This window comes from Leptidea sinapis, chromosome 26, assembly GCF_905404315.1.
Source record: "Leptidea sinapis chromosome 26, ilLepSina1.1, whole genome shotgun sequence".
Taxonomy (NCBI): domain Eukaryota; kingdom Metazoa; phylum Arthropoda; class Insecta; order Lepidoptera; family Pieridae; genus Leptidea; species Leptidea sinapis.
In genome coordinates this window covers 6,876,660-7,020,527 of record NC_066290.1, presented here as the reverse complement: position 1 = coordinate 7,020,527, position 143,868 = coordinate 6,876,660, and the positions used below count along the sequence as shown (strand labels likewise).

General features: G+C 35.6%; 5 protein-coding genes across 9 annotated transcripts; 2 read left to right on the top strand and 3 right to left on the bottom strand.

Annotated features, from left to right (window-relative positions):
• Window positions 1–59,378: 59,378 nt before the first annotated feature.
• Window positions 59,379–78,778, top strand: LOC126972537 (uncharacterized). The gene is made up of 9 exons (XM_050819369.1): window positions 59,379–59,803; window positions 59,893–60,100; window positions 61,317–61,635; window positions 65,636–65,819; window positions 66,372–66,517; window positions 70,076–70,196; window positions 70,834–71,061; window positions 72,308–72,478; window positions 78,519–78,778. Exons 1-9 carry the CDS (start codon window positions 59,678–59,680, stop codon window positions 78,645–78,647), a joined length of 1,632 nt encoding a protein of 543 aa, XP_050675326.1. The 5' UTR covers window positions 59,379–59,677; the 3' UTR covers window positions 78,648–78,778.
• Window positions 78,779–78,961: 183 nt separating this feature from the next.
• On the bottom strand, window positions 78,962–84,933 carry LOC126972558 (3'(2'),5'-bisphosphate nucleotidase 1). Of its 2 annotated transcripts, XM_050819408.1 has the most exons (6): window positions 84,662–84,933; window positions 84,387–84,500; window positions 83,988–84,132; window positions 83,813–83,917; window positions 80,466–80,752; window positions 78,962–79,411 (listed from the first exon to the last, which is right to left on the bottom strand). In XM_050819408.1, the coding sequence occupies exons 1-6, from the start codon at window positions 84,776–84,778 to the stop codon at window positions 79,151–79,153; spliced, it is 1,029 nt and encodes a 342-aa protein (XP_050675365.1). In that variant the 5' UTR covers window positions 84,779–84,933; the 3' UTR covers window positions 78,962–79,150. The 2 variants fall into 2 exon arrangements, with proteins under 2 accessions (XP_050675365.1, XP_050675366.1); XM_050819409.1 differs by lacking the exon at window positions 83,813–83,917 and having other exon boundaries at window positions 84,662–84,931.
• A 7,242-nt stretch (window positions 84,934–92,175) lies between these two features.
• On the top strand, window positions 92,176–93,873 carry LOC126972575 (lipopolysaccharide-induced tumor necrosis factor-alpha factor homolog). The gene is made up of 2 exons (XM_050819436.1): window positions 92,176–92,734; window positions 93,016–93,873. The coding sequence occupies exons 1-2, from the start codon at window positions 92,340–92,342 to the stop codon at window positions 93,128–93,130; spliced, it is 510 nt and encodes a 169-aa protein (XP_050675393.1). The 5' UTR covers window positions 92,176–92,339; the 3' UTR covers window positions 93,131–93,873.
• A 3,291-nt stretch (window positions 93,874–97,164) lies between these two features.
• On the bottom strand, window positions 97,165–97,807 carry LOC126972578 (NTF2-related export protein). Its single transcript, XM_050819438.1, has one exon. It carries the CDS (start codon window positions 97,648–97,650, stop codon window positions 97,234–97,236), a length of 417 nt encoding a protein of 138 aa, XP_050675395.1. The 5' UTR covers window positions 97,651–97,807; the 3' UTR covers window positions 97,165–97,233.
• Window positions 97,808–101,130: 3,323 nt separating this feature from the next.
• On the bottom strand, window positions 101,131–143,590 carry LOC126972529 (ribosome-binding protein 1-like). 4 transcript variants are annotated; one of them, XM_050819353.1, is made up of 20 exons: window positions 143,482–143,590; window positions 142,845–143,234; window positions 141,118–141,300; window positions 139,537–139,696; window positions 135,694–135,897; window positions 133,356–133,501; window positions 131,464–131,576; window positions 130,286–130,439; window positions 126,764–126,835; window positions 124,668–124,823; window positions 121,008–121,113; window positions 120,030–120,127; window positions 117,853–117,987; window positions 115,966–116,106; window positions 115,521–115,625; window positions 113,652–114,140; window positions 112,075–112,191; window positions 106,909–107,004; window positions 104,884–104,946; window positions 101,131–104,359 (listed from the first exon to the last, which is right to left on the bottom strand). In XM_050819353.1, the coding sequence occupies exons 2-20, from the start codon at window positions 143,214–143,216 to the stop codon at window positions 104,357–104,359; spliced, it is 2,913 nt and encodes a 970-aa protein (XP_050675310.1). In that variant the 5' UTR covers window positions 143,217–143,234; window positions 143,482–143,590; the 3' UTR covers window positions 101,131–104,356. The 4 variants fall into 4 exon arrangements, with proteins under 4 accessions (XP_050675310.1, XP_050675308.1, XP_050675311.1 ...); XM_050819351.1 differs by having other exon boundaries at window positions 101,131–104,356; XM_050819354.1 differs by lacking the exon at window positions 115,521–115,625 and having other exon boundaries at window positions 101,131–104,356.
• Window positions 143,591–143,868: the final 278 nt, after the last annotated feature.

The window sequence follows — 143,868 nt, the reverse complement described above, 5'->3', positions numbered from 1 at the left end:
GTAACCAGTATAACTGGCTATAAAGGAACGACTTCACAGTATGCGAAATTGACGTCACACTGTACAGTGGTCGCAGTGCATTTCGGAACATACCCTAAGTATTTAGAACTACCTACTCCGCTCGTTCAGCCTATTTTTTTAATTTACATGAACATTTGGCCGTGGTACCCTTACATCCTGATTGAAATAATTCATAAAATGCTTTCGGACTATCTCCGCGTTGTTCAAAGTACTTCCTGGGTTTCTTCTTTCCAAGTTTTCCATGCTACTATTCTGTTTATTGTATCCTTTAGAAATAATAGTCCCGTTTTCAGAGTTTTCTCGGTAAAAACATTTTTGTGGTGCATTAGACTTTTTTGAGTGTTCAATTAAAAAGTTATGTAATACACAAGATGCTTTCACTACTTTATCGATATTTTCAGATTCTAAATTTATATGAGTATAAAATATCCGAAATTGCGATGACATTATCCCGAAAGCGTTTTCAACAATGTGCCTCGCGCGAGATAATCTGTAATTCAGGATTTTTCTTTCTCGCGATGTTAAATCTGCCTGCCACAACGGTTTTTCATATGGGGGCGTAATGAGAACGCGTCGTCTGCCACAAATACTTATGGTAAATTTAGGTTACTTCCTGTTAACAATTCACTGCTTGGAATATGTAAGTAACTATTTTCTAATTTTTCAAAAAAAATAGTGTTTTGTAGAACCCCTCCATTGGATATTTTACCATTAAATGTCTATGTACACAAATTGGTATTGTGCATTAACAATTGCCATAAGAACCACACTATGTTGCCGTTTATAATTATAAAAATACGATACACTATTATTTATTATTATTATTAGGTGGAACAATCGCTATGTGCTTTCCATCTATTGCACCAAGAGAATGATGAAAGTTCCATCGTTCTTCATATATTTTTGCCATTTCTTTCCACTCTTCTTCAGATGTAGGAAACTGTAATATAAAAATAACAGATTTATCATTCATACAATAAGTTGTTATTTTTTATGTGAAATATCTATAGCGGCGGCATACAAAATTATGTATCAAAATTATTTGTTTTCAGAGAGACATCACTGAAGATTCTTCAAATGCCGATGAAGAATATTCATCCAACAGCGTATCTACCGACACCAACGAGGGCCGATCGACATCGTCAAATAATAATTCATCTCGCCCACCAAAACCTTGTAAAACAAAAAGAAAAGATGAAAGCAAATGAAGTATTGGAATCGGTACGAGATCTGCCCACCCTGCCTTCCACCAGTCAATTCAAAGAGGTTTTATCGATTCATGATTCGGCAGCGGCATAACTTAATAATTTCATGTTGATAATGAATAATTTGTACGCGAAAGTTTTGTACTTTTATGATTAAACGTATTTTTTCCAATAAATATTATCTGTAATATAACAGTGTTTTAATTACTTACCTTCAAATGATCTCTTCTAAGAACTTTATACAAGGCCTTACATGTTACAGGAATAATTTTTCCAAGCGCCTGAGGCGAAATAATTGCTGATAATATTAGGCCCTTGTGAGGGCCAGTTGCGAGAAATCTCAATGTAACTAATAATCTTTCGTGCGCAGAAATACTATTTCTCATAACTGTGTCTACTTTTTTATCATAGGAATAACCATTTCAAGTTATTTAAGGTATGCTTTCTCGTCCATTCGGAGATAGTTTTTAAAATCTCTTGGTTCAAATTTTAATTCATTCAATAAATTAACATGACTATATGTTTTCCCTTTCAATAACTAATGCTTACCTACACCACTTTTTTCACTTCCTATTCACTGTGTTTGTATCTTTTATCTTCAAAATTAAAGCAAGGCCTAGCAATGCCAGCGCGTCATCGTTCTCATTCGATGCCATCGCAAAAAGAACTGAAGACCGCTCCGGTACACCGGAACGTGTCATACACGCTAGTCGCTACTAATGTTCGGTTGACCTGCTCAGGCATACCTGCATAGATGACCTCTCCGGTAGACCGTAGCGTGTATGGCTTACATAACACAAGTACACAGGCCTTTTAATGTATTTTAATTACGTTTTGAGACACATTCTGAAATACGGACCATATTATAATGTGCCTGTAATTGGGTACACTGTCCTTTTAATATAAGAAACGGTTGAAATAGCTATTATTAGGGCTTTTATCGAGATAAACTTTTATATTTTTTCCAAACCCGAGCATAATCACGAAAATCATTCGATACTTTTATGCATAGGTTGATATTCGAGATATCACAAGGCTGGATATAAAAAATATAGGGAACTTTGTGACAAATACAAATTTTATAAGGCTATTATTTCGTCTTAGATCCCCAGCTGAAGCCCTAGTAATTTTACCTTCCTACATAATGTACTTTCTAAGTGGGTCAATGGATAATGTCGAGAGATATTAGCGCTCACGAACGCATTACAGTTGTATCTACCTATACCAAGATACAAATCTACCTAGGTATTTTAATTTAACCCGGGAGTGGGGAAAAACCAAGGTTGTTGATTTGATGTTAGTAAAATAAAATAAAAGTGTGCACAACTAAAATAAAATTAATCTATTACTTACTTTGACAGAAAAGCAAAGTTTTCAATATGTGCATCAATGACGTTCTATACATATAGACAATGCACCTCATACAAAATCAAAGCCGAAATATGGCACATGCCACAAATGAAACCATAATATGCTTGGACTGCTCTGTCATACATTTCTGCGTTTACTCCAGTTTTTTAAAATATTATTGGTCAATAGGCAGCAATGTAAACACTATTTCAGTTTCAGCTGCGTATTTTGAATTTAGAAAACTGATTTGGTATTTTTTTAAACCCAGACGAAAAAGAGGGTTTTACGTTCGTCAGTCTGTCCCTATTTTCCGATCAAGATCTGTTCAGTCGGAGGTTTATTACGTTTTTATCAAAAAACCCCTCAAAAGGGATTTAAGGTAGCCTTTAATGAGAGAAACTAATACTCAAATATAATCTTTTATTCACATAAAATAATAAGTTAAACTGGTTATTTATATGTTTGGTTCCTTGAATTAAATAAAATTTGTCTTTTAGACTTACATATCTTTTCCAGGGTATCTTTTTGGTATATGTAGTGTAAGCGGACATCAACATAAATTTAAAATGTAGTGCAATCCAAAAAACTTAAATATTTTTTTTCATTTACTTTCACATATTTGCGATGTAAATACGTATCGACTATCACTAGGTAACGATACTTCCGTGATAACGTGTAAATAGCACTAGTTCACATTACACAAAATACAATATTGCTAATCAATGTTCAATAGGCCTTTAAAAACAAATTAACAAAAAAACAACAATCGTTACGAGAATTAGATTTATAAATAAGATTGAATAAAAGTACGCAATTATTTTTACTAATAAGTATTTAGTGCATATTATATCTATTGTTTTGGAATAGTGTTCTTGAAGTCGGTTGTTTTTTTTTTGTTATTTTTTTTATTAGGTATTTATTAGTTGTCTAAATTTGTGTAGAAGATTCGGCCTAGTATCGTTGATCCTAAGAATTAAAGATTTCCGTTACTTTGTCATAAATCCCATAAGCAGAACCAAACCAAACTATCACCAAACTAGCTTTGAAGTATATACTTCAAAAAAAGAATTATCGAAAAAAAGTGCGATATTGAGTATTCGTAAATTTGTTGCACACATGCTTATAGCAAATTTATGTCTTTTATGGTTTTCTCATGGTTGCCAAAAAAAAATTATCAAAATCGGTTCACCCAGTCGAATGTTCTGAGATAATAAACACAATAAAGATATACCGACGAATTGAGAGCTTCCTCTTTGTTTGAAGTCGGTTAAAAAGAGCGACTATTGTTTTCATTTCTATCTCCTTTCATCTGTCCCATTCTGACAAGCGAGTTATTTCTAGGGACTTGTCAATAATTGTACCATATTTAATGAAAAAATATTCGTTTTTATTAAATTACTTACGCTTTTTGCATATCAATCTTATATAAATAAAATAACCTTATCTATAATAAGTCACAACATTTTTTTTGGGTATGGGTATTATTGAAGCACTTTTGATAGCACACTTAGGCTTGTTGATTGAGACACAGTTGATACAGATACCGGTGACATAAATATAGACACTCTTAACCTAAGCAACAAAAACACTTCCGATTACCTGGACGTAATAGGGTCCCATCTGCACGCTGCAGTAAACAAACCAACCCATGGAAAAACATGTCTTGACCACTTCATGATCAAACTAGTAGGAAACCCCAAATGCTATGTTTTAAATACAGACATGACAGACCATTTACCACTGCTTCTATCGATCCCAGGTTCCCCAGCACCCCGAATACCCGATCAAGGAGCATATACTAGAGCCAAAAGCGATTTTGACGGAATCAAGAAATATTTAGTAGAATATGATTGGTCAGACTTCTTATTAATTACTGAAACTAATGAAGCAGCCAAAATACTGACCAATATACTTCAAGAAATTATTCTCAAGTTTACGGATACCACTATACTTTCACGCCGAAAAAGGCCACTTAAACCGTGGATTACCTGTGGTATAATTAAGTGTATTAAAAGACGGGACCATCTTCATTCAGTTGCCAAGAAATTTCCTGAAAGTGCGGAACATAAATTAAAATATATCAGTTATAGAAATATGTGTAAAGAAATAACTAAGAAATTAAAAATAAATTATTATCAAAATAAACTCCGGCAACAAAATGGTAAGAAAAAAGAAATCTGGGATGTTATAAAAGAAATATGCCAATTAAGCCCGCAAAAAACCTCGGCTAATGAATTATTAAGCTTGGCTTCCAATCCACTGGAATCCCTAGAAGGAGTTAACGATTTCATCACTAATGTAGGAAGTTCATTGGCTAAGGAAATATTAAATTCCACCAATAAAACCGAAGAACAGTTAATATCCCAACAGGGATCACACGCACATAAAGGGAATTCGATGATGTTAAACCCCACAGATCCAATAGAAATTAAAGGTATTCTGGGGAACCTAAAAATTCGCTGCGCACCTGGCGATGATGGCGTACCTACGAGTATATTGAGAAAGTTCCGGGATATCCTTTGCTATCCTATTGATCATCTTTGTAACCTCAGTATGATGACAGGTACTTTCCCATCATTATTCAAGCAAGCGATAGTTGTTCCAATTTATAAGAGTGGTGATAAGCTGTCCAGCTCAAACTACAGGCCCATCTCACTACGAGCCGTGAGTAAGGTATTGGAAAAGGTGGTTAATTCAAGACTAATACGCTACCTTGAACAACATAACCTGACAGCAAGTAACCAATATGGTTTCAGGTCATAATCTACAGAAGATGCTGTGATCTCCTTTTCCAATACTGTCACCAAGCACATGGACCAAAGAAACAAATGCCTGGGAGTATTTCTTGACCTCAAGAAAGCGTTTGATACCGTGTCCATACCCCTCCTACTCCGAAAAATGTAAGGCCTTGGTATACGAGGAATCGCACTTGACTGGTTTAATAACTACCTATTAGGAAGGACACAAAAAGTAAAAGTAGCAGAATATTTTAGCAAGAACCTAAATGTGACACACGGCATTCCACAAGGTAGCACGTTGGGACCGACGCTTTTTTTAGTATACGCTAATGAAATTTGCAACATAAGACTAGATAATGCCCAACTTATTGCCTTTGGCGATGACACTGCCATAATATTTCATGGGAGAACGTGGAATGAGACCCGCACATCAGCTGAAATTGGACTTAGCAGGATCACAAAAACATTGGAAAATAATCTACTCACCATAAATGCTCAAAAAACCAAGTACATTTGTTTTAGCATAACGCGAGTCACCCAGCCCCCTTCTAATTTCAAACTTAAGTTACACACGTTTCCCTGTAACAAATTAGAAGTCACTCCTAATGACTGCTCCTCTGAAGTACTCGGTAAAGAAGTAACCATGAAGTACTTGGGAGTTGTCATCGACGAAAACCTAAAGTGGCATCCCCACATCACAGCACTTGCTAATAGAGTCAGGAGGCTAATCCCCGTATTTATAAACCTCCGTGACGTTGCTGACACCAAATTGATAATACAGGTTTATAAAGCACTATGTCAATCCCTATCTATTGCATATCTGCATGGGGTGGAGCAGCCTCCTCACACCTTATTGAGGTAGAAAGAGCGCAAAGAGCTATCATAAAGGTGATGCTCGGTAAACCTCGTAGATTCTTTACTGAGGAACTATACAAAAACACTGAACTTCTTACGGTACGTCAGCTGTATATAGACAGAAGCGTTACACGTTACCATCGCATGCACCGAATTCGACCACTGGACAGTACTCCCCGACGTCGACCTGTAATACACATTCCCCGAACAAAAAGTTCATTTGCACAACGCCAATATAACTATTTAAGACGATATCTTCTAAAAATATTAATACAAAACTTAAAATTATGCATTGTAATATATATGAACTTAGACATAAACTCAAGAACATGTTAAGAAACCTAAATTACGAAGCTACTGAAAATCTTATTCGATAACCACTACTTAAACCAGGTACACATACTCACACACACACATATACACACACATACACACACAAACACACAATACACGCCCTAAATTATATATAAAATAGTTTCTGTGTTCATAATTTGTTGTATAACTTCCATTGTTAGACCTTAAAATACGTTGATGTTTGTTATTTGACATTTTACAATGCACAACTGGGAAGAGACTGACCCCCATGTCACGGGCTGTCCTAGTTTGGGGGTCGAGGGAAATTTTAAGCAAAATTGTATTTTTTTTTGCAACAAATAAAGATTTATTATTATTATTATTATTATTATTATTATTATTATTATTATTATTATTATTATTATTATTATTATTATTATTATTATTATTATTATTATTATTATTATTATTATTATTATTATTATTATTATTATTATTATTATTATTATTATTATTATTATTATTATTATTATTATTATTATTATTATTATTATTATTATTATTATTATTATTATTATTATTATTATTATTATTATTATTATTATTATTATTATTATTATTATTATTATTATTATTATTATTATTATTATTATTATTATTATTATTATTATTATTATTATTATTATTATTATTATTATTATTATTATTATTATTATTATTATTATTATTATTATTATTATTATTATTATTATTATTATTATTATTATTATTATTATTATTATTATTATTATTATTATTATTATTATTATTATTATTATTATTATTATTATTATTATTATTATTATTATTATTATTATTATTATTATTATTATTATTATTATTATTATTATTATTATTATTATTATTATTATTATTATTATTATTATTATTATTATTATTATTATTATTATTATTATTATTAGATATGTCCATATGTATAGAACGTCATTGATGTGCATTAAGCCCTGCATATGTCATCGAAAAATATGCAAAAATTTAAAGTGTGACAACAAAGCATTGAAAGAAGCATGTTAAAAATTGAAAGGAAAGACAAGGTACGACTAACACAAATCAAGAAGAAAACGAAATTAGAAAGGATAGACCACACTATAAAAGGATTACAATGGCGATGGGCAGGACACACCTTGAGAAGCAATATAGAAAAATAGACAAAAAATATTACATATTGGTATCCATGGAAGGAAGACAACCCATTATATGGGAAGATGCCCTGTGCTTCCCCGGGGCGTAAAAAGAATAGGGTAGTCCCAGGCCCTAGAGTGTCGTAAGAGGCGACTACGGGCTTATTGAAAGTGGGAGAGCCACGCTACCGTCTTTTGACTTCAGCACAATCTGGCCAGACTCGTCCGGGTTACTTACCACACTCGAACAGAATACCGGCGTGAAGTAGCGGTAGAAGTAGTAACCTTGTGCTGCTACTTCACGCCGGTATCACTGTTTCTTCTGCATATCAATGATATGTTGGACACCTCCAACATACATTGCTATGCAGACGACAGCACTGGTAATGCCGTATACACGGGCCATTCAGGTCTCTCTCGGGAAATCATCGACCAGTGCCAGGAGTAAGTTCTATCGAGTCCTCTCTTGAGAAGGTCGCGGAATGGGGTAAATTGAACCTTGTCCAATTTAACCCCCAGAAGACTCAAGTTTACGCGTTTACCACTAAAAAAAACCCCATTTGTCGTATCACCGCTCTTCGACAACACTTCCCTTAAAGCCTCGTCTAGTATCGGAATACTGGGTCTCGAAATCTCTAGTGATTACCAGTTCCGTGGCCATCTGGAGGGCAAAGCCAAAGTGGTTTCGAAGAAGCTGGGAGTCATTAAAAGAGCACGGTAACACTACAAGCCGGCCCACATTCTAGAGATGTACAAAGCGCAGGTCCGGCCACACATGGAGATTGCTGTCATCTCTGGTCTGGCGCACCCCAGTATCAGCTCGATCCATTTGACCGCGTACAACGCAGAGCGGCTCGAATTGTCGGGGACCCAGTGCTATGTGATTGGCTGGGTCACTTGGCGTTGCGTAGAGACGTCGCTTCATTGTGTGTCTTCTACCGCATTTATCACGGGGAGTGTTCCGAAGAGATGTTTAACTTGATGCCTGCCGCCGAATTCCACCTTCACACGACACGCCACAAATTTGGATATCAACCCCACCATCTGGATGTGTGGTGGTCCTCCACAGTGCGGTTTTCAAGGAGCTTTCTTCCACGTACTACAAAGCTGTAGAATGAGCTTCCTTGTGCGGTGTTTCCAGGACGACACGACATGGGTACCTTCAAAAAAGCGCGTACACCTACCTTAAAGGCCAGCAACGCTCCTGTGTGGGCGGCGGTGATCACTTAACACCAGGTGACCCGTACGCTCGTTTGTCCTCCATAAATAAATAACTATTCCACAAAAAAAATATGATTTTAAAAAAGTGACTGGACCAACGTGGAAACGATCTGCTCTGGACAGAGAACAATGTAAAATTCTGAAAGGGGCCTATGTCGGAAGACAAGCGAACGATCTAGAAGATTAAAATATTAATTAGATAAGAATAATATTTAGATTATATATATTGTGCTTATCTTTACATTGTTTGCAATAAAGGCTTATTCATACATAATGATAAAGCCGTCTTAAGCACTTTTTAAAGTAATCTAGCACTTACAAGCTAATAAATATCAAAAAAGCTAAACAGAGAGACAGGGACACAAATAATGATGATATTGATATTCGAAATCTCATTAGAAAATAATTTTAATCTAAGTGCCTCTTCACACGGCCCCGTTACCGGCTTACCGGTGCCGGGTATCCGGCGGCGAAGTGTAGGGCACACAAGCAGTATAGCTTTCACACGTACCGGCATAAATTACCGGGAAGACGGTCGCCGGGTGCTCGCCGGGTCTACCACTTTGCGCCCGGTGGCCGGATACCGGCTAGCTGGCGGCCGGACCCACAGTGGTGTATATATAGAACATGTACCACGCTTTCATACGCACCGGCGGTCAGTCACCCAGGTACAATCACGTCGTTATGTCCCACAACCTCGTATCGTCATAATTTATGCGAAAATTGCAAAATGTAAATGTAAGTAGACGTATGTGATTACGCTGTAAATGGTTTTAATGGCTATCTCCGTTTTTTACAAGATTATAGCCGTCATCTGTGTATCTTTCAATAACTGCACGTTTCATAGTGGCACGGGATACAAAATCCAAATTATGTATTCCTTCACACTTTTTTCACAAAAGGGTTGCTAAAGATTATGGTTCTTCGTTTGCAATAATTGTTTATTTAGATGTCTATGTTTGCGATAATCCTGAATTATCCCAAATTTTATAACTAGGGTTGATCCATCCCAAAATGTATTTAGGTATACCTAAATTAATATAATAATAATATAATAATAATAATAATATTGACACACTCTTACACAAATTATCTTGTCCCAAACTAGGCATAGCCTGTACTATGGGTACAAGACAACGATATATTTAATACAATATACTTACTTAAACATACATAAATACATATAAACGTCCATGACTCGGAAACAAACATCCATATTCATCATATAAATGATTATGATTATGATGATGCACCTACCGGGATTCGAACCCGAGACCTCTAGCTTAGTAGTCAGGGTCACAAACCATTCGGCTATTTCGGTTGTCAATATATTATAATTGTTATGACTGATGAGGTGTTCAATAAAACTATCCTGATATTTCTTCCAATATTTTATTGTTGCCTTTTATCAAAAACTTCATCGCATTTCAGTACACACCAATCGCGTAATTTTAAACCAAATTACGAATCGTGTAGCACACCAAATAGGACCTTCCGATACTTGTTCTTACTAATATATATTCTTTTCTTCCGAATAAAGTAGTGGCTACTGCGTAATTTAAATTTAACTCATATACCAACTTAAACATTTTATAAAATATTAACAAGCTTCTACACTGGTACCTATTCATTTGTTTATTCCGAATTGCACATAAATATCAAAGCCTAGTAAAGACCTACCTATGTATATAATATATCTATTATCATTTTAGCTACAAACATAAATTATTAAATAGGTATATTAAAGTTAAAAAACATCATTGTAGGTACAGACATCGCGCGAGTTGAATGCAGTCGGGGCCTGAAGTTGAGCGGCAGCATCTTCCCCCGCTTTCGGCACGGCTCACGCGCCTGCAGTGTAAAGCTAGGTTCATATTGCAGTATGGGTGTGTGTGGGGCGCGCCAGAATGAAATAGGTTACGTTTATTACCTACGAGTAGATTCACATTAGTAGGTTGTGTGGTGTTGTGGCGCGTTTTGTCACGGTAAAATCGCTCGACGCTCAGTAGCAACAGAGAGGTGGTGGAGCATCTGCCGAGCCACAACACGCCACACCAATGTGCATGTGTCATTATGACGCGTAACCGTAAGGTATGCAGTTCATTCCTTATCTAGGTATTGAATGTTTTTGGTTCCTTTTTTTTTCATGTTGATAAGCAACAAGACGAGCAGTAATTGATACGCCCTGCATTACATTGCAGTGTCGCTCAGGATTCTTGAAAAACCCAAAGATTCTGAGCGGCACTACAATTGCGCTCGTCACCTGGAGACATAAGATGTCAGATATTAAGTCTCATTTGCCCAGTAATTTCACAAGCTACTGCTTCGCGGCAGAATGGGGCGCCGTTGTCTCTCACCCATAATCTAGCCGGCATCTTATGCAAAGGACTGGTACTTTTCTAGAACGGCAATATACTCAATATGCGAAAAGTACTCCATGTTACTAGATGTAAGGAATATAAGGTTTTTCTTTTTTTAAGAAGAGTCGCCAATAGCAGAAATTAATTATCCTTATCAAAGTCACAGTCAGTTTCACATGATACTATTTTAAAACACATATTCACAACACACGATAATTCGCCATATTGCGTCACAACACAACACATCAGTATGAACATTCCGCGACATTACAGAAGGCGCCCCAACACACACCAACATAGCAACATAAATATAAACATAAACCATAAACATAAACCTAGCTTAATTCTGTGCCGTCCTTGTCAGTTATCGTAGCTTACCTTGTTATCGCGTTTATACTGAAGTTGCGATCCCGTGATATTTTTTTATTTTATTTATAACTGATACGAGCTCAGGTTCCGTTCCAAAAGAAACGAGTTTTATTCATCAAGCACGAGAAATGGCGAAAAAAAAAGGCAGAACAAAAATTCGAGTTTTAATTATTGAGCGAAGCTGAGCGGAGCTCCCACAATGACTCCAATTGTTTTCTGTGTTAAATTGTTTAATTGAACTCATAGAAAGCTTTCGAAATTTTCTAGGTTATTGTCGAATTTTAAATTTCGACTTGATTCAATTATTATAATTAAGAACACACATGATTTACAAATTATTCTAAATAAGCACGCGCTATTTATATTTATTTAAACATTGAGCCAATTGATCAAATCACAATCAAAAAGTTTTAATTGTAACACTGCTACCCTTTGATCATTTTCGAATATTCGCATTAATAGTTTACTTTGCATTCAATTCGCGCGATATCTGTAGGTACCTACGGGTAGGAACTGGACTAGAAAAGAAAGATAAGTAAAGTAAATGTCGTTATCAAACAAATTGAGCTATTTTTTAAAAATTATTGGCTAGGTAGGTACAATAAGTAGGTACTTCCTACGTACTTGTTAGCACGCAACATATCTCTGTTTTTTTAAATAATTAATAACCCTCTATAAAAAAATATGTGAAATTATGAAGGGATACACACTTTAAAACAACTGAATGAATTCTGTAACTATATGTACCTATTAATTTAATTAAGTCAATAAAATAGGTATATCTAGGTGAGTGAGGCTTACAAAAGTTTTATGAATATTTAAAATTGTATTAAGAATATTTCTAATTTTCATAAGCTAATCTAAAATTCACTTTTATTTTGTCAGATCACGTGATCTAAGTATCTGTTCTGAATACTGTGATGTATCTACTCTCTGTAGTCAGTGCTAGATACACCAGTGTAACAAAGAGATCAAGCAGACCTTTTTGACCTCTATGCTTATGACCTTTTTGTACTCTCTTTTAGGGAGCAGTTCATTGAGTAGATACCTACCTATGTACTAAGATATTAGATTTTTGTTTCAGTTTATCTTTAGCGTACACGAGAAACAAACATGTATATTTTATCGAACTTAACGTGTCGTAGGTACGTACTTTTATGAGCAAGTAGTAGGTAGGTACAAGCTTTTTGGACATTCCGTATTCTAAAAAACAAGAGAACTGTTTCTCAAGACTTTCAATATGTCTCGACTGCGTTTAGAACTTATACACACTAAACATCATCCATTACCTTCCAAGTTAATTAAAAATATTTACGGAATATCGCCTTGTGCCTGCCCATTAAAAATTATAATGTGTTTACTAATTTGTGACGTAAGAAGGCCTACCTAGGCCGCTCTGGTGAATATTTTCTTAATGTAAATATTAAAGATTATGAGTAGGGAACAAAAAAAATAAGATAACAATGAAATAATAAGCCATGGACAAAATAACAATTTCTCAAAACTATTCAATTATCCATCAATATAAAACATAAGTAATTAGTAATAATACTCGTAAACAAACAGTCATACGCAAATAGTTACACCACAATAAATATTAGACCTACTTACATTTCCTTAACAATAATAATGTTATACATTTTCAGATTTATTAATTAATATAAGTTACAATATGGCCGGAGATCGCGTAGGTTCATAAAAATAAAACATTTTGTCTTACCCAATTTTCATATAAAAATGTTACCTACTTAGGTAGCCTTCAAAACAATGACTATTAGTTTTAATACACTACATTTAATACATATTATTTCAAATATTAAATTCTTATCTATAATATCAGTTTTTTTTTATTCGTACATTTTTAAATGGACTTACGAATTTCCAATTTAAAGGACCTGTCGAAGTTCTAATCCTTCTTAGTTAATACTAATGGAAACAAGCGGGATATTTCGCGCCGTTTGTTTTCGATTTTACAAAGTTTTAATATCATATTTTTTTTTTATTTAGGTCATGTAATATTTGTAGTACTGATGACGTCATAATCTTTTGCTGTAGAGTTTTCATGAAGTGTTGAGTTTAAGATCCAATCTTCTGTTATTGCTATTGTATCATTAACAATAGCCGTGATATTTTCTGTTCTTACAAGGTCGTTGAGTTCGTTCATTGAGGTATTGCTTCGTCCTGAAAACAGTATTTGTATTAGTTAAGAGGTAAGAGGACTTAGGAGGCATATATGACTAGCTGAGGCCTTTCTCAGACATGAGAATTCTAAAATAAAATGCCTGTTGTACCACCAACTTTGACGAGATTAAAATCAGTGCGATAAAGACAACTACAGCTTTAATAACCAATTAAAAATCCTAAGTATTAAACTAAAAAATCAGGGCTTCGTAAGGCTAAGCGCGCACTAAGATTTTACTTTTTGCGTCACGATTTCTAAAATCGCGCTGTAAAATGTCGCAGTAAATTCACTGGGCGCACTGCGATGAAAATATCGATAGGTTATTCATACTAAACATGGATTTCGTACAAATTGCTTGTCTTGCTTTGCTTCTGGGGAGTGAAAGAAATAAAATAAAGAATTCGTCAATACTGGGCTCATCCTTTCACAGCAGAAATATGTATCAAAAACAAACAACAACAAGAAACAGGTTTACCACGCGCGCCTTTCGATACTGACTGCGCCGGAGTGTGCGATTTTATTATCGTAATGCGTGCGGGGACTTATAACTGCATAGGCTGCAATTAAGTTTTGCGGCAATCGCATCGGTAGTAGTCTGTTATTATCTTATATCCTGAATCCTATTTGTCGACTAGCCGACAATTAATTTGAAAGAAGCAACGCATTTCATCTTGTTTTTGGCCATTAGAACAACACAAGATGTTAGGCACTTTAATACATCTTAAATAATTAATCAATTAATAAACTAAGCAGAGAGAATTAAACATAAAAAATTGCAATGCGCTCAATAGTTTATTCCTATTTGTTGCAGCGGGCCTACCATGAACTCTTATTGCGATTCAATTGACAACCTAATATGAACTGCTTTGCTATTTCGTACCACGACGTGATTAGAGCTATCTGATTTAGGTTCACGTCATTTCAACTGATTAAATCGCAATGATGTCAATTGAATGTCAAAAATGATATTAACTGAATCGCAAACTGATTTAGTTCGTTAATATACCATGAGGTAATATTTCAACCTAAACTGGATAGCTTATGTGTCAAAGTGAGCGATTCGAAAAAAGTTGCTACTTCCATAGAGGAAAGTGAATCATGTTGTTAATAACTTTTAAAAAATAGTGAAAACATACAGAAAAGGAAAGTTTTATTGATGAAAGATGAGATGAGAATAGGTACTTTATTGGACTTTTTTGTAAAACAAAATACTGAAAATAAATACCAAATATGAAAATAGTAAAGACGAGGCAGTAAGGGCCCGGGCTATAGCCTGTTCGCAAGAAGGAATTTAAAAACTGTACTCTGTGTTCCTGTCAAATTAAACATCAATGAAGATTCAAGGTGCGTTCATAACACGTTATTTTTACGAAAACACCTAAACAAACATTTAATTTGTAATTCAAAGAACTATATTTATTTATATTACTATTATTTAATAATAACAAAAAAGGGCTTAATGATTTATAAATTGACGCTATAAAGCGTAATTTAAAATGCATTTTTAGTATTTTCTACGCAAAAAAACCGCTAAAATCATATCATTTTAGGTTTCGCAACACAACGCATATGGTTCGAGTATGAGAGACAAACTTATGCAACGACTGTAGAGCGTCATCTTTTTCTCACACCGCGAGCCACAGACTAATTTATTTCGTTCATTCTTCATAAGCGATCCAAACTCCATTCAGTAAGAGGCACTTCATCGTACGAATTTTAGCGATTCAGTTTAGGTACTTAAACTGAACTGCATCGGAATCGCATCGCTTATTAAAAGTTGATGTTAGCCCCTCAAGTCAGATATTTTAACATATTAGGTTCATTAGGCCTTACTTTAACTTAACCTTAATTAGTGTAGACTTCATGGTCTAAACTCAATAGTTTATTACGAACACTGACTACCGAAATAAAACTAATGAGCCATCATAAAATTTTACTTTATTATTTAGATTCTTTGATGAAGTAAAACGTCGCCGGCCGACATTAATTCACGTTCAGTTAGTTGGAAAATACGAGGTCTTGTAAATATTTAGAAAAACTGTAGTTGGATGTAAATATAGCTCTGATTTATGAGCAAAGAATAAACATTCGCGCACTGAACTCAACTAAGCATTTTAGCTAATACGTTTCGACAGTTCGTTTACTATACGAATATTTCGACTGAAATGTTACATACATTTCGCTCAAATATTTCGTTCATTAAAGTCTGTATCGCCATTTAATTTAAGTCTAAATTGACATTGAAGAGGTAATAATTTCTATCTCTTGCCATAAATACTAAAGAAAAAAAATCTATTGCAAATAAAATTTATTCCTTTTACAGTGTGTTACTTTAATACACATATATAAAACAATTTAAATATAAAAAGCTTATTCGAAGTGGTCTCCATTGGCTGTAATACAGTCCTTTAAACATTTTGTTATGTTTTTAAAGTGATAACCCTCTAGGATCAATACACAAATAAAATTTGAAAAAGAAAATTTTATGAACGTTAATTGTTTAGATTTACAAGAGTGACATCTCAAGTCAATTTCCTAATATGCAAATATTGGGGTTGTGCAGGTTATAAACTGTAAAGTAGATCCTGTAGATGAAGCCACAACCTGAGAGTTGAACAAAGCATACAAGATTTTATGACGTTACGTCACTCGAACGTTTAGCTCAGTTGGTTAGAGCACTAGCACGGAACGCCAGAGATCGTGGATTCGAGTCCCGCATCGTTCATTAAATTTAGTTTTTCAATTTTTTTTGAGTCCTTTAAACGTTGAGGCCAGTTATCAATAGAATCACGCACTTTTCATGGGATAATTCGTCAATGCCAATCGTACGGATTGTTTTAGGGAATACAAATTATCATGGCGTTTAGAGCAAGCCGTACTCTCTAAAACTGACCATAAATCATAATCCTGCGGATTAAGATCGAGACTAGACAACGGCCAGCCTTCAGCTCTGATGAAGTCCGAAACGTTCGTTTCCAACTAAGACTGTGTAGACCGATCTTTATGACCCGGCGCCGAGTCTTGCTGGAAGGAGTATTCTTGGTTTTTGAACATGGTGTTGTTACGGGGCTTCACTACCTTCTCTAGAATGGTATCTTGATACAATTGTGCCGATGTTTTGATACCTTTTTCACAAAAGTATGGCTCAGCCACTCATAGCTAATACCCCACCAAATCACTGAAGTCGGATAGTGCCTACGTTGCACTCTGTCAACTAATTGGGAAGCTCTCTTAGAGCTTTGAGCATAAATACAGTCGTTTTGTTTGTTAAAATGTTGCCCAATTGTCCATCCGTAACCATTACGTCTCTTATACGCTGTTCTAAGTCATCTTTAAAAAAAAGAGATATGGTTCTAGGTGCTATCTTCATCCCGAGATAACCCTTTCCCTTACTGATTTGACCACCTTTTTCGTACGAACACTACGTCGACGGCCAGATCTTTTTTGTGTCACAAACAGAGAAGGTCTCATTGTACCTATTAATAGCCCGTTACACAAACATTTTACTAATACCAAGCGTATGGAGAGTTTTAAAAATTGCATTTGGCTCCATACCTGCTTTGTGTAATACAATCCATTTATAATCGCAAATTATTGTACAATGTGTTGTCGCCAAAATCAGAAAACTCAATGAACACTCATATAAAAATTACAGATTCCAAATTCAAATGTTACCTATATTTTGTTTATTTTAAATTGTAACAGGTATTTATGATCAGAATATGTTGGTAATCATTTCCCAGATCGGTGATAAATAAGGGTAATAAACAAAATAATAATGGTACATATATGATTATGGTATGGTAACGGTATGGAACTAACATTTTTTTAAAGGAGCCACGTCATCTTCGCGGTTCAAAAAGCGAATTCCTTTAAGTTTATCTATTTTTGGGAGAACTAAATAGACCTTGTTGTATCAATTTTTGGCGACGACTTTCCGTCTTCATATTAAACTGAACAGACCACACACTCCGAAAGGAATTTAAACAAAGACCAAAACTCAAAACTGAAATTTCCAAGGAAGAAGCAAGTTAAGTTGTCGTAATTGTCTTTGACAAAGCGAATGCTATCGGAAAGAAAGTGAAATCAAGATGCTCAGGACCAGGAATGAGATGCACTGTGGATGTTTTTTTTGTATCTTTTAATTTTTTCTTCTATTGGAAACGGAACCAACTATTGGGCTGATTCTCGAAACTAAGCAAAAATTAAGGTATTTTAAGGCTTAATGTATCTGCTTAACCTTGCACCCTGTTTCAGTCTCTTAAGATCTCTTAAGGCAGTCAACTCTCTCAGTCAGTCTCTCAGGTCAACATCAGGGGAAGACAAACCTATTACCCCCTTATTCATAATAGTCTGCTAACTTAAAGCATTGCTAATTCTTACTCTGTCTTCTTCTATTGACCTAAGTCAGAATGAGCAAAAACACTCCTTAGCGGCTGTTTTAAGTTAGCGGACAATGGACCGCTAACTTAAAACAGCCGCTAAGCGACTAACCCCCTTGAAGAAAAACGTATGTAGGTACTGAATTTTCATATGTAGGTAAAGACGTAATACCTAACATAAAAGTATTTTTGCACAAATTGTAGGTAGACACATATGTACTGTAAACCAGATCGTTTCCTACAGCTATATGCCAGTACTGCAAGTGATTTATATCTTATAAACATGATCAGTGAATAACTGAGTATTGGTTATTGCAACCGCCGAAAGTTAAATTTAGAATTATTGCTACAGACGCTTGCAAGGAACTCAATTGCCTCATCTTTTAAGACGTTTGAGTCTTAACCTATGGTTAAAATTAATGATCAACGTTTATTCATGAGTATTTTGTGAGTTAAGATCGTAGTTAGATTTAACAATGTTGTGTTATTCAAGTTAACCAATTAATTCATTTGACGCTTTATAAGGTCTATAATCTTAATATATATATAAATTACGTGACACGTTGTTTGTTCGCGATGGACTCCTAAACTAATGAACGGATTTAAATGGGAATTACTTCATCGAGTGCAGTTTAGTCCAACTTGAGAGATAGGATGGTTTTTATTTCGATTTGGGACCCATCATTATTTTTATATCCAATGTTTGTTTTGTATGGACATATTTTCTGTGAGGGAATTTTCAATTTATTGACGCACGGTTTGACAGTTCTGCTCTGAAACAATTTCATTATAACAAAAAGGAGCATACGTTACGAAATAACCATTCACGACTCGTGGTCACACCAGTGTGACTACGAGTAATTTTTATTCCTCGTGGTCACACCAAGGGTATTACTACACCCTGTTGGTAATTGATATAAGTGATGTGTCAATTTCAATTCTCATGATATCGACATTCTCGATAGTTTAGATAACGAATGATTAAGGATAGAAATTGTTTTTTTCCTCGTCTTCACACCACGGGTTTAACTACACTATTTTATTAAGATATAAAATTAGTTGAAACGTTAGTGGTGTAATAAGTACCATATTATGTCGAAATAGGCAAAGATGTTTAACTTTTGTACATATGTATATAATTAACGAAGTATTTCCATAAAATGGCCTAAAGAAAATCAGTTGGCAAAGTAAGACTTTTTAGAGTACATGAAGAAATACTGGCTCAAACATGAAAGTTTCATTGCAGAATGGAACGTTTACGGTCACACGAAACGACACAGAACAAATAATGTTTGCCAAAGTTGGCACTATTCACTTAACAAAATAATTAACAAAAATTATGAGACAGTTAATAAATTATTAACTGTCTTAAAAGAGGATATGGAAATAGTCATTGAAAAAAGCCCAAGGAAAAAGAGACAAATTGAGAAAGATAATTTGATCATTAACACCCAAACAAAAGTTATTAATAATAATATATTTTCTTTAGGCCATTTTATGGAAATACTTCGTTAATTATATACCTATGTACAAAAGTTAAACATCTTTGCCTATTTCGACATAATATGGTACTTATTACACCACTAACGTTTTAACTAATTTTATATCTTAATAAAAAAGTGTAGTTAAACCCGTGGTGTGAAGACGAGGAAAAAAACAATTTCTATCCTTAATCATTCGTTATCTAAACTATCGAGAATGTCGATATCATGAGAATTGAAATTGACACATCACTTATATCAATTACCAACAGGTGTAACCCTTGGTGTCACCACGAGGAATAAAAATTACTCGTAGTCACACTGGTGTGACCACGAGTCGTGAATGGAAATAACTTGTGATATTCTGAAAAAAATTTTTGACAAATACATAAAAAAACAGTATTTTATTTATTATGTACGGAACAACGTCTGTCGGGTCAGCTAGTTATATATATGTATAACTTATAAATAGATCTGGTCTAGGTCTGTGTTTTGTTATAAGTAATATAAGTATAATAAGTATTCGTTTAGCATGTATTTATTTACATTATATTATAAATAATAATAATAATAATATAGCCTTTATGCAGATCTTAACTAACATAGATAACTAACAATACTATAAAACAAACATCAAACATTAAAAACAAAATAACATATTCTAGTATTTGTATTTTTTTTGTGGTCTGTTTGCCAATCGGCAAAGGCCTCCTCCAACTAAGAAATGATATTTTCACATATTTTTCTCACTTCACATAGGCATACATTAGTTCTGTGTGATTTTCTTTATTTTTCAAGGTAAGTACATTTATGTTGTTGTGTTGGCTGTGGTTGTGGTCTCTATAGTCTATGTCCCACGAGGACCAGTCGGCTTGGGGACAGTATATTAACTTTACCTGAATATTAATTATTAATTACCTACTTATAATGTACTTTTGTTAATTATAGCTATAATGTTAAATATATGTAGCAGTATATATCGATTTCTTATGTTCATTATCAATGTTACATGGAAACTAACGTTTTCGAGTAATTAAATTGTAAATATTAGTAAATAGCTCAAAATTATACAAGTATTTTTTTTTATTTCTATTCGCGTTTTTTTCGTTTCTATGCATTTTCTGAGAACATTTACCATAGTAATGTATATTTTTTACACTATCAAAAAGTAAAGATTTCAACGATGAAATTGATATTTTGGCTTGAGAAATTTCGATTGCACATTAGGGTTTTTTATCGATATATAATTCAAAATAAGGTGAAAAAATTAATAATACTTTTGGGAAATAATATAATAAACCTAAAACTTGGGTATTTGAATTTTTCATATAAATTTTGAGGTTATGTGAAAAGAGTGTCAAAACAAAAGTTGTAGATCTTTTTATTACCTACAACTTTGCCATTTAACTTTTTCCATAGGACTTGCAGTTTCGCCGGAAATCGATATAAACGGTTTTTTACTTTTAAACACCCCCCGCCCTTCCACTTCACGACCTCAGGTCACCCGTAATTTATTTTTCCTTACATTGTTGTTATAGGTTTCTTTCTTCCTTTTCCAATCGGTTTCATCCAAGGGTCTATTATTTTTTTACACTTCTTATAATTTTCAAAGGCTTCAGCACTGGTCTAATCATAAAACCACGTATCATGAGACGAAGACGCACTGTTGCCAAAGAGTATCTAAAGCCGATATCTATACAGAGAGATATCTTACTTAGAATTTGCTCAGACTTTACTTACGTAAAACTTTTGGCTGAGCTTAAGCTAACCATATTTCAGCTGTCAAATGACTATAAAAACGCAATAAAAGATTATGCTAAGCTTACACTCAGTGAGTTTTACGTCAATAAGTCTGAGCACTAAGTCTATAGATTTCATAATAAGCTTCTACTTTTGAAAATCCATAGACTATTTTTTAGGGTTCCGTAGCCAAATGGCAAAAAACGGAACCCTTATAGATTCGTCATGTCTGTCTGTCTCTCCGTCCGTATATTACAGCCACTTTTTTTCGAAATTATATATACTGTTGAAACTTGGTAAGTGTTCTGTGAACCGCATTAAGATTTTATCACAAATATACAAAAAAAAACAATAAAGTTTTGTGATACTTACCATACTTAGAACTGAAACTCAAAATTTTTTTTCATCAAACCCATACGTGTTTCATCTATGGATAGATCTTCAAAAATGATATGAATGAAGTTTATATGAACTTCTAAAGTAAGAGAATGATAAAACTGAAAAAATATAGGTATATTAATTACCATGCAAATTTTCACCGAAAATTGGTTTGAACGAGATGTCTAGTAAGTAGTTTTTTTAATACATCATAATGGTTTACAAAAATACACTATCATTAAAATATCGATCAAAGTTACAACGAACTACAAGAACCTTTATATTATGTTACTTGCTGCTACGGAACCCTTCATGGGCGAGTCAGACTCGCACTTAGCCGCTTTTTGATTCGTTAGCGAGAATGGTTAGTTATCGCGAAAGTTTCGTGGATGTGCAAAAACAATTCTCGATAAGTGCAGCTACTAAAAAAAATCAGTTAATATAATAAAGTGGTAACTATTTATAGCATTTGCGCAATTTGTTTCGGCATTTTTCTGACCGATGCCATTGACCCAAAGTACTGACGTCACTTCTCTGATTGTGTCCGAATGGGAATTGAATATATTATTTATATTATAAGGTTCACAAAGAAGCTGACTCAAGCAGCAGATGCAGCTAATTTTATACAAATGCTTGCGAAAACCAGATACCTAATAATAAGTAAAAAATAAAGGATTGTGTGGTTTTATGAAACCACGGTAAAAGTGAAACTTTTTTTCACATTATAGACATTTAACTAAAAATTTAACTAAAAACAAACAAAATAGCGTGGAGCACTGGCACAAATGAGTAATAGTTTATACACTACACGGTCAGCTGCTGCGAACTATAGGCGCCGCCCGACCGTCACGCGACATGCAACACACAGACGAAAAACTTTGAGACGATGTAATAAAAGTTTCACTTTAAAAGTAGCAAATTTTACTTTAGGTCTTCTTTAGGTGTATTTAACAAAAAGCAATTTTAGAGTTTCCATGAATATAACTATACATATAAATAAACAGAGTTAAGACCACAGATTGAAAAAACTAATAGTACCTACCTATCTCGATAATAATAATCGGCATTTAAATAAAACACTTTTACAGGATTAAAACGCGTGTAATTGTAACTGTTTTTACATTAGATTTTTGCGTAAAAGTTACATTTTTATTTTAGTCAACCTGACGTTTCAAGACCTTTTCGGATCTCGTTTTTAGGAGGACTGATTAAAAGTGTTTTATTTAAATGTGTAACACTCGCGTTAACCAAAGAAAACACTATATAATAGGCATTGTTGCATATATCTACCCTACAGTCTACACGCCGTACTTATTGTCCTAGAAACTTGGTGTGCGAACGAATAGCACTAGATTACTTGAGTCCGTGACATAAACACAACCCGAAGTTATCGATATTTGTGCGACAACCCTTTCGTAAAAAGCGTGGGTAACTAGCACCTCTCTAGAGCTTTATGGTCCTTATAAACCTCCTCTCCCGTCTTCTACCTCTCGCATCAACCCTTTTATGCAAGTCTGCCAGGTACGTAAGCGTTGAATAGGTAACCAGCAACAATATTGTTGTATATTTAATAATTAAAATAGTTGTATCGTGCTATATAAGTAAATATATTATTGTATCTACAATATTATGGTTTGCAAATTTTTCAGGTATCTCTCGTTGCTTTGATCGTAAGCTAAACATTCAAAATTTTACAACAGTCTCATTTAAGTAGGTGTTGATTACAGTTTAACGTATACCGAATCATTATGTAAACATTTATAGGGGTTAACTTTGAAATAACTATGGTTTTTATAAGACAGTAGTGATAGTAATAGGAAACTTTAAGCTTTGCGCCATTTTCATTGGGGCAATAAACTTATCAATCTCTCTCCTGTATACTATTTTATCTACACCCATGCTTTAAATCGATATAATCCTATTATTATAATCCTACTTAATAAATCCATATAATTGACTGAGTGTGATAATACCTAATTATAAACAGTTGTATACAATTTATCTACACCCATAATATGAATCCTCTATAAAAGATTCTAAAACAGTTAGCTTACTGCTAACATTAAAAATGCCAGTCCTAGTAACCCTTACATCATCCAAATGAGTGTTGTAATGTTTTATTGAATTTAATTACAACACTCGTTTGAGTGATGTAATGGTTATTAGGATATTGGGTGTTTTAATGTTATTAAGCCCACATAATAATTTAATAACCCTTATCACACAACATTTGCATAAATAACTATTAACAGTAAACGCAAAACTTTATATATAATGTATTTTATATGAATATTTTTATAATGACGTTCACTTATTTAAATATTTCGTAGTTTTCCAGTGTTCTTGGTAATTTCTTGGATGCCTCAAGAATTTGACCATAAATACCTACTTACACAATAATACTTGTGACTTTAGTTAAATCTACCTAGTACATAGTTCATTCTCGCTTCCAGTAATTATTTCACTATTAATTCTAATGTAGTTTCCCGTATTATAATGATACTTTGATATTAGACCTAGATAAGTTAGATCGGTATTTCGGATGTAAATGTTAATTGCTATATATCGGGCTTGGGTCAGGCCATCCAGGCAATATGAATTTGCCCAACGACCTAGTGGCGTTCTATATTGTCAATAGAAAAATGGAGGTACTGAATTTATTAATATCTACTAGCGAAAGTTCGCATTTTACGTACCTACGTAACGTGAGTGGGTACTACGCCAAAAACATTAATTAGGTTCTGAGATTTGTTCTTTACTTATTTAAATGTTTTTGTAGTAGGCTGATTACAAATATTAATAATAAGAATAGGGTCAATTTATTATCATTATAATTTTTTTGATAGCAGTCAACAGACACTCTTTAAGTACTCACTATTTTACCTGCCTATACATATCTTAATATTCTAAGGTACTTACATATTAACGCCACTGCAGCAGAAGTTGCACTAATGCGCCGATAAAGAGGGTTAGGTTAGCTTAAGATTCTAAGGTATTTATGTACCTATTAGCGCCACCGCAGCTGAAGTTTAAATAATGTGCCGATAAAGAGGGTTAGGTTAGCTAAAGATTCTAAGTTACTTACATATTAACGCCACTGCAGCAGAAGTTGCACTAATGCTCCGATAAAGAGGGTTAGGTTAGTTTAAGATTCTAAGGTACTTACGTATTAACGCCACTGCAGCAGAAATTGCATTAATGCGTCGATAAAGATTGTTAGATTAATTTTACGATTTTAAGGTACTTGCGTATTCACGCCTCCGCAGCAGAAGTTGCACTTATGCTCCGATAAAGAGTGTTAGGTTTGTTTAAGATTCTAAGGTATTTACATATTAACGTCACTGCAGCAGAAGTTGCACTAATGCAAAGATAAAGAGTGTTAGGTTTGTTTAAGATTCTAAGGTATTTACATATTAACGTCACTGCAGCAGAAGTTGCACTAATGCAAAGATAAAGAGGGTTAGGTTAGTTTTTCATACTACTTAAATATTGTAGTAAATAATTATAAATAAGTAAATAATTGTAGGTAAGGTTTAGGTCAACACCGACAAATCTGTAACTACGGTGGCGTTAATATGTCAGTAACGATTCTTATTTCAATATTATAACGTGTTTAACAAATCCCAATTTACTCTAGTTGTGTCATGTCATGTTTATAGTAGGTACTGGTAGGTACCTAAAAATTAAAGAAGGATGCTTAGTTTTAAATTACCAAAATGTAACAATAATTAATTTCCCTGTAAACGCATACCAAAATCGGGTTAATGTTACAAAACCGACCACGAGCATAATGTGATCCAATTTAGCAACCTATTTTTAACTTAAGTGCAAGAATATTATCACTTTTATTACAAACATTAATTATGTCTAAGAATAAGTATTAAAGAAGTAGTGAACAAAAACGTGCTAATTCTTAAAGCTCATATTAATATTAGCGATTGGCCGATTAAAGAACAAAAATAATTGCAATTATTATTAACAAATTGAGATAAAAATTATAGAAAACCATTTTCCAAAGCGAAAAAAGTATTAATACCTACTGAATTTTTTTTTATTGCATTTTTTTACCACTAAAATTAACTTTTATCGCGTGACCTTTTTAATATAGATTTTTAGATTAGGATAGATAGATTAGGCTCCACGAAGCCAAAAATTTATGAATATATTTTTTAAACTTTTTTTTATAGACCAGTGTTGCTTTGAAAATGATAAAAAGTAAAAAAAATAGTAGGATGAAATCCATTGGCCATGGAAGAGTTGGCTGTATGGGCTTTTGACCCCTTTGCCTGTCCAGATGGACGAACAGAACCAAAAAAAAATGGCCATGGAAGAGAAACAAAAATGAAAGTCCAAATAAATAACGGGCGATCTGAGGTCGGGAAGTGTAAAAGGGGGGTAAGGGTAAAAAACGGTTTAACTCGATTTCCGACAAAACAACAAGTCCTATGGAAAAAGTCAAATGGCAAAGTTGTATTCAATAAAAAGATCTACAACTTTTATTTTCTTTCTTTTTGCACATAACCTCTTTATTTATGTGAAAAATTCAAAAAACTAAATTTATGGTTTTTTATTTTTATCTTTTACAATAAAATTTTGTTTCACGAAATTTGGTGAAATGTTACCTTTTTATGTCCCGAATACATTGTAATTTATTTCAATTAAAATATTTATATTTTCGTATATTTTCCACTACAACGTGATGATTATCTAAGCGAGTGAAACCGCGGGGCATTGCAAGTGTAATATCTACCGCAATTATATGGGGCCCCCGGGTCGCGGGGCCCCCGACGTTCGAAGCAAATATTAATAAAGATTGCTGCTTGCAGAAAAAGAGGCAAAGAAAGTGTAAGTATATTTAATTTGAATTGTTTGTAAAAATTTTGGAAAAAGTGGCAGATAGATAATTATTATGATGAATATAATAAATTTATGATGAATAGACCTTTTAATTTTTTCCAAACATTTTTTTTTCTTTTGTGAGAAATCTTTACCGTTCATAAGGGCCCCTAAGAAAATTATTATTCGAGCCCCCGCCAAGGCACGTAAGGCCACTGCTACTAATAGTAGGTTGGTAGTATATAACAAAAAATTATCATAACGAAATTAGGTAAATAGAGTACAAAATTGTAATACATAATCTACATAATAACATACAAAATCGGCATTTTCTGATAGGCTTGTAAATGAAATAATGCATTTTATAATCGGTATTTAAGTTATACGATGAATGATTGTGTCGTAAAATTTACGAGGTTCGCTATTAAATTGCTTTCGTAGTAACACTCAAATTGTAAAACGCTATAAAAATGTGATAAATTCATCATGACGATAAAGTGCGTTCAAACACACATTTATTAAATAACCGGTTAATTATTATCTATTTATGTCTCTTCTCGGTCGTGATTGTCAAGGAGTTTTAATAGGGGCAGATGTGATTCGCCTCACAATTTCTCGCCATCTCTCTCTGTTAGAGGTCATTTGAGTGCACTCATGCACAGTTGGCCCCGCACAGTTGATTTGATCTGGTCCGGTTCTGGTCTGGTTCCGCACGGTCTAATGCAGGGGTGCTCAAGCTTGAACTGCTGGCGATCTACCTCAAAATTTGTAGACTACGATCGATCGGCTCTGAGAGGCTTCAAGTATGTGTGATGAAGGATTGTCGTCTAGGTAGAGTGTCACGATGACATAGATATTAGTTTTGCGCAAAATATGCATTTTTTTAGTCAAGGTAAGTGTAGGTCTGCTCTTAAATGTAAATGAAAAAACTCATAATTATTATTCAAAATTGCAAGTTTATTGGTTCTTACAAAACAAAAGCATTTTAAAGTTCTAAGCTTAACTAAATAGTGACTTCGGATGTTGAAGCGTGACATTGCATGTCCTGAGCATACTTTTCATAAGATGGTACGTTATTACCGATTTTAGTTTATTATACCGGATTTTTTTCTCGAGATCGACTCAAAAAGCACTCGCGATCGACCTGTCGATCCCGAACGACCGTTTGAGCACCCCTGGTCTAATGCCTTCCACTTCACCCTGGACGTTCTGTGGTCTGGATGCCTCGTCACATGTCTAAAGAAGGCGAGTATATAGGGCTGCATTATGGTAGATTTTCTTCTACAGAGCTCTCTACAGAGCTTCTGTCTAGCTATATTATACGCTGAACCTGAAGTTGTCATTTTATTTATTCGTTTAATTAACCTCATCTATATAGTTTTATGGATTTTAGCTCTATGGATTTACTTACTTTAGCTAAGTTAAAGTTCGCGTTGCATTTGTTGTAAAAACCACAGTAAAAATTAATTCAATGCCTATTAAATTCAATCAATACAGTCATTTATTTTATGAAAAACGAAAAATAAGTGCATTAGGTACCTGCCGGTTACGATTATTTCAACTAGGTAATTAACAAATGTAGGTACTTAGGCACATTCAATAACATATCTATCCTTAGTTTAACTTACTAGAGGAAGAAAAATCTATCCTTTTTACGCTTACTCACATTTCAATCACCTATCGACATAAAACATTGGACTATAACCACATTAGACGTATGTATGTCTACTGTGATATAACTATATTGGACATAATTATGGATAGATAAGATCTTGTCATTAAACGGTGACAGCAATGTATCCGTAACTAGAGATACGTTATTGAAAACGGCCGATAATCTCTCGGTAACAATAACCTCTACCTACACTTCTTGGTATACTTAAAAATAATAAGTTCTTTATTATGGTATGTTTTATTCTTATCTTTTCTCCCCCCCTTTTTTACTTACCATATGATTTTTTGTTACTTTTATCCCGTTCTAGAACTATAACTAAATTTCATCATCATAAGCATCCTTCGCTATCTCTATCAGTGGGTTCCAAAATAAAGCAAGCTTACCATTCTCATTTGCCGAATGATTCCTGATAAGTTTGGTAGTAGTTTTGACAAGGTCGCAATAGAATGTAATTAACTAGCGACCCGGCGTGCTTTCAATAATAGACTTGTGTATGTATAAACAATGCATTGTTGCTGACTTTTCATTACTTCAAACAAAAAAACATATTTAGTGTCGCGCGAATAGGCTATAATCTAGCTTACTTAGCTGTCCATGGGAAAATCGTGAGAAAAATCACTCCTAAGGCTGCAGACTTTACAGAATGTCTGGTTTATCTATATCATTCTATGATATCTTTTATAGAAACTAGAAATTAATTGTAAGCTCAACTTCGTCTGTCCATCTACTTCAAACAGGACCAATTACTAAGCAATATTGTATAATTACATTTTTTTTCACCATTTACAGAGGCTAATCCGAATTCCGAACACAAGGATAGCTGCAAGTTGTAACAACAATCTTGCCAGCCTAAAAAGTCTCGAGTCGGATAATTATTATTAGCCTTACTTTGGGGTGAAATTAAAACAATATTTGAGTTTTTTTAAATGGCGTGTTGGTATTTTTAGATTAAGTAGTATTTATATGAAATTGACAAATTGTGTGTTTTGTCAGAGGCATACATACGAAAAGTAGACGTGAAGTTTATGTTCCCCTAATTTTTATAGGAATCGATATTGTACCTGTAAATTATTAATTAGGGCCACGCCTATCTTGGGAAGCAGCGGTGATGTTTAGGTTTGAAATGTGCGGGTGTAGTTACAGGGACCTAATTAATTATGCATTTACAATAGGAATAGTGTTTTGCATATTTGGTCTTTTGAATATTTTTAAGATGACGGTGTGCGAAGAGGGAGGAAGCATATACCTATGTGTTAGACAGTACCACAAAAGCTGAAGAAAAGAAAGAAAAAAGCTGAAGATTTGTGAATAAATCTGTAAGAATTTCTATCTAAAAAAGTATTTTAGGTGTTACCGAGACTGTATTGTGAAAAGCTTTACCAAAAAAAAATTTCTACTAACTTTAGGAGTTGTATATTTTATTTGTACCTAGATTAATAAACCAAATTGGTACTTTTTTGCGTTTAAGCGGTGATAGTATCGACGATAAAAACGTAAATTAATCTTTTAAGGGCAGCCTAATGTTAAATTGTAAAAGTCTCATTTTATTTTCACCGTTTAATTTTGTTCAAGTTAGGTTATACATTGACTTTCTGTTCATCAACGCGTTTGCAGTGAAACAGCAATTTCTCAATAAACCCGTTTTAAAAGATATCTATACTATATATACTATATAATATTATAAAGCTGCAGTGTTTGTTTGTTTGTTTGTTTGTTTGTTTGAACGCGCTAATCTCTGGTACTACTGGTCCGATTTGAATGATTCTTTCAGTGTTGGGTAGTCCATTTATCGAGGAAGGCTATGTTTTATTTTTTATATATATATTTTTTATTTTCAAAATTAGTGATCCGTAATAAAATTGCTATTTTGTAACACAAGGTGTAAAATCGAAAACCTATTTTTGCGTGCGCTGCAAAAAACTATTGACAATAGAACAAAATGATGTACAGGCTATAATATAGGCAATATTTTATTACTTATAAAACTATCGCGTGAATTATACTTTATATGGCAAAACAACGTTTGCCGGGTCAGCTAGTAAATAATAATTCTGCAACTGGTAGGCATTTTGAATAGGAAGCATTGTTGTGTTTCGATGTGATCGGTTTGAGGATTGTTACATAGACTCGCTATCAGTGTCAGTACTAGTACTTAGTGCTACTATTTACCTGTCACCCATCGTTTACACTTTACACCAAGGTATAATAGGTATCTCTACATATACAATATAGGTAAGTACCGACACCCGTATTTCTAATATATAAAATTCTCATGTCGCGGTGTTTGTAGTTAAACTCCTTCGAAACGGCTTGACCAATTCTCAACTCTCAACATCTATTTTTCATCCCCCTAAATGTTAAGGGTGGTCCACGCCAATTGTTTATTTTATTTTTTTTTAAATTTGTTTGATTATGAGTCAGCATTAAAAAATACATACGACATCATATTTTCACCCATCTACGGTCAACAGTTACTTTTGTATCGCGATTTTAATATCGGCAATAGAACGTTTGCTGGGTCAGCTAGTTTATTCTATAATATTCAAAAGAAATTAATTAAGTACCTACCTGTATCACAATTTTGCCTTTGCCATTGAAGAAAAATTTCCATACGGAAATCATTATTAATCTGATATGAACAAGAGGGGATGAAATATAGAAAACAATTTTTACACAACTATTAGGTATAAGTGCAATTTGTGTGTTTGGTGTAAACGAGGGGTTATGTAATTAGCTGATTAAGGGGCTGTTAGGTGGTTATGGGACGTTCGGATTATTTAGTGAGAGAAAGCGTGTGTGTGTGACCTACCAGTGCTGGGCATAAAGCAAGTGGGCAGAGGTGTGGTACTGGTGGGCTGTGGTGCAGTGGTGACAGTATGCGTCACCTTGCGCTGGGCGAAGTGGGCGTCCTTGGGCTCCCAGAAGAAGACGTAGTAGAGGGACAGTATGATGGCAGCGAGGGACACGCAGAACACGTAGATGATGACTGTCAGCACTCGCACGCTCTTCTTATCGCGTTTCCTCTCGTACAGCGCCTCGAGACCCTCGTGGCCGGCTGCGCGAGCTGTCCCCAGCCGCACGGAGCCGCACGAACGCACGCTCCCCGAAGTGCACGTCTTGCTCGACATCACCGAAATGCACACTACGGCCGCCCTCACAAAACCGGGTAACTAGGGCACAAGTTATCGATATGCCCCAGTTTCGTCCGCCGCAGCGCCGGGTCACGCTTGTGTCTGTAGCCTGACGCCACCTGATGCCGACTGTTGTTCCATTATTATGGCGTTCGCATCAAACTTCATTGTTTATCCTTTAATTTCACGAGTCCGAGATCTATTCCCGTTAATGACGCAGTCTCACAGGCGCGTTTGTTTCGTTAACAGCACTTATTGTTGTAGAGACCGTCGAAAAACATTTCATTGAAGCTTGTTGCGTTTGTTTTAAAACATATTTCTGTCAATATTCACTATAAGCGTATTGGGAAGCACTTAGCGAGTCTTTTGTGTTTCTATCAGCCGGGGTTTGTTTACGTGGTGTGTAACAGTTTGTAAACGATGTTAATTTGGCACGGATTGACACGTTATTATGGAGGCTCCATGGTCAGGCAGTGTTGGTTGACAGTTGTGACGTCACTTAACATGACAAGTGGGGTGAAGGGCGGAGGGAGATCATCTCTCGTCCCGACGCGACGGAGGTCGGCGCGCGCCTCTTTTCCTCCGCAAATATAGGTTTTAATCAATAAATTTAACGCTTTCAGTGTTTGCAATCTACAATAAAGTCTACCCTTATATATTTTAGCAACGTATAGTGTCTCTTATTCATATATGCACTTCGCATGCAATTCATATGTATGAAAATTACTATAAGTTTTGTAAATTTGGATGTAAGATGTACATTGAAATTTTAATTTTTATAATACTTAAGTGTATCTTATATTTATTACATATTATGTAACGAAAATAAGAGGAAATAATCCTTGAGAAGCTTTATGAAGGTTTACATTTTTCTTCTTCTATTATGTCGGTACACGTCTATAAATTAAACCTATTAAATATAATCTGTAACACACATTATTTTAACTGTATTTTTCAATGTATTTTGAATTACGCACGAAAACGCTTGTGTCAAGGTGATTATAATGTCACGCCTCTGTATTCAAGTATCCATCCCTACTCTGTGGTAATACATACTCTAACAACCTTTTCAACAGAATATTGACTCCGTTATCAAATGGTCACACGACAATGGTATAATGTGAAATGCAAATAAAACAAAACTTCTAGTTATTGGCTCGCCTTATCTTCGTTCTACAGGTTCACCGCCTCCCTTATATGTACACAGTATTAACTGCTTTCATAATAATTTAAGTAATTGCCTATGTAACCCTATAGAAAAAGTTAATTTTGTAACATACTTAGGTGTTAAAGTAGATACTAATTTCTCCTGGCTCCACCATGTTGACTTTATTTGTAGCAAATTAAGAATTCTACTAGGAAAATTTTACCATCTTAGTTTTGGAATACCCGTTAGTACGCTAAAGTGCTTATAATTTTCTTTGGTGGGATCCATAATTAATTATGCGCTTGATAGCACTAGCCATGGGCTTACTTTTAAAACATATATAGATAGACACGAATCACTTCAAATGCGATTTTAAAATTTCTCGTCACCAAAAAAGTTAAAAATAATTGTAAAAATGATTATACAAAATTATTTAAAATATGTAAAGTATTGCCTATTATTACTTATAATTATTATTACTATTATTATGAAGTATCTCTGCTTAACAATTTTACAGTCTATATTTACATACCCCACTGACTTTTATACTTTAGCAATCGTCTATTTTTCTGCTTTGTAATATCATATTTTTTAAAACATTTCGGTGTTACATATTCACTCTTTATTAGATCCGTTTCACTATGGAAAATTCGTTTTGAAGGGAGAATGTGGAGTATTTATTGGCCATGATTTACTTTAGCATAAATCTATAAAACTCATTTAAACAACAAGACTCACAATCGCCTATCGAAAGGTCGTCAAAAAATATTTAAGCCACGTTGTATATGACTACGTAAGTATAAATTGTTATAGTACAGATAACATTAAAACATTCATTCAAATTAACAACTTATTTCGTGGCAGTAATGTTCAAAGTCTATTGTTATTAGCAGTAGTAACAACTGCGTCACGCACGAGACGGATGCGAACATGAGGCAAGAACATTTTGTTTCAGCAATTGAAATGTAATAATATAGCAAAATGATTAAAAACGTCAAGTTAGTTACACAATTTTGTTAATTAAAAGCTTACATAATTTATACGTCTAGATAGCGTCTTTTGCTGTTAGATAACGGATAAAAACAGGCCAGGAATATTAGTAGGTAGTTAGATTTTTAATTTGTTTGACTCTTTGTGTAACAGCGCGTGAATTGCTCAAAGTTAAGGTTAGTTCTAAAGTCTACTTTTTTCGATGTTTTCATAGCTGTCATAATCTATCTAGACGTAAAAAATATCTATGTTTTTAAGGAGCACATGAAATGCAAATGAAATTCAAAAACTCCGTCCTTTTTAAATTTTTTCATACTATTAATTGGACAGTTTTTCTTTTGGCTTGGTAAAAGTGAACCTTTTTCAATACTTCTCAAGTTCAACAAAGTGCACTTCTCAAACTATATTTATAAAGACTATAGAAAAAGACATGGTTTCAATAACTATGCAGAAAAACTCCTTAAATATACTTAGGTTAAAAAAATAATAAAGATTTAAATTGTTTTTAATAAAAGTTATCAAAGTTTAATTGTAATTGTTTAATGTATTGTTTTGTAGTTACATTACTTAACCGAACTAACAAAGGGGTGCTCGTTAACTGACATATTTTTAAATTAATTTGTTACTAAGCGAGCCGTTAATAATAATGAACGAATGGTATCTTTAATTTAAGCGTCCCCTGAGAACGCTTACCCAGAATTCTATTACCGACTTAATATATTGTTCATGTGGAACTAATATACTAAATTAGTTTTCACGTGAGCTCTTTACTTTACAAATTGGTTTCCATCACAATTTATCAATAATATTGGTGTCTACTAATACACAACCAAAAAGTTTCATGTTTAATGAATTGCAAACTTAAAATTACAGCACTTAAATCAATGTGAAATAGTAGGAGGGATTATTTTGATATCTATAATCTCTTAAGATTATTACAATATGTAGCTATAGATACAATTATCGTAAGATGATATTTAATAACTGAATAGTAAGGTATTAATTATTAACAAATACATAAGCCATCCACACAGATTAATACGTTAAAAAACTTCCCAACAGATTAGCAACGAAGTACCTATGATTGCCATGGCCATTAAGTATTTGTAAAAAGAAAAAATAATACAACCAGTACAAATAGTTAAGTTTTTTATAATAATTGTAATAGCTCAAGCAACTATTCGAAATACTTATAACAAATTAATTATTCCTAAGTCTCTTCCTCCATATCTTCTAATTCATAAAAAAATTGAGCGTGATACAGTTCGGCTGTTTCCACTTCCAGTTCAGCGGCCGTAACTTAAAAATAAATTAAAAAAGAAGCTGGTTACTTGCTTTATCCATTTGACCATAACTCATATTAATTTGTAATTGATTTAACTGAATCAAAATGGCTACATACTTACGACGCATATCTATTACAACGGAGACAAGCGTTTTTATCCTTGCCTTAAAAGAATCTATTTCATTTTGTGACATTTCATAAAAATCATTACTGTCTATAACAATATTATTCAAAGACTCATTTAGTTTATCGTCCATTATGAATCATAAAAATATTTCGATTCTATTAGATAAAACCTGTTCCAAGTGTTTTTTAAATGAAGCTATTCTAATTGAAACATTATTCACTTTTAAATAAAATAGACATTTTTTTTAAATTCAAATGCCGTCCGAACCAGGCAAGGGAGTCATAAACCATATATTTTTTTTTAATTAAAGATTAGATACTACGTGCGTGCACGTCTTAACATATATAAAATGGTTAAACAATAACGAGGCTCTATATTCTTTTCGCAATATTAATATTGTAAGTATTATTTTCTGTCGGTGAATTTTAATAATTATAATAATGACGGTCTCTAGTGATACCTATAATAAGGCATAAAAGGCATTTATTTTCTCAAAATTGGTTCCTTTTTTTTTGATGTCATTTCTAATATAGGTACTATAACTAACAATTGAATAACTTCTCGTAGGTCATAGTGTTGTTATCTTGTTTAAGAAAGCTGTGTGTGCTATGCAAAAGCACTGCGCAAAGTGGTTTATTACATAACATTTGTGTCTAGATGTCTAAAATATATCAAAATTGCGCCAATCGAAAAACATTCTAGAAAAACAACAGGCGAAATTACTACATACTTACCTAATATCATGTGTTGAAAAGCTTATTTGCGGTGCTTTTCACTGACCATTAAATATATGTTATAAGTATTTCATCAAATATTTTTAACCGACTTCAAAAAGGAGGAGGTTATCAATTCGATCGGTATTTTTTTTATGTATGTACACCGATTACTCTGAGATTTATGATCCGATGGATGATATAATTGTTTACATTGTTTACTGTGTACTGCTTTTTTTTGGCGTTTTCATTCAGGTTGATTATATATTATTATTAACTGACACTAAAACGTAAAAAATAAAAAGTAAAGTACGTTTAAAATAACCGACTTCAAAAACTGAAAAGTGTCAAATAACTAAAAATTTAATACACCTCTTATGCAAACCTTTACCTTTTATATTGATAAAATACTATTATTTGTATGTGCTACATATTGACAGCTTTGAAGTCGGGGCCAAGCCAAATGTAATAAAGGTACCTACACTCGCCACGCGTGACTTTGAGCGGGATAGCTTCGTCTAAAACAAAACAACATACAGGCAGATACGCGTGGCCAGAGAACCTAAATAATTACAGTATGTAAGCTTAGACTTAAAACCGAAAAAAAATAGGTAGCACATATAAATAATAGTATTTTATCAATATTAAAGGTAAAGGTTTGCATAAGAGGTGTATTAAATGAAATTTTTAGTTATTTGATACTTTTCAGTTTTTGAAGTCGGTTTTTTTGAACGTATTTTTTTGTATGATAAAGTCTTTTACTATGTAACTACAGCGATATAGCTATGAATCAGAAAATATAGCAGATTTGAAACAAAACATCTTGCCTTGATCTGCACCAGTGAAAACCCTGTTTTTTACTTATGTGGTCCTGTATATCGTCAACGCGGACGTGTCGACAAGTATGTTGTTTCATCCAACGCGTACCTACTGCTCGCGCTTGTTGACAACAAGCAAGAGAAAGCGATAACGTTCAACAAAAATAGTGTATGGAAATTCGATAAAACTCCTTTCAAGAAATATTTATTTTTGAGTACTTAATCCACAAAAATTTGCAAAAAAAAAATATCATATAGAATCTCCATTACTATCGCAATGTTTTCTTTACTCTACAATTTATGAGTAAATTTATTGAAGTAGGCGTTACTTTATGGAAATCCATACTTATACAAATGATTTAAGTTTTCTTTAGTGTTAATTCCGCCAATATTTGTCTTTTAACAATTCAACGCGAGTTTCGCCTCTACACGAGGTATCCTCAAGACGTGTTGTCTTGCCAAAATCTGGCACGAGACTCTGCCAGATTTTGACGGAATTAACACTAAGGAAAACTTCAATCATTTGTATAATATTTATATGACATTATGAACGGCCAAAATTCAGGTAAAATTTGTGCAAAATGCAGATATTTGGAGGTTTATATTGAACTTGTTTTTTGAAATTTGTATTTTCGATACCTTACGAAAACCTAGTTACATTGCACAAGATACCTCAGTAATTTTTTTATAAGACAGATGCTTAAAACGCCTTAATCACGTACGAACATTATGACAGGTTAGGCCCCCTTAAATGGCACCATTAAATAGTTGTGGCAGACAATTGTAATCCGAAATCAAATAATATTTGCAGCCGTAGTTTAACACTAAAAGCATTCTAAGAATTTTATTTGAATCACAAAAACTCTTGCCATAGTCGACGAGGGTTCTTTGAAGACCAACGCAACGCTAGGTCATATTATAAAAAAAAATTCATTGATTGTGTTTCCTCTGTATCGACTTCACCGCGAGTAGGCGTATTTGGTTTCGTAAAACGTGAAAGGTTTCCTGTAAACCAATTACTGCCGTATTTATTTCTAAACAATTTGTGTCGGTAATGAATTATGTTTGTGGTTTGATTGTGATTAATTGTCGTTGTAGTTCGCGTTTTATTCGCGATTATCCAATTAATTAGCACGAGTTGTGTTATCGGAAGAATAGTTTGTCCAATAGCTAATAATAAATACCTACCTTTTTATGCTAAACATAATTACTGAAGTTCTAATTGTACGTTTAGTATTTGTAAGTCTTATATTTAAGGTTCAGCGTTTGAAATTTTGGATGAAGTAAACCAACAGGGACCCTGTTACTGTTACTCCGTTGTTGGTCGGCTCGTCTGCCTGTCAGCAGGCATTTTGCCAATCTTTGACAGAGATTGCTGCTTAAGAACAAAGTGGGAGACTTACACAGGATGCCTGCTAAGTAAGTACCATAGCTGTGCCTTTATCTGGCCTATGGCCTATCTAAAAAGTGCAGGCGTCATTGTGTTTCTGGTGGGCACCAGTGGAAGGCTCCATTGTACAGGATGCCGCCTAGATTATGGGTACCACAACGGCGCCTTTTCTGCCGTGAAGCAGTAATATGTAAGCATTACTATGTTTCGGTCTGAAGTGCGACGCAGCTAGTAAAATTACTGGGCAAATGAGACTTGACATCTTATGTCTCAAGGTGACGAGCGCAGTTGTAGTGCCGATCTAAATTTTTGGGATTTTCAAGAATCCTGAGCGGCACTGCATTGTAAATGGGTAAGGCGTATCAATTACCATCAGCTGAACGTCCTGCTCGTCTCGTCCCTTATTTTCATAAAAAAAACTGGTCACATATCACTAAACAAGCACCTTTTCACAGTCGGTATACCGGACAACCCTAAGTGAAGAGGCTGTCTAACCGAGAACGAAACGGTCAGTCATGTAATACTGGTATGTCCAGGGGGGGCAACCAACGGGGAAAAATCCTACCCCCTTATTCAAAAATGGTCCGCTAACTTTAAACAGCCGCTAAGGAGTGTTTTTTCTCATTCTGACTTAGGTCAATAGAAGAAGACAGAGTGGGAATTAGCAATGCTTTAAGTTAGCAGACTATTATGAATAAGGGGGTTAGTGAATACGAGAAGTGTGCGAACACCCAGGAGTGTTCTGAATTTCTGGAAGGAGCTTGGCTGGATGGAGTGACTGGCCCTAGACTAGTTGTACTAACTACTAATACTGCACGCAAAATAGTCTCAACTGAGTGGTTTAATTGCGGAAACAGGAGCCCCTTTACCAATACAGATACCAATTGTGGTTTTGTTTGAATGGTGCTGTAGCTAATGAAACTATTAATAGGCTAACGAGACTTATCATCTTATGTCTCAGAATAATGATGCCGATTTTGGGCTCAATCAAGAATCCTGAGCGGCACTGCATTGTAATGGACAGGGCGTCTTCCTGGTCTAGTCACTTTTTCACATAAAAAAAATAGGTTTCAGCGAGCAAACAACGATTTCTTAAATAGCCGATGTACACAAAAATGTTTCTTTTACAAGTGCAGATTGGATTTGCGTACGAAGAGTCGTTACTCGAAGATTTAAGCACTTTGTAATTTTATTTCAAATTCCAATGGCAGCCATTTTGAAATATCCTTCCCACCATTTATAGGACACTGAAATTATTATGTACTGTTTTATTTTTGTGTTTGTCTCATTTGGTGAACCAAATAAAATATCCTGTCTTAGTTTTAAATTACTTACTCGTTCTTACTTACAGATTACTAAAGTGGTAATAATAATAATAACAATTCTTTATTTGCATAATCTATATATATAAAAATGAATTGCTGTTCGTTAGTCTCGCTAAAACTCGAGGGCGGCTGGACCGATTTGGCTAATTGTGGTCTTGAATTATTTATGGAAGTTCAGAGAAGGTTTAAATGGTGAATAAATATTAAAATGCTCGGAATTAAATAAAAACAAAAAATTTGTTTTTCCCTTGATATGTCCCCCGTCGCGCGTCGTTTAGAAATCAAATTGAAAGAATAGTTTAAAATGAATAACTAATTAGAATTTATATCTTTCTAACTTTCTCAGGAGGTAAAAACTAAACTTAATTTTGTAAACAGAACAACGTCTGTCGGGTCAGCTAGTGTGTGTATAAAAATTAACAAAAAAATCCTATACGAATCAACATTAGCCAAAAAGCCACAGCGTACTTCAAGTCATATCGCCGCCATCTTAAAATTATACTTATACCCCTCAATCCGCCGTAAGAAATGTAAAAATACTTTTACGATTAACTAAAAATAGTTGAAATAAGTATTTATGGAACAATTGACTTAAGCGGGACAGCATAATCTTAATATATATAAATTACGTGACACGTTGTTTGTCCGCGATGGACTCCTAAACTAATAAACGGATTTTAATGGGGATTAGGTACTCAGGTAGGCCATGGAGTGCAGTTTGGTCCAACTTGAGAGATAGGATAGTTTTTATTTCGATTTGAGACCCATAATAATTATTTTTAATTCCAATATTTGTTTTGAATGGACATATTTTCTGTGAGAGACCTTATTGACGCACGGTTTGACAGTTCTGCTGTGAAACAATTATTAATTTATAACAACAAGGAGCATACATTATGAAATAATTTTTGATGTATGGAAAAATTATTGACAAATACATAAAAAACAATATTTTATTTTTTATGTACAGTACGACATCTGTCGGGTCAGCTTGTATACTATAATATTTCAAATATAAATCTAAAAAAAATACAAAAAAAAACGATATTTTTTTTTAAATAATAGGTACTACACTACTTGGTAAGATCATATCATATCTAAGTCACAATATATATAGTTACTTACCTACATATTTAAATTTAATATAGTCAATATAAAACATAAAATTTAACCTACTTTTGTGATAACAAAAGTAATAAATTTTTATCAAAATTAAGATATTAAATATATCATAATATTATGATAGATATCATTAAGATCATATATATTTTTTAATATTTACAAATCTTATAACTATATTTACAATACTTCGACTACATAAAATTAAAACTATCATTACGTGGAAGCGTAAGATTAATCTTTATATATATATTTCTTGTGTGCATGTGTAAGTCACTGAACTCCTAGATGGCTGGACCGATTCTAATGAAACTTTCTGTGTGTATTCAAAAGGATTCGAGAATGGTTTAGATTCACAATTGAACTACCTCCTAAACGGCTGGACCGATTTTGATGATTTTTTTGTGTGTTCCAGTGAATTAGAGATTGGTTTAGATTCTCAATTCCGTCGATATAATATAATTATCCGGCTCATGTGTATTTAAGTGGACTCCTCCCAACGGATGGACCGATTTTTCAAATTTAAGACGTGTGTCCGAAATTTCCGACAAGACAACGTCTGTTGGGTCCACTAGTATATATACAGTATTTCTTTTGTGCGTCTGTTGTAACTGAACTCCTCCTAAACGGCTGGACCGATTTTAATGAAACTTTCTGTGTGTCTTCAGGTGGATTCGAGAATGGCTTAGATTCACAATTGAACTACCTCCTAAGCGGCTGGACCGATTTTGATGATTTTTCTCAATTCCGTCCATATAATATAATTCTCCTGCTCATGTGTATGTTAGTGAACTCCATCTAACGGCTGGACCGATTTTTCAAATTTAAGACGTGTGTACAGGACAAAGTCTGTCGGGTCCACTGGTATAATATAAATAGATAAAATATGTTATAATATGCATATAAAATATGTTAAAAATGTTTGAATAGGTACTTCATTTTTATTGTTACGTATTTGAATACATCTTAGCTGTAAATCATTTTATAAACATTATTAGAAGCGTCTGCATGAATAAGTTCCTAATGGTGATATTCAATTACCTACCTATATTATGATTCAGATTTCCAAGGTTGTGAGTAACAATTTATGATAATATAATGTGATCTTAAAAAGTTTGATAATACCTAATTATTATTACGTAACTTAAATCTCTGATTTATGTTTAAAAATATTTATATAAAACATACAATAATGGGCTTACTTACACGTTTTGCTAGCATTATACCTACATGCAAATATTATTTATCTAAGTACAACCACAGAGTAGGGTACTTACGGTTTTCTTTACTTACTTTTGGTACTAGTTAATAGGGTTACTTTGGTATTTACTATTGGTACAACTAAGGTTAGAATTTCTTATCCATAAATTCCTTAAGATTATAGAAATTATAAGCCATTTATAAAGTTTATTCTTAAAGAACTTTGAATTAAAATTTTTAATGCTATTCTGAAACTTATCATAAATACGAACACAAAAACATACACAACTTTATGTTCATTTTTATTTTAAATTATCTATATATTACAATATTTTTCGATTTTAGTTTATAAATTGTTAAAATTACTGTCCTATAAGCGTAGTAAAAATTATGAATGCTGTGGCTTTTAAGTGAATTAACTCTTATCTATATTATTATTATATTTTTAGTTTAGGCATGTAAAGAGTGTAATTTGTTAGTTGCCCAAATATTTAAATAAATAAACTTTAATTATATTTAGTTATTTTTAGGAAAATTATACAGTAGAACGAGTATTTGTAGATCACGTCTGTTCTATGGATTTAAATTATTAGCTGATTTAGATACTTACGCACTAATATATTTTGAAGAAATAAAGTGGAACAAAGTACCTGTAAAATTGAACGGGCCTATTTCTTCTTCATAGCTGAACATTTGATGAAAGTCGGCGCGCCTTGCACTCCCATAGCCCTGCGCTTCGTGGGCATCTGGCGACTTCCAAATGCAGACGTAATACACAGAAAGCAGGATCGCGGCGAACGACACCGAAAATAAATACGCGAAGACCGTCAGAACACGGACAACTTTGCTGGAACTCTTGTCTCTCTGAACTTCCTTAGTCGGGGCTGCAGGACCAGCGCCGGTGTCCTCGACAGCACTTTCCTCATCTTTCTGATTGGCCGACATCATACCAAAATGGACTTAAAATTCACGGAACTACATGATTTTTTTTCGGGAAAATTTGGTTCGCGGGGAGTTATTCGCGTATGTGTTGAACGAATGCGGTGGCTGAATGACCGCCGACCGTGTACACTGAGCGTCGAACGGCTTTCTGCCGACTTAGTAATATATAAACCGATTATTTTATACACGTCACGGACTCACTCACGGACACTATCTCGTTGAAGCTATGAGCTATTTGCAATTCATTCATGTTGATGATACACAGAAATAGACCTATTTGGGAAGCGATAAAAGTTTTCATCGGCATCCTTAGTTTATGGTCACTATTCCATTTACTGACATAATAACGAATTAAATATTCTATATATTTTGAAAAAGGTTTTTCGCTTGTCAAAATGTATGGAAACATTTAAATTTGACCCATGTAATAGATACACTAAGCTCAACTCAATGCCTAACTAAAAATATTTAACTAATTAATAATAATAATATAGATATTATCTTATTAACCATATTATTGCATAGAACATTAAAAAAAATCAAAATATGAATGACCAATACTTTCTTTATTATTTCACAGACAACATAAGTACTCTTGTTATATTTTTGGACATGTTTAATTTTATTTTGTTAATAATTATATTTTCATCCATCAGATAAACCCATGGGAGAACCTGGCTTCCTACATAAAGATACAGTTGGAAATAATTATTTATTATATCCTCTTATTGTATCCCTAGACCGACGTGGTAATTAGTTAATTACCTACTGGTAAAAATACATATCTTTTAAATCGTGAGTAAAACCAAAAATCCTATAGAAAAATTCTCAAACGTACGTAGACAGTGGAGATAGGCTTACGAAGGTTTTATTCGTACACTTACACTTGACTTATGAAAAGCCTGCGAGGAAAAGTAAAAATAAAATTATATTATTTTAATAATCAGTGGGAGGCTCCTCTGCACAGGATGCCGGCTAGATTATGGGTACCACAACAGCGCCTACTTCTGCCGTGAAGCAGTAATGTGTAAACATTACCTACTGTGTTTTGGTCAGAAGGGCGCCGTAGCTAGTTAAATTACTGGGCAAATGAGACTTGACATCTTATGTCTCAAGGTGACGAGCGCAATTGTAGAGCCGGACAGAATTTTTGGGCTTTTCAAGAATCTTGAGCGGCACTGCATTGTAATAGGCAGGGCATATCATTTGCCATCATCTGAACGTCCTGCTCGTCTCGTCCCGTATTTTCATAAAAAAATACTTACATTTTATTTTATTATTTTACAAATTGAAGGTTTATTTCAAATATTTCGACAGTTTTAAAAATATTTCAAAGGCTGTCACATGTATTGTACATAAATTGTTAAAGTGTAAAACGAAAATTCGAATTTGAACCTCACACACCACCCCAACCAAAAACATCGGCCCAGACATCAATAAAAAAGCACTTTAGCAAATGTAGTATAAACAATAATTCTTTATATATTTTGATTGAATATCAAAAACGATTCGGGCATGAGAAAACTCAATATAAAAATAGACAAATCGACGTTTTCAAGTGATACTCTTACAAACATTAAATTTTTAAAGTCAAAGTTTTATTTTTATTTATATTATTTATAGCTTGATTTCCTTACATTTAGATATTTTGATATTAAATTGTATTTGTTAGTATTTCACTATAATTAATAAAAATACCTATTTTGTTAGTATAATTAGTTATTATTTAAGTAAGGACCGCCTTTAGCGGTAAAAGCCTCCTCCATTGATTTCCACTCGTTCCTGTCTCTTGCAATTCTTGTCCACATCTTTCCTGCTGTTTCTACTATGTCATCACTCCATCTCTTATTAGGCCTACCTCGATTTCGTTTCCTATTTATAGGGTACCAGTTCGTTACTACTTTGGACCACCTTTCGTCTTTTGTTCTTTGTATAAGTCAAAGTTAAATTAACTTAATTCAATTAGGCTTAAACTAAGCGCCTTTTAATCGTCACTAAAATTATTTCTTTTAAATTACTGAATCTACGATATATTTGGAAAAAGTAGAGCTCGTGAGAAGAACATGCAAGGAACTCAACGGCCAATCTTTTCAATCAAATAGAGCATCTTACAGTGGCTGTAATTTACATAACAAATTAGTTTGTAAGGTGCTGCCTCCAATATATGAGTCGTGTTTAAATAATAACAAATATATCATAAAAAATAATAAATAATAACTGTATAAATATTGTATGTCGCGTAGCAACTCTTCGACTTACAATATTAATAATAATCGTATACCTATTGGATGCATCAACCTTTAGATTTGAATTCATTGTTTGTATAGGATGCTTCGTGAACATGATGGTCGTGATTACTGTCATAATTAGTATTCGCATCCAACAAATACAATGATTTTTTGACTATAACAGGTCGACCAGGCAACACAAGCAGCACCCGTTCACGAGTTGACGCATGCTTCCCTTCGCACATATTTGAGGGTAGGAGATGACTCGGCACACGATGCCGCCGCAAGCAATGCCATTTCAGCATAGAGCAAGTATAGTAACTAGACTAATTGATAGCTTCCGTCTCTCACACGAGAAAAAGAAAAACTTTTGCGAGTCTTACGTAAAGAAATGAGTTAGAGTGATTAGGTTTTTTGTTTCGCCATGCGTGCCGGTTTTTTCAAAGTCAGCACACCCGGTGTGCTAAACAAACTTGACAGCGCTGCATAGAAAACTTGTGAAACGTGTGAAATATCCACTATTTATTCAACATCAGTGACAATTTTAAGTAGAATCAAAGGAAATATCGTGTTGACGCTGTGAATGATGTTGTGTTTTACGATGTAAAAGTGATAGTGAAAGAACACTTGTGTTATATTATGTACCTATTGTACCTATATATATAGGATATTATCTGTCTCATGTTGGCCACGCCAAACCGATGTCTAGTTACTACACTTGGTCTATGCATTTCAGTGAGCATGACTTACGGTGTTATAGTTTATTTATTTACCCTAATTCGATCTATAAGTACCAATTGGAATCTGTAATAAGGGCACGTAGAGGCAATCCACCTTATTAAAAGCAAAACACCAAACTACTTCAACGCTGCAGCTGTTATGAAGTTAACGAAACAAACTGTAGGCCTTAACTTAAATTTGTATAAAAAGTTTGAATACTTGGTTATAATGTTTAGTTCAAAGGCGACTTCAACATTGATGCAGTTTATGATCCGTTTATATGCGTCAGTGTAAATCTTAATATATATTATAAATTACGTGTCACGTTGTTTGTCCGCGATGGACTCCTAAACTAATGAACGGATTTTAATGGGGATTAGGTACTCAGGTAGGTCATGGAGTGCTGTTTAGTCCAACTTGAGAGATAGGATAGTTTTAATTTCGATTTGGGACCCATAATTATTTTTATTTTCAATATTTGTTTTGTATGAACATATTTACTATGAGCGAATTTATTGACATACGGTTTGCCAGTTCTGCTGCGAAACATTTTCATTACAACAACAGGGAGAATATTTTACGAAATAATTCTGGATGTTATGAAATATTATTGACAAATTCATAAAAACAGTATTTTATTTATTATGTACAGAACAGCGTCTGTCGGGTGAGCTACTTATATATAAAATATAAATATCCATGTCTCGGAAACAACCATTCATATAATATATTCTTCATTTCAACGTTTGCAAATAACGAAAAACGAAACCGGGGTCCCGAACTAGAAATGTGAAATATTGATCGGATACCAAAGAACAGTCGCCATTACAATGTGATGTGCAAAAGCTTATCATATTATATTAAGCTGATTAAATATAATAAGTTTATTATTACATATTTTAACCAGAGATTATCTACCTAAAAGGGGAATTTAGGTCGTAATCTAATTACTAGATTTATAAGTTCCAACGTTAATTTAAAGAGTGTGTACGTAATTTAGATTTTCATTTAATTTATTGTGACGAGTGAAATGAAGTGAGCAGCGGGTGTCTTAGAGGTGACGCTAGTGTTGCGGTGTGAAGTATGAAGCGAGTCGTGGAGGGGTGACGAGATGAGAGGGGTGGCGAAGGGTATATAAACCTTGCTCGGGATTAAATTCATTATTCTATTCATTCTATTAAATTCAGTATTGTTAAATAATTCCGACACATGAGTAAATAATACAGGTTACTCATGTGACGGGGTTAATACCCCCTAATGGGCAAGTGCAAAAAGTGCGCCGTTTTGGTACCCATAATCTAGCCGGCCACCTGTGACTATCTCTAGTAGACTGTCCGTCTTCCTAACTATAGATAGACAACTACATAGAAAATGTAGTCTAGAATAGAAAAAGTCTAGTGTAGAAAACGTAAATCTGTCGATAGGTTATTGAAAAGTAGATAAGTGTAAAAGGATAGAATTGTCTACCTCTAGTAAGTAGAACGAAAGGATAGATAGGTTATTGAAAATGGCCGTTAATGTACTGATCAACCATATCAAAACTGCTGATATACATTCATTGTCTATCACGAGTTATGTCTGAACACAGTGTCTTCCTTCTCAAGTACACACATCAACATAATATCACGAGCCCATTTTGGCGTTCAGAATAAAGCATTATTTTTGGTAGCAAAATTGCATAAAGACAAAACGTTAAATTATGATTAAAATAAAAAACTAGAAATAGAGCGAAAGACATATACATTTTTTCAATAATTATTCAAAAAATAAGTATCTAGTCAGTAAAATCACAGAGTAGGTATGGATACTTGTAAAACCTTGACGTTTACATGTTATAACATTGTGTAGTGGGCATATCATTATCCCTTGTAAAAGAAACATCCAGAAACGGGGGCTGTGATTTTAAATAATATCGGTATTTAAAACAAAAATTAGAAGATTTAATCTTAAATATAATCCCACATTATTAGATATTAAGTGGGCAACGTAGCTGTGCCTTAGCTAGTAGGTATAATATAATTTAAAAGACATTTATTCAATCTGCCGTAAAGGCTGGGGAGTTCCATAAAAGTAATTGGATTGTTGGTCACTTTCAAAATTGTGGTGTTCCTAAGCAGGGCATGTTTATATTGGCCAGCAATCAATCATAGACTATATGATAATATACGTGTAGTTATGGATATGTGCAAATACATTTGCAAGATTAATAAGCTACGTACCTACTCTTTGTTTTTATGGAGTACACTACGTATAATGTCCGTAACATACGGTCTTCGTTTTTCGACGAAAAAAACATTAAGGCCTGAATTGTATTATATAATAAATATATAGGTTCGTGTGAGTTGTATGCAGCATCGTTGATCTCACCACTTAGCCCCTGGTTCGTTCTGGTTGTATAACCTCTCAAATTAAAATGAGTTCCAGAACGTTGCGACTTTAGCGGATCTGAAGACTGGCCTGACAGATGATGAAATGAAAACTTTCAAAAATACTTTATTTTTGCAGGAACAAATTTATATGTACTTAGGTATGTTATAGTATACCATTCACACAAGAAGTAATATTAGGTAAAATCAAGTTTAATAATCAGGAATGGTCCTTTGAGCAAGACTTAGCACTAGGTCATAAACAATTGAAATTTGAAAAATAAAATTTTATGAACGATGCGGGATTCGAACCCACGACCTCCGGCGTTCCGTGCCGGTGCTCTAACCAACTGAGCTAACCGTTCGAGTACCGCCTCGCTATAAAACTCTGTTTGCTTTGTTCAACTCTCAGGTTTTGGCTTCATCTACAGGATCTACTTTACAGTTGATAACCTGCTCAAACCCAATATTTGCATATTAGGAAATTGACTTGAGATGTCGTTCTTGTAAATCTAAACAATATGTTATGTTTTTAAAGTGATAACCCTCACTTCTAGGATTAATACACAAATAAAATTTGAAAAACAAAATTTTATGAACAATGCGGGGTTCGAACCCACACCCTCCGGCGTTCCGTGCCGGTGCTCTAACCAACTGAGCTAACCGTTCGAGTACCGCCTCGCTATAAAATTCTGTTTGCTTTGTTCAACTCTCGCCGTGTATTAATCCTAGAAGTGAGGGTTATCACTTTAAAAATATAACATATTGACTAGGTCATAAACTCGATTCATAAAAACAAAGTTTCGAGTTTTAAGTTTGCACCTATAATATTTTTTTTTAAATTGTTAACTAGAATGCCAAGTAATAAATCTACTGAAGCAAATTCGAGGACCGCCGCTCATGCTTAACAAAATTCTTCTTCCAGTCTGTCCAACTAGTGAAGGCTAGTCACTCTGCATATATCTCCCGGTCTTTGGCGAGGTTCAAAAGGCCCGCGACACTTGTAATTTTGGCTCATTCCTTCTACATCTTCCTACGCCCAAGATCTCTTTATCCGGGCACGTTGCCCATTATTATCAACTGAATACGCTCGTATCTAGAGTGCCTAATCAAGTGATCTAGATAGGCAACCTTTTTTCTTTTGATGGTCCGCCTCAGTTCGCGTTTCGTTCCAGCTCGACGTATCACCTCAATATTGGTTCCTCGATGCTTCCAGCTTAACAGAATTAAGCTGTGCATATTACTGTTGAACTAACAGTAATACTGTTTGTAAATGTTTCTTATACGCATTGTGGCGGCTGAGCATTACCGGGCCGCGTCATGTATTACCGAGTTATGTTACCGTATTAGACAGCCCTCGTGTGTATCTGTATAATATCAGTTTGTGCTCGTAAAATATCCATTTTATTCAACCGATCTAAACTTTTCATACAAAACAGCTAGCACCAGTAGGTATAGTAAGTATTTCTAGCTTGCTTACGTCTACGTAAGTTTGTTACTCTAATTTCAATAGGTTGAAATTTTTATTATTTATATAATAATGGTATTTATTAAATAATAACTTACAAATTGGACTGATAATATCTTGATAAAAATATACGATGCTAACTTAAACTATGCCAACTCCATCATCTGGATTTGTGACGTTTACGGATGAACGCAACGTAAGGCTCTTCGCACACGGGTCGTTAGGGTAGTCGTATCGTAAGCGTATCGCTACGACGCTATACGTACAAGGCCGGCAGTGTTGCACAAACGAATCTTCGAGACACAGACGTATCGTTTTGGATGTCAGTTAAAATTATGGTGTCAACGACACCACTTGTGTTAAAGTATTTGTGTACTTCACATTTCATAATTTTATCCGAAAACATGGAGTTGATTATGAATTCATCCAAACTGAAGCCAGTAACCACGCTGCTGCTAACCAACGCATAATTGTTCCAGAAAATGATGAAAATCCTCACGTTGACAGAAGGTCAAACTAGCTTCGTGATTATTTGGCAAATTAATTTTTGAAACCCAGTAATTCTCTTCCGTGACAGTGGCAACATTGTGTATAAGTAATTGTTATTTGTAAAAAATATGCTATATTTTTAACCGACTTCAAAAAGGAGGAGGTTATCAATTCCATCGGTATTTTTTATGTATGTACACCGATTACTCTGAGATTTATGATCCGATTTACGTAATTCTTCTTTTGTTTGATGCGAAATAGATGCCATTTGGTCCCATAAAAATTTTACATAGCCCAGTAGTTTTCATTTTATGAACATTTATATGAAAATTTTCGTCTACCTGGATGACATAATTGTTTACTGTGTACGGCTTTTTTTTGGAGTTTTCATTGAGGTTGATTATATATAATTATTAACTGACACTAAAACGTGAAAAATAAAAAATAAACTATGTTTAAAAAAACCGACTTCAAAAACTGAAAAATATCAAATAACTATAAATTTAATTTAATACATCTCTTATGAAAACCTTTACTTTTAATTTGAAAGAAATAGAACTTAAGGAGGGTCCGTAGCTACTACGTAGTCGATATTGGCTAGGAGCCGATAATTCCTAGGCATCAGATATGTTCGAAGCGTTAAAAGAAAAGGCAATCATATAAGTAAGTAACTTAAACTATAATGTCTAAATGTCAAGAAACTTCATTTAACTAAAGATCCGCATTATTGGACATATTGTGGGGAATTTCGTCGCGGCCCACGACCGACATTACTTCTAAGTACCTACATAAGTAGGTAGGTATTAGCGCTACAAAGCTTCGCACCTAATCTGATTGTAAGTCACCTTCAATCTGACTTACACCTTCTTAATATTATATCAATAAAAGTGTATTCATAAGTATATTATTATGTGACATCGCGGGCGTAAGACGCTCTGACGCCCTTTAGTTGTACGGATTCCTTACAAATAAGGTTACAATAGGTATTGTGACAATGATAGATACCTTAGAGTGTGTTGGATATTAATGTCAGTGATCTGCACATGAGAATGGTTATTATTGAGGTGATCACATCACAGCCTTACATTGGGAACGATTATTTAATATATTCATTCATTCGACCCAGAATTTATTCGAATAATAACACTGATATTATAAGGCGAAAGTTTGTATGTATTAAACTACTAAACGGATTTGGCTGAAATTTATGGAGCTTAGAATGAAGATAGATTATACCCTGGATTAACACATATGCTACTTTTATCCCGTAAAAATTCACGGATCCCGCGGGAATTTATAAAAACCGAAATTTGCTTTTGTCAGCTAAGTAATGTTAAATGTGAGGAATAAGTTATTCCAGCACAATTCTGGTAGTTTGTTTCGAACAAGCTGCCAGAAACAGTAGGTACCTTTAAATTAGTGCAGCATAATGAACAGTACAAAAATTCTCTCGAAAAACATTTTAACAACTTAATACCTACTTCATGATTGAAGACTACTGAGATTCATGATTTACAACTTGCAAGTGCATTTTATAAGAACACTTTAAGTCCAAATAATTGCACCATTAATTGTACCTACCTATGTCAAGACGACTTCAAGAAGCGCTAACGTACGCTGATTACGAACGAAACTGTAAAATGACTGAAAATTTTAAAAACAAAACATAATTTGTCCCCTAATAAAATATTTTAACAAATACTAGTAGATAGATAAAACCTCATATCAATACATTATATTAATAATAGTATATAATTAGAAATAGAATCATCACAAAACTCAATAGGTAACATCAAAAGCCATTAACGGCTTACAGTAACAATGAGCAGATGCACAACAATTTATAGGATCAATTTACTACTAGAAGATAAACAGCCTAATAACGGGAAATGGCGTAATATGAAAGTAGGAATATAAAGTATGTTTATTCTTCTTGAAAAAAAAAATTGTTGAGCTGCCAATATAGAGGAAGTTTTTAGTCCGTAGTGGATCTCTTGAGAATAGGAACGAAACGACCTTATGTCAAAAGTTAATTTTCGTATTCTCTAGTGGTGGCAGGATGACCCTGTTGCCGGGGGTTCGGCTTCAGATTCTTAAAAGTTATTATGTGTGTGTGTGTATATATATATATTTGTATATATGTATTTATGTATAGGCAGAACTATATCGCCTCACAAAGGACAAAGAATTGAAACTACACACATCTAAATGGTCTAAGCAACATGTACTATATAATTTAAATTTTAGGATGGTTTTTCACATTATAACGTTGTTGTTTTTAATATTTTTAGGGTCCTTTGATGTAAAAATAACAGCTGTTGTTCTTATAAGTTCTTTTAATAACAGAAATTAACAATATTAGAATATACTGCAGAAACTAATGTACAAAAGTAACTATACATTTTTTTTACAAAATGTAATTTCTAAAGAAAATGAATTTATTGTGAAAGAATAGGATAATTTAATGCAAAGTATGGCCTCCTCTGCTATTCAGAACTTGTCGGCAACGATTATTCATTGAATTAATGAGACTGTTTATGTCATCTTGCGGTATTCGCTCCCTATGAAATTGTAGCAAATCCTTCAGCTGTTAGGTTGTTGTCACTCCGTCCAAGTCCTTCAAAACACGTCTCTGGAGTATGCTTGCTCGATGGGGTCGTTCTGCCGATTGTGCAGGCCAGGGCAATACCCGGAGGTTCTCCGTTGCCAAGTATTGACTGGTTCGCCGAGCTGTATGTGAACGAGCATTGTCATGCATTAACGTAAGAGCGAGCAGCTTTCCAGTTACCCGACCGGAACACGCAAGTTCTGGTCGTTTTCGAAAGCTGCTCTTGGTAACTTCAGCAAGCCGTCCATGCCGCCGTTGCACATGAGGAATGACACCCTGGCCCATACGGCAAAAGAGAAAGCCGATCTCCTGTGCGCTCTTTTCGCCTCCAACTCGACAACGGAAAAACACCGCCGACCATCCCGCGGTGTCAGAGCTCTATGCCTGAAGTACAGTTCAGACAGAAAACTGTTAGGCGAGCTCTGTTTTCGTTGGACGTCAGGAAGTCGAGCGGGCCGGATGGCATTTCTCCAATCGTGCTTAGAACGTGTGCCCCTGAGTTGACGCCGGTGCTAACGCGTTTATTCCGGCACTCTTATTCCAAAGGCGTAGGCCCTGACTCATGGAAGTCAGCACTTGTCCATCCGATCCAAAAAAAAGGAGACAGTTCGGATCCGGCAAACTACAGGCCTATTGCTATTACCTCCCTGCTCTCCAAAATCATGGAGAGCATAATTAGCCGTCAGCTCTTGGTATACCTAGAGGGTCACCAGTTGATCAACGACCGACAATACGGGTTTCGCCATGGTCGGTCGGCAGGTGATCTTCTGGTATACCTAACACATAGATGGGCTGCGGCTATTGAAAGCAAGGGGGAAGGCCTGGCAGTTAGCCTGGATATAGCGAAGGCCTTTGATCGTGTATGGCATAAGGCGCTCCTCTCTAAACTTCCATCATTTGGGCTTCCCGAGAGCTTGTGCAAGTGGACCTCCAGCTTCCTCACTGGGCGCAGCATACAGGTCGTTGTCGACGGACATTGCTCGAACCCGAAGCCCGTGAATGTTGGAGTGCCCCAAGGCTGTGTGCTATCTCCTATGCTGTTTCTTCTGCATATCAATGATATGTTGGACACCTCCAACATTCATTGCTATGCAAATGACAGCACTGGTGATGCCGTATACACGGGCCAGGCACGTCTCTCTCGGGAAATCGTCGACCAGTGCCGGGAGAAACTTGTGTCTTCTATCGAGTCCTCTCTTGAGAAGGTCGCGGAATGGGGTAAATTGAACCTTGTCCAATTTAACCCCCAGAAGACTCAAGTTTGCGCGTTTACCACTAAAAAAACCCCATTTGTCGCATCACCGCTCTTCGACAACACTTCCCTAAAAGCCTCGCCTAGTATCGGAATACTGGGTCTCGAAATCTCGAGCGATTGCCAATTCCGTGGCCATCTGGAGGGCAAAGCCAAATTGGCTTCAAAGAAACTGGGCGTCATTAATAGAGCACGGCAATACTTCAAGCCGGCCCACATTCTAGCGCTGTACAAAGCGCAAGTCCGGCCACACATGGAGTATTGCTGTCATCTCTGGTCTGGCGCACCCCAGTATCAGTTCGATCCATTTGACCGCATGCAACGCAGAGCAGCGCGAATTGTCGGGGACCCAGTACTCTGTGAACGGCTGGATCACTTGGCGTTGCGTAGAGACGTCGCTTCATTGTGTGTCTTCTACCGCATTTATCACGGGGAGTGTTCCGAAGAGCTGTTTTACCTAATTCCTGCCGCCGAATTCCACCTTCGCACGACACGCCACAAGTTACGATATCATCCTCACCATCTGGATGTGTGGCGGTCCTCCACAGTGCGGTTTACAAGGAGCTTTCTTCCACGTACTACAAAGCTGTGGAATGAACTTCCTTGTGCGGTGTTTCCGGGACGATACGACATGGGTACCTTCAAAAAAAGCGCGTACACCTTCCTTAAAGGCCGGCAACGCTCCTGTGATTCCTCTGGTGTTGCAAGAGAGTATGGGCGGCGGTGATCACTTAACAACAGGTGACCCGTACGCTCGTTTGTCCTCCTATTCCATAAAAAAAAAAAAAAAAAACGTAAAATCGTAGCCAAAGGTTTGTGCAAATGGATGGACATAAGGTCTGAGAATATCTTCTTGTATCAGGCCATTTTTAATTTTATCCCATTGTTCCTAGGTCCATGTTCTGCGTTCTCTACACCATTCATTTCGACGAGCGCGATTCCTGTGACGTATCGGTGGGCACCTAATTGGGCGTCGAGCTCGTAGGCCGTACTCATGCAGTCGATTTCGCACAGTTTGGGGACTTAGATCAACACCACTTGAATTTTGTAGCTTCAAACTTATCTCTCGAGTGGTTAACATCGGCTGGCGTGTTACAGTCAGTTGTATGTACCGAGTGGTTAGGTACTTCTTTACCGGCCTGAATGCTGTTCAGCGGGTTCCCTTGTATTATTGTAGCGCTGCCAAAGACGACAAATAACACTTCTACGAATGCCAAAATGCCGAGATACCTGAGATTCATTACTTCCCGCTTGCAACATCCCTACAGCCTTAGAATAATAACGCTTAGAACGTGAATACGCCCAAGCGAAATGAAACAGTTTCAATGTGGTCGTTTATGACCACAGACGTTTCCCGCCGCGTCAGTGTCATTCTATCAACTTCCAGGACTCTCAGTACGCGAATTTTAATTGAAAAGTTACTTACTGTGCAGTGAAAGGGTGCACAAAGCGTCTTACAATAAAAAATATGATAAGAAAATCACATTTCACGACTAAATACGATTTCACAACTATTAATTTAAGCTAATACGTTAGTCAAAACAGCAAAATATTTTGTAAACAAAACAGACGCCATACTATATACCCCGAGTTCCTCCGCTGGGATAGCTTTTTGTGTTTATTGGTAGATATTGATAGGAGGCTAAAATGTACGACGCCACATGATGCTATAAGTATTCAAAGTCAAAGTCAAATAATCTTAATTCAATTAGGCTTAAACTAAGCGCTTTGAATAGTCACTATAAATATTTCTTTTAAATTACTGAATTTACCATATGTTCCGAAAAAGCTGAGCTCGTGAGAACATTAACGGCCACTCTTTTTAACCGACTTCAAAAAAGGAAGAGGTTCTCAGTACGTCGGTATGTTTTTGAAGTGAAACTTATTAATCGACGTATGAGAGAAATTTTATAGCAATAGCCGCCACGCAAATTTATAATTGCAACAATATTAATATCTAATCCGAGGTTCTCGAGGTGCACCCTAATGAGAATGAATTTGGCATCATTTTTTAAATCCAAGATGGCCACCGCGCAAATTGACAATTTAACGATTTTAGTTCCATGTGGCACAACAATTTCCGAATAATGCCTATAAGTTGTTTGGCATTAGGGTTATCATTTTAACCACCACGCATACGTATAGCCCCAAAATAATTTTACACAGCCATCTTGGATTGAAAAAATTATCCCGTTCTCTACGCCCTTGTGAACCTCGGATACGATATCCATATTGTTCAAATCATAATTTTGCACGGTGTCCATCTTGGTTTTCAAAAGTGATCCCAAATTCGTTCTCTGCACCCTCAAGAACCTCGGATACCATATCCATATTGTTGAAATCATAATTTTGCACGGCGGCCATCTTTAATTTCAAAAATTATCCTAAATTCGTTCTCTGCACCCTAGAAAACCTCGGATATAGCTGGGAAAGGCGCCTGTATCGTCTTGCTTTTTCGTTTAATCGAGTTTCAAAAAACAACGATTCTAAAGAACTTCTTTACTTTACACTTCAATTAATTTTTCTTTATTAAAGTTTCTATAAAATTCGTAATTTGTATTTTATTTCTTCTATCTTATTACATAATATAACCTAGTATTTCTTACAATTTACTGATTTAGGGAAATTTCTGTTCACTTGCAACATTATTTGGCTGTCTGTGTGCGTGTTGGTGAATGTAAGTACGTGACGCTCACGCACACATTAATTATAATGTTACTTCTATATTGACAGAAACTATGAATGAGATTATCGTTCTGAGCGTTATTATTCTATGCCTACAGCTCTTTGCATTTCATTTGCCGTCAAATGACGTCGCTCCATGACGTAAAGAATATCTAACAATTCAATTTTGTCGCTAACTTTATTTAAATGGTTAGTAAAATTATAAAATTAGGATTAATTGTAGCAATAAAAACGCACTTAATTACAATTTCCCTTTATTTCATTTTATGAAAAAAACAAAACAAATTTTTTTTTACAACCAGCCAGTATGTCATCAATAATAAAAAAGTTTACATAGCTATGCACTTTGAGTGAATAAAGACTTAGAAATTAATTAATATAAATGGTAAATTTGTAATATCATGCATGTTGCTTAGACTTTTTTGATGTGTGTACAAAGCTGACCGCCAACCTTCGCTAGTCGGAGAGGCACGCGAAGAAGCTATATATATATTTATATATAATCCCTTATAAAATGCTCACAGAATACCTTTATTTATTTACGGTGTGTGTGGATGTTGCCGCTACTGTACTCAATAACTTTTGTTTTGTATTCTGTTATTTACATTTACTTTTTGACTTACTCGTGTAAGGCATTGACTATTTGACGTTTGAGTATGTTAGTTGCATCACTTTACATAGGTATTTTATTGTAATTGAAATCAATTGTAAAACGATGAAAATGTAAATATTGATTTAAAAGAGTAGCAATGATTCTTGCTACTTCCTCTCATTATCCTCAACCCCTTACGAAGTAGCGGTAGATTCAATAGGAAAAAATTTTTTTTTTGACATTCACAAGTGTCATTTCCGTGACCTACAAAACAAAGTTATTATTATTATTTACTATGAATAAAGTTATTTTGATTTGATCTATGATGCGTCTTCACGTATCAAAAATTATTAAAATTATTTATAGAATATAAAAAACGCGTTAAGTACACTACCTCATAGGTGGCGTGGAAACGTGTGCATATTATGACGATAACAACTTTTATATCTTTTTGAATCGTTATATCTCAGAAACGGTGGCTCGTAAGAAAAAAAGTTTCGATACATATTTTATAGATAATTTTATGATCTACAATTTTTGTCTGAGGTACTTTTATGATAAAACTTACCGTTTTGCTGAAAATCGCGAAAAACTCATTTTTTGACCTTTGACCTTGAATAAAAAAAAATACCATACACGGGAATGATGGGGACTTTTAAACATTGTTTATAATTATGTTTTGATCAATTTCACTGATTTTCAGCTTGTTGGGACTTTATGTAACTTGGAATGTCTAAATTGACCGGACTATATTATAGGCCGACCGTTTATCTGAGTCCTCGCCTGCGCGGTACAGGGGCGCGGGGGTATGACGGCAAAGGGGACTGAGACAGGTGCGGGCGGGCAGTGGTATTTTGAGTCACAGTATTCTTTTGTATCACAGTGGGCTTTAGTATCACAGTGGTCTTTTATATCGCAGTGGTATTTTGTGTCACAGTATTCTTTTGAATCGCAGTGGTATTTTGTGTCACAGTATTCTTTTTATCATAGTGGGCTTTCGTATCACAGTGATCTTTTATATCGCAGTGGTATTTTGTATCACAGTAGGCTTGAGTATCACAGTGGTCTTTTGTATCGCAGTGGTATTTTGTGTCACAGTATTCTTTTGAATCCCAGTGGTATTTTGTGTCACAGTATTCTTTTGTATCACAGTGGTATTTTGCGTCACAGTATTCTTTTGTATCACAGTGGCCTTTAGTATCACACAAGTATTTTGTGTCACAGTATTATTTTGTATCACAGTGGCCTTTAGTATCGCAGTAGTATTTATGTCATGGTGAACTTTTGCATCACAGTGGCCTTTAGTATCGCAGTAGTATTTATGTCATGGTGAACTTTTGTATCACAGTGGTTTTTTGTATCACATTGGTCTTTTTCATCACAGTGAACATTTGTATCACATTGGATATTTTAATCACAGTGAACTTTTCTATCGCAGTGGTCTTATGTTTCACATTGGTCTATTTCATGACAGCGAACTTATTGGTATACTGAGACTTTAAACTTATCTTCAGGTGTACGTCTTGTTCTCTCTCAAATTAAATAAATTGTCAAATAACTGCCCCTAGTCACAATCACCAGCCATGCCTAGCTATTAACATAATATTGGTCCAAATCGTATAAACGAATATCGCCATCCTATGAATTTTTATGTGTATTGCTCATTTTGGTTATGATTATATTATATATCCCTTGTTGTCAACTTTTATTCCATCATTTGTAATTTGTCACAAACATGCCAATAGCTCTAGCATGTATTAAAACAATAAGAACGTATCAGCTATCCAATGACAGACTAAGCGACTACTTACTACTGTTAATTGTCAGTAATAGTTCATTATCATCAAAGTAAAATGAAGCTGAAGTGTATTGCTTCCCAAAATAGACAGAATGTTGTTGAATAGTCTTATTACCCCTCAACCGGGACAACCGGACCCACTCAAGTGCCTACGAAATGTGCGCAGCCGTCGTAGTTGCGCCATTTTGAATTCTATCATCTATGTGCATCCCGGTTGAGGGGATAATTTATTATATTATTTATAACGTATTCATTAATTTATTTCCCGTGTTTTTGAAAATATTATATCTGCTTTCCTTACGTAAATTTTAAGAGAAAAAATTATGTAAGTAGTAGTAGAAAACTGATCCCGAATGAAGCCCCATTTCGTCAATTTTGTGTGAAGAAGTAACGGATAATCGTTTTTACGACATAAAATATCAGATTTTCAAAGCAAACATTTCCCGCTAATTGGAGATAAAGAAGTAATCTATTTGTGGCAATTTTTAGTTTAGTTAGATTTAGTTTCATTTCATCACAAACTCTACCGAAAAATGTCTTATTTTTGTCGGATTCGTAAACGCGCCCATTACATAGATGTTCAAGGTACGGGCAATTATACACTGACAAAAGTCGCGCGCAGATCTTATAAAAAAATATTTTAAACCTAAATTACTGAGCTGTAATAATAATATTATGATACGAGTACCTGACCTGCTAACTGCTGGAAGTTGCATTCCGCATAGTGTAGAGGCACGTATTAAACAATTGCCAATTTGTACTTTCTTCTACCAAAACAAAACAGTACTAAAAAATAAAAAAAAATGGTAAATAATAAACATAACCTCTATGTTTTTAAGAATTTTTGCAAGATACAGAATTCGTAATCAGAAAGCTATAATTACGTATCTATATAAAAAATTATCTTCACATTTCAATATTTTAAGCTGATAAGATAAGAAGGCAATCGCTACAACAGGTGCCATTGCCTGTAAAAGGTTATATTTTCCAACAGTTTGTTAAAGGTTTGTACAGCAATGTCTTCAGTAGAAATTCATAATAATGTTGTGTATGGACCGGAAGAAGAGCCTATTCCAGCTCATTTATCCTTTGGACAGTTTTTATTCGATAAGTTCAAAAAAGGAGGAAACAAAACAGCATTAGTGAGTGTTATAACTTCTAAATTTCTCTTTAAGATCTAAAATAATTTCTATATCTTTATAATTGTGAACGTTGTATATTTTGCGTTTAGATATGTGCAGAGACTGGTGCGTCAATGACATACAAAACAATTCTGCAGAACAGTGTTAATTTAGCAACCTCTCTTCAAAAACTTGGTTTGAAGAAAGACGATGTAGTTGCTCTTAGCAGTGAAAATCGTTTTGAATTTATAGTAGCCTCATTGGGAGTATTTTTTTGTGGTGGTGTTTTAACTACACTTAATGTTACATACTCTCCAGGTACCTATATTTTGCGTTTTTCTTTTAAATTTTATTATTATTATGTTGTTGCTTGTAAGTTTAGGACCTTTAGGAAAAACTTTTCTAATTATTTAATTAAAATATCTAATCTAGTCATTAATAAGATTACTTAGAAATTAAGATTACTTATTACTTATTTCATTACTTCATAAGCAAGTCAAAGAAATTTCCTTAAATCTTTGACGTGTAAAATTTGTGACTAGATTTTATTTGGCTTGATTAATTATTAGTTTTTATCAATGTAGACTGTGATTGCTGATAAAAATTATATCACTTATAAAGAATTAATTAATTTCTAGAGGATTTGCTGAGATTCGGTTCTCCTGATGGTAGGTGTTTACCTGCATCCATGCTCTCATGTAAAACCAGAGAACACAATATTTAATAAAAACTTATACTTGATAGCAAAGCTTGGATATGAATTGCCCTAAAGGATTTGGCCTTACAATTTCTAAAAATATTACAACTTTAATTGTAAGTAGAGGTATTTAGCGAGTATTGCATAAAATTTAGATATAGATCCTTGTTGGTTGGTTGAGTTGAGTTTGAATGTTGTTTACTTTTGGATTTCATTCATTTTATTGGCTGAGTCATTCCCTTCCATAAAATATAGTTAAGAGAACTTTTATATATGTATAGATTTATACCTAATAACCCTAGCTGACCTGGCAAATATTGATTTGCCATATAAATTAAGGAACATATTATTTAGGGGTTTAAAAAATTGATTACAACTGATTCTCAGATCTACCGAATATACATATAAAATTTCATAAAAATCGATCAAGCGTTTAGGAGTATGGTAACTATCATTGTGAGACGAGAATTTTTCTAGATAGAAATCTTTATAATGGTTGCATAATACCTTTAATTATTTACAATGTGTGTGGATTGAATAATGTACTCAATAACTGTTGTTATTTTTTGTAATTAATTTACATTTATTTTTAACAAGTACTCATGTAGTATATTTTTTGCATCACTATACATAGATTGTTCATGTAATTGAAAAAAATTGTCAAATGTGTGATGGTATATTGTAAAATGTATGATTTGACATTCTTTAATGTTATTCTTTAACCTAAAATAATAGTAATTATTGATTTGATTTAGATGGTTTTACACACTTTTTTGAACACTGCCAAAGAAAATTTGTTTGAAGTTTTTTCTTGTACTTATTAATAATATTTTTTAGGGGAGATAAGTCATTTGTTGAAAATAACAAGACCAAAGTTCATTTTCACATCACCAATAACAGCCCAAAATGTACATGACTGTAGTGAAGAATTCAATTTTATCCAAAAATTAATCATATTTGGGGAATATGATGTTGTACCAGCTATTTTTTATAATGACTTAATTAAAACACATGTGGACATAGATGGTTTTACGTTGGTTGATGTATTTGGAGCACAGGATACTGCAGCAATAATGTGTTCTTCGGGCACTACGGGCTTGCCAAAGGGAGTTATGTTAACACATGTTAACTTTTTAACTTTAGCAGCACATATGAAGTAAGTTTTTAAACTATTAGTTGAGTAAAGACAAGTTAAGGAATATTATGTTTTGATTAAGATTAATGGTAATGGTAATGGTATAGGGCTCCTGTTTCCGCAATTAAACCACTAGCATGGGTCCATTTTGTGTGCAGTAATGGCCGGTTACTCCAACCAGCCCAGCTCCTTCCAGAAGTTCAGAACATTCCTGGGGTGTTCACAGACTTCTTGGAGCGACCTTGTATTGGTTAAGGTTTTTGCCCGTTGGTTGGCCACCCCCGCACATTCCAGGATTACGTGAGCGACCGTTTCGTCTTCGGTCAGACAGCCTCTGCACTTAGGGCTGTCCGTTACGCCGATTGTGAAAAGGTGTTTGTTTAGTGATGTGTGACCCGTTAGGGTGCCCACCATTATACGGATGTCATGTCTGTTGAGGCTCATAAGTCTACGTGTCAGTTTGGGCGATAGTGCAGGTATCGCCACCTTCGACTGTCTACAGCTTGAGACATTCATCCATCGGGTGTTGTGTAGGTCGTTGGTGAGAGAGCGTATCCATGAGCGCATTTGGCTGAAGGGCAGTGGCAGAAGTGGCAATGGACCAGACACTGTATTTGCCGATGCCCGCCTTGCAAGCTCATCCGCTGCATCATTACCCAACGAACCACTATGTCCCTTGATCCATTGCAGAGTTACCTGGTTATAAGAGGCAACTTGCTCCAGGGTTTGGTGACATTCGTGTATTAGTGCTGAGTTGTGTGTGGTACCCTTCAGCGCTGTTAGTACCGCCATACTGTCAGAAAGAAATCTGATGTTGTGGCCATGTACCTTTCTTCTTAATATAGCGCTGGCGGCTTCCTTGATGGCTACGCACTCACATTGGAAGATGGAGCTGTGTGTGCCCAAGGTTATGGAAATGTGTATGTTTAGTTCCTGTGAGAATATGCCGGCACCAGTTCCAGTAGCCATTTTCGAGCCGTCTGTGTAAATTCTTAGTTCGTTTACACCTGACTGGTCAGCATCTTTCTCATATAGCTGTATGTGATAGTTTTTATGGAAGGTATTTGTTTTAGTTATCTTATCACATGGTGCCTCACAGAGTGGATAATCCTTTGTTACCCTATTCCAGAGCTTATCTGTTAGGCCGTCTTCATTCTTCCATACACCCAACAGCTTTAGACGTAGAGTCGCCATTGTCGCTTCTTGTTGAAAGTGTATGTCGAGTGGTGTTAGCCCTAGAATAGTTTCAAGGGCCGAGGAAGGCGTGGTGCGCATGCATCCTGTTATGGCTGTGCAGGCCAGCCGCTGGAAACGCTGCAGCTTGGTTTGTACTGTCACAAGCTCTGTCCTGGGCCACCACGCTATTGCTCCGTAGGAGATAATTGGTCTGATGACTGCTGTATAGAGCCATCTGCTTATCTTTGGAGCAAGACCCCAGGTTCTGCCTATGAGTCTTCTGCACTGCCAAAAGATGATGCATGCTTTTTCCAGCTTGTTTTCAAGGTGTTTGTTCCAAAGCAACTTACTATCCAGTATAACCCCCAGGTATTTAACTTCTTTAGTAAGGCTTAGTTCGGTGTTGAACAGCTTTGGTAATGTTAGATTACCAAGGCTGCGTTTGTTAGTGAATAGTATTAGTTCCGTCTTTGACGGATTAGCTGTGAGTTTGTGTTGCGCGCACCATTCTTCCAAAATCTTAAAAGCAGATCTCATGAGGCTACATAAGACGTTCTCGACTGGTCCTGTTATTAGAATGGCGAGGTCGTCAGCATAGCCCACCGTGTACAGTTTCTTTTTGTTTAGCCTTGTGATGAGCTCATCTACCACAAGGTTCCAGAGCAGCGGCGAGAGTACCCCTCCTTGTGGGCAGCCCGTTGCCACCACACATCTAGTACTGGTGTTCACAGTAAATCGTATCGCCCTATGCCTCAACATGCTGTCTATCCACCCGGCAATTGTAGGATCTACATCATGAGCGGCTAGCGCTCGGCCTATGCTAGTGAAAGGGGTTTTGTCGAAGGCGCCTTCGATATCAATAAAAGCACCTAAGGTTGATTGTTTACGTGATAATCCTTTCATTGCGAGAGATGTTACGCAATAGAGTGCGGATTCGGTTGATCTGCCCTGAGTATAGGCGTGTTGGTTGTCATGTAGCGGTTTTTGTATGAGGGCATTTTCCCTAATATCCCTATCGCAGAGTCTCTCTAGAGTCTTCAACAAAAATGATGTGAGACTGATTGGCCTGTACGATTTGGGATTTGTGTAATCACTTTTGCCGGGCTTAGGGATAAATACCACTTTTACCTCCCTCCACTGGAGCGGTATGTATTTGTAGGCCAGGCATGCCCTATAGATTGCAGTTAAATGCGCTACTAGCGGCCCCATACCGCTCCATTGTAGCAGTCCTGGGAAGATCCCGTCCAGGCCTCCTGATTTAAATGGAAGAAAGCTGTTAATTGCCCACATTACCTTGTCTTTGTCTACCACCCTGTGAGCTGTGGTCCAATCCGTTTGATCCGGTGTGTTGCTCTGCGACGCCACTTCCTCCCACGTCTGGTTGTTGGTGATGCGGCATCCAGGGAAGTGAGTTTGCAGGAGTAGTTCGCAGGTCTCGGGGTTGATTAAGATTATAAATAATTCTAATATTAACATCTATAACCTTGCCTTGGGTATAGGTATTCACGGGCTACTCTCCGCAACTCGACGCCTGCTATGCGCCTATTTTGCGTCATAGGGTTTGGTTGCTAATCTTGCCATCCCAACTCCTCAAGGAAGTTACTCAAACCTCTGATGTCACCCATGACTTCGGGGAGAGTCCTCGGTGACCCCAGGTGTTTGGCCCGGTATGTGGCCACAATACGACACTCCAGGATGAGGTGTGTGTCAAAACGTGCGTCTCCACCCCCCGTCCCAGCACCCCAATGCCACCGTTCTATACGTTCCAATTATTCAAAAGAATTGTAGTGGTCGAACTTTGCACAATTTAATAGGAAAAGTATACGATACAAGTGCGCAAAGTAGGTTGTTGACCCACGACACGTGCGCACGAGAATGTACTATATTGTGATGATAACTTCTATTATCATTTAATCCGCAGACCGTCAAAAGATGATTCTTTATTGAATAAGTGAACACAAAAACAATGTCTGCATCATTGTGGAAGGCACATACTACTAAATAAGACCCTAGTCACAAAGGGCGTAACTGTCAGCCCCAAGTGCAAATGCTGTCTGTTTGAAGAAATGATAATATATCACACATGTATTCCTGGAATGTAAAGGAGAGGTCACCCAATGGGCGAAAATATTTGGTCTCTCCGAGAAGTCCATGAAGGTTCTGATTTTGTGAAAGGAGCTGGGCAGCTTGGAGTAAACTACCAGACTTACACGCAAAATTGATACAATTAAGGATTTTAATTGCTGAAATAGAAGCACACTCACCATATCATACCATAATAATAAAGCCATTTTATTCCGAACTAAAAAACATTTTACATTTGAATAACCAATAATCTTAAGCTAGAAGTATTGACTATAAAATGTCTCTTAGTTCGGCGTGCCGATTGGCAAAGGCCTCCTCCAACGATTTCCACTCTTTTCTGTTTAGGGCCACTCATCTCCATTTAGGTCCTGCTGTTAATTTTATTTCATCTTCCAACCTTGTGTTGTGTCTTCCTCGTTTTCTTTTGCCATCTCTTGGGTACGATTCTTCAAGTCTTTTGCTCCATTTCCCAACTTTTCTTTTATGGAATAGGAGGACAAACGAGCGTAAGGGTCACCTGGTGTTAAGTAATCACCGCCGCCCACATTCTCTTGCAACACCAGAGGAATCACAAGAGCGTTGCCGGCCTTTAAAAGAAGGTGTACGCGCTTTTTTTTTAAGGTACCTATGTCGTATCGTCCCGGAAACACCGCACTTTATCTCGCATCATGTGCCCTGCCCATCTCCACTTTTGTTGGTTGATTCGTTTGAGTACCGACCATACCATAGTAGAATATTATAATATAATCAATCTTTTAAGGTATTATCTGGAGACATCACGAAAGCAGAAGAAACATGATGTAGAAATTGGTCTTTCGCTAATACCATGGTTTCATGCGTATGGCTTCTTAACCAACTTCTCCGTTATGGCATTGTATATGGAAGTTGTATTCTTAGTACGTTTTGATGAAGTACAATATTTGGAGACAATAGAAAAATTTAAGGTGAGTGATTTTTAATTATATTTTGTAATAATTATTATAAGTAAGTAATATATAAATATTATTATTATTATAACACTAGGAATAAGGGATTGCTTGTAACTAATTCTAGTAGGCTTCATAAGATACATAATAGCTTTAAGGGTAAAAATGTATACACTTATATAATAAAGTTCCAGCCACTGTCCAGGCATTATCTATAAATAAATTCAAATGTTTTATAAAAAAATGGCTCTGTCGTAAATCCTATTATTCCACTGCTGAATATCTAAATGATCGGAGACAGCCTGGGACTAGATTGTGATTATTTTATAGCGATAGAAATGACTGTACAATATTGTATATTTTTATTGAAAAGAGCGCAAAAAAAGAATGCTGGGATAGTTTCTTGCGCCGCTTCTTCTCTTTCAGAGCGCCATTTGTTTCCGAAGCGGTAGTAGTATAGTTGTATCTATTAGTTATTAGAAATGACATCAAAAAGAATTCTGAAGGAATCAATTTTGAGAAAATAATTGCCTTTTATGCCTTTTAATAAATAAAATATTACAATTTTAGATTAATATGACAACAATTGTACCACCGTTAGCTGTGTTCTTAGCAAAAAGCCCACTAGTCCTCAAATACAATTTGAGCTCGCTTAATGAAGTTTGGTGTGGCGCTGCCCCTTTATCGAGTGATATACAAAATGCGATTTCACAGAGGTATTGGAACTTAATAATATTAGATTTTAATAAGATTTAATTTACCAGTGGGAGGCTCCTTTGCACAGGTTCCCGGCTAGATTATGGGTAACGCAACGGCGCCTATTTCTGCCGTGAAGCAGTAATGTGTAAGAATTAATGTGTTTCGGTCTGAAGGGCGCCGTAGCTAGTGAAATTACTGAGCAAATGAGACTTAACATCGTACGTCTCAAGATGACGAGCGCAGTTGTAGTGCCGCTCAGAATTATTGGGGTTTTTCAAGAATCCTGAGCGCCATTGCATTGTAATGGGCAGGGCGTATCAATTACCATCAGTTGGACGTCCTGCTCGTCTCGTCCCTTTTTTCATAAAAAAAAAGATATTTTACTTGATTTACTGTAGGAAACCACTTTAGTAACGAAACTGCTATGGATTTTATTATTTATTTATTATAATATTTCAGTGTCTTACCCTATGAATGGTACATTATTTTACGGAAACAATTAGTCTTATGATAAGTAGATAGGTACCTCTTTCTTCTGCAAGAGTGAAATTGTTACGGTAATAGCTTACCTACGATATGCAGTGTCTGTGTATGATTAATTCTATGGTTCTCACCAGAGAGAGGCCGCTTGATCCCGCTACGTGCCAATGTTTTCGAATTCGAATCATATGAATTCGTATGTCAATTTGAAACTTTCGGTTTCACGACCAACTCACTTTGGGCTTAAAAGGGCTTGCATATAAGGACGTAATATCATTCGCAGTATGATACCGGAATGGCAAAAGTGTGCTTAAAGATAATGTAAGCACACTTTTCTCCTTAGTCGTGTGTACACTTTTACTGTGTGATTCAAGTCTGAACTGAATAAATTTATTTATACATATACAGCAGTCGAAGCTTATTATGGTGTAAATTGTGGCAAATTCCATATTTCGTGTTTCCATAGTTCGGCTTTTCCATATGTATAGAACGTGATCAGTTTAAACAAAGGCGGACAGTAGACCTCATGTGGCGGCAAATATCCTATCAATACGGTTTTTTTATGGAAATTAAGGGACGAGACGAGCAGGATGTTCAGCTGATGGTAATTGATACGCCCTGCCCATTACAATGCAGTGCCGCTCAGGATTCCTGAAAACCCGAAAAATTCTGAGCGGCATTACAACTGCGCTCGTCACCTTGAGACATAAGATGTTAAGTTTAATTTGTAATTTCACTGGCTACGACGCCCTTCAGACCGAAACACAGTAATGCTTACACATTACTGCTTCTAGACAGAAAAAGGCGCCGTTGTGTTACCCATAATCTAGCCGGCATACTGTGAAAAGGAGCCTCCCACTGGATATAACAATAATCTTAATATTATAGCATACCATGACACAGCTATCGCCTTTAGACTAACGTTGGAATTTCTCATATTAATTACCCGTTAGAATAAAATTATGTTATGGTTGAAGCTTACATTAAGGGTGAGTCTCCGCTGCGATCCAACTAGATACCGCACTACCTAAGAACATCAGCTTTACTATTATGGCAACTATTAGATGCTTGTGTGCGTGATACTCAATGGCATCTTTAAAATTTTGTAACATTCTTTTCGTGTTATTCTACATTGAAATTTAAAAAATACAAAATACTTACTGATGATATGTGATCCCAGTGTCTTTCTTATTTCTTATAGTACTATTTTTACAAAGTTTTACTACGAAATTCGGCAATTTAGCTTCAATTATTAGAAAAGTACAGAACATGTGGCACGTCAACGTCACACATTGTTCGAGACTGGCTCGAGTACGCCCACTTGAGGCGGAGTAATAGTTGCCGCACTTTGCGACTACATCTGCGGTATCTAGTTGGAGCGCAGCGGAGACCAATCCTTAATCTGAGGGCTTAAGTAAATGCCATGTTATAACATTATATTCATAAATCATAACATCAGGAACTTTTTGTTTGTAGAAGTTACATAACGAACAAAAGATCCTCCTGATGCTAAGCAGCATCGTCTACCCATACTTCTTCCTCACCACTTCAAGAATTTGGTCATCAGCTAAGCCCTGCCTGCGTGTCGTCGGCAAGCGATACAGGCCTTCCATTGTGTCGATACTGGGACACTTCACCCTTATTAAATATATTCAATATTATCTCACTTAAGGGCAGGATCCAGATATGCTGCTTTCCCCCATTTGTCTGCAAATGCAATAGTTGTTTCTGCCGACATTTGCTGATAACAGTTACAATATTATAATATGAACCCTTCACAGAATGACCTAACAAATTTAACAAAAAAACAATCAACTTCAGAAACACTATTCCCAGACAATAGATACAGTATGGAAACAGGTTATGTGAAATAAATGAAAATACAAGTCATACTGGTCCACAGAAGTATAGTAAAATTAATAATAAAATTAAAATCACTAAATCATAAAGAAGAAATTTTCAAAGAAACTAATTATCAAAATTGAATTAGAAAAAAGAAAACAGTCTGTTTAGACTACGTACTTTGACCCCGAGGAGCGACAACGTAGCTCACGGCGGCGAATTGCCTGTTACTTCACTTCTCGTAAAAAGGCTCTTAACAATAACATAATTATTAGCGAAGAAATGAAAATTGATTGAAACATTTCACTTGAACTTTAAGAAAGTTAAATTAATAAGTACAACTATTAACTTTTTCAACAAAAACTTGAAAAGTATGTATGTATGAACTGCGTATAGCACTCGCTTGGACACTCCAGACGACGATACACACATTCCGAAAGCTCGCGTTAAACTGAATAACAAATTTCAAATACTTAAATAAAATGGCGAAAATAAATAAAGGCGTAAATAGAAGCATACCACACAATTCTAGTTTATCGATACTTTATTTACAATTACTAACCAACAATCTAAACAAGGCATTAAAAACTAGTAGTTTTGTGTTATTATATATTGTATATCTTTGACGGCCGCGGGCGGCGCAATTCAAAGGCAGCTAGGCAAAGCGGCAACGCTGCCTTTATTGAAATATTAAAGTTCATTGAATCATTGACCCAGTAACACAAATCTTACAGGACGTTTAAATTTGTTCAAAATGAAAAGCCTACTTTTTGACAAAACCACTGCACGAATTTCGTTAATTTTTGGTATATCGTCAGCTAATATGCTAACAAGTATGTACCTATATTTATTTCATATAAGCTGTTTCCATACTGTACAATATGCACTAAAAAGTATAAAAATAATTGCGTTTTTATGCTATCTTTTTAATTAATCTTATTCTAGTTACGATTATTCTTATTTTTGGAATCGACCAAATTACAAATTACACGAGAAGCACCAGCTTTCATATAAAAAAATATCAAAATCGGTTCACCCAGTCGAAAGCTCTGTGGTAGCAAACATAAAAAACATACCGACGAATTGAGAACCTCCTCCTCTTTTGAAGTCGGTTAAAATAGCATAATGTTAGGAATCAAATTGCAATGCGTCTGTGAGTAATATTTTGTCAGTAATTGGGGTGAAATGGAATCCAGTACGCCTCAGAAAAACTGAAATGAAAAAATATATTAATGTGATTGTCTGTTGTTTAGGACTGGAATAGATTTTATCAAACAAGGCTATGGGCTCACTGAAGTCACTATGGCTTGTTGTGTGGATCTTACTAGAAGGATAGGATCATGCGGAACCCCTGCTCCTGGAATGAGAATAAAGGTACATCAATTATATTTTACGAATATACAAATAAAATTTGAAATCAAAATTTTATGAACTATGCAGGGCTCGAACTCACGACCTCTCGCGTTCAGTGCCAGTGCTCTTCAACTGAGCTAACCGTTCGAATGACGTATCGTCATAAAATCTTGTATGCTTTGTTCAACTCTTAGGTTGTGGCCCCGTATCGTTCATAAAATTTTGTTTTCAAATTTTATTTGTGTATCTGACCCAGCAAACGTTCTATTGCCGATATTAAAATCGCGATACAAAAGTAACTGTTGATCGTAGTAGGAGAAATTTGAAGTTGTTTTTTTAATGCTGACTCATAATCAAACCAATTAAAAAAAATGTCAAAAAAATAAAAATTTCGTGTGGACCACCCTTATCGTTTAGGGGGATGAAACATAGATGGTGTCCGATTCTCAGACCTACCTAATATACACACCAATCGGTCAAGCCGTTTCGGAGGAGTTCAATGTTTAACACCATGACACGAGAATTTTATATATTAGAAGAAGAAGATTAATCCCAGAAGAGAGGGTTATCACTTTAAAACATATCAAATTGAATAGTATGTATATTGTTATTATATATATTGTTTTATAATATTATATATAATTGGTGCTTGTTAAAGGTGATAGATATACAAACTGGTGAAAAGCTCGGTGTCGGCAAAGAAGGCGAATTGTGGATCAAGTCTCCGTTACGTATGAAGGGATACGCACAAGATGAAACGGCCAGTAATGCACTATTTGACTCTGAGGGATACGTCCAAACTGGAGACATCGGCTACTACGACAAGGATGGATACTTTTATATCGTCGATAGATTGAAGGAACTCATCAAATATAAGGGCTTTCAGGTGAGAGCGTATATCGGCAAAGTTGATCATATATTTACCATTATTATCTTAATATATATTATATAAAATGCTAATGTTCGTACGTATGTCCACGGTTTTCTCTATCATCCGCAACTTCGATCAAATTCCCGTTGGGATGGCAAATACCCCTCGGTCCCCTGGTGTGTGTAAGAGAGTTTGGTCGGGATGGGTGGTTGTGGGTGGCAAAAATGTGAAATTATATACATTTGTCCTTCTCTAACTAATGTAAAATTCTGAAAATCTCGGGAATGATCTAGGATGTTCCAAAATGCGTGCAACTGATAATAATAATTAAACATGCAATGTAATTTAACCCGAGCAACGCCGGGTTTCGCTGCTAGTTTTATATACTTATTCGACCTTCTTGGGTAAGATAAAAAAAAGTAAAAAAAATAGATTACAAGTGTGGTAGATGCTTAACACGATTATGAAATTAATATTACCAAAAATGGTGGAGTTCTTGAGCTGATCAGACCTGTGACATTTTCTGAGCATGGCACATTCAGCAGCCAACGCTTTCCTGAGAAGGTTACGACCCTCCCCACGATAAACCATGGGCATTGCCAATAATTTTTGAGTAACTTAAGAGCCCCTGCGGACTATATAGCAAGATTGCCGTGGATAGGCTGTTGTAAAAAGCTTAACGCCACGAATTCCTATCTGTGACAGCATTTAGAACGCGCCTGGTTGCACGCCAGCCAGAGCAAGAGAAGACAACGTACAGACAAGATAATGTATTTGACTTCCTTCAGTCTCCGGCCTCCGCTCACTTCAGTAGTCAGACGTATTTTGTGTTCCGAATCTGAATCACTTGACAGAACAGCTAACTGCCTGTCCCGTGGCTCTTACTGTAGGAATACATTCAGGCTAAAGTTCTGAACCCAAAATGGGGTGGGTTTTTGAGATCTTATTGTGGCCTGGTGAGCGCAAAATCAATTAATGATCTCTTTACGTAGATTACTTTACGGATAACATTAGCAGGATACCTTCACACACCTGCGAAGATTTCTTCGCAGGAATTTTCCTTGGATGTGTGTAAAGTATACCAAATCGAATGGGGCGATAAAAACTACAGTTAAAAATGAACTTAAATCCAGTGATGTTTGCAGAACAAAATAGGCTCAGAGTAGACTTAGAGTGCGGAATAGCCCGTAGCCTATTTAGTATGGGCTTTTTTTCGTTCATCGAAAGGTATTATAGATATTGATTTGTTGGGTATATATAGGTGGCACCAGCGGAGTTAGAAGCTTTGCTACTAGAAATGACCGGCATTGCTGACTGCGGTGTGGTGGGGCTGCCCGATGAAGTGGCCGGAGAGTTGCCTCTGGCTTTTGTGGTCTTACAACCTGGCGCTACACTTACGAGCGAAAGTATCACAGAATATATTACTTCAAAGGTAAAACTAATTATTTAAAAATAATGCACTAATTGATCTGAGAGCAATTGCTTGATTCCCGAGTTGTGGTGTCATTCAGAAATTCATTTTTGTACTTTATCACACAAAGGTTTTTAAACAATAGGATTTGAATTTCACAAATCACAACACAATACATTTTCTGTTGTAAAAGAATATATAAATTCTTTGCCTAACAAAAGGCTAAATCGACTTAGCTGAGTATTACGGTAACATCACGTCATTATGGCAAATATTATACAAGATTACTATAAGATGGGGTATAGTACATACGATACGAGTGCGCAAAGTAGGTCGTTCAGGATGACCAACGTGCGCACGAATATCGTTTACTATTTTTCCTATTAAGTTGAGCAAAGTTCGATCTGTATAATTGTTTTCAAACATTCCCGCACGCTTTTGTCAACGTGTGGGAAAATGGTACTTTGCGAACGCAAATGCATGCGCAAAATCGAACTTTGCGCACGATAATAGGAAAAAGTATATTTATTTTATGATAAAATATTATAATTATTATCAAATGATTATTGAAACATGGTTTATAGTTAGTATGATAGAATACTACAGGGTGGACCAAAAGTACGTTTATAATTTGAATGATGATTAAAAAAAACTAATTACAGTAGATCAGTTCAATACAGTAGTAGATAAACAAAAGGGGAATTTATTTCTTAAAAATCACATCATCCATATGCAATCCTTCTGGCATTGCTGCAATCTAGAGCGGAAATTTTCGATAACAGCTTTACATGTTTCTGTTGAGATGTTTTGGATTTCTGTGCGAATACGATCCTTTAATTTGTCAAGAGTTACTGGGTTGGTTGGCTGGAATGCAGGGGTTTTTGATCACCATGACATAGTGTCACTCCAATAACGACAATTTTGTCTATTAACATGCCCATTTAGGTGGAAGTGTGCCTTGTTGAGAAAAAAATGTTTGTAAAACTGGTGAATCGCTCTACCATTTCGTTCGCAAACTGCAACCTAGTGGCATGGTCCTTGAGGCCTTAATTCCTGCACCATTTGGATTTTAGACGAATGTAGACTTAAATCTTTCTTGAGAATGCGGTTTAATACATCATTATCTTGGCACGTTAAGGACAGCAGACCGCTTTCGAGTTGAAAGTCCAGGTTGGTCACGAACAGACGATTTTACTCGCTCTATGTTTTCGGGGTCCCTCGACGTTCTAGGCCGGCCAGATCGAGGTAAATCCATTGTTGAACCCGTCTTCTCAAACTTGAGCACCCATTTTTTAATTAACACACCTGATGGAGCTTGATTTTTGTGTCGTATCTTGTAATGATTGCAAAACTTTCGTTGAGCTATGGTCGCAGAATCGTTGTTTCGATAGTACTCGCGTACACAAAACGCACGTTGACTACCGCTGAACGACGCCATGGTACTAAATTCCCATTGGCCGCTCTTGCAATGCGTAACCCCTCCACCCCCTTCCGCCGCCGCTGCTAGACGCGGCAACCGATTCAAATGTAAACGGACTTTTGGTCCACCCTGTACTATGTCAGGACTTACTGGTTCTTATCTGTTGCTTTACTAATATTGGTGTATGTATATATTTAAATAACCTTTGAAATAACGCTTCTTATTGATAAGATAGATTATCATAATCGTTATAATTTTCCAGTCTATGAGACTTATTATATTTTTACATTATTTTTTATGATTTCTAACAGTTAAAAATGTGGTAGAACCGGAATTTTATGATAAATCATTTAATAAATTATAATAATAAAAGTTTAGTTCTTTAAATCACTTTCAGACCACGCTTGATTAACCAAAACGTCTCCCAAGTCATCCTATCCTAATATGCAATTATAAGGGTTGCGCAGTTTATCAACTGTAATGTGGATCCTGTAGATGGCGCCAGAACTGTAAAGATTAACAAACATACCAAGATCATGCGTCGTTCAGACGCTTAAAACTTTGGAAGCCTAACCACTCTTCACAATATGGGGGTACCACAAGTCTCTATTCTTGGACCATTCCTCTTCTTTATTTTTATAATGATATACCGAACCTTATAGAAAAAAAACACATGATAGTATTGTTTGCGGATGAACTGCTCTCCAAAATCATGGATAATAATGAAAAGCATAATTTACCGTCAGCTCTTGGTATACCTAGAGGGTCACCAGTTGATCGACGACCGACAATACGGCTTTCGCCATGGTCTGGTATACCTAACACATAGATGGGCTGCGCCTATTGAAAGCAAGGGGGAAGTCCTGGCAGTTAGCCTGGATGTAGCGAACGCCTTTGATCGTGTATGGCACAAGGCGCTCCTCTCTAAACTTCCATCATTTGGGCTTCCCGAGAACTTGTGCAAGTGGACCTCCAGCTTCCTCACTGGGCGCAGCAAACAGGTCGTTGTCGACGGACATTGCTCGAACCCGAAGCCCGTGAATGCTGGAGTGCCGCAAGGCTGTGTGCTATCTCCTACGCTGTTTCTTCTGCATATCAATGATATGTTGGACACCTCCAACATTCATTGCTATGCGGACGACAGCACTGGTGATGCCGTATACACAGGCCATGCAGGTCTCTCTCGGGAAATCGTCGACCAGTGCCGGAAGAAACTTGTGTCTTCTATCGAGTCCTCTCTTGAGAAGGTCGCGGAATGGGGAAAATTGAACCTTGTCCAATTTAACCCCCAGAAGACTCAAGTTTGCGCGTTTACCACTAAAAAAACCCCATTTGTCGTATCACCGCTCTTCGACAACACTTCCCTCAAAGCCTCGCCTAGTATCGGAATACTGGGTCTCGAAATCTCGAGCGATTGCCAATTCCGTGGCCATCTGGAGTGCAAAACCAAATTGGCTTCAAAGAAACTGGGCGTCATCAATAGAGCACGGCAATACTTCAAGCCGGCCCACATTCTAGCGCTGTACAAAACGCAGGTCCGGCCACACATGGAATATTGCTGTCATCTCTGGTCTGGTGCACCCCAGTATCAGCTCGATCCATTTGACCCTGTGCAACGCAGAGCGGCTCGAATTGTTGGCGACCCAGTACTCTGTGAACGGCTGGATCACTTGGCGTTGCGTAGAGACGTCGCTTCATTGTGTGTCTTCTACCGCATTTATCACGGGGAGTGTTCCAAAGAGCTGTTTAACCTAATTCCTATCGCCGAATTCCACCTTCGCACGACAGGCCACAAGTTAGGATATCATCCTCACCATCTGGATCCTCCACAGTGCGGTTTACAAGGAGCTTTCTTCCACGTACTTCAAAGCTGTGGAATGAACTTCCTTTTGCGGTGTTTCCGGGACGATACGACATGGGTACCTTCAAAAAAAGCGCGTACACCTTCCTTAAAGGCCGGCAACGCTCCTGTGATTCCTCTGATGTTGCAAGAGAGTGTGGGCGGCGGTGTCACTTAACAACAGGTGACCCGTACGCTCGTTTGTCCTCCTATTCCATATTAAAAAAAAACAAAAAAAATTTACTTATATTCAAAGTGAAAAGACACTAAGTATATACGATGAACTGGTTTAGCGCACATAACCTATTGTTAAATATCAAGAAAACTATAGATTTGAGTGTTTCGTTATTTTTATTTATTATTATGCAACGCAGCCGATATTAATACCATCTTTGTGCTGCAAAATAGGGATTTTCGCGCTATTTAAAGTTCTTAAGGAATCATAAGAGAATTTTTTTAAGAAAACGTCCGAGGCATATGTTTTCGAATTTGACGTAACGGATTTTGACGTTCGTAATTGAAATTTATTTAAAAAAAAATCATTAGTTTTTTATCGCTTGAATACATGATGTAAATTAAAAACGAAATTCATTGTACGAGGGGCACACTGAAATGATCGGGAATAAGAAAAACCACATGCACAGTATAGGTTAATTGTATTTTATTATTTTTTGAAGTATTCTCCGTTCAACTTAATGCACTTTTCCATTCGTGCAAACCAATCATTAAAACAGTAATTCCAGTCTGAAGTTGATGTTGACAAAATGGCTGATATGTACACTTCCACAGCTGCTTCGGGGTCTTCAAACCGTTGACCGCGTAATAAATCTTTCATTCTAGCGAATGTAAAGAAATCGTTTGGCCTCAGGTCAGGTCTGTACGGAGGAAGGCCCATCAGCTTAAAGTTTTCCTGCTTCAACAAATCATTTGTATTCCGAGCCGGGAGCTCGCATTTTCGTGATGTAAGATGATGCGACGTTTCGGGTTATTTTTTCGGAGTTCGGCTATCATTACTGGCAAACAAACCGTGATATACCACTCAGCGGTAACCGTTCTGAGATCCTGTAAAAGAATTGTAGCAACAAGCCCCTTTTTCGAGACAAACGCAGCGACCATTTTCTTTGACACGCTGCGGGAGCGAACCACTTTTGTTGGTTAGACCTCGTCTTCGAAGACCCAAACTTCTGACTGATGTTTTCTTTCAGGTTCGCATGAATAAATCCATTATTCGTCACTTGAGACGATATTATAAACGGCATTTGACTTCCCTCCGTTGAAGCGTTGCAGAGTATTCCGGCACCAATCTACACGAGCCGCCTTCGGGAAACTAGCTTTCTTACACAAAGTTCATCATGTAATATCGACTGAAATGCACGGCATACCAGCGGTATATTGTCGTTTGACTCGGTGTTTCAACATCATAAATCGAAACAAGTTCACTGAGACATTTATCTTGAGATAAGCCGCGACGAAAATTGTGATAAATTATGGCACGTAAATGTTCACGCGTGAGCTCCATTTCTGTCAACGACGTGTCAACTTTAAACCAAAATAGTTTTTGTTTTTGAACTTTTTTTTTAATTGTATGACTGTCATTAAGGTTCTAAGAGGCCAGTTTTCAAATTCTAAAAAAGGTTTTATTGTAACTCAATCAGAAATATTCTATTCCCGATCATTTCAGTGTGCCCCTCGTAAGTTAACCGACGACACATTAACTGCTAAAACACTACATATTTTGTGTTTTAGCAACATATAATTCAACGGTGCTGTTAATATACACCATGGGTGTTTAAACATCAATATAATAGTGCCATTGACGCCGTACAGGTATTTAACTTTGTAGGGTTAGCTGTGAAAGTCACTTAACATTTCGAATGTGTGTTGACTAGTTCCGAATGTGTTGCTCAACATCGTTTTGTAACTAGTTGGTAATTTTAATCAGTGGGAGGCTCCTTTGCACAGGATGCCGGCTAGATTATGGGTACCAGAACGTCGCTTTTTTCTGCCATGTGTAAACATTACTGTGTTTCGGTCTGAAGGGCGTCGTAGCTAGTGAAATTACTGGGCAAATGAGACTGAACATCTTATGTCTCAAGGTGACGAACGCAACTGTAGTGCCGCTCAGAAATTTTGGGTTTTTCAAAAATCCTGAGCGGTACTGCATTGTAATGGGCATGGCGTATCAATAACCATAAGCTGAACGTCCTTCTCGTCTCGTCCCTTATTTTATATGTCATAAGACTGTGAAGTAACATTTTCAACCAGTTGTTCTGTTATAATTTCATAACTGTTTTTTTTTATTAGGGAAGCTTACAGCCACATACACAATATATTTAAAACTTGTGAATTAACATAAGACCAATTAAAAGCTGCCGCATATGGAAAAACAAATTATTTCTAACTATATATAATTAATATATCTAACGAAATTTTTTGAAAGTTTTACAATTAACTTTATAAATAAAGTTTAATGTAACGCAAATATATAATATTTATAAAGTGCATATCTAGTACCCTTTATGTTACTAGCAAATAAATCAATTTCAATATTTCAAATTGGAGCTTTTAAATAAAAAGCTATTTGATCGACACTGCGTTTGGTGGTAAGGGATATAGACTACTTATACAGATTATATTTTTGTCTTCTCTACTTTTAGGTATATTTTTAATAAATTCGCATTTTTTAAAAACTATACCATCAGAATATCTTTAGTATTAATTGGCCCTGTCCCTCAACGCACGGATTAGCGTTGCGCCGAACTCTACTTAGTAAGACTGCATTTAAATTGTTATTTTTTTAGGTGTCTCCGGCAAAAAGATTGCGCGGTGGAGTGATCTTCGTTGATGAAATACCAAAGAATCCATCTGGGAAAATACTGCGGCGGGAGTTAAGAAAATTATTGCCAACAAACACAATAAGTAAATTATAACAAAATGAAAAGCTTTACTTATGAAATTGAATATATATTTCAAATGTATAACAAATCAACTCAAAAAATAATAGTACAAATAACATTATACTGTAATCAGTAGGAAAATATACATTTTTTACAAAACAATATAGTATTCTTTCACTTATAGTTAAATTAGTGGTACATTATGCTCACTGTTTTAACTTTTGTCTGATCACACATTTGTTAAATTAACATATAACCTTGTGAAGAATTACTTAATTTATGGGCAAAACTTCAAAAAGTATTGAAAAATTATTCAACCTCTTTATTGTAAAATGACAGATGTCAAACCACATATTTTGAATTTATTTAATGGCATGGAATGCAAGCTTGTTTGTATTTTTTTTTTTCAAGTTTCGTGACCTGGACACAGTGCCTTTCAGCTGGATTCTTGAAAACAGCCATCATAGTGTGACCAGTAGAACATAACAAAGTTGATATTCTTTGTATATATATGGTCATTTGACAACAATTTATAATTACTTTGCTAATTCGTCTTTCAATTCTTGTGGTATTCGGCTTAAGGCATACGAGTGTAAGTCTTCATAAACAGCTGCAAGAACACCAGTTTTATTTGGTCTTGATTCAGAGGCTCCATATTTGTAGTGATTCCCAAGAATGTCTGTTAATTTACCTCCAGCGGCACTCAATATAGCTTCTGGACCACATGTGTCCCATTTCTTACAACCAGGACTAGCAAACACATAAATTGATGCCTTCCCTTCTAATAATTGTAGTACCTGAAAATTTTATATTTATTTTATAGTATTAAAGTGAGAATTCTTGTAGGTATATATATATATATACCTAATATGTCCAATTATCTCACACACATTCAGGTTCAAACAATTTGTATCAAAATTAATTTAGGTACATTCTGAATAAAATTACATCACAAGATTTTTGAAGTTATACTTCTTTTGGCGCGATGCAGAAAAATGATGAGAGTGAATTTTTACGATGCCCGCGCACACCGACACCCGAATTCTACATCGTGAAGTAAGTTCTAGGTGGCATGAAATTCGATAACTATGTTCAAGTTGTATATTCTAGTATTTTTATATTTAGAACACGTGTTTCGTAACAGTACAACTAAACAGTGTGAATAAATAAATATTATTTTGGTGTTTTTATTAAATCAATTTCATATACGACGATGATATTAGTTACTAATAATTTATTAGTAAAGATATACTAATAAATTATTAGTAACTAACTATATAGATATATATATTGAATATTAGTGATAAAACTGATTTGAATAAACCGAGTGCATTTATAAATTTGAGGTTAATTGTCGGTATGTATAATTTATTAACATCGCTAATTAAAAATTATTACATTATTAACTAAAAAATATTAATTTTTGTTTTATTTCTGGTATATTAACAAATTTTATGTATAAATAATAATGTTCTATTCTTGTTTATATTAAACCTTAAATGCTGAGTGTTTCTACTATCTTTGATCTTAACTATTTGTTAAAATTTGATTTATTTTTCCATACGCCAAAGAAGTTAAACTTCTAACGCGTGTACATAAGTACACAAACTCTTTTTTTATTATCTACAAGTATTACTATTTAAATGTTAGTTTTTGTTTTAATAATTATGAATCCTCATAGTTCATTGCCATTATTGCAATTTTTTATTGAATGAGTAAAATCTTCATCAAATATTACTGTATTGATAGTCAATTTATGGTCAAGTACAATGGCACGGTTGTTGACATAAAAAATTAATTACTTCCTCATAGCTATAAGGAAGTAGACTTTTAAAGTGTTTTTTCTCTAACCTTGTAACCCGCTCCACCAACTCTTAAAATCTGTTTTGCGTTCATGACTTGTAATGCATTTTCTACTATTGCATTTGAATGACTTCGTGTTGTTGTGATTACTAAGGAATCAGGAGGGGGGGCCAGGGTGAAACCCCCCACTCCAACCTCCTGAAGACCCCATATTGTACGACCAATTATCTTGTCACTTCCAACAACATTCTTGTAGTATGGTTGATGTATGACTCCAGCAACTGGTCTCTCGTTAACTGATATTCCAATCAATACTGTTACATGTTCAAGGAAACCTAAAACAATATTAGATATTTTTATTAACATTTTCTAGTGACAACTCATTGTGGCATGCAACATGCAATATAGTATATTCTAACCATAATAAAAGAACAGAAACTGGTGTATCTGTGGATAGAAAAAAGAAAGGGGGCTTATTTAAGAAGAGAAAAGAACATGGAATGTTATTTAAACTTTTTTGTGTCTGTTTATTTGTTAGGACATATATCTGAGACATCTTCATGGATTTTCGTGTAGCTTTCATAGGAGGAGAGAGTACTGAGCAGGTTATTATCATTGTCATTTTAACATAATATATGCAATTAACTTTTTAACTTTGGTTGATAATTATCATTCTAACTTACAATAATGTGACATATAATATATTTTACATTTCTCTTTAGAACTATAAAGGAATTCCGAGCAGAAATTTTTTTTAGTACATGTGAATTAAGAAATATAAAATTCAATTCCAGTTGTCTTACAACATAGGTACATATATACCTAACATTTGGAAAAAATGAAAAGTGAAAATTTTGAAAGAATAATCTTATCTGGTTGCTAACACCTTAATAGCCAGCTGACATTAAAAGGAAAGATATGAAAATTACTCAACACTAACATATTACAAGTTCATTGGCCTGAAGACATGTTATCAATATATTAAATTTAACTGTTATGCTAATATCTAATGACTAATAGCGGTTCCATTAATATCTGTCAATTATAATATAATACTAGCTGCACAGCAAATGTTGTATTGCCGATACAAAAGTAACTGTTGATTGTAGATGGGTGAATATTTGAAGTTGTACGTATTTTTTAATGCTGACTCATAATCTAACACATTTAAAAAAAATGTCAAAAAATAAAAAATTAAATTTGGTGTGGACCACCCTTAACATTAAGAGGGATGAAAAATAGATGTTGTCCGATTCTCAGTCCTACCCAATATGCACTAAAAATTTCATGAGAATCGGTCAAGCCCTTTCCAAGGAGTTTAACTACAAACACCGCAACATGAGAATTTTATATCTATACTAATATTATAAAGCTGCAGTGTTTGTTTGTTTGAACGCGCTAATCTCTGGTACTACTGGTCCGATTTGAATGATTCCTTCAGTGTTGGGTAGTCCATTTATCGAGGAAGGCTATAGGCTGTATAGGCTGCAAAAATAGGGATCCGTAATAAAATTGCTATTTTGTAACACAAGGTGTAAAATCGAAAACCTATTTTTGTGTGTGCTGCAAAAACTATTGACAATAGAACAAAATGATGTACAGGCTATAATATAGGCAATATTTTATTACTTATAAAACTATCGCGTGAATTATACTTTATATGGCAAAACAACGTTTGCCGGGTCAGCTAGTTATTAATATTGTAAGTCGAAGAGTTGCTACGCGGCATACAATATTTATACAGTTATTATTTATTACTTTTTATGATATATTTGTTATTATTTAAACACGACTCATATATTGGAGGCAGAACAACGTTTGCCGGGTCAGCTAGTATTAGATATTATGTGTGCTATTGTGGGGCTGAACAGATACTAAAACTGGACAAGGGACTATTGGGGTATATTAATTTAACAATTATCATGGAAGTATCTATATTAGTTAAATGTTGTTTATATTTATACCAACCTGATAAGGTTGGTGGAACTTTGGAAAAAAATACTAAATATTGGTTCAAATAAGGTGAAAAGTCTACCAAGGGCAGAATGTTTGATATGATAAAAGAACCAGGTTATGTCTAGTTTGATGAGTTTGAAACATCCGCAACTCAAAACATGTTTGATTCCCTTCCCAGTTTATCAAGCCTCAATTATTCAAAATCTAAACACTTTATACATGTCATACGAATTGATTAGTCCTAACAAACTAATTGAAAGCATATTTTATCACCTTCCAAACCAGGTAAAATCAATTTAAACCTCTCCAAGTCCAATATTTACCGAGAAAATGTAGCCAAAACATAATATATAAATTGTAAACTAAATCTAATACATAAAATTCTCATGTCGCGGTGTTTGTAGTTAAAATCCTTTGAAACGGCTTGACCGATGACTTGGTCTGAGAATCGGACAACATCTATTTTTCATCCCCCTAAATGTTAAGGGTGGTCACACCAAATTTTATTTTTTTATTTTTTTGACATTTTTTTTTAAATTGTTTGATTATGAGTCAGCATTAAAAAATACATACAACTTCAAATTTTCACCCATCTACGATCAACAGTTACTTTTGTATCACGATTTTAATATCGGCAATACAGGGTCAGTTAGTACCCCCTTAAGGTTCTACTGTAGACATAAGTACCCATTCATCTAAAGCCAATCCTTTTTTCCTAAATGAATGCCATAACATTAATTATGAAAACTTGTCATGATCTGCAATGCTTGCACAAATATATGTTGGTAATACTATAATAATATTACTAATTAAACTAATTAATAAGATAATGTAAATATTATTGTGACTTACAATTATTATTAATTATAGCTGAGCCAACAGACATTGTTCTGTATATTATAATAAATAAAATAATGTTTTTATATGAATTTGTCAATATATCATAACATCAAAAATTACTTCGCAAAATATGCACCCTGCTGTTGTAATGAAATTGTTTCACAGCAGAACTGTCAAACCGTGCATCAACAAATTCTCTCATAGAAATTATATATGGACACATCAAATGAAAAACAAATTTGTTTTTATTTAATTTAGCAGCATTTTCCTATTTATTCACTTTTAAACCTTATCTGGACTTCCACAAATAATTCAAGACCAAAATCAGCCAAATCGGTCCAGCCGTTCTCGAGCTTTAGCGAGACTAACGAACAGCAATTCTTTTTTATATATATAGATTTATTATGATTTAAATAATAGATACAGAATATAAGAAAGAGTGTATAAATAATATTGATATTATAGTAAAATTCCGAGTTATATCATGCATATTGTTAAATATATTACATATGAGAGCTATTACCACATCACACATTATATATAAGCTAATTAGCTGAATAACACTACACAAACCTTACAATATTAAATCTCTCATTTACCATAGTTGGATTGCAGTAAACTTAAATACCATTTCATACTAATAAAGGGATGGCTCAAAAGAGATTTCCAATGTTCCCAAGAATCTCTCTTCAACATAAGTGCACCTAAAATACTTAAATATTTTATAAACTTCAAATTATACTTCCAATTTTTATGGTACAATGGTCTATATACCTTGAGTATATTCAGCAGTGCCATCAAGTGGGTCAACCCAAACAACAATATCCTTCTCCTCTACACCTTTTAAGCTTTCAGGACAATTTATAGCTAATATCTCTTGATCACTGTCCATTACTAAATATTCATTAGAGTCCTGAATCTAAAATAAAACGAAATAAGAGAGAATGACAATGCATTAATTTTCAATTTTATATCAAATTAATTGTAACTGTTAAGAGTTTATATAAATCAGTGAATATGTTTTAGAAATTAGAACATGGCTAATATATGGATCTTTATGTTACCGTTTACATAAAATGATAACATAATAAGTAGATTACTACAATATTTTGTTTTGTCTACTTTGATAGCAAAAAATCTTATTTGGTATTTATAAAAACTAAGCCTATTTACCTGATTGCCATCTTCTTCACCTATGATATTAATCTTAGGATACTGTGCCGAAAGTGATGCAATTATACACCTTTGAGCAGATCTGTCAGCTTCAGTCTGATAGTCATCTTTTCCCTAAAAATTGTTGGTATAATTAATGTAAAACTTGCAATAACACTAGAGCATTGGCCTGACAGAAAACCAGTTACTTAAATACATCACATTTGAGTTCATTATATAGGAGTATCGTAAGTCCTAACTAAATATTAAGTAGGTATATAAGAGTAAAAAATTACCTTCTCAACAATACCTAGTTCTCCTTTGCTCATAACATCTCTTACGATTTTTCCAGCTCTGTTTGCAACAGAAACTGAAGATGCTAATAGCCTAATTAATACGGGTACAGAAGACATTTTAAAAATAATTATTTACATGTAAATGTAATTCCGAAAGTCACAAAAACAGCAACAAGCACTCTTAAAAGTCGTCAGAGGACAAGTTTAATGTATTGTAGTTTGTACCGTGTACGTACGTTATTTACTCTATTCTGAAAAGGTGAAAGGTCCGAACTCCGACGTCACTTTATTTTGTGCTAGGGATGTTAAAAAAGAATCGACTTTTATTTAAATCGATTATTATTATCTTTAATCGATTTTTTTATTATCGATTTTCATAGTGATTTTAATCGATTCTTAGTAAATCGATTATATAAATTACGTATTTAAATCTATAATGCTATTTGGTTTTCTAATTCCTTACCTTAAAATTTTAAGGGAATATCGCCTTTGATTTTAAGTTTTGAATTGGTTATTTTTTTATTCATATTATTTCATTTGATTATTAATCTGATAAATTGTGTATATAAATCTCTTAGGATTATTATTGGAATATGAAAAGCATTTAATTTTAGGGTATGTTGCGATATGCACTGCGACCACTGTACAGTGTGAGGTCAATTTAGTATACTGTGCAGCCGTTCCTTTATAGGTAGTTATACTGTTTACTATTTACTTCACGAGTGTGAAGTTGTTCAGTATACCTCTGTGTTATTTTTAATTTTAATAAATAGTTAAACGCAAATTTCAGAGTTAAAATTGAAATAGGTATATAAATTAACGACTGGATTAAATGTGCTTAATAAGTTTTTTAAGAAATTGTTAATATTTACATTATATTTAAGAAAACAAAATTACTAAGTGTATGTGTTCGCAGTAAAAACATTGACTTTTGTTTAATTCAGCAGTTATTTGGTGTTCTTATAAATTTAAAATAGTGAAAATTAAATACTCATCCCTGTGAAAGTTAATAAATATAAAGATAAGTATAAAAAAGTGTTGATAAAATAGTAAATTTTAAAAATCTAAAGTACAAATTGTGGGTAGGAGTTAAAAAACTTTGCCATTAATTCGACCTAGCATATGTGTTGATTATTTTGCTCAATTACCAAACGCTATTTACTTATTTCGTGGCAACGTGCGTAAGTAGTGTGTTAAGCATTAACGCTGATCATCGAACTGAGTTTGAATCCCATCCAAACCTCAGTTTTTTTTATTATTATTTTTATTGTTTTTTTTTTAATTAAATAAACTTTGTTCTTAATATTATAGAAAATAGTGTAAAATCATTAACACTTTTGATAGAAAAATTTGTCTATCGATATAACTCTCTGCAAGACACCCGTTGACCCCAAGTTCATATATAACTTGTGTTATAATATTTCATATTTTAATCTCTCTCACTCTCCAAAATGACTGGAAAACAACTATCCTGGGGGTGCTGTAAGATTGGTAAAGACACTGACGATCTTATTATATGTTTAAAATGTACAAAAGTGTATAACTATGGTTGCTTGGGTATTGACTCAAATATAAAAAATAGCAACTGGAATTGTCCAAAGTGCGGTAAATTTAAATCTAAAGGGGGCAATCATGACGAAACACCTATACGTTCAAATGCCTGCTGGTCCAGTTCAAATACACAAGAATCTAATGTTACGAAAAGATCACACAAAAGACAAGCTCTCGGTTCTCCAACTTCACCAAGTGTACCTTCAACCGCCATGTTGGAAGAAGTACGAAACATCGTTAATGAAGTTTTTGAAAAAGAAATGTCAAACTTAATGGCTAATATAAACAAAACTATAACCTTGACTGTCAGCACTTGCTTAAAAAGTATTGATAGCAAAATTGAAGAGCTCCAACGTTCAGTATCATTTATTAGCAGCCAATATGATGATATAAAAAAGGAAATTGATAAATACTCTGATATATTTGAAAAACAAAGACGTGAAAATGAATCACTTCAAAGCACTGTTACAGATCTAACGAACAAAATTAACTTAATGGAACAGCAAGCCCGTTCTAACAATATTGAAATTCAATGTGTTCCTGAGTCAAAAAACGAAAATTTAATTTCTATCACAAAACAGCTATCAAAGACAGTGGGATACGATATAACTGAAAGTAATATTTCTCATTGTACTCGTATAGCTAAAATGAATCCGAAATCAACACGCCCACGGTCTATCATAGTCCAACTCAATAGTCCTTTGGTACGTGATCATCTCTTAGCTGCTGTGATAAAGTTCAATAAGGGACATACAACTGAAAAATTAAATGCTTCTCATCTGGGTATACAAGGGGCTAAATGTCCTGTATATGTTTGTGAACATTTATCAACTTCAAACAAGTTACTACACGGGGCTGCTCGACGCAAGGCTAAAGAATTGAACTACAAGTATGTTTGGGTGCGCAGCGGCAAAATATTTATGAGAAAAACCGATAACTCTGACTATAAAGTGATTACAAATATGAATTACCTTAACCAATTAACTTAATTAATATTGTACAAGTGCATGTAAATATGACAAAAGTTCTTCTAAATTCGATACTTTAAATATTTACTACCAAAATGTGAGAGGTCTGCGTACCAAAACTCACAACTTATATAGTAACATTTGTTGTGATAACTATGATATTATAATTCTTACCGAAACTTGGCTATGTACAGGCATTTATAATTCAGAAATATTTAATAATAATTATAATGTTTATAGGAGAGACAGGGATCAGTTTAATTCAATAAAAAAAGGAGGTGGGGGAGTAATAGTTGCCGTTTCCAATAAATTAAATTCTAAGCGAATGAAAAACTGGGAAAGTAGGTGTGAAGACTTGTGGGTTATATTAGAATTAAACAAAAGTGAAAAAATAGCTATTTGTGCTGCTTATATTCCAGTAAGTAAAATAGTTCTAAACAATTTCCTAGATAATTATAATCATCTCTCCGAAAGTAATACGGTTTGTTCTCTTATTGTAGGAGACTTTAATTTAAACTGTGTAGATTGGGACTTGGCTGACGACGTTTCTACTCAATATCACACATCTGGTATATCTAAAACCTTAATAGACTTTTGTCATGTCAACAATTTTCACCAATATAATCGAATCAAAAATAGTCAAAATAAAATATTAGATCTTGTTTTATTTAACAGTGAGACACCGAGGATTTCAGTGGATAGTGCAATTACAGAACTAAGCAAAATTGATCCACTTCATCCACCTCTGCTTATAAACGTTAGCTATACTAAACAAGTAGAAAAAAAGTTAGGCACGAATAAATCTATGGTTAAATATAATTATGCAAGAGCTAATTTCAAGGCACTCAACGAATACCTTAGTAATTTAAATTGGAACGGTCAGCTTTCAGCTTGTGACAGCACTGATGAGATGGTGGATGTCTTATATGACCACATCCTAACATCAATGGATCTTTACATACCTAAGATCACAATTCATAATAGTAAAAAATTTCCTCCGTGGTTCAACAAAACTTTAATCAAAAGAGTAAAAGAAAAAGAAATAGTAAGAAAAAGGTATATAAAGTACAAAAATCCGATGGACGCGATAATATTATCAGTATTGGAGAAAAGATGTGAAAGACTCTCAACACAATGCTATAACGCTTATATTGAATTTACTGAAGAAGCAATCGCTTCAAACTCAAAATTTTTTTGGACCTTCACAAAACGTAAAAAACAAAATGCTTCTAATTCATATCCTGCTGAAATGACAAAAGATAATACTTGTGTATTTGATGGTCAAGGTATTTGTAATCTATTTGCATCACACTTTTCATCCATATACGTTCAGCGGAATTACAATCCATATGAAAAAAATTAAATTCTAAATAACCTAAACACTATTAAATTCAATTTTCAGTGTCTATCGTCTATACAGTTTGATCGAGATGAGATAATTCAGAAACTTAAGCATCTCGATCGTAATAAGGGTGCTGGACCTGATCAAATATCACCTGTGTACCTAATCAACTGTGCTGAGACACTTGCTCTACCACTACAAGTATTATTTAATAATTCATTAAAAACGGGAGTATTTCCTAAAAAGTGGAAAATTGCCAAGCTGGTACCAGTATACAAAAGTGGCGATAAAAAAAGTGTTACGAATTACAGACCAATTTCCATACTTTCTTTGCTTGGTAAGGTATTTGAGGCCTTAATTTATTTACGACTTTATGGCTACTTGAAAAATACGTTTAGTGTTTACCAGCATAGCTTTATAAATGGAAGGTCGACTTGCACAAACTTGGTAAATTTTTCAGAATTATTAATAGACGCGGTTGATAAGAGGAAAAGAGTAGATGTTATCTACACTGATCTAAGTAAAGCATTCGATCTAGTGCCAATTTCCATCTTACTCTTGAAGTTATCTGTATATGGCATTGCTGGATCAATTTTAAATTTGTTAAATTCATACCTTACTGACAGATGTTTTTACGTAGTGGCTAATGGATTTGAATCTGTAAAATACGAAATAACATCAGGAGTACCACAAGGGTCGCATTTAGGTCCTCTCCTATTTAACATATTTATCAACGACCTTCCAAACTGCTTTAAACACTGCACACCATTTATGTTTGCTGATGACCTAAAAATTCTTAGGATAATCAATGGTCCCGATGACGTTAGCGCATTGCAGTCAGACCTAAATAGTTTATTTAGATGGTCCGAGTTTAATGGTATGATACTGAATAAAAATAAATGCTTTCATATAACGTTTACAAAATGCAAAAATATATTACAACTAAATACTATTTAGATAATATGCCTCTCAGTACAGTAGATACTATTAAGGATTTGGGTGTTATATTTGATAGCAAACTTACGTTTATACCGCACATAGACTCTATTGTAAGCAGAGCCTCTAAAATGCTGGGATTTGTAATTCGCAATGGCAAAGTTTTTAGGAACTGGCGCACGAAGATGATCCTATATAAAAGTCTCGTTGTGAGTATTCTGGAATACGGTAGTACCGTCTGGAGACCACACTACGCTTGCCATTGTCTCAGAATCGAAAGAATTCAGAAGCGTTTTCTTTATCACTTGGCTTTCTCAATTGGGAAATCTAGATCACTCGCAACATGCTCTGAAAGATTTACATATTTTAATATACTAACTCTGAAACAACGTAGGGACATATTGGATTTACTTTTCTTATACAAAAGTATTAACAATATTTATGACAACTCCTTTCTGGTGTCTATGTTTAATTTTAGAGTGCCTAGATGCCCACGTAAACCTGTGAACTTATTTGAAAAACCATCTCGCAGAACTATTTTGGGGATCAATTCACCTGTGTCGCGATTATGCAAAATTATAAACGATTATAAATGCTTGGACCCATTCAGTGATTCATTGCCAAGGTTTCGCAAAAATGTAAAAAAATGTATTGTAAATAAATAATTTATAAGTATTCTTGATTTGTTTAATACGTTTATCTTGACTTATTTAGTAGATTTTGTTAATTTCTTAATTTCATTACATTATAGAATGGTTGTTTTATAACTTATATTTATTTTATGTAACTATTTCACACAATATAATTTAGCATGCGGTATTCACCTTAAAAGGTAATGCATTTAGTAATAAGACCTTTATAAATTAGCATAATAATAATAATTATAAATGTATTATTGTAATTACCATTGGTGAATCTAAATAAATAAAAAAAAAAAACGGAACGCAATCGATTGTATTAGTAGCGGAGTGTATTAAAGTTTTCTAGTTAATTAAAAAAACCTGTTGGTGGAGTACTGTTAAATTAAAATTATTTTAATTAATATTAATAGTAAAAAAAAATCCTGCGTAACTTTCAGCTCGTTTTGAACATTTTTAATACTTAGTTAATAATAAATGACTAGGTTAATTTTTGCAACTCTTCCATTCTTTTATTTATTAACCCAAACTATTACAGAACTTTATAACTTTGGGATTAAATTGTAGGTATTATTTATAGAAAGTTAGGCACTCGAGTCGGTTTCGAGGCTTACCTCGAAATATGGCGACGATTTATGACGTCATATATTTCCCTAGGGCACTGCGGCAGTATACTGGCAGTCCATAACGGCACGAATTTTTCTATAGTGATAGCACTGTGCAGTGCTCGCAGTGCATAAAGGAACATACCCTTAAATAGTATTACAAAAACGATTTTTATTTAATCGATTCTTTTCCATTAATCTCACATCCCTATTTTGTGCAGTGGGCCGGTGGACTGACTGTGACTAGTGAGTTTCTCAGACTCAGTCTAGCAAAACTAGGGAAATAGCGATTCACTCGATTTTGATTGTATGAAAAGTGCTGTCATTGATAGATTGAGAGATGACGGCTTTAATCATATAAAAGACGGAGATAGCCGGAATCCACTACGTTTCAAGCAACTGTTCGCTTCTCAATTTAGCCGGATTATACTTCGTCGCCAATCGCCATACTGTAATTACAACTATTTCAAACTTATGTCAAATGACTGCATGTTGCATAATAAACCAAATTTTAACTGCTATCTGCAAAATCTGGCCTAACCATCAGTATTGGACTTTAGGTGATTGCAAAGAAGATCGCTGAGATTTTAGGTATTTCTGCGGTGAAAGTGGGCAAAATATTAATTGAAAATAAAACCACTGAAGAATTTAAGCCACCTCGTAAATCTAGCCCTAAAAAGAATATTCCAGACAAAGTTGATGAATTTACTTTTTCAGCAATAAGACGAAAATTGCATGCTTTCATTTACAGAAGTACAACCTACAGTAAAAAGGTTGGTATGATAACAGTACAGATTTTATGTAAAACTTAAACTGTTTAGATTTGAAAAAGTGACATCTCAAGTCTACCCCTTTTTTTTATTAAATATAATAAACATTTTTTTTAGATTTGAAAGAACGACACCTCAAGTGAATTTTCTAACATGGAAATATTGAGGTTGAGCAGGTTATCAACTGTAAAGATGATCCTGTAGATGAAGCCACAACCTGCGAGTGCTCACATAGAACGCGAAGATCAGGGATCGAGTCCCACATTGTTCATAAATTTTGTTTTCAAATTTAATTTGGAAAATTAAGGCGTCTCGGCAGCAAGGACGGTATTGTTGATGGAGCATTATTAATAAAAAATATATATTTATGTATCAAAATAAATTTATAATAATTATTTTACCTAGAAAAATGTTGATAATCTCTGAATTGTTATTTTGACAGTGACATTTCTTTGCCTACATTTTTGATCTCGAATTACATTTCCGACTATAGAGACTTGGCTTCGGCCTTTTAAACTGAACTACCTCTAAATTTTAAAACAAGAGATTTGGCTACGGCTTTAAAAAAATATATGATCGGACTTGACATACTACTGCGAAGAAAAAGCAATAAAAACGACGAAGACATGGCTGTATGGGCTTGAACTCTTTGCCTGTCCATATATTGGACGGAGAAACCAAAAAAAAAATCGACAGCCGGAGCGGACAGCGACTGACATAAAGTTTTATTTATGAAGATTGAAGATTGTTGAAAATTTACCACTGGACTTGGCATACTTAACCAAATTGTAGTGTTTTTGAAAGAAAAGAAAAGGATTTTTGTTTATTAATCTATCTATTGCTTAAATTTTACATACAATAAAATAATATGGCCACGAATCCTAGTGCACCAAATGTTGATATTTCTGCGCAAAATGATCTTCCACCTCCATATTCCGCTGTAGTAGGCAACTCTCCTTATGGCTTTGTAGTCCCTGGCGAACCACATGTACCTTCAGGAAGTCATCCCCCAAAAACATTTACTGCCCCTGGTGTTTACCCTCATCCACCTAGTGTAAACACGTATCAGCCTCAAGCTGGAGACGTTACTCCACAGCCAAGCAACATCACTGCCCCTGTAGGTGTAGTACTTCCGCCTGGTGTTGGTTCAGAACCTACTACTGTAACTTGTTACAATTGTCAAAAAGTTGTGACAACAAGAGTTACATACACTACAGCCTTGCACACTCACCTAGTAGCAGGATCCATATGTTTTATTACTATGTAAGTATTATTATTATCTAGCTTGAAATAAGATAATCCTACATTTTACTATGGTTCACAAAAAACATAGAAATATAAAATGTGACTTACAAAATGCAGGGATGTAATCAACGCTAGCTTATAAGACCAACTCTTCATAAGATACTGTTTATCAACATATCTGTTCATAGTCAATCATCATGCTCAATATTACCATAATATATTACCAATAAATAACTCCCAGAAGGGACGGAATTGACTTAAAAATAAAATTTGTCTATAATATTATGTATTATTTTCAGGGTCTGTTCACTTTGCTGCCTTGGCCTTATTCCATACTGCTTTGACACATTTAAGGATGCAGAACACTACTGTCCAAACTGCAACTCTTTTATTGGAAAATGTAGTAAATGTTAGTTATACAGTTCTTTGTTTATTGGACTTTACACATTTATACATTATTGTTTTTTTGGTGCCATGTCCTTTTATAGTATGAAAAAACTCTTTTCGTATGAAAACTTATTAATATAATTAATTTACCCCCTTATTCATAATGGTCTGCTAACTTAAAACAGCCACTAAGGAGTGTTTTTTCTCATTCTGACTTAGGTCAATAGAAGAAGACAGAGTGAGAATTAGCAATGCTTTAAGTTAGCAGATTATTATGAATAATGGGGCTAGAGTTTAGGCAACCATGTATTCATTATGAAAAATGTAATTGGGATCTTCAATCTTCATATTTCTTAAATGTCTAAAAGCTGACAATCTTTGTTAGTTAATTGTATCCATTTGAGAGAAGTGTCTGGCTATTCTCTTTTCTCACTTGACCAGAGATAGAACATTGTCTAAAACTGAACTTACTTTATATATTGTAATTAAGTAGTTCTTAGTGCAATCATCTAAAATTTGTATAAGACACTGTAATGACAATTATATTTTGATATAACCCAATGGATTTATATTATAAAATTAATTGTGCTTACTCATTCCTTTACCATGACTGATAATTTATACAAGTATAGTGTTGTGTTAAAGGTTACAAGAAAATTTCATAAAATGGATGAATTTATGTAAAAATATTTAATTGAAAGATCAAATTGTCATTTTGTTATATCATATATATTAAGCTAAATGTAATCAAATAAATGTATACAAACTCAGGTTGAATCATTATTCTACTTCGTTAATCAAATTTTATAATTTGAAATATATAATCATAGTATAACAGTAGGTATAATTATATATAATAGTATAACATCAATGTATATATCGTCGGTTTACTGCAAGAACTAATCAACTGACAAGTATGAATTAAGCCACTTTTTCTTCCCTATATCATCTTAAATATGATTATGTTAAAGAAAAATAAAATACTATTATATTGCTGAATATATTTATTATTAAAGTCAAGGGAGTTTGTTAAATATTAACAATATTAAAAAAAAAAAATGTGAAGTTAATGAATTCTTGCCATTTTTTTGTGGAAAAAGAGGGCAGATGGGCATGAGGATTACTTGATGGAAAGTGATCACTGCCGCCCATGAAAATCTGCACCACCGGAAGGCTTGCAGATGCGTTACTGGCTTTTCAGGAAAAGTTGTGAAAAGGGAAGCAGAGTGGACCTACAGGGCTCTGGGGGAGGAAAAGGGGGTACAACTACGGGACTGTAGTGGAGGTAAAGGGAATACTGTTGTCTGCATAGCAATGTATGTTGGAGGTGTCCAACATATCATGACATTGACATTGACATACAGAACAAACAGTAGCACATAGCCTTGGGGCACTCAGGCGTTCACGGGCTTCGGGTTTGAGCAATAACTATCGACAACAATCTGTATGCTGCACCCTGTGGGTAAAAGCTGGAGGTCCACTTACATAAATTCTAGGGAAGCCCAAATTATAGAAGTTTTGAGTTTGTGTGTTTTTCAAGGCACCTAAGCGGTACTGCATTGTAATGGGCAGGGTGTATCAATTACCATCATTAGTTGAACATCCTGCTCGTCTCGTTCCGTATAGGCATAAAAAAAAGTGAAGGTTGGTACCTAATAATATGAACACTCTGTGGGTCAAGTCAGACACGCACATTCAAGGTTTTTTGTTATAATTATCACCAGCAACAGCTGCAGTACCTATTTAGATTCTAGATCTAATCTAATCTAAAATTCAGATTTTCCTTAAGAGTTGTTACAGTGCACTTGAGTAATCTTTATCACTACCATTTCTGGAATTGAGATTGAGCAAGTGAAGTTAGCCACTTGGCTTGCAATGAGTATAAAGATTTCAATACTAGGTACGATTGTAATTTTGCTAGTTACTTCTTGCTTTTGCTTCGATTCCAGATTCTCTAACATTTTTGGAGAAAGTTAAAGAATGTGATGAAAATATTAATTTTAGTATTGTAAGAAATTATTTTTATGAGAAAAACAGCTCATGGGTTATTTTGACCAAAATTAGTGATGAAACGGATAGTAATTCAGTATTCGTCCAGATTTCGGATAGTAAAATTTAAAAAATCTCTTTATTTTTACACAAGGCAAATCATGCCTAAATAAGTATAGACACCGTTTATTCTTATAATAATTGGACTTCGAAATTTGTTTTATTAATTAGTTTAGTACTCAAAATTAACAAGTGGCAATTTGTAGTGTAGTGAAAGACAGAGCCCCAACTCGTCAACCGATCTTCACAATTATTGCTCCGTGACAAGTCCTACACCACACGGTTTGGGGAACTTAAGTTTTAACTCTTAAACCATCTGACTAATAAGACGACTTACTACGATACTCGCCAAACCTGGCTGTCTTTTTATTTTTAAAAAGGTATCCCAGAAAATGTATGGATGGGAACCCACTTCATTTAAAGGCATTTATTTTCTCAAAATTGATTCCTTTAGAATTATTTTTCATGTCATTTCTAATACCACTACCGCTTCGGAAACAAATGGCGCTCTGAAAGAGAAGAAGCGGCGCAAGAAACTCTCCCAGTATTCTTTTTTTTGCGCTCTTTTTAATAAATTATATAATACTATACTGGCATTGTTATTGTTAATAATCAAAATCTAGTCTGTCCGATCAATTACATATTCACCTGTGGAGTAGTAGGGTTTATGACAGAGCCATTTTTTGATTAAATATTTAAATTTATTTATAGATAATGCCTGAACAGTGGCTGGAACTTTATTATAAAAGTGTATATTTTATAGCTTACAGCTATTATGAAGCCTACTAGAATTAGTTAGAAGCAATCCCTTATTTCTAGTGTTATAATAATGATAATCACTATTAACAGCAAAAAGGTGACGATTTATGTGAATGTATATTAAATTTTCATAAATGTACTTTTTTAAGTAAGTAAAAAGCAAAGTAAGCCAAGGAGATTTGAGGTCTATAGAAGGCCCAACAGTGAAGGCGTGATCTACAACATCTAGAATTGTAGTTGGTGAAGAAACCACTTGTGTCAGTTAATGGGCGGGGGATGTCCACTGATTCATGAATAAAATTATTAATTACTTATAACCAAAACCAAAAACTTTAGATAATATTGTTTAATATGAAATTTTGGATCTATTGTAACTCAAGCTGCATTTTTCTGTCATGAATGTAATCAGTTTAATAATGTGAAAATACTTATATAAATTTATGTTTTATGAAACAAAAACATTTGCTTGCAATTTTAATCACATAATAATGATTTATTTACTTGTTACAAATAATCAATGAAGCATATAAAGGTGTGATAATGCAAATATGACTTATTATCATATTCTATAGTCACTATTTAATCTCTATACATGTAAGCCACATAAATAAAAAACAAAGTTCTATGTACCTATTTGTGAATATCTCTTGATAAGATATCAGGTCTATAGCATAGATAACGCCAGTATCGATGTACTTACCTTACACTGAGCAATGCATATTTGAAATAAAATGAGTAGAAATATTTTGGCCGATAATAGCAATGTGAATAGTGAAATAAGCCTGAATGTGCTTGATTTAGGGAGGTCTCGTGATCTTCCTCCTCCTTATACAAGAACAGACACATTACATACACAGCCAGTGACAAGCCAGCCCGTTATAAATCAAACAATTGTTGTGCATCAACATTATAAACATGAACCAATCCCAATTGTCTGCCCAAGTTGTCATAAAAGAACCATGACCAAGATTAGTTATGCAAATTCCCAAAAAACACATGTAATTGCTGGATTCATTTGTGGATTGACATTGTAAGTATTATAAATATATTTTTTGAATTTAAAACTCATAATTCTTATATTAAATAATGATTTTTATTTACAGTTTCTGTATGCTTTGCTGCCTAGCTGCTCTACCATATGTTATCCCAAAGTGCAAGAAAGCTGAACACTACTGCTCTAATTGCAATTATTATTTTGGACCTTACTCACCACTCTGTGAGCTGTCTGTAACTTAAATATTTGATTAAAACAATTTATAATAAAAACTTATTTATTGACTTCTTAGTTATTATAAATAATTATCCAAAACTTAACCAATCTTTCAGCTATTGTAAGGTACTTGTAGCCTGTAGCAATCAGATGCAATCTTCCATTTTCCTTCTACTGCTACAATTAGAAATGTCTGTTGAAACGGTTTGTGGACATCATCATTCTGATATGTAACATCACCACATGCCTGAATAAGATACGTCAAGTTGTTTTGACTAAAACTTTCAGAAATAGGCTGAGCGTCCAAAGTCTTAACGCAATGATTGCTAGCTGGTAAATCCATTAAAAATTTCTGTATTTTAGAACTTCCCGTTATTCCATTGCCGTTCCAAACTAACAAACCAGTGTCAAGATATAACTTTGAGGTCAGATGTCTACTATTATCAAGTTGTTTGTAAAATAGTTTTGTGAATTCTTCTGCAGTTTCACACGCATTATCTACGTTTTTCACAGTTACATCAGTAGCCATTGGTAATTAATATTTAGTAGTTATTTCTGCTGATTGCAATTGTAGCTTGTTCTGTGATTAAAGTCTTCGTAATTTCAAATCTGTATTTAGTAAATACTAATTACAAGTTATAACTCTTTAGTATATATTGTAATATTACTATATATTAAATAGTATATATGACATATGTATATATTGAAATTTGAAAAGTCAAAACAAGTCTTACAGGTTTTTTTTTCACCCCTGTCAAATTGTATGGCTCATACGTACCGTGGATCTGCCGCTTCCGAGTTTTTTTGAGTTCACTAACAACTTCAGTAAGTAGGACTTCTTCGTGCGACTAGATGTTTTTATTTTTACTACGGTAGGAAAACGAATCGCGTACAGTTTAGAATATTAATTAATGTTAATATTCTTAGATCGCGTATCAAGTTTTTGGCATTTATGCTGGATTTTGGATCACATATAAAGATAATATTTAACAAGATAAACTCTAGGTAATGTATACATGTACACCTTAATATTATTGATATAAATAAATTATTTAAAAAATATAAACGCAACGTAAATTAATGTAAACGTAATGTAAGTTACATTATGGAATCATTGTCAGAATAAAGAAGATATTAATGGATGTAGGGAAAAGGTCACAAATATATATTAACTCATCTAATAATGGAAATTTAAAAAAACAACTGCGTTTCTGCGTAAATTGGAAATGGGAGAACCCTGACGCAAGAAATTCGTCTCGATTGCACTTAAGAATCGTCAAAAATGCTAAGGCGAGGATAAGTTTAGTCCCGGTCGAGGAGAAGATCCAAAAGGAACTTCAAGCTACAACGAACAGGGAACACGAATTGAAACGAATAAGGAAGAAAGTATACAAATCTTTCAATCTAGAACATTATGAAACTGATTCTGAATCCGAAGAGATCCTTCAGCCGGGAAAATTGAAAGCCACGAAGTTTATAGGAGAATTATACGAAGCTTTGAACGAGGAAGTGAGCTCACCCTCACCGAGAAATAGCTCGGGAATGACTTATTAGATTGTTTAAAACCAGCCAAATCACTGGCAGAACTGGTAAAGGACCCAGCAAAGAGTTCCACGCGGCTTATCGCTCAATGAGAGTCTACATTACAGCGGAAACAAGAAGCGGGAGCGGCAGTGTAAGGTCGCCAAATTGGATCGAAACATACTCGTTGGAGCGGAAACGATTGAACGACTACGGTTGAAGGGAACATTTGCTCGACGCCGCGGCGGTAACGGAATATTTTGGAGTAGCGTGTCGATTGTCTGGTATGTCGGGCACGTTCCCTTTATCAGTTAACTGTACACAGAGCTCGATGTCTGCGCGGAAAATAGTCTGTTCATTAAAAAACATGGTGAACTTTTTAAACCAGCAAAGGATTATTCCATATTAGAATTAAGAGATCCATCTCGCCTTTTGATGCCATACAGTAGAATAGCTCTTCATCAAAATAACGCAAATGTTATTTGTGTTAGGGTTTTTAACCACCTTCCAAAAAATATTAGAGAGATGCCTAAAACAATAATGCATAATAAATTAAAATTATGGCTAATAGATAAATGCTTCTATAGTTATAAAAATAATAGTATTTAAATATTATTATTTTGGAGGTACCTACAATCTCATGTTTATTTTATATTAGGTATTCGGTTATAGCTTTGTAATGTGTATTAATGACGTATAAAAATTCGAATATTGACAATCAAATATTTGTATGCCGATATATTGGCGAATTGGAACTATGTTACCACGAGTCATACAAATAAATTAATCTCATTTCAAACATTTACACACAATAATAACAATCAAAAGCCCTAGTTAATTTATTCGTACATGATCTCAGACAAATTTTTAGCCAGCCTTTCACGTGCTAAGAAGTATTTCTCCGATGCTGATTATGGTGACCTACCAGACTTGGGCATCAAGCAATAATTGCTTAGTTTGAATATTGGATAATGCGGAACTGAGCATCAACGGCGAGCTTCAGAAAATAACGAGACGAATGTATATGACTTAAGTTTCCGGTTATGTTTGACCACAAAAACTCTTTCGGTAATCATCTTTGAATTTAAATACAATGAAAATTTCCCGAATTTTTTACAGCTTTACATAAACAAAATGGAGAGGTCCACTTTATGTTTGACCACAAACGTCGATACTATAGTCCGGTCAATTTAGACATTCGAAGTTACATAAAGTCCCAACAAGCTGAATTTCTGTGAAGTTGTTCAAAACATAATTACAAACAATGTGTAGAAGTTCCCCATCATTCCCCTGTAAGGAAAAAATTTAATTCAAGGTCAAAGGTCAAAAAAATGAGTTTTTCGCGATTTTCAGCAAAACGGTACGTTTTATCATAAAAGTACCTCAGACAAAAATTGTAGATCACAAAATTATCTATAAAAAATGTATCAATACTTTTTTTCTTACGAGCCACCGTTTCTGAGATATAACGATTCTAAAAGTTATAAAAGTTGTTATCGTCATTTGTCTGAGGTACTTTTATGATAAAACTTACCGTTTTGCTGAAAATCGCGAAAAACTTATTTTTTTGACCTTGAATTAAATTTTTTCCTTAGAGGGGAATAATGGGGAACTTCTAGACATTGTTTGTAATTATGTTTTGAGCAACTTCACAAAAATTCAGCTTGTTGGGACTTTATATAACTTCACTCTCATTTTTTGGTCTAAATTGACCGGACTACTAGTTACCTTTTGGTTGTATAGTCAGTATAATGGAGATAGGGTTCTGGGAGTTTTTATTGCAAATTTCCTCCCCTTTCAGAATCTTTTTTTGAATTTTCTTAAATATTAATAGTTTATGAAATATTGGCAAAAGACGAAATGCCTTTTTTTTCCATCTTTAATTGTTTATAACTTTTGCAAATTTTTATGTGCTATTACACGCTTTTGGCACATTTTTCTAGCTATCGCACATAATTTTAGGAGCAGTATCTCTATTTTGTACCATTTTCAACTTGTCGACTAGACTAGTAGCAAAAACGTTCTTAGCGGAAGAATGGGCGGACGCTGAGGTGAAGGCTTTATTTTTTTTATGAAAATAAGGGACGAGACGAACAGGACATTCAGCTGATACGCCCTGCCCATTACAATGCAGTGCCGCACAAGATTATTGAAAAACGAAAAATTCTGAGCGGCACCACAACTGCGCTCGTCACATTGAGACACTTATGTCTTAATGTCAAGTCTTATTTGCCCAATAATTTCACTAGCTAGGAGCTTAATGGAGGCGAGGATAGAATTCGAGATTTATTTATCAATGGAATTAAAATCTTCATTTGAAACAGGCGGTTCCGCCTACGTGGATAGATCTGGTAAAAATCGCGGAAAAAGCATGGAAATACCCACTTTTTCCTTTCTACCTAGAGAGTAGTATGTTTTGTGAATTGCTTAATCCAATTTTATATCTTTCTGATTTATCTGTATTTTAGTGCAGTCATAATAAACAACGTTAATAGTAGAAATAGTTTATTTGATTACAATTTATATCTAAAATTATGGTTTCTAATATAATATAGCAGGTCCTTTTAAACAAAATGGTACAAATTATCCAAGTTAACCTACAAACCCTACTATGTACTGGACATTACAATGGGTATATCAATGGATGAATGTGAAAGTAAAAAAGTACAAATAATTTATAACAAAGATACACAAAAACACTTACTCATTTGAGCAATACTTTTCGTTTATTTCATGCAAATCTACTGCAAAAATCGGACATTTTATATAATGCAAGATAAACCTAGCAGAATTGTAATTTATAGACGGATAGAAAAGGATCCTTTACAACTTAAACATTCAGATCTTAATCTAAGGCACTGATAAATGATTATATTATGCTCTAGTACGAAGCTTGTATTGTAAAATAAACATTTAAAAAATAAGTAACACTTCCTAAAATCATTGTATAATGCGTACAATAATTTAATTCGGAAAAGCAGATTAAATATAAATTAATTTAAACAATAATAATTTAATGCCGAATCACATACATACTTAAAAACATTTTTTTTTTGTTGAAGAAGCATTCTTAATGTCTTTCTTATAGCAAATGTTCCCACATATCCGGTACAATATGTCGTATGGGCAACTATTACACTTAGATCATTCATACGTCTAGATATACTGTGACAGATGTGAAAACATCGAAAAAAATTGAGGTTAACTGTTAACCTCTATTTATATTATTATCTATTTACACAAGTGACAAATCGCGAATGCAAGACGTAGCTTGTCACGCACACTAAAGTTATAGACCTGGCCAGTTTTCATCAATTGTCTGGCAACAAGAGGCTCTATCTAGAGGTATAAATTATCTAAGTTATTTCAATTTATTTGATTTACAATGAATAAAATATGTTAAATTATAATCTAAAGCTATATCACCAAAATTATTACATTTAATAGACTTACGAACTTAAATGAATCGAGTTAAACAATACACAATTGAAAATTTTTACGGGTATTCTTTCGTTTTACTATTATATTTGTAGGCCAAATTACTCAATACATCTTGTTAGAATTATTGCAATTATTCGGCTTAATAATTTATAAAATCAGATAAACAGAGCAACGAACAAAACAGTAATTAATGTTTCAATTTTGTTTTGCTGGTTTTTGTTAAAGTCAAAATATATTTTCTACTATGAATACACATGTCGCTTTGTACACGAAAAAAAGGCATGATGACGGATTTTAAAAACTGTTCCGTTTTCTATTTTCGAAAAAAAAAAAGAAACCTGTTTCAGCAAAAAAATCAAACAAATAACGCGCGCCAAAAAATTCTTGTAATGGCGGCAGATTATGACGTCACGACTCATAAATCAATGTTATCGCGTTATATAAAATTGAGACGCCATACATGTTTCAGTTAACTTTTATTTTATTGAACAAGAACAATTTTTATGTTTTAATCATGAAATTGGCATAGAAATCTTCATTTTTTAGAATTCTTTTATCATACTACTGTCATCATGCCCATTATAAAAGATAATATAAGTTGCGCCAATATGAAAGCGTTTCATAAACAATGGTAATATCATTCTATCCTTGTTACACTCTCGCACATGTACATTAAAATCACTAACGTTACTTAGTTCACGGAGAGTTACTGTTTATTTGCTTTTTATTATTATTAGTTTCTTTATTTACAGCACTGGCAACGAGACGGTCAGCTCAAACCAAAACACTAAAAACAAGAACATTTAAATATAATTCTTCAATTTCCGCAATCATTATAGAGCGTAGTAATAATGGAGAAACAAACAATATACTTATTAGAAATTTCCAGAACATGAATTTTTGTTTACGTTAGACGCGCGCGTACGTTGTGTTGCTCGGTCAGTGTAGCACTGAACGCTAGAGGTACTGGTCGTTACATCAATAAACTGTTTTTATAAACAGTTTTATATGCGATAACGAGTTAACTGTTTTTTTCAACGAAAAAACCTGTTGAAAATAATAAGCTAATAGAGTTTTTGCACCTATCCCTTTCTAAGTTGCATTTCCGCCACAACAACGCCACTAAATTGATGATTGAATGTCTCGCAAAAACACCTTTTATTGCTTGCAGATATGCAAGGGAAGATTATTTAATTAGAAAATGTTAACATTAATCTGCTGTCATAAACTTACAATATTTTCGTTGTACTTAATTCAAAACGGCTGACGAGAAGAAGTTGCGAGCGAAAACGTTGACTTGATATTATATTGATGAAATAGCTACTTGGTATAAATTACATTTTGCATTTTTAATAATATAAACCTATTAAATTATTAATTAATTCATTAGCCGATGATTGAAAACCCGTTGACGATTTAACATTTTTTTCAAACTGTTGACCATTGACAAAAAACAGTTAAATTAAATTAATTCAAAAACCTTCAATGATTTATCGCCATTGCGTGTCAGAGGACCGAGGTACGCCGACGACCGACGAGCTCAACCGACGGTTTTCGTCAGCACAGCGTGGCTCTACGCGCATAGCAATTCATTAGCGCTGGACTGTACGCGATCATATTATTGTTTTCATTGTTATAGCTAGCTACACTTGACCGAAGTCAGCGCTGACCGTCGGTCGAGCACTAAATGCGACCTAAAACCCCCGTTTATTTCTTCAAAACACAGTCTGTTCGCTGACCTTATGTCGAAAAATGCTTTATGATTGGCGCCGCTTATAAGAACAAAGGCAGAACAAATCCTGATAAATAATTATTATTATTGTAATTAAATTTTGTACCAACATTTGTGAGAACAATTTGTATTAAATAACCTACTGAGCTTTACAAATGAACAAAAATCATGTCAATTATTATAATATATAAAAAAAAGGCTCCATTCAATTGATGCAACTGATCATTAACATCTTTAACAAAGCACAATAACTGTCCTAACCGTAATAGAGTGATATATTTAACAGTTCTCTTAAATTTTATCTAAAAAATTAAACTATTAGTATTTTATAACCTTCCACGGTAGAGCAGTTTCTATATTTGCACCATGTCATAGAAAAACTTTAAAACTGATTGTACAAATTGAAGACCGTTACTTAGCAATATGGCAGCGGCAGTGTTTTTCCGTTGCTGTCACTCCGGTGTCTCGGGCACGTCACTCTTGGAATATTCTCTCCCAACCTCCATGTCTTCTACTGTGGTTATTTCCTTTCGAGTCTCGCCTACTATCAAAAATCGTATATATTTCATTATTGACCACAAGGGAGTGTTCGAAGTTAATCCATTGAACAGCATTATATTACAAATATTGCTTAATAGATAAAATACTTAGTAGGTAATTATAGGCTTATAACCACGTTTTGCCTTCAGTAAGGCAGTACGCGTACAGTTTACTATTGACCCATTGTCACATATAACTATTTTATGAATATAAACATTTTTGTAGTTGTTAAATCCTATTTTTTTCCTCCTCTTCTGTTTTTTTTCCAACAGTATAAATTTAAGTTGTATGTGTATACATAATATATATTTGTATGTATATATATCCCATATTATGTTAATTTATTGTTTTATATCAAGTTATAAATAAATCTTCTACACCTATAGGTTACCTGGAAGAGATCGCTGAATAGCGATATGGTCGCCTAATTGTGCTACCATAACTATTATTTTGTACATACAAATTCTAATTTAAATTTTTAAAATTTTCATTCATTCATTCATTCATTCAAAAAAATTATTTTCTAACCTGCAAAGGTCCATTGAGTGTATCCGCGTCGACCTTGCTGGATAAAGTCGACAGCAGTTTTTCCTGGGACAGAAATATTATGATAACATACCTACAACATGTTTCGCTCTGGGATAAACATGAAATATACTTTATATTTATACGGCCTTAAAAATAAACTTGGCTTTAAATTATGCCTAAGAATAAACCAAGAATATGCAAATTGCTAACTATATCGCTGACAACACTGTCAATACAATGATAATGCTTAAGTATTTCGAATGTTAGTCATTCTTGCAAATAATAATATTGACACACTTTTTTACACAAATTATCTTGCCCCATGTTAAGCATATATAGCCTGTGTTATGGGTTACAAGACAATGATATATTTAATACAATATACTTACTTAAACATACATAAATACATTTAAACATCCATGACTCGGAAACAAACATCCATATTCATCATATAAATGCTTGCACCTACTGGGATTCGAAACCAGGACCTCTAGCTTAGTAGGTAGGATCGCTACCCACTCGGCTATACAGGTCGTCAAATAAACGCGGGAAACGTTATACGTCCGAATAAACCAATCATAAGCAAAACGTCTATTTGTAATCATTTTGTTTATTCTTGGTGTATTCTCAGATATAACGTTATACCAAGTTTATTTGTAAGGCCGTTATTGCATAAATGTAATGTAAAAGAAACTAAAAATATTGATTTTAAAAAGAGGTTTGCTCGAAACTTGCTCAGACTAAACAGGAAAAAAAATGCTCAAAATCGTAGGTATATAAGCGTGGCTGAACAACGGACGCCAATCCTCAGATCTCAATTATCGCTCCCGGATGCCTGCAACAGTCTGAAGAGGCTGCTATCTTTCTGGCCTGAGCTGTTCGGATTAAGAACATTAACTGACACGCATTATGACCCAATTAAGATGATCTCCAGCATCGCTCCCGGATACCTGCAGCAGTCTGAAAAGGCTGCTACCTTTCTGGCCTGGGCTGTTCGGATTAAGAACATTAACTGACATGCACTATGGCCCAGTCAAGATGATCTCCAGCATCGCTCCCGGATGCCTGCAGCAGTCTGAAAAGGCTGTCATCTTTCTGGCCTGGGCTGTTCGGATTAAGAACATTAACTGACACGCACTATGGCCCAATCAAGATGATCTCCAGCATCGCTCGCAAATGCCTACAGCAGTCTGAAAAGGCTGCTATCTTTCTGGCCTGGGATGTTCGGATTAAGAACATTAACTGACACGCACAATGGCCCAATCAAGATGATCTCCAGCATCGCTCGCAAATGCCTACAGCAGTCTGAAAAGGCTGCTATCTTTCTGGCCTGGGCTGTTCGGATTAAGAACATTAACTGACATGCACTATGGCCCAGTCAAGATGATCTCCAGCATCGCTCGCAAATGCCTACAGCAGTCTGAAAAGGCTGCTATCTTTCTGGCCTGGGCTGTTCGGATTAAGAACATTAACTGACACGCACTATGGCCCAATCAAGATGATCTCCAGCATCGCTGGCAGATGCCTGCAGCAGTCTGAAAAGGCTGCTACCTTTCTGGCTTGGGCTGTTCGGATTAAGAACATTAACTGACATGCACTATGGCCCAGTCAAGATGATCTCCAGCATCGCTCCCGGATGCCTGCAGCAGTCTGAAAAGGCTGTCATCTTTCTGGCCTGGGCTGTTCGGATTAAGAACATTAACTGACACGCACTATGGCCCAATCAAGATGATCTCCAGCATCGCTGGCAGATGCCTACAGCAGTCTGAAAAGGCTGTCATCTTTCTGGTCTGGGCTGTTCGGATTAAGAACATTAACTGACACGCACTATGGCCCAACGGCCCAATCAAAAGGCTAAATGTGTAAATAGCCCAGTCAAACTACAAACAGATAAATGTTGGAATTTTACTCGTACACACCAGAAGACAACGGTACAAGAGCATGACTATACGGCAGCGATACTTCGTGTGATGGAAGTACACGGCACAAAGATCTGCTTATGCTAAAATTAAAAAAATTACTCACCTCTGTGAGTCGTTCAGCCTCGGCGAAACTTGCGTTGTGATTGTTCCTCTGTGACTTCTGCAGCTCTATTTCCAGTTCGTCAATTTTGCTCTGCATCTGCAGAGACAAATGATATGATTTTACTTCTATAAAAGTACTTTTAGAAAACGAGTTAATATTAAGTCTTAAACAACTATTCCTTTCTCATAAGGGGAATGACTTGATGAGAAAGCTCAGAGGACAATGGAAGCTATGCTCTGAGATTCCCTGGAGAGATCGAATCAGAAAGGAGAAGATCCGTAGGAGAGCCAAAGTCACAGATATAGCCCAGATGATTTTGAAACTACAGTGGCTGGGGGCAGGACACATGGCTCGAAGGATAGATGGCCGGCCAGGTAGTTATGGTAGGCCCCCCACAGGATGGACCGATGATCTGGTGAAGATCGCCGAAATAAGTTGGATGAGGGCAGCGCAGGACCGATCCTCGTGGTGATCTTTGTCCAGCAGTGGACGTCTTTCAGCTGGGATGATGAATTATTCATTTTGAGCAGGTGATAAGTTTGATTCATAGTTTGGTTTCCATGTGAGTTATTATTTTTTACAGCTAAATCTATCAAGATTGTCGCGACAGTAATATTCGGAATAAAAGGATATGTCAATATTAGCACCATATCAGATACATTACTGTTACTTACTGGTGCCTACTGGATATATTCTGACTCAGTTATATGTACTAAAATGTATACTTAGGTTTCATGTTGATTGTACACAAATATCTCAATATTACTCCTGAATATTGTTATCTTAATTGTGTGAATATGCCATTATGGAATCATATCAATACTTATTTGTATGTTTTTATCAAAAAAAGTGACGAGGCGAGCAATTTGTTCAGCTGATCATAAGTGATACGCCATCTTGAAAAAACAAACAAAATAATTCTAAGCGACATCGCAACTGCGCTCGAGACTTAAGTCACATTGGCCCAGTAACTTCACTAACTACGGCGTCTTACAAACCGAAACACAATAATGCTTGTACGTTACTGCTTCACGGCATATAGCGGCGCCTCTGTACCACCTAACGGACAATCTATGCTAAGAAGCCTTCCACTAGATCTTTTCCAATGGTAAGGTTACTAAATACAATCAACGCACTATTCGGAGGACTTAGGAAGCTTATTTCCATTTGCGAGACATATGCAGCGGCACACGGCTTAAAATATAACTCATTAAAGAGTCAAGTTATGATATTTCAAACTCCAAAACACAAGTCACGAAATTATCCTTGCTTATTTCTCGCAATTAAAAAGCTAGAGATTGTTGATAAGTTCAAATATTTAGGTCACATCATTTCGAATGACTTAAGAGATGACTATGACATAGAGCGGGAGCGTAGAGCGCTGTCAGTAAGGAGTAATATGCTCGCCCGCAGGTTTGCACGAAGCACAAATAATGTTAAAGCGTTATTATTCAAAGCATTCTGCCAGTCTTTTTACTCGAGCAGCTTGTGGGTGTCATATTCGCGCGGGGCTTATAGCATTCTACGTGTCACATATAATAATGCGTTTAGGAGGCTGTTAGGGCTGCCGTGGCGTTGTAGCGCTTCTGGAATGTTTGCTGAGGCATCTGTGGATGGTTTCCATGCCATAATGCGCAAAAAAGCGGTCTCCATGTTGCAGCGTCTACGTGTAAGCAGTAACAGCATCCTAAAGATGATTGCTGCCAGAGCTGACTGTTCCTTCCAGAAACACTGGATACTTCCAGAAACATTAGCTCTAGGTTTATAAATATATTTCACTAATAATACTAACGTAGTTCATAATAAATATTGTTACTAATACATTTACTAATATAATATATGGAGATGTCTCTGAATAAAATAAATAAAATTATATACCTATACCTAGGTATAGACCTATACACACACAGCCGTCACCAAACTACATATAGTTAAAAGAAGTAACATTTGCAGACAAAACTAACGAGAGAACATCTAAACCATCCGAGGACATCAAGGAACAAATCATAGAATCAACAAAGCAACAAACGCTCGGGCACACGGGGCTTAATCGATAGACATGATGATATAAAATTCACATTCTCTCAAATATTACACGATGATCTCTTATCTAATAAAATGTTAAGAGGCCGTCCTGACAAAAATACTGATTTCGATCAAATTTGTTCCGTGATTCTGAAAATATTTACTGTATTACTTCGCCCCAGTCACCTTGTATTACCTAGTAATAGAACCAATTATGTTAAGAATTTGCAAGAGCTATACAATAAGCTTCCGAAAACCATTAGGGAAGCGACTTCACTCAACATTTTTTAAAAAATGAATAAAAACATTTTTTTTATGGAATAGGAGGACAAACGAGCGTACGGGTCACCTGTTGTTAATCACCGCCGCCCACAATCTCTTGCAACACCAGAGGAATCACAGGAGCGTTGCCGGCCTTTAAGGAAGGTGTACGCCTTTTTTTGAGGGTACCCATGTCGTATCGTCCCGGAAACACACCACAAGGAAGTTCATTCCACAGCTTTGTAGTACGTGAAAGAAAGCTCCTTGAAAACCGCACTGTGGAGGACCTCCACACATCCAGATGGTGGGGATGATATCCTAACTTGTGGCGTGTCGTGCGAAGGTGGAATTCGGCGGCAGCAATCAGGTTAAACAGCTCTTCGGAACACTCCCCGTATTAATATACAATAGACCATATCTTGTAACTTGGACCACCGCCTTAAAACCGGAAAGCAGCAATAAGAAAATTCGCCTCTCATTCACTAATTTTATGTTCTCATGAGTGCCGGCTGTCTTAATGAAAATAAAGTTCTTTAACCGAAAACTGTACACGTTGTGGATAGCACAGCAAAACTCTTCATTTTGCATGTGGCTTGAAGGCCTACCTATTTATAAAAAAAAACTTCAATTTAAATGGTAATCCTTCAATATTCAATGGCATTTTCTTTGATCAGACGTCAGAGTGAAGTTTGACCATCGTCTCAGGAAAACTACAAGAAATGTTGACTATAATAAAAAACAGTCGTACAGGAAGGCTTCTTTTGCAATTTTATAGCAAATTTTACCCACATTTGACGCGAGTCATTGGACCAGCGCTTGAATCATTGTGATTGCGAAGCACGACACACAACGAGGTCGAGGGATCGAATCACAGCCGTAAAATATTTTTACAGTTTAATTATTGGTTTTTAAGCTTTGTCATTAGCGAAGACTCTCCCTAAAGCGATACTTGTATTTCTTTCTTATTTATTATTTTGTTAATTTTTTTATTTTTATTTAATTATTTTGTTTCTTACTTCATCTACCATAAACCTATTATATCAGTTTTAGAGATTGGCGATGAAGATGGTAAAGGGGTCGTTGAAATTATGGATAAAAATTGATTTTTCTGTGAGATAAACATTTTAATGTAAAACAATTGTAATAGTTCCGAAGTGTTAAATTTTTTATGTAATATAAATTGCCATTTTTGTTCGATAGCGCAATAAATTAATATTGTATTAAACCACACAAATGCTAGCACTTTTATACTGATAAATAAATCAATTCGTGCGAAATTTTTCCCTAAACATTCAAAAATATTCAAATATGCATATTAATAATGCAGAGAGTGCCACCTGTTTTTTTTACGATGTACACACCTACCTACCTACACCTCGGCCGACAGTAGCCTTGACGTCAGTCAAGCGTAGCTATAATAATGAAAACGTATGAACGCGTACAAGATTTACTACGCGCGTACAGCTACGTTGCGCTGACGAGAATCATTGGTCGAGCTCGTCGGGCCGCTGACGCACTGTGGCGATTAATTAGTGCGTTCAGTATATATCTTATCAGATATATCAGAATATATTACCCAAAATTCCCCTTCAATTAGGCGTTCTATAATAATGGGGTGAACCATGGACGAGTAAAAAAAAGAAGGAATCCGTCTCACCTTACATAACAGTGAAGCACCGAAACAAGCCGGTAAACGAGTAAATACATAGCCCCACGCACACACTTACCCTAATACAAGCCGATCGGTCACCATTATCAGATTTGCCATCGTCTGACAGATCAGTATGCGTCGCAATAAAATATTTTAAAAATGCCTTCGTGCGTTGTGAAAATGTGTAAAAACGATACTACAAAAGAATTTGTGGCCATATATGATTATTTAAGGGAGAATAAATTGTGTAAATGGTACCCCCGTAACCGCACACACACTAGCATAAAGGTGCTTCACTTGCTAATATCACGCCTCGGAGTCCATTCTTTTTTTACTCGTCCGTGGGGTGAACATGATATCTTCTACGTCTTTCATTTTGTAATTGTTAGCGTAAGGTGTACGCACATATGAAAGAGGTTTCAAATGAATTCATTTTTCTTTCATTTTCTTCGCAATTGTACACACGCAATTAAGTTTCGTGTCAGCTGAGCGCTAAACGAACGACGTCAGCGGTCACCATCGGTCGAGTACTAAAATCCAGCCATAGCGGACCTTTCCTAAAACCTATATAAACTCAGAAACCAACTCCCAACCATTCTCTCCACATAAACAAAGCAAACCAAACCCCAGGCAATATCTATCACTTTCGTTTAACGCGTGTGCCACGAGCGTTTGCGGCTATTGACAATCGTAGAATAAAGTCGACGGCATCGCTATAAACAGTCACATCACAAATGTACCTCGGCTATGATCGCTGGCAATGACTTTTCAATGCAGGAGAAAGCAAACGCCATGGGTTCCTAAGTACATGTTATAATATTATTTCAAAGTAATCAAATTAGAATGCATTTTTAATAACAAAAAAAAAACTGATTTAAAAGTCTGGGATAAATTATACAAATTAAATTAGAAACCAAAATTTATGAACGATGCGCGACTCGAACCCGGCATCTCTCGGGTTTCGTCCGAGCGCTCTTCCAACTGTGCCAACCGTTCGAGTACGCATCGCAGTACTAGTAGGTCTTGTAGATTATTGGGCCACAACCTGTACCAAAATTTACGCAAACCACCGCTCTAACGCAATCGGTTGCGAATAGTCGGCGCCACTACACGTTAGTACGTATTAATTTCAAGGAGACCGCTGTGTTACGCTACTGTACTATTAATTGTTGTTTAGATGCATGATGATTTAAAAAAAAACTTGTGCGTTACTAAGTATCAATATTAACCTGTTGCACCGTGGTAAGCCTGAGTTCGTCTAGTTCACGTTGTTTTTCCGACAGCTGCTTAGCCCACTTTGCTTCTTCAGCGGACACATTCTGTTGCAATCTACTTAACACACCCTCCTGAAATTTTAATTCATATTAAATAATTATCTACCCAATAATACTAATATAATATACTAGCCATTACATTATTAGCAATGTTCAGTTTATATATTTTATGCGTCTAGTAATACAGGCCAGGTTTAATACTTTAGTGTGCGTGACAAGCAACGTCGGTTTTGTGTTAGTGTGCGTGCATTGCTCAAAATAGATTTTTTTTTCGTTTTCACAGCTGCCAAAGTCTTTCTAGATGTATATTTAAGGATCTAAGATGGTAAGCTTCAAGAGGATAAATACTAGCTTAGAGACTACTGGATTAGTCTGGTAAGAGAGGAAAAAATGGAAGGAGTTTGCAATAACATTTACTATTTATACTAGATTTTATTGTTACTAAATTTAAATTTGAGTTTGAACAAATAGGAGCACGTTTCCAGGGGACGCACGAGTTAAGAGTGACAGCCCTACCCAAATTAGCTTTAGGTGCAATTCCACCTTCCACCAATTCTACTTTAAGTAGAACATTAGAGCATTGTATCTGATTGTAATTAGTTAGTAGATAGATTATTGTATAATAGACTTGCGATGTAATTTTTGAAATAAATATATTTTTTTAAATAAACCTTGGCCCAACAACTTAATTCACGCAGGTGAGCACGTTGTCCCCGTGAAAACGTGCTACTGCAAGGGTCACGAAACGTCGAATTACACAACAAAATTATAAAAGTTGTAACTTTTATCACAACAACCTTATGTAAAACAACAGGCACAACTACCTTATGAAAAATACAAAGTCGTAATTACACGCGTTTTACTCAAAGAATTTTATTTAAATGTTTAACCTTCGCGTTAATAAAAGAAAATACTTGTAAAAATGGCATTAGTAGGCCTTTGAATGTTGCTGTGCCCTTACAGGGCGTCACATATCAATTACCAAACTCTGTATCACCTTTTATATATTTCGTGACATAATTATTTGTTTAAAATTATTACAAGTTGTGAAAAAAAAAAAAAACTAAAAAACACGCTTCGGTTGAAATTTAAAATGAACATCAATTCTTGCCTCATCGACTAAATGAAAAAATTGTATAAATTAACAAAAATCTTATTATGCAAATTGAAGAAATGGAATTATTTTATCAAATGAATGTATTGTAATCGGTCCTCGATAAATCTACGAAGTTCGAACGAAATCTGGCCGTTTAAAGTGCGACAAAATCGCTCCCAAATGCGTCGGTTACAAACAAACATACATACAAGTGAGATATACAGATACAGTACACTTGGTTTCCACGGAAGACCAGCGTTGTGGATTCTTTCGAAACCACAACTATGCTGAGTTGGGGGCCCATTGGCGTCATTAGATCATAATTAGATTAGTATAACTTTAAGAACTATTATCAGAATGTATAATGACGTCAATAAACATTTTTTTGTTTCTTTCTTTCTTTACTTAGAGACTTAGACAGGACTTAGACACTTACCGTATCATCAATTATGGTCTTATACTTATCAACTAGTGCTTGTAGCTGTTCATTTTGTGCGACCAACTCGTTTAATCGCGAATTACTAACAGGCGACTGTACATCTTCAACATGTTTCTTAGCCGATTCAGTCTCTAATAACTTATTTTGCATCTCACTCTCCAACTTCTTCCTCTCATTCTCTTTCTCTAGCAATCTCTTCTTCATCTCCTCCTGCAGTTGTTGCTTTGCCGCTTCTGCTTCTGCAACTCTTTTCTTCAAGTCACTTTCAACTCGTTTCTTCTCATTTTCTTTTTCAACAATCCTCTGTGTCAGTTCTGTCTCAATTTGTGTCTTAGCAGATTCTTTATTGTGTAGCTCGTTTCTTAGGTTTTCTGCATATGTTTTGAACCATTCTTTGCCGATTTCTTGAGTTGGTGCTGCGCTTGGGCATACAGAGCGAAGTATATTGATTACTTCATTATTTAGGATTTCTACTGTCTTTGTTTCCTGTAACAAAATAATTTAACGATAAAAATACGAACACACAAATAAATCGTTTTTTCGATATTTATAATGATAAATAAAAATAAAGTGAATGGTTAATTTATATTAAGATTAATAATTGAGAAATTTGTTATTTTTAAAGTTATATCCCTCACTTTTGGGATTAATAAAAATTTAAATGCGGTACTCGGTACCCATGACCTCTCGGGTTCCGTCCGAGCGCTCTTCCAACTGAGCCGTTCGAGTGACGAATTGGTTCGTAAATCTTGGTATGTCTTGTTCAACTCTCAGGTTGTGGCTTCATCTACAGGATCTACTTTACAGTTGATAACCTGCTCAACCGCAATAATTGCATATTAGTAAATTGACTTCTCAAATCAATTTCCTCGAGAGGTCGTGGGTTCGAGTCCCGTATCGTTCATAAATTTAATTTAATAATATATTTACAAATACATATTAAAACTTAGCATGTACGCATTATTATCACCTAAGCCAGCGATAACGTTAGCATAGCACGGAAAATTGACGTAAAAAGTATTTTATGTAAATTAAAAATTGAAATTAAATAAAGTAGAAGCGAAGCCGGCCAAGGAGGAAGAAAGAAATTTGTATTTTTTTTGTATGGGATAAAGAAATACTAAAACATTTAAAGGGTCGTTCTAATTATATTTTATCTACACCCATGCTTTAAATCCTCTATTAAAGATCCTGAAACAGTTAGTTTATTGCCAACATTAAAACACCCAATGTTCTAATAACCATTACATCATCCAAACGAGTGTTGTAATGTTGTAATGAATTTCATAACAACACTCCATTTTTTTTTCGATCCCCTCATGGGCAAAGTATTTCAACAGACAGCCACATTCTTATTACTCGATGCGTGGTATCTGTATGAATTTCAAAAAAAGAACATTTTCGTTTACGCGTGTTCCACACCACCAGAAGTCGCGCGCCGTAAAAAAACGTTGGTTATTCTAATCAACGCCATTTTTATTGTTTTGTTTACAACAAATGATCGATTCATTTTAAACGCTGCAAAAGAACATTATATTCGAGTGAATTTTGATTATTGCACTATACAAAATGTAAATTACTACTAAAATAAATAATTGTTTCATTAATACTTAGTTTATTTGTATATAATCAGTAATGAATGATATTAGGCTACTACTAGGACTTGTGTTTTAATGTTAGCAGTAAGCTAACTGTTTCAGAATCTTTTAGAGGATTCATATTCTGGGTGTAGATAAAGTCTTGTATGCAACTGTTGATAATTAGGTATTAAAACACTCATGAAATCCACATTCGTGTTTTAATACCCCTTATTACACAACAGTTGCATAAATAACTATATATGTGGTATATTGTTGTAACACTTACGGAGCCTGTGCCTTGGGCCGGCAACGCGCTGGATGCTTTAGCCTGGAGTGATCTCTCAGCGTTTTGTAAAGCCTCCATTATTTTCCAGTTTTTAGTTCGTATCTCCTAAACGACAGGAGTCATACAAATTAGTATAAATGGCTATTGACGAACAAGATAAAGGGACAATATTAATTTTACGGAAATATACTGTTTTTATTATTTTTCTGTTGTGCAAGCTAGGTCTTTATATAATTTTGAAAAATTGGAAATATTCTCGTTTTGTTATTCACAAGAAGTGAAACTTTTTATAAGTTTATAGAAGTATGGAGTAACCCATTTTTTTTTTTTTCAATTTATTTACAGATAGATATATTCTATAAATGGATAGAAGGCAAGAATCCTTAATAATTACTGTATTAGTTTTTTTTAATTTACAATATAATATCGTTAATAATAGTCTTACGTTGTTCTTTTGTTTGTATTGTTCCAGCTGTAGCTGCAAAGCGCTTAGTTGTTCCTTTTGTTCTGCGTTACTGAGCTGGGCCGCTCGTAGCTCGCCGCGCAGACCTTCAACAAGACTCTCGACCTTCGCTAATTCAGCAGCCTATAACAATTAATTACAGAACACATGGTAACACATATCACGGGGAGTGTTCCGAAGAGCTGTTTATCCTAATTCCTGCCGCCGAATTCCACCTTCGCACGATACGCCACAAGTTAGGATATCATCCCCACCATCTGGATGTGTGGCGGTCATCCACAGTGCGGTTTTCAAGGACCCAGGACATTCTTCCACATACTACAAAGCTGTGGAATGAACTTCCTTGTGCGGTGTTTCCGGGACGATACGACATGGGTACCTTCAAAAAAAGCGCGTACACCTTCCTTAAAGTCCGGCAACGCTCCTGTAATTCCTCTGGTGTTGCAAGTTCAAGTGGTGGTGATCACTTAACAACAGGTGACCCGTACGATCGTTTATCCTCCTATTCCATAAAAAAAAATTCTTTGATTCTTTTAAAGGGTTAAATTAACACGTGTTAATTATAAGTGAATTAACTAAAAAGTAAAATAAATAACTATAAGTATTTCTACTTTGGTATAATAAAATAATAAAAATTATTTATTTAACCAAACATTTGACTGGTTGAGTGGGGACGAAAATTTCAATCACTACTAACACGCATTTTAACACTGCAAAATAGTATAGTACACACCTAGGGAGGAAAGCAGGTCATTCTCACCTGAAAAATATTTAAAACCGAGCCGAAGGCAAGCGTATACGATTGTTTTCCCCACCTGGATGAAAAGCTCGCTTTTAGTCCCTGGTACGAGGGAGAAAAATCGTCTTGCCGCGAGAGAATCGGCCACTTTTGTCCCTCGTACAAGGGACTAAAAGACAGCTTTCCATCGAGGTGGGAAAAAAAGTTTTTTTTTTTTTTCAAAGTCTAATAAATCTTATGTCGTTAAACGAGCAATTCTTGTATATATATATATATATATATATATATATATATATATAATATGAATCTCGGAAACGGCTCCAACGATTTTCATAAAATTAAGTATGCAGGGGATTTCGGGGGTGATAAATCGATCTAGCTAGGTTTCAATTAAAAAAAAAATGGTTTTATCCATGTTTGAATGAGAAACAGCTACAATAACATTAGAATACAAAGGTAAATTTCGCCACTATATATAAGACTATTATAGCTCAGATGGGACATTGGGTGATCCGGAAAGCAGAAGACCCCGGTTCGAATCCAGATGTCCTATTAGTTTTTTTTTTGTTCAAGTTTTGTACATTCTTAAAAATCCGAGCAAGGCTCGGTCGTCCGGATATTGTTATTAAATTATGCTTAAGCTAAGCGCTTTTAAAGCGTCACTATAAATATATCTTTAAAATTACTGAATCTACCATATGTTCGGAAAAATAGAGCTCGTGAGAAGAACACACAGGAAACTCAATGGCCACTCTTTTCAATCAATAAAGTATTTTAAAATGGCTATTTTAAAAGTAATATACAATACATTTACATTTTTCATATAAGAGGGGACGATGCCAATATGTTGTTGATAATTGTTTAAATATGCCTATAAAATAGTACTTGTTCTCTGTACGCATACTGTTTAATCTACGTCATTCCTTTGGTCTTTGTCAGAGTATAGACAATGCATACTTTATAGAATCTGTTCTCTCTTTGCCCTTCACCGTAATGGAAGCTGCACGAAGATCACGAAACTCTTGTTAAATAAATTATAATTAAAAATACATCTTGCATAAAAACACTAAAACTAATTTCAATCCTAATAATATATTTGGCTTAATAATAATATTTAAACAGAAAATTACCTTGGCTTGTTCGTTGTCAGAGGGGCTCGATAACAGACCATTCTGAGTGGGAGCTGCTTTCATAACCTTTAACTCGGCAAGTTCTGTGTCGCGGGATGCCAGTTGTTCCCGCAATGAACTCACTTCGTTCGACAACTAAAAATAGATGCATTAAATCAATCAAAGCTGCCTGCATTTGAACTAAGGCAGGATTTTGTCAAATTAAGGCTATCAAAATATTTTGAGTTTTCTTCAGTGTTAATTCCGCCAATATTTGTCTTAAACAATTCGACACGTGTTTCCCCTCTACACGAGGCATCCTAAGGAGATGGTCAGTCGCCAAACTCTGGCACGAGATGAGTCGCTTGTTTAAAGACAAATATTGGCGAAATTAACACTAAATAAAACACAAATATTTAGAAAATTATGGATTTCCGCAAAGTAACGCCTACTTCAGTTATAAAATTTACATTAAGGCAGGGGTAAGGGTATGCTGAGACCCAGGTGATACATCACCTGTGCTGTGGCACAACACAGTACAGATTTAGCAGGGCAGGGCGTTTTAAAAAAAACGTTTTGATTTTGAAGGAGACATAGGCCACGAGCGTATGCTGCGACACATAAATGACACTTTTGCGTCATCGTTTTAAAAATTATTTTAATACACATGGGGCAACAGTTTTTTGGCAGGCTAAGACGGTCAAGGTTGCAAGAGGTCGTTTGTGGGGTTTTTTTATGATAGTAAGGGACGAGACGAGCAGGACGTTCAGCTGATAGTAACTGAAACGCCCTGCCCATTACAATATAGTGCCGCTCAGGATTATTGTAAAAATCAAAAATTCTGAGTGGCATTACAATTGCGCTCGTCACAAGATGTTAATCCTCATTTGCCCAGTAATTTCACTAGCGACGGCGCCCTTCAGACCGAAACACAGTAATGTTTAGTACATTACTGCTTCACGGCAGAAATAGGTGCCGTTGTGGTGCCTATAGTCTAGCCGGCATCCTGTGCAAAGGAGCCTCCCACTGGTGAACAACTGTTTCATATTTATGAGTTTTTTTTATGTTATATAAGACACCTTCAGTATTTATTTTATTTATTGACCCACCAACAGCTTAACATACAAAACAGTGTAATCATTGTATATTACACAAATAAAATTTGAAAAACCAAATTTTATGAACGATGCGGGATTCGAACCCACGAACTCTAGCGTTCCGTGCCTTCCGTACCTGAGAGTTGAACAAAGCAGACAGAATTTTATACCGGGGCGGTACTCGAACGGTTAGCTCAGTTGGTTAGAGCACCGGCACGGAACGCCGGAGGTCGTGGGTTCGAATCCCGCATCGATCATAAAATATTTTTTTTCAAATTTTATTTGTGTATTAATCATATTGTTAAGATTTAAAAGAGCGACATCTCAAGTCAAGTTCCTAATATGCAAATATTGGGGTTCAGCAGGTTATCAACTGTAAAGTAGATCCTGTAGATGAAGCCACAACCTGAGAGTTGAACAAAGCAAACAGAATTTTATAGCGGGGCTGTACTCGAACGGTTAGCTCAGTTGGTTAGAGCACCGGCACGGAACGCCGGAGGTCGTGGGTTCGAATCACGCATCGATCATAAAATTTTGTTTTTCAAATTTTATTTGTGTATTTATCCTAGAAGTGAGGGTTATCACTTTAAAAACATAACAAATCATTGTATATTATAAAAAAAATATTTACTGATATGCAAGCCTGTACTGTAATTACAGGTCTGTACATCTTTGCTCTAAACATAAGATAGTATCAATTCTAATACAATAATATATAGTATACTATCTGACCCAACAGACGGTGTTCTGTAGATAATAATAAAAAAAATACTGTTTTATAGGAATTTGCCAGTAATATTAATTCAAAATATCAAGAATTATTTCGTAACATACGCTCGTTGTTGTTATAATTAAATTGTTTCACAACAGAACTGTCAAACCGTACGTCAATAAATTCTCTCACAGAAAATATATCAAAATATGAAATAAAAATAATTATGGGTCCCGAAATAAAAACTATCCTATCTCTCAAGTTGGACTAAACTGCACTCTATGAAGTAATACCCATTTAAATCCGTTCATTAGTTTAGGAGTCCATCGCGGACAAACAACGTGTCACGTAATTTATATATATTAGATTAGATATCAGTAGCTACATACCTCTTGCTTTTCTTTTTCATAATCCTCTTTAATCTTCTCCACATTCTTCTCAGCTTCCTGAGCTCGCTCGGTGAGCCTTTGTACATCATTCTGTAGATCTGTTAAGCGAATCATTGAAAAAAAATAAAAATCACAACATTTTAGTAAATTAACATTTTTCGATGAGAAACAAAACCACAGCAAAATCCCTATACATCCTACTGAAATACACGGGGCTGTCGAGATCTCGAAAGAAAGATTTTTTTTTATGGAATAGGAGGACCAACGAGTGATCACCGCCGCCCACACTCTCTTGCAACACCAGAGGAATCACAGGAGCGTTGCCGGCCAAAAAAAAGCGCGTACACCTTGTACGCGCTTTTTTTGAAAGAACCCATGTCGTATCGTCCCGGAAACACAGCACAAGGAAGTTCATTCCACAGCTTTGTAGTACGTGGAAGAAAGCTCCTTGTAAACCCCACTGTGGAAGACCGCCACTAACAGGTTGTAAAAATTCTCACTCGGCAAAGACAGTTACAGTGAGTGCTACCATCGACAAAATTGATTGGTGACCCACTTTACCAATAATTACTTTAAAATCTTAAAAATAGGCTTATTTTTTTTTAATGAAAATGAGTGATGAGACGAGCAGGACCTTCAGCTAATGGTAATTGATACGCCCTACCCATTACACTGCAGTGCCACTCAGGATACTTGAAAAGCCCAAAAATTCTGAGCGGCACTACAATTATTACGCTCTCACCGTAGTCACAAGGGCGCCGTAGCTAGTGAAATTACTGGGCAAATGAGACTTAACATCTTATGTCTCAAGGTGACGAGCGCAATTGTAGTGCCGCTCAGAATTTTTGAGCTTTTCAAGAATCGTGAGCGGCTCTGTAATGGGTAGAGCGTATCAATTACAATAAGCTGAACGTCCTGCTCGTCTTGTCCCTTATTCTCATAAAAAAAAATAGAAATATAAACAACCATTGTAAATACCTGCTTGTCGTTGTTGAGCCTGCCTGAGTTCTTGCTGCGCCAGTTGGTCTGCGTGAAGCGCACACTGTCGCTGTTGTTCCAGCTCTGCGTAGGCTCGGTTCGCCTCCTTAGTAACAATCAATTATTAATAACTTTGTACAAAGGAGATTGAAACGCTTCCATACATTCCTGGGCCCAGGTGATGACAAGATGAAAGTAGCACAATTTAAAAGATAACATTCAAATAATGCATAATTGAAAATTTTGCAAGATTTGTCAATCTAGGAGCTGAGTAATATAAAAATAGAGATATAAAAATGAGGTTATGTCTTAAACTATATGTTGACAGCTGATCTATAGTAGGTTTATAAAATGCCTGGCTGTTAATTGGATTTATCACAAACATTAGCTGGGAATCAACCTTTTTTTTTTAGAAAAAAAAAATACCTTCCTATCCACTACTGTAACGACATTTTTTTGCATTAAAATATAAGACAATTGGCAATTAGATATAATATAGTATACCTAAATAAAAAGATAGTTTTATTTGCTCAGATAAGCATAATATATACCTACTCATTAGCTAATACATGAACTGTAAAACAGACTGCTAGAGACAACTTTCCTTGGAATTCAATTGGGTAGGTAACTCAACGAATACAACAAGAAACGAAGTACTAATAAATGAATAGTAATGACGAATAAACGGAATGATTTGTCAGACTGTCATTGTCAAATTGAAGTTAGCGTTGAGGAACAAGGATTACACTATCGATTTTTTATGTAAATCGATTTATTGGTTATAAAATAATTGCTCAGTTCTGTTTTTTCCTGAGAAAATAATATGTTTTATTCATAATAATATGGTCATTGGAACATAAACTATGCACCTAACTAATATTATTTAAATAAAACAATTGGACCTTAATGTTATTTTAATCGATTAAATATTCATTTGATTACATTTTAATCGATTTTACTTTATTTTAATGTTTTTTCGATTTGTAGATTGCAGAATGAGCTAGTTTTTTGTATTTTACATCAGAAAAAATACCCTTTTTTAAAAGTATATTTCTACTTGTTAACCATCAGGCCCAAAAGTCCCATTCTCCTTTAATTTGTACAAAAATTCATGGACGATGCGCAACTCGAATCCGCGCCTCTCTTGTTCCGTCCGAGCGCTCTTACTACCTGAGCCAACCGTACGAGTGACGCATTGACCATAAATCTTGGAATATCTTATTCAACTCTCAGGTCGTGGCTGTATTTTATATGTACAGGATCGACTTTACAATTGATAAAAGGCTCACTCTTGCAAATCCAAACAGTTTGTATAAAGTGAGTACCCCGCCGTCGTAAAGAGAAAGAGAGGAAAACGGAGTGAGATTATCATGGAGACAGGTGTACATATAAAAATATATGTATGTATTTTTACTTTTATTTTAGACTAGCTGACCCAACAGACGCTGTTCTGTCAATAGAAAAATAATATGTTGTAAGTTTTCGGGAATAATGTAGTCTATAGCCATGGAATATGTGAATGTGTATACAAAAACGTATTTTTGAAAGATCATACCCTTCTACTACCATGCCTTGTCGCCTCTTAGGTGCAGCATAAAGCAATATGTAGCGATATGAAATACACTGGTCTAAAGCAGTGTCGTACAAGTGAGCAAAGCTATTTATTGCTGCGAGTGCTGACTTTAAATCACGAATTGGCGAAGTACCTAGTCTAGAATTGAATCACGAGTGTAGCGAGTGATTCTAATATAGACTACTGAGTGATTGAAAGGAACGAGACAAAAAAAATTTGCTCTCGTGTGAAACATACAACTTTTCACCTCGACTAGCGAGAAAAGTGTTAAAGTTAGTTATAGGTGTATAGATAGTAAATTTTTGTGACAATGAGATAATACGCTAGGCTAAAATGAGTTTCGGAACGCATCGGATCGCATTGTTTATTTTTTTTAACGCGGAGTAATTCGCGGATGTATGGTCACGTGGGGTTGCTGCGAGTTTTGACGTAGCAATAGCGCCCTTTTCTTGCTGGAGAGGCGAAAAATATATTATGTACCCACAATACACATCACGCATACAGAGGCAAAGAAGCACAAGGTAGTTGTTCTATAATAATGCTTGTATTTATATAACATGAGTTATCGAGAATAGATTCATTAGTACAAAACAATAGATTTGGACATGTGTATAATCCTAGAGGCACTTTGTTAATTATAAACCGACTTCAAAAAAGGAGTAGGTTGTCAATACGTCGGTATGGTTTTTTTTAGTTTATAAAAATTGCTTCATACTTTTAGACCAAAAAATTAACCGTGAATGTCCACCAGTTCGCAAATGTTTGAGATCAATGAGAAGAGACGGCATGAAATCCATCGCCACTCTTTTAAATCAATGTTTACAGCTTCATCACTTTACAAATTAAGTATTACGGAAGCAAATTATAATACTCAAACGTCACGGCTTATACGAGAAAGTAAACAAATTAAAAAACAAGTTCTTGAGTACTACAATTCAAAACAATATGTTATGTTTTTTAAATTGATAACCCTCACTTCTAGGATTAATACACAAATAAAATTTGAAAAACAAAATTTTATGAACGATGCGGGATTCGAACCCACGACCTCCGGCGTTCCGTGCCGGTGCTCTAACCAACTGCTCTGCTTCGACTCTCAAGAGTTGAACAAAGCAAACAGAATTTTATAACGAGGCGGTACTCGAACGGTTAGCTCAGTTGGTTAGTTAAAATTTTGTTTTTCAAATTTTATTTGTGTACAACAATTCATACATCAATCAATCACACAAGTAAATTAAAAAAAATGTACGTCTATGGTTTTCTATGGGCCTTATGAGGAAGCTCATGGTCGCTTAGAGGGCAATCGCTATGCTCGGAGTTTCCCTACGAGATCAAACAGAAATGAGGGCTGTTTGTAGGAGAACCAAAGTTACCGACATAGCTCAAATGGTTGGAAACTGAAGTGCCAGTGGCCAGGGCACATAGTTCGATAGACAGATAGCCGTTGGGGCAGTAAAGTCCTCGAATGGCCACCAGGTACCGGAAGACGCAGTGTTGGTAGCCCCCCCACAACATGATGACCGAGGATCTGGTCAAGATCGCCGAAATAGGTTGGTTGAGGGTAGTGGTCGGCAAACTTATTAGCCAAAGAGCCAATTATGAACATCACAATTAAAAAAAAATTGGTTGCCATATCTGCTTGTTTACTAAAAAAAAAGAAAATATGAGTAAGACAGGTTTGCATGTTGTTGTTTTTGATGTTAGGTAAGCATGATTCCTCAATAAGACGACAACTCTCAGTTAACTATTAATAATGTTCAAGCTTGAAGAAGATTTTTCGCATATAAATGTAGAACCGAAAAGGGAATGGACAGCAAACGCGAGCTTTGTCAGCTAATAATAAGTGTCAGTAATGAATAGCATTACTTTATTACATGCGGTGAAAATGAATGAATTTAGCGCGCCATATTTCCTTGCTTTTTTAATCCCGCAATTGTATTTCAAAGCTACGACTATTGTGCAAGTCGCACTTGACGAGCCAAAGAGCCACATTTGCCGACCGATCGTCGTGGAGATGTATGGGGAAGGCCTTTGTCCAGCAGTGGACGTCCTTCGAAGTGTGATGATGATGACAATGGTTGTGTTACCTGCAGCTGCTGCGCCAGGTCTGCGGCGTGCTGCTGCGCCATGATGAGCGAGTCCCTGGCGGCGACCAGCTCGCAGCGAGCCTGACCTGCCTCCAGGGCGCGGGCCGCCGCCTCCGCCTGCAACACCTGCAGCTGCTGCACCAGCGTCGCCTCCGACTGCACACGACATTCATATAATCATACTAGAGCTCCATATTACAATGCGAATGCATAGCCATCAAGGAAGCTGCAGACGCGATACTAAGAAGGAAAATACACGGATATTATATCCGTATTCTATCCGATAGTATGGCAGTACTGACTGCGCTGGGGAGCAACACCTATAACTCAGCGCTGATATACGAGTGTCACCGATCCTTAGAACGAGCTGCCTCTAACAACTGGGTAACTCTGCAATGGATCAAAGGACACAGCGGTTCGTTGGGGAACGATGCAGCGGATGAACTTGCAAGGCGGGGGTCGGAAACGCAAGTGGCTGGCCCAGGGCCAGTCCTCCCGCTACCCTTCAGCCAAATGCGGTCATGGATACGCTCTCTCACCAACAACCTATATGGAACCCGATGGACAAATGTCTCAGGCTGCAGACAGTCGAAAGAGGCGATTCCTGCACTATCGCCCAAACTGACACGTCGACTTATTAGCCTAAACAGACATGATATCCGAATTATGGTCGGCACCCTAACGGGTCACACATCACTAAACAAACACCTATTTACAATCGGCGTTACGGACAGTCCTAAGTGCAGGGGCTGTCTAACCGAAGATGAAACGGTCACTCACGTAATCCTGGAATGTGCTGGGGTGGCCAACCAACGGGCACAAACCTTAGTAAATACAAGGTCGCTCCAGGAAGTCTGCGAACACCCCAGGAGTGTTCTGAACTTCTGGAGGTAGCTGGGCTGGTTGGAATGACTGGCCAACACTGCACGCAAAATGGACCCAATTAAGTGGTATAATTGCGGAAACAGGAGCCCTTTACCAATACCAATACTAGTGGATCCGACAGACGTTGTCCAGTCACGGACACAGGAGTTCACTAACATACACACGAGCAGGAGAATTATATTATATGGACGGAATTGAGAATCTAAATCAATCTCAAATTCACTGGAACACACAAGAAAATCATCAAAATCAGCCGTTTAGGAGCAGTTCAGTTACAACAGACGCACAAAAGAAATATATATATTAGGATGTGAATGAAGCACGACTCGAACCCTCTTTCAGGTTGCGTCCGAGCGCTCTTACCAACTGAGCCATCCATTCGAGTGATGCATGGATCGTAAATCTTGTTCAACCATGTTCATGGAGCCACAACCTTACCAGCTCCTGTGCACCGGATGCCGGCTAGATTATGGGTACGACAACGGCGCCTATTTCTGCCGTGAAGCAGTAATATCTAAGCATTACTGTGTTTGGTCTTAAGGGCGCCGTAGCTAGTGAAATTACTGGGCAAATGAGACTTGACATCTTATGTCTCAAGGTGAAGAGCACAATTATAGTGCCACTCAGAATTTCTGGGTTTTTCAATAATCATTGTGATGGGAAGGGCGTATCAATTATCTGATTTTTATATATAAAAAAAAACTGAGAGTTTAACAAGACGTACCAAGACTTAAAATCCATGCCACATTCGAACGATTGTCTCAGTTGGTAAGCCCTAAATCGAAATTCTCTTCAGTAATGGATATAACATCTAAAGACTTGTACAGTGCATAGACTAACTACTCAATGTACTATGAATGAACCACAGCCGAGAAATGAATACGATAAAATAAATCCTATTTAAATTAAATAAATTTATCCCAAAGCAATTTCTTTAAAAGGTGTGTAATTAAGTGAGTCTTCTGTTGGTTAATGGTAACTACCCTTAATGGTTAAAGTTTCTAACTGTGTTGTTATGTATTATCCAAATGATTTGAGTTCTCTTTTAAACAACTCGACACGTGTTTCGCCTCTACACGAGGCATCCTCAGGACGTGTTGTCTCGCCAAAATCTGGCACGAGGCTGCATATGGATTTCCGCAAAGTAACGCCTACTTCAATAATTTTTTTTGTTATGTATTGTTAAGGTAGAAGTATGATTGTAAATTTACCTCAGATAATCTTTGAATATGCATTTCCATCTGAGCTTGGGCGTCGCCATCTTCCTTCAATTTCGCCTGAAGCTGAAGAAAAAATAGACATGAAAATAAATGTGCGTTGTATTCATATAAGTGGAATCATTTTGAAGGCCTAAAAGGAGTTGTAAAAACAACGTGGTGTGAAAGGGCCTTTAATTTCTCACTACTGCCCACTGACCTCTCCTATATATCACTGGACTGGCGGCTGTCAAAGTGCTTTTGTGCCTGTTTGATATTCGCCATTTTGGCGCTGTTGGCCATGTAGAGATAGTCTGCGGTACTAAAACTATTGAACACAACCTCAGCAAACATCAATAGATGGTGGGAAACTATTTACAAAAAAAAATGTGTTCTTTATACTTTGATTCTTGAAGTATAAATAACACGGAAAGCGAACGAAATTAATTCAAAATGCAAAAATACTTCAGAGTAGTGTACGTTCCTCTGCAGCCATTTGCATTATACGTCAAAATTAGTTCTCTGGACGCTCGCCAGTGGCGCTTCAAATAGTCACAAAAAATTTGCTGTCAAACATATGGAACAGCCTGTCTAGTGGTATTTATACAGGTCAGTGCTACAACCGGTTTCAGGATTGGCAACCGTACTGCCATATTCACTCGTGCTCGTTGTCAACCTAGCTCTCTGAGTCGCTTTATTTTTAAAGCTACCCTCAGAAAGCGCCGCGCCATCATCCGTGGTGCGAGGACGCCGTCACCAGCTCCGATCTCCGGCTACGTAGCTGCCCTTCAGGCTCAGTACCTACTACCCGGCTTCCCACTAGCGGGATCCCCCGGAGAACGGCACAACTGCAGGGAGGGATGTGCTGCTAGCCTTGAGCAGTGAAGTACGGTCCCAGCTCCACCGACGTTGGAGCCCGACGCTATGTCTTCGAAGAAGTCCAAGAAAAAGAAGCCCTCCGTCGTGCGACCACAATCGCCGATGGACACGACGCCTATCGCTTCCGCGCCGCACATCAGCGCAGAACCGCCGCGAGCGCCCGCCGCGTCTAAAACACGCGTTGCGCCCAGCAAGACGCCACAGCAGACCCGCGACGACACGGCAGTCGAGACCATCCAGTGCGCTCCCCTGAAGCCCAAGACCGAATCCCTAGCACACAACATTATGTTGTGTAGCCAGAGCATGCTCAACTTCGCAGTTGCGCACTTTGGTCTGGGGATCGAGGTCGCGGGTGTAAAGGCGGAATACGCGTGTCTGGTCTCGACCGCCTGCCACGCGGTTGAAAAGAAGCTCTCTCCAAACTATCATTCTATTAGTGTCGAGAGCATCCTCGAGGAGATGCAGACCTACAGCGCACCTCCATCGACTTGCAGCCAGCGCTCATCAACAGATGAGCACACCCGTATACGGGCGAGCACACCTGAGATGCCGCCACAGAATACATCCCCAACTACGAGCTTCGCCGCAGTTGCATCGTCTCCCGGCCGCCAAATGGAGACGCAGACTGCCCCCACGGCCACCACCGGCCCCACGGCCGCCGCCACCACCCGAAAGGGAAAAATGCCGACGCTGACGGTTGAAGAAATGCCCGTATGGGATCCATACGGGCATGCAGACCTACAGTGCACCTCCATCGACCTGCAGCCAGCACCCATCAACAGGTGAGCACACCCGTATACGGGCAAGCTCACCTGAGATGCCACCACAAAATGCATCCCCAACTGCGAGTTTCGCCGCAGTTGTATCGACTCTCGGCCACCAAATGAAGACGCAGACTGTCCCCACGGCCACTACCGGCCCCACGGCCGCCGACACCACCCGCAAGGGAAGAATGCCGCCGCTGGTGGTAGAAGAAATGCCCAACTGGATCCAACACTTCAAGATCCTGCGCGAGAAGTTGGGTCGGCCCCCAAATGCCCGCGCTTTCGGCAAAGGGGTCCGTTTCCTGCCAGCGGACGAAGCAGAGTACAGAGTGGTACAACAGTACCTCTCAAGTCAAGAAGAAACCGCGAAGCTCCCCTGGTTCAATTACTCGTTGCCGGCAGATCGCAGACTTGAGTTTGCGATTCGGGGCCTGCCGGTCCACACTGAACCAGCAGATATTGAAGATGCTTTGCGCTCACGGGGGTACAGTCCCGAGTACTGCCGGCGAGTACAAGCAAGAAGAGGCCGGCTAGGATGTATATATTTTATAATCCTGAAGAGATCTCCTGGAATTACCCCCGCCATATATGAGATAACTGAATTACTCAACATGGCGGGCATCAAGGTAGAACCGTGGCGCTCGAAGAAAGGGCCAGCACAGTGCCACCGCTGCCAGGGCTTTCGTCGCACGGCTGCCATCGGCAGCAAGCTTGCGTACGATGTGGCGGATCGCATCCAGCCAAAGACTGCAGCCGTCCGCTGACGGAACCCGCCACCTGCGTAAACTGCGGTGGACCCCACCCGGCAAGCAACACAAGCTGCCGGGTCTACAAAGAAGAGGCTCGCAACAGACGCGCAAGCACGGTTACGCGCACCGGCTCCAGAAAGCCTGTTGCCTCCCCCACGCCGCCCCTCCCTCAGTTCGAGGAAAAAAATGAGGAATATGAAACTACCCGCAGTGAGTTTTTTGTAGATACCCGCAACAACCATGAAGAGTTGTTGCGCCCAGAAAGAAGCGATCCAGAGCCAACCCCACGACCAGAAGACGTGGCGGCAGACGAATCCATACCCATGGCCTCGGCAAATCAAGCCCTGCCTCGAGTGGCCAAAGGAAAAAAGAAACCAAAGAGTACCCGCATAATGGAAAAACCACCATTGCGAAGTGAGGACATAAGTGATGAGGCATTTGGAATGTTGGGCACCTTCATAAAAGCATTCCAACTAGAACACTTAGTCCCGGAAGTCTTGAAGCCGAAAATCCTCGCCGACCAGCTGATCGCCCCGTGTATTCTTCCTACGGGGCTCGATCGCTCGGGACAAGCGGGGGCGCCAACCAAGAAGCCAAATGAAGAAAGTAAAGATGAAAAACGGAAGGAAAAACGTCATGGGGGACGTAAGAACCCCACCCCAATGACCTGGACATAGTCATATCCAGCGCTGATACCTGATGCAGGAGGCTATCGCCTCGATCATCATCCCCCACGCGCCCTTCGGGCGCGCGTAAGCTGACATCACGTGTACCGGTTTCATTTTCGATCGTAACTCAGATCAAGACAGTATTTATTTTATGAAAAGAGACGAGGCGAGTAGCACGTTCAGCTGATGGTAATTGATACGCCATGCCCATTACAATGCAGTGCCGCTGAGGATTCTTGAAAATCTCCAAAAATTCTGAGTGGCACTACAACCGCGCTCGTCACCTTGAGACATAAGATGTTTAGTCTCATTTGTCCAGTTATTTCACTAGCTACGGCGCCCTTCAGACCGAAACACAGTAATGCTTACACATTACTGCTTCACGGCAGAAATAGGCGCCGCTGATGTTGCCCATAATCTAGCCTACCCTGTGCAAAGGAGCCTCCAAGTATGCTATACAAATTGTAGGGTGTTTACCATGAGTTTGTCCTGTGCAAGCACGTGGTTCTCCTCCACGAGCCTCTGCAGGCGCACTTGAGAGGTGTGAAGTTCAGCCCGTACGGCGCTCGCTGCCTGCTCCGCTGAACGACTCGCAGCGGTTGCTCTTCCCCTCTCGGCATTCAGGTTTACTCTAAAACATATTTTTGATGCTAAATGACCAACAACACCAGAGTAATCACTTGAAGGAATGTTTACGCGCTTTTATTGAAGGCACCCGTGTCGTACCGTCTCGGAAACACCGCACAAGGAAGCTCATTCCACAGCTTTGTAGTACGTGGAAGAAAGCTCCTAGAAAACCGCACTGTGGAGGACCGCCACACATCCAGATGGTTTTTTTTTAATGGTATAGGAGGACAAACGAGCGTACGGGTCACCTGGTGTTAAGTGATCACCGCCGCCCACATTCTCTTGCAACACCAGAGGAATCACAAGAGCGTTGCCGGCCTTTAAGGAAGGTGTACGCGCTTTTTTTGATGGTACCCATGTCACGGAAACACCGCACAAGGAAGCTCATTCCACAGCTTCGTAGTACGAGGAAGAAACTCCTTGAAGACCGCACTGTGGAGGACCGCCACACATCCAGATGGTGGGGATGATATCCTAATTAGTGGCGTGTCGTGCGTCATTAATCTGATCATTAATATGGAACAATATGACGAAGAGAATTTGGCCTACGTGACATAAAGCGGCTCCACAGCTTAGGAATGGAAAGGTCGCCCAAGTTATTTAATTTTAATGTAATGATATAAAAAAATAACTCGCTGACTTTACTTGAACGAGCGGTACACAGCCGATCGTGGCAGCTTAGTCTCATTCGAATCTTCAGAAAAATCTTAATTTCTAACTCAACGCTTATGTGCGTCTCGAATTTTTCAAAAGTAAGCTTCTTGCACTTCTCAGTTCTGAGGCATAGCCGTAACAATGTATTATATGTACTTAATTTTAAAAAGATCAGAGGCATATCCGTTTTTTTAAATAAAATATATAAATATAAAGTATTACTACTACAACCGTCCGATTGTAATGCGACATGCGATAGATGGGCGAAAATAATATGATGTAATAAAAGTTTCACCTTGTAATATAATTTAACTCTGTATTTTATCATTATGAAACAGAATGTGATTTTTAAATTCATAAAAACCTTTCCTTACCGTAGTTCTTTCAGTTTAGCATGCAGTGCTTGAGATGCCTCTATTTCGTCAGCAAGAGCCTTCTCCTTGTCGGCCAATTGTTTCTTCAACTTTTGGATGGGATCGTTCGGTCCCTGAGAAACATAAAAGTTATTGTTCTAATCAGAGTCAATAAAATACGTGCAAACTACACAATATAAAGGCTCATCATCATCAATCAGGTGGATAAAGAGCATTATGAAAGGTTCTATGCCATCATATAAAATATTAGCTGACCCGGCAAACTTTTTTTGCCATATAAATTATGTTTAGAGTTAGACCGTTTCTGGCACATTGCAACATTACTTTATTTTTTCTAAAAAAAACGTAGGCTTACTTTCTCCTTATTACATCAGCTAACTGCCAATAAAAGTCCCGTCAATATAGGCCCAGCCATATCAGAGATTAGCCGGAACAAACAGACAGACAAAAATTTTAAAAAATGTTATTTTGGTGTATGTACAGTATTTATATTCATATACATGTAGTAAAAAACGGTTGTTTCAATATTACAAACAGACACTTACACACAGACAGAAACAGACACGAAATTTAATTTTTACTCGAACAAGCGCCTCTCGTGCGCCACAGCGCTGTTACCAACTACGCCAACCGTCCGAGCGACGCATGGTTCGTAAATCTTGGTATGTTTATTCAACTCTAGGGTTGTAAGGTCATGTACAGGATCTACTTTTTCGACGAGCAGCTGATGCTAAATGATACGCCCTACCTAACATTGTAGTGTCCCTCAGGATTATTGATAAACTCAAAAATTCTGAGCGGCACCGTCAGATCGAAATATAAACCACCATTGCTAAGTGTTGCCAAAAAGTAGATTGTGCCCGGAAGCCTACCTTGTATTACAAGAAGATTAAAATGGTTGGTCTTGTATTGTGCTTTTTAAATGCTTTCGTTAAAAAACTATTTTTTTAAGTTTTGGTTCAATTTAATTTTCTCCATCTTGGTTCTTATTAATTAATTTATATAATATATTAGTTACAAAAAGCACGTGAGTTGAATGCACATGTCGGGGCTTGGGGTAAAAAGCGGATTCATCTCCCCCCGGTGTCCGCAAGCCTCACCTTACTGTGTTATCGCGTTAGTTCTAAAGGGATGCAGTGATTTTTTTTTATTTTATATTTTTTTTCCTCTATTATATCTGCAATCAGTCCCCAAACTATGAGCAGATGTGTTGGACGTCTAGGATTTTGTCGTAAGAGGGGTCCATCGACCATTCTTCCATTTAATTTAAGTCCAATTCGTCTATTCTATTTTGCTTGAGTCTCTTTGGATGCTTTAAAGTTAGTAACTTCACTGCCAATGGGTTTGGGTAAATTGCTAGGGGATCTTTGTAATTTGAAGAATATTGTTTAATTTCTTCCTTTATTGTTTTAAATTTAAGTTCTTCATGAAGTTCATTGTTTTTTAGGAACCATGGGGCATTTGATAGATTTCTAAGGATGCCATTTTGGGCTCTCTGTATTATTGCAATGTTCGAGTTGCAGATCCCCAGAGCTTTTTATTTTAATAATAATAATATAATAATATTTTTTTTTAATATAAGTAATAACAAATCCGAGCCCATCAGGTTTCGTTCCAAAAAAAAAATATTCACTATCAAGCGTGAAAAATGTTTTAGATAATAGAAAATTTGTTGAAGAAGGGCAGAAATTTGGAATTTCATTATTAGGTTGAAATGGTAAACTTGAAGTATTGTTTAAAATTATCGACAAACGCATGATTAACGTGATCAATTATAATTAGGTCACATCACTATCGCATTCCTGAACTCTGCATTCAACTCGCGCGCTATGTGTCGTTAAGTATGTGTGTATCTTCCACTCAAAATAAACACATAAATATTGTTTAGTAACCTCAGTCCATTCCGAGTGTTCAGGCAAGGGGTCGTGTTGCTTATTCAAGAGTGTGTCCGTCAAAATCTGTATTTCTGTGCGAGAGAGCGATGCTTCCTTAACAACACGTACTAATTCATTGACAGCCACTCCACCACCTTCATTAGCTGAAAAAAATAATATATTAATCTTAGTTTTATCTATAATTTATTTAATTAAATTGCGTTACATGCGACTTAGTTACTAAACAAAATTGTAGTACTAAATAATTATGACTTAATCATAATAATCATACTTCTAAATCCTTTATAAGGATGTTGAGTAGCTTATTATTCATATAAATAAATAAATGCGTTCAGCTGATGGTGATTGATACGCCCTACCCATTACAAAGCAGTGGCGCTCAGACATAAGAAGCCTCATTTGCACTTATTTCACTAGCTACGGCACCCTTCATACCGAAACATAGTAATGTTTACACATTACTGCTTGTATCAAGCCGGTTTCCTGTGCAAAGGAGCCTCCCATTGGTATTCAAATTAAGTATAAAAACCGGACCAGGCTTAGTTTGATTCAGTTTTTGTTTGAATCAGGCTTTGTTTGAATCAGGCTGATTTTATCATTACCAAACTCTGTTAAAGTACACACTAAAGTGTAATTCTTTAATCGCTTTCTTCAATTTTATTTCTGTCAAGACAAGCATATCTTCGGGAATACTGTTATAAAAGCGAAAACAAAGCAAATGAAATGATTTCTAGTATCAGGTACTTAGCTTGGTAAGTGTAATAGCGAACTTATTTTTGGATTTAACATATTAACTGGCGACACCAAGGCGCCACATCCACGAGCGAGTGATCTTATCGTTCTGACACGTGTCTACCACGTTCACAACACTATCTGTAGTGTATTCATATCTATTTAAATATTAATTATTTATTGTTCATTAATATATATACTGTCAAAGAACGTGCCTTCATACGTATGATATCGATACGACGAATGGCTGTATGCGAGCAAAACGTTCACGAACGAAGTGTAATTGTCCCTACACGTGGAGATTACGAAGACCGTTCGCCGCGGAAAATGGCAGTCGTACGCGGGCGTTTGCTCTGTCATTTATTAACAGTTATTTTCAATAAAACAATTATACAGCGATTCGTCACCGCTAAGCGGATATTTCGTAGCGGGTCATGTCGATACGATAACGAAATGATTGTAATCTCATGGAGATTACAATCATTTCGTTATCGTATTAGGTAGTTAGAAGTCACGATAAATTCGCTCGTGGAGGTAGCGCCCAACATCAACCAGTGTCATTAAACGGCCGTTTTCAATAACCTATCTATCCTTAGTTTAACTTACGGATACATTGCTGTCACCGTTTAATGACAAGATCTTATCTACACAAATAAAAATTGAAAAAAAAAAAAAATTACGTTCCGTGCCGGTGCTCTAACCAATTTAGATCATTTGGTTATAGCACCGGCACGGAACGCCGGAGGTCGTGGGTTCGAGTCCCGCATCGTTCATAAAATATTGTTTTTCAAATTTTATTTGTGTATTAATCCTAGAAGTGAGGGTTATCACTTTAAAAACATAACATATTGTTAAGATCTTATCTATCCATAGTTATATCCAATATAGTAATAGTCCAATGCAACCTGTCAATAGGTTATTGAAATGTAAGTAACCGTAAAAGGATAGATTTGGCTACCCCTAGTAAGTTAAACTAAGGATAGATAGGTTATTGAAAACGGCCGTAAATTACCATGTGTCCGTAGGTATGTTTTTGTACCTAAAGAGTAGAATCGCACGCCTGATTATACAAAAGTTGACAACTATTGTACGGTACTTGCTGATTTTTATTAGGAATCATGAGGGTAGTTGTACGTGCTCCAATATCCGATGACACAAGTCGCGCTTGGGTTGACAAGCGGACAGAGACAATTGATCTTTGCTCGGGCGTGGTCGATAGCACTACATATGTAAGACGTGTTTACCCTGAGTAACCAGTGGTCATCAAGTCTAGTGTTGACGTTCAATACTAGTGTCTACATATAAAACTTTGCAAGCTTGCGATCGCCAGTGACGTTCACCTGGAACACCGGAGTCAGGACCTTTGGAGCTGATGCGCCGCCGCCACCTGAGTGACGTGGGAGTGTTCAAAGGTTAGTGGATTGCATTTACTTCTTTCCTCATGATTCTTGGTTGATTGCAAGTGCCTACATAAATTCATTTATTTAAAGAGCCAAAACCGGCGACTATAGGAAACCTTAATACAGTCCCACATATTATTCCTGAGCCCGAACAAGAATAGCCCGTTGATATTGAAGTTTCAAATAACAATAAATAATCCTACCTATTAGCGACAAGACATTCGGTTCAGCCTTTTTCTTCTTATTCTTACTGACAGATGGTGATGCAGCTGGTGGCTGGCTCACGAGGGCTTGTTTCAGAAGCTTCTCGGTGGTCAATTCACTTGGTTGAGGTACATTTAGAGGGGGGACGATCTCTTCCACCACACTAGCCACTTCTTCAGCAACCTTCTTCTCTGTCTTTTTAGCTGCAGACATAATTATAATTATTATCTTATTTTAATGTAAAATCATAGATCCATTGTGACTTTAATATTATTATTGTCAGCTTGATGTGTTAACAAGCGCTACCAACGTCATGAACTGTCATAAGATATCCAAATTAATAATTACAATCATTTAACTACTGTTAATATTTGATTACTATTTAATATAATTATCACTATAATTAGAAAGAACTATAACAGCATATAATATTTAGATCTTTAGTAAACTTGTATTCATGTCAGTTAGTTGGCACTACAGCAGTGCCAACTAACAGTTGATAGTATCATCACGGTAGACGGTTGTGCACTATATAAGCCAGAGCGCTAAGTTCGAGTGGACATTACATATTGTGAATTCTTAGGGGTAACGGTGCCCAAATTGTATTAAATACAATAATAATTATTATTGGAAACTGTAAAATACAGATATTTCAATTTAAAGTGAGTTTAAATTACCCTTCTACATTATAATTTTTCACCACACTTACTCGTAACATTTTAATTACCTTTTACTTTACTATTAGAGCACTATGGCGGTAATTAGTGTATAAATCAAGTATGTTGACGAAATATAATATTTTCTTACGGTTATCTTAAGCAACTACAATTATTTTTTAACATATGATTATATATATAGATATGATATATGATTATTATATAACATTGTCAAAGAAACAGTACAATATTGTATATTTCTTTATACATGATAATATTCAAGATCAGAATAAGTATTACTAATGTAGGTATTGATCTTGACACTCTCGGCTCACTTATCACAAAATAACAAATCGAAACTAAGACGATTTTAATTAAATTTAGTATACAGGTAGTTTCGGGGGCGAAAAATCGATCTAGCTAGTTCAATTTAAAAAAAATGTAGTTGTATACGTGTTTTGATGAGAAACAGCTACAATAACTTTAGAATACAAAAGTTAATTAACGCCACTATATAAAAGACTATAACGGCCTTACAAATAAAATTGGCATAAAGTTATAACTAATCATAAACCAAGAAAATGTCAAATGTTTACAATTAGACATTTTGCTTACGAATGGTTAATTCGGACGTTTAACGTTTCCCGCGCTTATTTGCAAGGCTGCTTGTCATACGGAAAACTTCAGAATTATCATTTTATTGACGTGTTGTCAACGATATTGTAAACATTTTGCTTATTCTTTGTTTATCATCTGTAACAACTTTATACTAAGTTTATTTGTAAGGCCGTAATAGTTCAGATTTTGGGTGATCCAGAAAGACCCCGGTTCGAATCCAGATGTCCTATTGGTTTTCTTTCTTTAGTTTCTTTTGTTCAAGTTTTCTACATTCATATAAAATCCGAGCAAGGCTCGGTCGTCCGGATATGGTAATCTTAAATGTGTAACAAGAACTCCGCAACTATATTATCTTTCTAGATTAGAATATTACAAGTGACATTATCATTAATTATATTATACTTAAGTAGGTCTATGTTGAATATTCTTGATTATTAATCCATTGAAATTATAAACTCCCTTCAATTTGTGAATTCAGTCTTTATTGACTTGAGTTACAATATGTGCATATTCAGTGCTCATGCATTATTTTGCAATTTCCTGCTAATTACAAAATAATGTATTCTTTTTTATGAAAATAAAGGAACGAGACGGGCAGGATTTTCAGCTGATGGTAATTGATACGCCCTGCCCATTACAATGCAGTGCCGCTCAGGATTATTGAAAAACCCCATAAATCTGAGTGGCACTACCAACGCGCTCGTCACCTTGAGACATAAGATGTTAAGTCTCATTTGCGCAGTAATTTCACTAGCTACTGCTCCCTTCAGACTGAAACACGGCAATGCTTACACATTACTGCTTCACGGCAGAAATAGGCGCCGTTGTGGTACCCATAAAGTAGCCGGCATCATGTGCAAAGGAGCCTCCCTCTGGTAAAATATATATACTCACGGTCTCAGCAATTCTAAAATTTAGATAATAAAATTTTTGGATTGCGGAGGTAAAATATGTTTAAAAAGACGTCAGAAGTTCGACCTTGAAAGGAAGTTTAAATAATTGATATTGTGTAACATTTCGTCTCTGTTAACACAAGTGTGATCTTACAATAATCTAATATATATAAATTACGTGATACGTTGTTTGTCCGCGATGGACTCCTAAACTAATTAAATGATTTTAATGGGGATTACTTCATGGAGTGCAGTTTGGTCCAACTTGAGAGATAGGATAGTTTTTATTTCGATTTGGGACCCATAATTATTTTTATTTCCTATATTTGTTTTGTATGGACACATTTTCTATTAGATAATTTAGTGACGCACGGTTTGACAGTTCTGCTGTGAAACAATTTCATTGTAACAACAGGGACCATTTTTTACGAAATAATACTTGATGTTTGAAATATTATTGCCAAATTCCTATAAAACACATTTTTTTTTATTATCTTCAGAACAACGTCTGTCGGGTCAGCTAGTAAATTATACATCATCTTTCTTATATATATATATTTAATTGCTGATACATATTATTCTATATTATAAAAGCCAACCATTCCACTTTCAACTCATGATCTGTTCTTATTTCTCATTATTCAAGTGTGTTAAAATTCTTTAATTTAAATTTTTTTATCACAAAACCTGTTTCACCTGACTCCTGCTGCCGAATTCCACCTTCACACGCCACACATTAGGATATCATCCCTACCATCTGGATGTGTGGCGGTCCTCCACAGTGCGGTTTTCAAGGACGATACGACATGGTACCTTCAAAAAAAGCGCGCACTCCTTCCTTAAACACCGGCAATGCTGCTGTGATTCCTCTGGTGTTGCAAGAGAATGTGGGCGATGGTTATCACTTAACACCAGGTCACCTGTACGCTCAATTGTCCCCATAAAGAAAAAATATTTTCAACATTTGTGGCCACCAGTGCAATCATCAGATAATACAAAGGAACAAGACCTCATAGCTACATAACTGATTATTTTTCATACTAAACATATATATGTTACCGGCCAAACCTGATATCGAAAATCTGATTTTCAACATGGCAGAACTAGTATAGACTAGGCCAAACCAGTTTATCCTGAGGTGTACTTATTCATGTTAGGCTCAACTGATTCAGCCTAGGCTAAACGTTTTGTCCAAAGGCTGATAGGAGAAACTAGTTTAATCTAGTCTGTGCCGGTTTTATCGTATGGCTTAAGTGTTACGGGATGAATTGATGTCGCTTAGGAAAAACTAGTTTGTCCTTAAATCGGGTTTGGCCGGTAACATATATATATTGTAACAAGGAGTTCTTATCCGCATATAAGAACTCATTGTTCTATGTGGCCCTAAAGATGTGACGTGAAGAAGAACATAATCGAATAGACAGATTGGAGAATGAAGAAAAACAAGAATGGATGGCCTTCGGCCTAATATTTAATATGTTTAATAGAAAGTAAAAGAATAAGAATAACAAAATATATAAGTTTGTTTTAATTTTGTTGAAACGATCCCGCATGTGAGGGAGGACTCACACATTAAAATACACCACACATATTACACTATCGTTTTGTTAATGCTATAGGATCAATCTATGCATAATTGTAATAATATTTTATATGATGTTCTGTCAAATAATACCTTTGCGTTGTTCCTTTGGTGGCTCAACATGCTCTCGGCTTGCTTCCTTCACCGCAGCATCAGAGGTAGCAACTTTGGCTGCAGTTTTGGCACCACTTTTAACTTGCTTTGCCACTTTATTTTCCTTTTTTTCAACAACCTCTTCTTTCATCTCACTTACCTATAACATTAGTAAACATTGAGACATTTTAAAAGAAGTGAAGGATCTCTTCCATTAGTAATAATCTTAATAGATTCAAATATTATACGCTGGATTATTGTTTTGAAATACAGCCAACACACTGCTAAACTAACTTTTTATATGTGTAGGCAAATTGAGTTTATAATAATCAGAATTTATCTTTTTTTTTTTCATTTTGAATAAGCTTTTTTTTTTAATTCATTTATTCCAGTAGCCTTTACAAATTTCATAAGTACAGTCTGCCAAACTACATTAGTAGTTTGTCGGCAGCAGCTGTTGTGGAAAGATAATACTAAGAATAATAACTATACTACTTACAATAAAACTCAATCTACAGTATTAACCTAAAACTACTACTAAAACCTAATGTACAGCATTAAACTTATTTCGTATTTATAAATTGTAATTATGACATAACAATATGATGGTAAGTGTTACACCCTGCCCATTAATAAAAAAATATAAAGAGTGGCAATGAGTTTCTTGCTACTTCTTCTCATTAGCTCAACCCTTTACGAAGTAGCGGTAGATTCAATAAGAAAAAAATTTTTTTTTGACATTCACAAGTGTCATTTCCGTGACCTACGTGAATAAACTGATTTTGATTTGATTTTATTACGCTATAGTTCCACTCAAAATTGCCTGAAACCAAAAATCTGTGCGGCATCACATTTGCGCTCCTCACTTTGACACATTGGATGTTAAGTTTCATTAACCCAGTAATTATACAACCCGAAACACAATAATGCTCTCACATTACTGCTTCGTGGTCAACTGCATCCTGCGCAAAGACCTCTCCCACTGGTAGTGAATATCTAAATAATCTTCATCTAAACTTATATACATACTATATAATTAGCAGCTGTTTAAAGTTAGCGGATCATTATGAATAAGGGGGTTAATATAAAAATGGAGCAATTATATCATGCCTGAATTTACGAGCATGTATCTTTACAAAAGTACTTCAAAAATAATGCAATAGATTATACACACAACAAAAAATTTGTTAGTTTAAAGTGATTTCCCGTCCTCCAGGGAGTTACACTTTGGTAGCAAAGAACAACTAACTGTTATCATGTTAAACATACAAATTTAACTATGACCAAAATTTATGAACAATGCGGGACTCCAACCCAAACTAATACAAATTCTAAAAGCAGAAATACCAACACCTACAACAACTTAAATGCAAATCACTGTTATTTTTATGGAATGATGTGTTCTCCTATAATTGGTAGTACATACAAATGTTTAGTTATAAGGCATGTGTTAGATGTAAGTTAATATCTACAACTGTTGGAGATCCATACAAATAAATAAATAAACACCATCCAAGTTTAGAAGACTAGCAATACATGATAATCAAGACCAAGCTATTAGAGTTGTATTAAGCAACTCACTTTTTCCCCAAGCATTGTTGAATGCATCAACGCGAACTCATCCTTAGGAAGCATTTCTTCAAAGTGATTTGCACCAGCAGTACTATTTGTATCAGTAAGGTTGCTTGCATCATTAATACAACTAGGGTCCTCTTTGTTTAGAAGAATCGGCTTAACCTTAGGATCCTTGCCACGTTTGCGGATCTGCATACATTATATAACCCATGTGTCTTTATCTTATTGAAAACAACTTTAATTACAATATCATGCAATAAGAAGTTATAGTAATTAAGAATGAGCTAATGAATGATATAAATAAATATAGTAATGCAGTAAACTTAACTGATAAGTATGTTTATTAAAGATTACATTACTGACCAATTAATGTTATCATTGAATCAACCCATTTCAAGATGCAAGGAAAAATGAACTCTTTTGGTTCATACATAGTTAAAAACATTAGATTTGCTACACATGCCCAAGATAACTCAAGAAATCCAATTAGACCAGTAGTATGTTATACTTTTTGTATTAATTGAACTGATTTATTCGAAAATTGCACAAATTTATGATTCTTATATAAATTGCAAACAATATCTGAGGTGCCCTTACTTATAAGTGTAAGCTAGTAATGTATCTCTCCCATGCAGATACATGATATTTTTCCTTAATACTTAAACTTATAGATCAACGGCAGCCCTAGGTTAGAAAGAGGATGCTAAAATAATTATTTTGAGGTAAAACTACAATATTGAAGGCACCTTTAATTATTAGGGCTACTCTGAATTAAAATTCAACTATAAAAATAGTGGTATAGTAGGCACCCACCATGAAACTCATAAGACAATTTCTTAATGTAGGGCTGGCACTGATATAGATAAATACTCACACAATCATAATGTGTCTTAACTTCCCATAAGGTCTTAAAGAGTTACATAGTCCAAATATAAAACAAATTTAGCAAAATTAAAATGTTTATCGTTTAACCATAAATTATAACAAAATAGCTACATGCAGATTTGAATCATTAGGTTGATAATAATTTATTGAGATAAATAATATAATATATAATGTATTGTAACAAAACTAAAATTAGATATGTACTTGGCCCCTTGAGTTGCCAACCCTACTATATAATATAGTATTCTACTGTATATCTGAAAAAGGTATATAGCCGTTGTAACTACTATATTTCTAACTCTTCCACAAAGCCATTATTGAAGAGTTGAAGTTGAATATTTTCTATTTCTAAAATGAATAACAGTTATAATAATAATAGTGGTACTACTAGACACTCAGTTGAAGAATGGCAACAAGGTCTTGGTGAAGCAGTTTTTACAAATATTTTAAAAATAATATCATTTTGTCTCTCAATTCAGGCATTATCTTATAGATGATAAGGAGTGTATATTTTCTGTAATATTACAAATGGTGCGATGAGAACAATATAGCCAGTCTAAAATTAATTAAAGCTGAGCTATGTAATGGTATTTTGTAATTTGCAACAATAGCTGTGAGAAATTGTTTAGAAATAAAAAATTATTAATAAAGGTTTAAAGTAGCAATAAATATACTATTTTTGACTGCCAAAGAGTTGGCAACCCTATTGGCACCAATTTAAGACTTTTTTCCTGTTTTTCCAACATATTATGACCATAATATAATCTTATTAGATATATCATTTATACTACAATTTTCTTCAGAATTAATTATTCTTATTTTATTCCCAACTGTAAGGATATACTAACCTTTATGTTAGGTGGTATGTCTGTGGGTACTTCAACAACCACTGGTGGGCAGAACTCAACATGATGCTTTCCTGATCCTCCATCATCCTCCAAACCACTCTCTGCCGGGGCTTCACTTTCAGGCTCACTACCAGTAGCAACTGCAGATTCCTTATTCTTCTCTTTTTTAGCCTTCTTATTAACTTTCTTGTTAGATTTCTTATTTTTCGTCTTGCTATCAGCTAGTGCTAGAAGTTCACTAGTAGCTTTTCGTTGTTGGGCTATTGCTTCTTCATAACTTGTTCCAGATGTAGAGAAGAGACCCATTAAGAGGAGAACAGCTACTCCCGCTACTCCCACTCCGCACAACACAAGCAATGCCTGCAGCTCCATTGGATCCGCTGCATGCACCTATACCACAATAAATTATCATTAAAACATGATTTATGTATTTTTCAATAACAACCGCTTCTTGGTAGTATTTATAAAGTACTACAATCTCAGAATAAACCGGGTTGATGGAGCAAATACACCCATCATCAAATAAAGAATTGGTAACGGCAAAGATAAGCCACGGTTTTGTCGGATGTTTTATTTTAAAACCGAACCGATCCCGAAAATAATGTGATTAGGACTAAAGTAGATAAAACACACTTACCAAAGTTCTTCCCTATGCTGCAATACAGTATGTACTTAACTTAAAATCTCTTCTAATTAATTTAACTTTAACAAAACTGCAAGGAACATTGTTCTTCACAGAAGACACGTAAGCAATGACATATGTCAAAGGTTATTGACACCTGACAGTAGTATTGCCAAATAAATGTATTACCACCGAAAAAAGGAAACACCAAAATAACTAGACTGTGGAACACATACAATCATAAAAAAATTTCAACAAAAAAACAACCGCCTTCAAAAGCAGTATTCCAAAACAATATATATAATGTGCAATTAAAAATATAAAAATAATTGCGTATTTTTTATACAATCTAATTAATTAATCTTATTCTAGTTACGATTATTGTTATCGAATCGGTGTCCT

Excerpts from the sequence above, each read along its gene's own strand:
- LOC126972537 (XM_050819369.1), top strand. The coding sequence starts at position 59,678 with ATGTCTTCAGTAGAAATTCATAATAATGTTGTGTATGGACCGGAAGAA. Across the intron at positions 66,518-70,075 it reads CAAAATGCGATTTCACAGAG|GACTGGAATAGATTTTATCA; the intron begins GTATTGGAACTT and ends TCTGTTGTTTAG. Across the intron at positions 72,479-78,518 it reads CAGAATATATTACTTCAAAG|GTGTCTCCGGCAAAAAGATT; the intron begins GTAAAACTAATT and ends TTATTTTTTTAG.
- LOC126972558 (XM_050819408.1), bottom strand. The coding sequence starts at position 84,778 with ATGTCTTCTGTACCCGTATTAATTAGGCTATTAGCATCTTCAGTTTCT. Across the intron at positions 84,133-84,386 it reads GTGAAGAAGATGGCAATCAG|ATTCAGGACTCTAATGAATA; the intron begins GTAAATAGGCTT and ends GTTTTATTTTAG. Across the intron at positions 83,918-83,987 it reads CACTGCTGAATATACTCAAG|GTGCACTTATGTTGAAGAGA; the intron begins GTATATAGACCA and ends TAAGTATTTTAG.
- LOC126972529 (XM_050819351.1), bottom strand. The coding sequence starts at position 143,216 with ATGGAGCTGCAGGCATTGCTTGTGTTGTGCGGAGTGGGAGTAGCGGGA. Across the intron at positions 126,836-130,285 it reads TTGCACAGGACAAACTCATG|CTTCAGGCGAAATTGAAGGA; the intron begins GTAAACACCCTA and ends TTTTTTCTTCAG. Across the intron at positions 116,107-117,852 it reads CTGACAACGAACAAGCCAAG|GCTGCTGAATTAGCGAAGGT; the intron begins GTAATTTTCTGT and ends TAATTGTTATAG.
- LOC126972578 (XM_050819438.1), bottom strand. The coding sequence starts at position 97,650 with ATGGCTACTGATGTAACTGTGAAAAACGTAGATAATGCGTGTGAAACT.
- LOC126972575 (XM_050819436.1), top strand. The coding sequence starts at position 92,340 with ATGGCCACGAATCCTAGTGCACCAAATGTTGATATTTCTGCGCAAAAT. Across the intron at positions 92,735-93,015 it reads TCCATATGTTTTATTACTAT|GGTCTGTTCACTTTGCTGCC; the intron begins GTAAGTATTATT and ends TATTATTTTCAG.